General features: G+C 40.4%; 1 protein-coding gene and 2 pseudogenes across 9 annotated transcripts; 1 reads left to right on the top strand and 2 right to left on the bottom strand.

Moving 5' to 3' along the window:
- Positions 1–39655: 39655 nt before the first annotated feature.
- On the bottom strand, positions 39656–99060 carry SSX2IP (SSX family member 2 interacting protein). Of its 9 annotated transcripts, XM_019957193.2 has the most exons (15): positions 98928–99042; positions 91307–91394; positions 69797–69928; positions 68836–69005; positions 68182–68394; positions 59305–59415; positions 57574–57709; positions 55199–55274; positions 54940–55117; positions 50696–50846; positions 49109–49245; positions 48595–48768; positions 45599–45713; positions 44959–45124; positions 39656–41205 (listed from the first exon to the last, which is right to left on the bottom strand). In XM_019957193.2, exons 3-15 carry the CDS (start codon positions 69837–69839, stop codon positions 41028–41030), a joined length of 1848 nt encoding a protein of 615 aa, XP_019812752.1. In that variant the 5' UTR covers positions 69840–69928; positions 91307–91394; positions 98928–99042; the 3' UTR covers positions 39656–41027. The 9 variants fall into 9 exon arrangements, with proteins under 9 accessions (XP_019812752.1, XP_019812750.1, XP_019812753.1 ...); XM_019957191.2 differs by lacking the exon at positions 91307–91394 and having other exon boundaries at positions 98928–99060; XM_019957194.2 differs by lacking the exon at positions 91307–91394 and having other exon boundaries at positions 39656–41202; positions 98928–99060.
- LOC109556131 (activator of 90 kDa heat shock protein ATPase homolog 1 pseudogene) lies at positions 91401–93500 on the bottom strand (annotated as a pseudogene).
- Positions 99061–100107: 1047 nt separating the features above from the next.
- Positions 100108–111767, top strand: LOC139180266 (large ribosomal subunit protein uL11-like; annotated as a pseudogene).
- The last annotated feature ends 431 nt before the right edge of the window (positions 111768–112198 follow it).

The raw sequence follows: 112198 nt of genomic DNA, 5'->3' as shown, positions 1-112198 counted from the left end.
ATCGAGAAGATGCAAGAAAGGTTTAACAAGGACCAAAAGTGTGTGTTAGTCACTCAGTCATGTTTGACTCTTTGTGACCTCGTGGACTGTGGCCCACCAGGCTCCTCGTCCATGGTATTCTCCAGGCAAGAATGCTGGAGTGGGTTGCCATTTCCTTCTCCATCTCTCTCCAGAAAGTCATAAGTTGAATCTTAACACACAATGTGATATCAGGACCTTAGGAAGCAATTAGGTCATGAGGGTGGAGCCCTCATGAATGGAATTAGTGCCCTTATAGAAAGGACTCCAGAAAGCTCTCTCATTTTCCTTCTGCCGTATGAGGACACAATGAGAAGATGGCTCTCTATGAACCAAGAAGTGGGTCCTCAAGACTGCATCTGCCAGTGCCTTGATCTTGGATTTTCCAGTCTCCAGAACCATAAGAAATAAATGTTATTTAAGCAATCCAGGAAGAAGGAAATGGCAACCCACTCCAAAATTCTTGCCTGGAGAATCCCATGGACAGAGGAACCTGGTTGGCTACAGTCTATAGGGTTGCACAGAGTCAGACATGACTGAAGCAACTTAGCATGCATGCAAGTCATCCAGTCCATGTAGCTTTTGTGATAGCACACCAAATGGACTTAGGCGCCAGAAGATGCTAATGCAGCTAATCTAGGGACCACACTTTGAGAACTACTACTATAGAGCTTAGCTTGAAGCTTGCCTCAGTAGATACTTTTAATTGGAACTTGAGCACTTAGGTGGTTTTTCATCTAAAATCTGATTTATTTTTCAAGGATCAATTATAGTTTGGTGAGATGACACCTCAGGTTTGAATATAGTTGGCATTTCCGTGTTTTAAAACCATTTTAGAGACTAGTTGGAGTAAACGTCTTAATACAGATGTCAGCCTGGGGGCAAATAGGTTAAAATTGAAATATAAAATAGATAGCAGTGGACCCTGTTCAAAGTACGTAACATCTCTTTGCTTATTTAATTTCCACAACAATTTATGAGATAGGTTCAACTACTGTCTTCTGTAGTTTATAGACAAAGGGGCATAAGAGATTAACTAATAGATTCATACAGCTAGTAAGGCATGGAGCTAGGATTTGAACTTAGTGTAGCTCCAATATCCACAATATCTGACAATTATGTTGTGCCGTCTCCGTCTTACAACTGGGAAGAACAAAGCTCAGGTTGATGAGGTGTCTGCGAGCCCCATCCCTCACTACCTTTGAGCAAGATCCATCAGTTTAGATGTAGAAACACAGCATCCTGGGGTCATTTTCAGCAACTACCAGCAATACTATTTTGGTCAACGGTAATTTAAATTAGCAATTTTGTAGGTGGTTTGGGGGGAATGGAGAAGACAGTCACCATTAGGGTGGCATAGCCTAGGATGCCACCTCAAGAGTTAGCAGGCTGGGCCAGATGGTTTCCTGAATTTCCACCCACAGGCCATCCTGACCACACCCTTGAATAGCAGGTCTCAAAGTCCCACATTGCATCCATCTGCCCTCGTATAGGAAGTGGTGCTCAGCCTTTGCTTGGATGTTCCAGTAAAACAAGCTTATCAGTCCCCTAAATAGCCCATCCTATCTTAAAGACATAATTACACATGGTTTCTCAATCTTGAGCTGAAAATCGTCTACCATTACCCTAATTGGTACTGGTTCTTTCTCTTGGGAACCTTCAGAACAACTATGATTCTTTTTTCATATGGTACCCTTTATGTATTTGAAGATTGACAACCAATATTTCTTCCTCCTCTGCATCTCCAAATTTCCTTTTCTACATTAAATTAACCAAGTTCCATCAACTGTTCATATAACATCTTTTTTTTTACAACCCCACCCACTGTTTTTTGTTTTTTGTTTGTTGTTTTTTTTTTTTATTGAGATTTAAAGATGTGATACAAAGCTAATCTGTATATTCCAGTTCAGGCAGAATCTGGCCAGTTTTGCATAGAGCAGAAATATTTCCTCCTGTGAGCTGGAATGACAAGGCTCTCTGGATGTTAGTGATTTCTTAACTTTCTGAACAGTGGTATCCCTCTTGGCTCATAATAAATTCATGATCAATTAAAACCCCTTGCTATGTCTGTTTGACAAAAAGCATCTTCAACCAGATGTCCTTTGTCTTTACCCATGCAGTCAATTTGTTCAATTGAGAAAGGACTTCATATTCATCCCTAGAAATTGTATCTTATTTGAGACAGTCCATCCTGAATACAAAGACTCAGAGGCAATGTGTCCTGATGTTCTCCAGTTCAGGAGATTTAGAAAACAAATTGATAATCTGTAAACATAGCTTTTGTCTGCATGCATGGACAACCACTGAAAATGTGCTCACTTCCCAGCTACCAGGTATGGAGACCAACAGAGGCTGAGTGGCCTTGTGTCAACACACCAGAGGTTGCACTGAGAAGCAAGGCGAGGCCGTCTTTGCATGGTCTATGGATATCTCAGCTTTATGAATTTTTGCTGAAGCCCACATATTGGAGAGACACACACAATATTTCACTTGGCGTCTGTATTCATTTGTTAAGGCTGCCAAAACAAAATACCACAAACCAAGTGGCTTAAACAGCAGAAATTACTTTTCTCATAGTTGTAGAGGCCAGGAGTCTGAAATCAAGGTATTGGCAGGATGGTTCCTACTGAGGGGCTATGAGAAAAATATCTCTTCCTGGCCTCTCTTCTTGGCTTACAGGTGGTCATCTTTATATTCTAATGGGGTTCTCCCTGTGTGCCAGTCTGTCTCCAAATGTCCCCATTTTATGAGGACGTCAATCACATTGGATTAGAACCAAGGCTAATGATTTCATTTTAAGCTGTTAAGGACTCTCCAAATATGGTCTCCTTCTGAGGTACTGGGATTTAGGACTTCAAACTCTGAATATCAAGGGAACACAATTCAACTCATAACTATACTGATGCACCTTACCATGGCCATTTCCACTATGGAGCTCCAGATACAGAATGGGACTCTGCTATATTGTGGTTGGTTTTTAAATATCAGAAATTTTCTTTAATAGTCATATAGACTGTAATGATGGTGATGGTGATGGTGACCACGGTGGGACTGGTAGTGGTGGTGGCAATTTTACTAAGAAAAACTGCATTTCAGTACTCTGAACACAATAGTATGCTACTGCTAAGTCACTTCAGTCATGTCCGACTCTGTGCAACCCCATAGACGGCAGCCCACCAGGCTCCCCTGTCCCTGGGATTCTCCAGGCAAGAATACTGGAGTGGGTTGCCATTTCCTTCTCCAATGCATGAAAGTGAAAAGTCAAAGTGAAGTCGCTCAGTCGTGTCCTACCCTCAGCGACCCCATGGACTGCAGCCTACCAGGCTCCTCCATCCATGGGATTTTCCAGGCAAGAGTACTGGAGTGGGGTGCCATTGCCTTCTCTGGTGGCCAAAAAAACTGTGATGCTTCAATATGCTCCATATGTTTCTATAGCCAGAAACATTTATGGTTTCCATAAATCAGGACCAGACAAACAACATTTCATTTTGTAGGGGGTTACTGCATCCTTCTGATTACAATTCCGGTCCTTAGCGTATTTAACCTGGCCACCACTATGATTCCACTGGTATCAATGCTGGCTTTTCAGAACTTTTTATTTCAGACAGCATCAAAAGCCCCAACTTCTATTCCCAGGCCTATGTCTTTACCAGTTACGCAGCCCTAGGTGCTTCACTTATCTTCACTGCTAGTGAAAGGTAGACAGAAAGAAAAAGTGCCTACTGTAGATTATGCCTTAGTCATTCCTGGATTTACTTTGCAGGAGTTGGTCCCTCTGAAGCTGTTAATTTGGGTAACTAAAGAAGTCAGGCTGAGGCAAGGCCTCAGCAAGTCAGAAGTCAGCAAGGCCAAGGCCAGGGTTGGGGCAGTAGCCACTTGCCTGCCAACTCTGCCTCTACATGACAGTAAGTAGAGGTCCCTTGCTAGTACTGACCCCAAGTGTCCAGGGAGATTTTTAAAGATCACAAGACTTGAGGCAGCCTACTGTATCCATCTCACTACAAGGATGCTTGTTCTCTCTCTTAGTGTGTGTTTTCTGTAAATTGATGGTGCCCCCTTTTCAACTGAATTATGCTGGAGACATCCTGTCAGTGTGTGAGACAGTTTTCATGAGTTCATAGTAATAAATAAAGGGCCTTGTTACATTAGCTAAACTAATGTTACTCAGGAAAGTTGATTTTCTCTTAGTATAAAAGTTGGTTTGGGGAATATTGGCAACTCAAGGTTGAAAACATTTATGACTGAGCAAAACTCTGCATCTTTAGCTATTGTGGATTTGGAATATGATTTTTCTTTTGAGCATCAGAATTTACACATACTATGGATTTTTCCAGTCATTCAAAAAGATAGTTAGATCTTTGTTTTTAATAAAAGACAAAGGAAAGAATATTATTCTGCATTTTTACAAGCAGTTGTAATAATGATAAGACTTAATCATATTGGTAGTGGTAATAGACTTGGCATGTTCTTCCACAATGAAAAAGTTCAATGACATAATCATGGGCTGTTAGAATGAGACTATTTTTCTCATGTTTTCAACCTGTACATTGGGCTCTATAATAAAGAAGAAAAATAGTTTAACTAGAAAAATTGGATTCTAATATTCCCTGTTATGTCTTTATTATGTTAAGAAACAGCAGATATTTTAAAATGCTTTCAGTGCTTAAAAAATAAAATTTGAAAGCTACTGGGCCACTTAGCCTTGAAAAACCATCTCTTATTTTTAAAACCAATTGACATGTTATATTTTATAAACTGATGGTGTGACCATGTTATTTTGATACATATGTATTATAATATGATTGTCATTGAAGAAGTATTTATGACATTACATCATAATAGCACAATATTTTTATCTATATTCAGGATACTCTGTATTAGATTTCAGTTGCTTGTTTATTACTCATTAAGAGTTTGTATCCCTATGTTGGTAGGAATGTAAGTTTGACAAACCACCTTTTTAACCCTTGGTACTGTTAAAGGGTCTTTCACTCAAATGCCACCTGCATATCTTTGTTGGACAAAGGTACACTCTCAGCTTCCCCCACCTTGCCGCCCTAGAGGATACGCTTTCACTGCTTGCTTGGCTGGTGCTGTGGTGGGTGAGTGTGCTTGGCTGTGGGGGCTGCTGTCAGGGTGGCTACTGCTGCTCCTGTCAGAGCCTGAGGTATCACTGCAGCTGCTGCTGCTTTCGCTACTGTTGCAACTACTGCTTTTGCCTCTCTCCTTGCTTTCCAGGGCTTTCATTTTTGAATCCTGAAGCAAACAGGGTAAATTTGAAAAAAGACTATAGGACACAAAATCTTTTACAAAAATTCTTCTGACAGTCTGCAAATATTTCTCTGACACAATTTATGTGTACATGTGGGAGTTGTTATTTAGCTGCTCAGTCGTGTCCGACTCTCTGAGACCCCATGGACTGCAACACGACAGGCTTCCATGTCCTCCACTATCTTCTGGAGTTTGCTCAAATTCATGTCCATTGAGTCATTGATACCATCTAACCATCTCATCCTCTGTCGCCTCCTTCTCTTGTTGCCTTCGATCTTTCCCAGCATCAAGGTCTTTTCTAATGAGTCGGCTCTTCCCATTAGGTGGCCAAAGTATTGACGCTTCAGCATCAGTTCTTCCAATGAATATTCAGGACGATTTCCTTCAAAATTGACTGATTTGATCTCCTTGCTGCCCAAGGGACGCTAACGAGTCTTCTCCACAGTTCAAAAGCATCAATTTTTCAGCACTCAGCCTTCTTTGTGGTCCAACTCTTACATCTGTACATGACTACTGGAAAAACCATAGCTTTGACTATATAAACCTTTGTTGGGAAAGTGATGTCTCTGCTTTTTAATATGCTGTCTAGGTTTGTTGTAGCTTTTCTTCCAAGGAGCAAGCATCTTTTAATTTCATGGCTGTAGTCACCATCTGCAGTGACTTTGGAGCCCAAGAAAATAAAACCTTTTCACTGTTTGCACTTTTCCCCCATATTTGCCATGAAGTGATGGGACTAGATGCTGTGATCTTAGTTTTCTGAATGTTGAGTTTTAAGCCAGCTTTTTCACTCTCCTCTTTCACCTTCATCAAGAGGCTGTTTAGTTTGTCTTCACTTTCTGCCGTTAGAGTACATATCTGCATATCTGAAATTGCTGACATTTCTCCCAGCAATCTTGATTCCAGCTTGTGATTCATCCAGACTGGCATTTTGCATGATGTACTCTGCATAGAAGTTAAATAAAGAGGTTGACAATATACAGCCTTGACGTACATGTTGGGGAAGTGGTTGTTTTTAAAACTTTGAGCGTGTTATCCCTTATTTTGAATGAAGACTTACTCCTTGAAAATAATTTACCTGCTATAAGATCAAACCTTAAGAAAACAGCTTATAATTCATGGTTGACCTTTGTTGTTGTTTAGCTGCTAAGTTGTGTCTGACTCTTTTGTGATCCCCTGGACTGTAGCCCACCAGTCTCCTCTGTCCATGGGATTTCCCAGCCAAGAATACTGGAGTGGTTGCCATTTCCTTCTCCAGGGGATCATCCTGACTCAGGGATTGAACCTTCGTCTCCTGCATTGGCAGGCAGATTTCTCACCACCAAGTTACCAGGGAAGCCCAGTTGCCCTTTAGTAGGCAATAAAAATATTTTCTAATGTTATATCATACTGGTTTTGTTTCAAAACCAATTTTAAGGTTATTTTTACTACTTGAAAATTCAGAATAAAATAATTTATCCAATCCTGACTTGCAGCTGTTTTTTTCCTCTTCATATTCCTTTCCAGAATAAGAAAAAAGTTCCATGTGCTCTTCTGGCATGAACAAGAACTAGACAGCAATGGCATTAATTTACATTCCTTCAATCTCATGTCTCTTCCCAGCCACAGTTTGCTTTCTTCATCAGGGGAAAATGTGTTTCTTTCAAAATTAGAATTCACTTGAGGAATAAGACCTGTCTTATATTTGGGTGGACAGTGTGAATTTTAATTGGTAGGTCTCTGGTACAATCTTGGAACTAAGGCAAATAAATAAGAAATATAATATGTTTGGATAAAATAGAACTCTACACTGCTGTAATTTTAAGTGGAAAAACAGAGACCAACACATCACAGATCAAGTAAAATTTTAAAGTAGTGTCCTGTTGGTAATCAAAAGTGAAGCCTCGTTAAATGCCATCTAACAAAAACTAACAGAAGCAGAAGATATTAAGAAGAGGTGGCAAGAATACACAGAAGAACTGTACAAAACTGATCTTCATGACCCAGATAATCATGATGGTGTAATCAGTCACACTCACCTAGAGCCAGACATCCTGGAATGTGAAGTCAAGTGGGCCTTAAGAAGCATCACTACAAACAAAGCTAGTGGAGGTGATGGAATTCCAGTTGAGCTCTTTCAAATCCTAAAAGATGATGCTGTAAAAGCACTGCACTCAATATGCCATGTGGAAAACTCAGCAGTGGCCACAGGACTGGAAAAGTCAGTTTTCATTCCAATCCCAAAGAAAGGCAATGCCAAAGAATACTCAAACTACCATACAATTGCACTCATCTCACACGCTAGCAAAGTAATGCTCAAAATTCTCCAAGCCAGGCTTCAACAGTAAGTGAACTGTGAACTTCCAGATGTTCAATCTGGATTTAGAAAAGTCAGAAGAACCAGAAATCAAATTGCCAACATCCACTAGATCATCGAAAAAGCAAGAGAGTTCCAGAAAAACATCTATTTCTGTTGACTATACCAAAGCCTTTGACTCTGTGGATCACAATAAACTGTGGAAAACTGTGAAAGAGATGAGAATACAGACCACTTGACCTGCCTCTTGAGAAATCTGTATGCAGGTCAGGAAACAACAGTTAGAACTGGACATGGAACAATAGACTGGTTCCAAATAGGAAAGCACTACATCAAGGCTGTATATTATCACCATGCTTATTTGACTTATATGCAGAGTACATCATGAGAAGTGCTGGGCTGGATGAAGCACAAGCTGGAATCAAGATTGCTGGGAGAAATATCAGTAACCTCAGATATGCAGATGACACCACCCTTATGGCAGAAAGTGAAGAAGAACTAAAGAGCCTCTCGATGAAAGTCAAAGAGGAGAGTGAAAAGTTGGCTTCAAGCTCAACATTCAGAAAACAAAGATCATGGCATCTGGTCCCATCACTTCATGGCAAATAGACTGAGAAACAGTGGAAACAGTGGCAGACTTTATTTTGGGGGGGGCTCCAAAATCACTGCAGATGGTGACTGCAGCCATGAAATAAAAAGACTCCTTGGAAGAAAAGTTATGACCAACCTAGACATTCGGAGAGGGCAATGGCAACCCACTCCAGTACTCTTGCCTGGAAAATCCCATGGATGAAGGAGCCTGGTAGGCTGCAGTCCCTGGTGTTGCTGCGAGTCAGACACGACTAAACAGCTTCTCTTTCACTTTTCACTTTCATGCATTGGAGAAGGAAATGGCAACCCACTCCAGTATTCTTGCCTGGAGAATCCCAGGGATGCGGGAGCCTGGTGGGCTGCCATCTATGGGGTTGCACAGAGTCAGACACGACTGAAGCAATTTAGCAGCAGCAGCAGACAGCATATTCAAAAGCAGAGACATTACTTTGCCAACAAAGGTCCATCTAGTCAAGGCTATGGTTTTTCCAGTGGTCATGTATGGATGTGAGAGTTGGACTATAAAGAAAGCTGAGCACAGAAGAATTGATACTTTTGAACTGTGGTGTTGGAGAAGACTCTTGAGGGTCCGTTGGACTGCAAGGAGATCCAACCAGTCCATTCTAAAAGAAATCAGTCCTGAATGTACATTGGAAGGACTGATGTTGAAGCTGAATTTCCAATACTTTGGCCACCTGATAGGAAGAACTGACTCATTGGAAAAGACCCTGATGCTGGGAAAAATTGAAGGCAGGAGGAGAAGGGGATGACAGAGGATTAGATGATTGGATGGCATCACCAACTCAATGGACGTGAGTTTGAGTAAACTCTGGGAGTTGGTGATGGACAGGGAGGCCTAATGTGCTACAGTCCATGGGGTCACAAAGAGTTGGACACGACTGAGCGACTGAACTGAACTGAACAAAAACTAAAATAGAATATGCATGAGAAGTCACTTCAGTCGTGTCTGACTCTTTGTGACCCCATGGACTGTAGCCCGCCATGCTTCTCTGTCCATAGGATTTCCAAGGTATGAATACTGAGGTGGGTTCCATGCCCTTCTCCAGGGGATCTTCCCAACTCAGAGATTGAAACTGCACCTCTTGCATCTCCTGCATTGTCAGGCGGGTTCTTTACTACTAGTGGCACCTGGAAATAGAATGTAAAGGGAAGCAATTTAAAGAATTCTAAAGGCAGGCAGAGTCATTCTGGAAAGCATTGGAATGGGGTAAAACAAAGCAGTGTAATCATATGCAGAATGATTAGTGTCATTTAGCCCAGATTTATTTGATAGAGTCATTGATTATCTTCATAAGGTTTATCTTACCATGGTGATTATTAACAGAATTATAGGGTAGGAAATAAGGCCCATTTAAATTATCTAGCAAGTGAATAATAGCCAGATACCTGAAAGCCTCTTTGATATGGATTATTAAAAATGACACTTTCAATTATTATTTGTTATCATATTTATATTAATAAGATATAATGATCATTAATAGCAACAGTATAAATAATTATGATGCTATATTACTGTTACAAAACACTTTAATATAAGTAGATTATATATATTGTATTTATTGTTGTCACTGTTTAGTTGCTAAGTTGTGTTCAACTTTTTGTGACTCCATGGGCTATAGCCAGCCAGGATCCTCCAGCCATGGGATTTCCCAGGCAAGAATCCTGGAGTGGGTTGCCATTTCCTTCTCCAGGGGATCTTCCGGACAAAGGGACTGAACCCATGTCTCCTGTATTTGCAGGTGGATTCTTTACCACTGAACTACCAAGGTAGCCAATATAATATATATGATAATAAACATATACATATATACTTCCTTGTGGAGAAGTCATTGGCACCCCACTCCAGTACTCTTGCCTGGAAAATCCCATGGATGGAGGAGCCTGGTAGGTTGCAGTCCATGGGGTCGCTAAGAGTCGGACACGACTGAGCGACTTCACTTTCACTTTCCACTTTCATGCATTGGAGAAGGAAATGGCAACCCACTCCAGTGTTCTTGCTTGGAGAATCCCATGGATGGAGAAGCCTGGTAGGCTGCAGTCCATGGGGTCGCACAGAGTCAGACACGACTGAAGCGACTTAGTAATAGTAGTAGCATATACCTCCTTTTGTTCTTATTCCTTCTAAAGCAGACAAAATTATCTTTCAAAATTGTAAATCAGATCTTATAATCCATTCCAAGTTAAATCCAAAGTCCTTATCAGGGCCTCTAATGCCCTAGAGCTCTGCCTTCTGCCTATCATTGATTGACCTTCAGTTTTTACTTGCTAAGTCCTATGGCCTTCTTTCTAGTCTTTGACATCTCAACCTTGTTCTTGCTTCAGAACATCTGAGTTTGCTGTCTGGAACACTCTTATGCAAGCTTCTAGTGGCTTTTTCCATCACATGTTTCAAGTCTCTGCTCATCTGTCACCTCCCCAAGTCTCTCCTGACCAGCCTCTCTAAACTATTCTTCCTCACTTTCTTACATAGTTTCGTTTTTCTCCAAAGAACTCATCAATCCAATATGTATGTTTATTCATTTACTGCTTCATCTTTCCTATCAAAATGTAAAATCCATGAGAGCAGAGACAATTTTTCTTACTTATTTCTGAATTTCTAGTATTTAGGAATTGCACGTTGCTCGGTCGTGTCTGACTTTGCTACTCCATGGACTCTACAGACCGTGGAATTCTCTAGGCCAGAATACTGGAGTGGGTGGCCGTTCCCTTCTCTAGAATCTCTTCCCAACCCCGGAATTGAACCCAGGTCTCCCACATTGCAGGCAGATTCTTTACCAGCTGAGCCACAAGGGAAGCCCAAGAATACTGGATTGGGTAGCCTATCCCTTCTCCAGCAGATCTTCCCAAGCCAGAAATTGAACCGGGGTCTCCTGCATTGCAGGTGGATTCTTTACCAACTGAGCTATCAGGGAAGCCCCATGTCTAAAACATAAAAGGCACTAATATTAATACATAAATACAGTCTATACTTCCTTTTCACCTGAGGAATATGGTAGACTAAAGTTCACTTCCTTGACTTTTTGACAACATATACTGAGCACTTATGTTGCAGGCACAAAGCAGGACGGTTTATTTTGTTTTTGTTTTTTTTTTTAATGTTCATTATCTTATTAAATCTGCAAACCCCACAAAGTAAGTATTCTTATTGTCATTATTATCTCCTATTTTATAGATGAGGAAACTGAACTCAACAAAGTTTAATAATTTGAGCAACACGACTAGCAAGAGATAGATGGTGCTGGGAAAGGCAGTCGTGCACAGTTTGCAACACTTGTTGACACTTGCACAGGTGCCAAAGAGTGTGCCTTGGACCCAAAACATTCCCTTATATGGAAATGAGGAGCCCTCACAGACTGTGGTGGACGTATGACCCTGTTTGGGAATACAATATCCCTGTTCTGAATTTGACGTGGACTTCTTCATTCTGCTTCAAGAGTGTGTGTGTGTGTGCTCAGTCACTCAGTCATGTCTGACTGGAGAAGAACTTGAATCACTAATCCTTCTCTCAGTTCATACCCTAAACACTGACTTGGTTTCTATCCTTTAGAATTAACTAACAGCTAGTGTTATCAGTACAGGAAAAGCCATATTTAGCAGAGTACATATTGGGGCTAGCAGGAAGCTTACAACATTTATTTTAGGTAAACTCTGATCCATGTCTTACTTATGGGTATTTGAGGGATCTTTTAGAGAATTCTAATGTGGGATAATAAGAGCCTCGATATCTGCAGAATTCTGTTAATTTATCTCATCATGGCCCATTACAAGAATCCTTGATCAAGTATTAATAACATAACCTTAATCTAGTTTTACCTGCATTTAATCTTACCTGCAAATTGTTTCTATATATTATCTAAGGTCTCTCAGGTAGATCTTTGAGTGAGAAGGACCAATTCTAGTAACTATATATAACATCTTTATGGATTCCTGCCTGTTATTCTCATCTATATGTTGTAAAGTCTTCATTATCTATTTTTTAGTAGAGAAAAGTAACTAAATTTCTTTATTGCTCTGGTATCACATGATGACTTTCCATTATCAAAGTAAACAAAGATCTTACATATCCCAAACTTGTATTTAAATATGTTTATTAGTTTCATTGACATCTGGCCGTGTTCTCTATGGACAGAAAGCTGAAGGGTATGCCTTCTACCCTGTATATGGAAATCAGATATGGTTGGCCCATCAATTATCTCTGTCATGTTTCATATTCAGTGATTTCCTCTCAGGAAAAGAGGATCAAAGAGAATAAAGTCAACTGTTTAAATGAAGGAGAAGAAAATAAAAATGAATATTTGTTAATCCTACTATGTGATAAACAACCCATCTTCTTTCATTATCTCTACCATACACTGCAAAAAAAGTGAACCTAGACTCATTTTACAGATAAGGGTAAACTACCGCACAGTTGCACTCATCTCACACGCTAGTAAAGTAATGCTCAAAATTCTCCAAGCCAGGCTTCAGTAATACATCAACCGTGAACTTCCAGATGTTCAAACTGGTTTTAGAAAAGGCAGAGGAACCAGAGATCAAATTGCCAACATCCGCTGGATCATTGAAAAAGCAAGAGAGTTCCAGAAAAACATCTATTTCTGCTTTATTGACTATGCCAAAGCCTTTGACTGTGGATCACAATAAACTGTGGAAAATTCTGAAAGAGATGGGAATACCAGACTACCTGACCTGCCTCTTGAGAAACCTATATGCAGGTCAGGAAGCAACAGTTAGAACTGGACATGGAACAACAGACTGGTTCCAAATAGGAAAAGGAGTACATTAAGGCTGTATATTGTCACCCTGCTTATTTAACTTATATGCAGAGCACAGCATGAGAAACACTGGGCTGGAAGAAGCACAAGCTGAAATCAAGATTGCCAGGAGAAATATCAATAACCTCAGATATGCAGATGACACCACCCTTATGGCAGAAAGTGAAGAGGAACTAAAAAGCCTCTTGATGAAAATGAAAGAGGAGAGTGAAAAAGTTGGCTTAAAGCTCAACATTCAGAGAACTAAGATCATAGCATCTGGTCCCATCACTTCATAGGAAATAGATGGGGAAACAGTGGAAACAGTGTCAGACTTTATTTTTTTGGGCTCCAAAATCACTGCAGATGGTGACTGCAGCCATGAAATTAAAAGACGCTTACTCCTTGGAAGGAAAGTTATGACCAACCTAGATAGCATATTCAAAAGCAGAGACATTACTTTGCCAACAAAGATCTGTCTAATCAAGGCTATGGCTTTTCCAGTGGTCATGTATGGATGTGAGAGTTGGACTGCAAAGAAAGCTGAGCACCGAAGAATTGATGCTTTTGAACTGTGGTGTTGGAGAAGACTCTTGAGAGTCCCTTGGACAGCAAGGAGATCCAGCCAGTCCATCCTAAAGGAGATCAGTCCTGGGTGTTCTTTGGAAGGAATGATGCTAAAGCTGAAACTCCAGTACTTTGGCCACCTCATGCGAAGAGTTGACTCATTGGAAAAGACTCTGATGCTGGGAGGGATTGGAGGCAGGAGGAGAAGGGGATGACAGAGGATGAGATGGCTGGATGGCATCACCGACTCAACGGACCTGAGATTGAGTGAACTCTGGGAGTTGGTGATGGACAGGGAGGCCTGGCATGCTGTGATTCATGGGGTTGCAAAGAGTCGGACACGACTGAGTGACTGAACTGAACTGAACTGAACTTGTGCAGGACCATGCATCATTCATTTAATCATTTATTCATTCAACAAGTACAGAGTGCTTACCATGAGCTAGGTGTTTGATAAATAGCAGGTGCTGATTTGGGTGAACAAACAGAAGGAATACATGGGCTGACTTCAGGTTCTTTTCAGTTTTCCTACAGTGAGTCACAGGAATGGAAACTCAGTCTCGAACATTTCAATTTGGAAATGAAGTTTAAAGAAGGCAGTGCCTCTTCAATGAATGAGTGTGTGTTAAGTGCCTATAGGAAGGAATCAGGGTTCCTTGTTAGGACCATCATAACCCTAATCTTTGGCCTCATGAGCTATCATTGTTATTTGAAGAATGGAGAATTACCTTCCAATAGTGTTAGTGGTAAAGAACCTGCCTGCCAATGCATGAAACGTAAGAGATGTGGGTTAGATCCTTAGGTTAGGAAGATCCCCTGGATGAGGGCATGGCAACCCATTCCAGTAATCTTGCCTGGAGAATCCCCATGGACAGAGGATCCTGGTGGGCTACGGTCCATAGGATCACACAGAGTGACACAACTGAAACGACTTAGCATGCAGAAGAGTAGAAACCCAACATACAATATCAATTTAAAATCAAAAAGTAGGGCTGTTCAATTTAGAAGAGGGGATGTTTGATTTTTTGCTCACACTCCGTCCCTCACCATGGTTCCTGAGCAGAACATCTCAGACTGTGCAGAACACAGTTTGAAAACCACTGATTAAAACAATACGACATTGATTAAGGAGAGTGCATACTGAGTGCCATGCCCCCTGGGGTACTGATCTGGGGAAGGGGCCTGGGAACTCTCATCCTGGGACCCAACCCCCAACCCTCACCACTGAGTGTAGGCTAGGAGATCATTCATGTTCACAGTCCTGCTGTCTTCACAACCTTCTCTGGGCAAGAACTGAGTTCCTTGGCCTTGTTTACAGTTGCCCAGTTGCACTTTCCAGTTTGGTCTTTCTGGATGGCGTTTCTGATGGACAAACTTTAGAAATTCTGACAGTCCCTTTGTCATCTGATCATCTCCATCTGACAGCTGGGATGAAGGTCAGCAAGCACTGGGCAGCATTCACACCCACTTCTGCAGTTCATAGGTTGTTTTCTTGACTGTTACATGCAACATGTAGAGAGCCCTCAGAATATAACAGTGTTTGACTTATTTTCAGGGGTCTAAATGTTTCCAGCCTTCCTATTGGTATGCTAAATTTTTACAAGGGCAGAGAGATTGAATGTTGTCATAGCAGTCCCCTTTGCTGATGGTATGAAAGGGCCTTTGGGCCAGAAACCATCATATTCCTCAGTTTGGGGAGACAATTCGGAGACAAAATTGTGGGAAATAGCTAATACATTTTTCAGATCAAAATGTTTGAAAGAAAATAAAAAGAATATCCCTAGTATTTATGTTTAGTTCATTCTAGCAGTGTGCCTAGAATGAGTGAATAGAATTCACTCACCCTATAAATGTTTATCCAGTAGCTGTCTGGTGCCAGAGTCTATAATGGGCTAACCTTGGGCTAACTCTCGGAGAGCTAGAGAACAATTCCATGATGTCATACCTGAAGACCTCCAGGTCATTATAGACCTTCACTCACCGTAGAATCCTCCACAATTCCCTACCACTCCACTTCTGCAAAACTATCAGTTCAGTCAGTTCAGTCTCTCAGTCGTGTCCGACTCTGCAATCCTGTGAACCACAGCATGCCAGGCCTCCCTGTCCATCACCAACTCCCGGAGTCCACCCAAACCCATGCCCATTGAGTCGGTGATGCCATCCAACCATGTCATCCTTGTCATCCCCTTCTCCTCCTGCCCTGAATCTTTCTCAGCATCAGGGTCTTTTCCAATGAGTCAGTTCTTTGCATCAGGTGGCCAAAGTATTGAAGTTTTAGCTTCAATATCAGTCCTTCCAGTGAACACCCAGGACTGATCTGGTTGGATCTCCTTGCAGTCCAAGGGACTCTAAAGAGTCTTCTCCAACACCACAGTTCAAAAGCATCAATTCTTAAACACTCAGCTTTCTTTATAGTCCAACTCTCACATCTATTCATGACCACTGGAAAAACCATAGCCTTAACTAGACAGACCTTTGTTGACAAAGTAATGTATCTGCTTTTTAATATGCTGTCTAGGTTGGTCATAACTTTCCTTCCAAGGAGTAAGCATGTTTTAATTTCATGGCTGCAGTCACCATCTGCAGTGATTTTGGAGCCCAGAAAAATAAAGTCAGCCACTGTTTCCACTGTTTCCCCATCTATTTCCCATGAAGTGATGGGACCAGATGCCATGATCATTGTTTTCAGACTGTTGAGCTTGAAGCCAACTTTTTACTCTCCTCTTTCACTTTCATCAAGAGGCTCTTTAGTTCTTCTTCACTTTCTGCCATAAGGGTGGTGTCATCTGCATATCTGAGGTTATTGATATTTCTCCTGGCAATCTTGATTCCAGCTTGTGCTTCATCCAGCCCAGCATTTCTCATGATGTACTCTGCATATAAGTTAAATAAGCAGGGTGACAATATACAGCCTTCACGTAGTCCTTTTCCTATTTGGAACCAGTCTGTTGTTCCATGGCCAGCTCTAGCTGTTGCTTCCTGACCTGCATACAGGTTTCTCAAGAGGCAGGTCAGGTGGTCTGGTATTCCCATCTCTTTCACAGTTTTCCACAATTTATTGTGATCCACACAGTCAAAGGCTTTGGCATAGTCAATAAAGCAGAAATAGATGTTTTTCTGGAACTCTCTTGCTTTTTCAATGATCCAGCGGATGTTGGCAATTTGATCTCTGGTTCCTCTGCCTTTTCTAAAACCAGCTTGAACATCTGGAAGTTCATGATTGACGTATTGCTGAAGCCTGGCTTGGAGAATTTTGAGCATTACTTTACTAGCGTGTGAATGAGTGCAATTGTGAGGTAGTTTGAGCATTCTTTGGCATTGCCTTTCTTTGGGATTGGAATGAAAACTGAGCTTTTCCAGTCCTATGGCCACTGCTGAGCTTTTCAGATTTCCTGGCATATTGAGTGCAGCACTTTCACAGCATCATCTTTTAGGATTTGAAAGATCTCAACTGAAATTCCATCACCTCCACTAGCTTTGTTCATAATGATACTTCCTAAGGACCACTTAACTTTGCATTCCAGAATGTCTGGCTCTAGGTGAGTGTAATGATGATAACAACCATCATTGTTATCTGGGTCATGAAGATCTTTTTTGTACAGCTCTTCTGTATATTCTTGCCGCCTCTTCTTAATATCTTCTGCTTCTGTTAGGTCCATACCATTTCTGTACTTTATTGTGCTCATCTTTGCATGAAATGTTCCCTTGGTATCTCTAATTTTCTTGAAGATATCTCTAGTCTTTCCCATTCTATTGTTTTCCTCTATTTATTTGCATGGATCTCTAAGGAAGGCTTTCTTAACTCTCCTTCCTATTCTTTGGAACTCTGCATTCAAATGGATATATCTTTACTTTTCTCCTTTACCTTTAGCTTCTCTTCTTTTCTCAGCTATTTGTAAGGCTTCTTCAGACAACCATTTTGCCTTTTTGCATTTCTTTTTCTAGGGGATGGTCTTGATCACTGCCTCCTGTCCAATGTCATGAACCTCCGTCCATAGTTCTTCAGGCTCTCTGTCTATCAGATCTAATCCTTTGAATCTATTTCTCACTGTCACTGTATAATCGTAAGGGATTTGATTTAGGTCATACCTGAATGGTCTAGTGTTTTTCCCTACTTTCTTCAATTTCAGTCTGAATTTGGCAATAAGGAGCCATGATCTGAGCCATAGTCAGTTCCCGGTCTTGTTTTTGCTGACTCTATAGAGCTTCTTCATCTTTGTCTGCAAGAATACAATCAATCTGATTTCGGTATTGAACATCTGGTGATGTCCATGTGTATAGTCTTCCCTTGTGTTGTTGGAAGAGCATGTTTGCTATGACCATTGTGTTATCGTGGCAAAACTCTGTTAGCCTTTGTCCTGGTTTTTTCTTTTTTTTTTTTGTACTCCAAAGTCAAATTTGCCAGTTACTCCATGTCATTCTTGACTTCCCACTTTTGCATTCCTGTCCCCTATAATGAAGAAGACATATTTTTGGGGTGTTAGTTCTAGAAGTTCTTGTAGGTCTTCATAGAACCGTTCAACTTCAGCTTCTTCAGCATTACTGGTCAGGGCATAGACTTGGATTACTGTGATATTGAATGATTTGCCTTGGCAACAAACAGAGATCATTCTGTCATTTTTGAGATTTCATCCAAGTACTGCATTTTGGACTCTTTTGTTGACTATGATGGGTACTCCATTTCTTCTAAGTTATTCTTGCCCACAGTAGTAGATATAATGGTCATCTGAGTTAAATCCACCCATTCCAGTCCATTTTAGTTCACTTATTCCTAAAATGTCAATGTTCACTCTTGCCATCTCCTGTTTGACCACTTCCAATTTGCCTTGATTCATGTTTCTATGCAATATTGCTCTTTACAGCATTGGGCTTTACTTCCATCTCCAGTCACATCCACAACTAGGTGTTGTTTTGCTTTAGCTCCATCTCTTCATTCTTTCTGGGATTATTTCTCCACTCTTCTCCAGTAGCATATTGCGCACCAACCAACCTGGGGAGTTCATCTTTCAGTGTCATACCTTTTTGCCTTTTCATACTGTTCATGGGTTTCTCAAGGCAAGAATACTGAAGTGGTTTTGTCAGAACTCTCTGTCATGACCTGTCCGTCTTGGGTGGCCCGATGTGGCATGGTTCATAGTTTCATTGAGCTAGACAAGGCTGTGGTCCATGTGATCAGTTTGATTAGTTTTCTGTGATTGTGATTTTCATTCTGTCTGCCTTCTGATAGATAAGGATAAGAGGCTTATGGAAGCCTCCTGCTTGTAGAGACTGACTGAGGGGAAAACTGGGTCTTGTTCTGATGGGTGGGGCCAGGTTCAGTAAATCTTTAATCCAATTTTCTGTTGATGGGTGGGGCTGTGTTCCCTCCCTGTTGCTTGACCTGAGGCCAAACTATGGTGGAGGTAATGAAGATAAAGGCGACCTCCTTCAAAAGGTCCCATGCAGGTACTGCTGCACTCAGTGCCACCAACCCTGAAGCCAACTACCACAGACCCATGCCTCCACCAGAGACTCATGGACACTCATGGGCATGTATGGATCAGTTTCTTGTGGGGCCACTGCTCCTTTCTCCTGGGTCATGGTGTGCATGACCTGAAGAGTCTGTTTCCCCAGTTCTGTGTCAGTTCTGGTGGTTCTGTGGTGGGGTTAATGGCAACCTCCTCCAAGAGGGCTTATGCTATACCCAGGTCTGCTACACCCTGGGCCCTGCAGCAGGCAACTGCTGACCTGTACCTCCACAGGAGACACTCAGACACAGTCCTGGCTCAGTCTCTGTGGGTCGGGCACGCGTTTTGCGCCCTTCCCTGGTGACCAGGTGTTTGGCAAGAGCACCATCTCAGATGCGCCTCTGGAGAGCTGATCTCAGGCTGCAATCCTCCTGGTGTATGTCTACCATCCAGGATCTCAGGAAGACGTGGTTAGCAGCTGGGAACCTGCTCACAATTTGGTGGAAAATGTCATCTCTGGGACTGAGATTATAGCCTGCCTCTCTGCCTCTGGGCAGGGGGGAGCCAGTATGCAGCAAGCTGGCTCTCCATTGGTATTCGCTCAATCCTTTGTGTTGTGATCAGGCCAGGCTGTTGGTTGTTAGGCTAGAACCTTTCGCTGGGAAGTTCTCTTTGTGCACTTGTGGTTAGGCACGTACGTATTCTGTGTGTTGTTTTTTTCTCCCGGTTATGTTGCCTTCCGAGATTCCAAAACTCCCCACAGACCCGCCTGTGAGAGGGTTTCCTACTGTGTGGAAACTTCTCCTCCTTCACGATTCCCTCCCTAGGACAAGTCTCCATCCATAACTCTTTTGCCTCTCTTTTTATATTTTGTCTTTTATATTTTGTCATACCTCCTTTCGAAGAGAATGGGCTGCCTTTCTGGGTGCCTGGTGTCCTCTGCCAGTGTTCAGAAGTTGTTTTGTGGAAGTTGCTTGAGGGGGTTAAAAATTAAAGTCTATTGTGGCATTTTCAACATTAACTATTTTTATTGGAGCTCTTTGGATATTTTGGTAGAAATAGGAGTGATACAATTAAAGCAATTAAGAAAAACTAGGTGCTCTTTCATTGCTTACGCTGGCGTAGATTGAGACTCAGAGGGCAAGTACCGGGTGTGAGGAAATGGGGCAGATGATGATCATTCATTGAGAAATATTTTCATTTTTAAAAATTACATTAATAGTAGCATCAAAAGGAGCAGCTGGGTAGTGTGACCAGCAGCACCGCATATTTGATGTTTTGACTTAAACTCTGCCCGACAGGAAGAGGTGTGCAGAGAAAACGGCTGAAGATACTGGAAGAGGATGCATCCAGTGGAGAAGGTGAAGGGACTGAAGGCAGGAGCAGAAGTTTTGACCCTGGAGATAAGAGATACGCTTCTTTCTCTGTGTTCAGGAGCAAGGCGCAGCCCAGGAAGAGAGCTTGGGCCAGAGGCTGGGGACTCAGTACAGGATGGGGATCTGTGCCCAATTGGTCACAGACTACCCACAGCTCACCTGAATTCCACCCCCTACATGTCTTCCCTTCTGAAGTCATGGGCCCTTTATATCCACTCATGCCACAGAGAGCTGACTGTAGGCTTTTCTCTTTAAGTATTGTTTTCAGTGTGCATTCGTGCGTGCTAAGTCGCTTCAGTTGTATCTGACTTTGCGATCCTTGGACTCTAGCACACCAGGCTTCTCTGTCAGTGGGATTCTCCAGGCGAGAATACTGGAGTGGGTTGCCAGTTCCTTCTCCAAGGGTTGTTCTCAACCCAGGGATCGAACCTGGATCTCTTATATCTACCTGCATTAGCAGGCAGGGTCTTTACCACTCGTACCACCTGGGAAGCCCATTGTTATCATTGTTGTTTATGAAATCTGAACTCCTGAGCTAGCCTGTGAAGCCCAGGTCTCTTTTCCATGATTTCCTGCTCCCAACACCCCCATTCTGTTCTGCCTCCTTGCCCCAGTGCTCTCAGAGTGTGGTCCTGGATCAGCAACATGAGTACCACTTGGGAACTTTTAGACATGCAAGAGCTCAGGCTCTACCCTACTCTGAGAGAGGGCACCAGCAATCTATAGTTTATCCAGGCTTCCAGGAGATCCTGATACAACCTCAAGTGTGAGAACCATTGTTCTAATTTTACCAGCAGTTCCCCAGTGTGTGTGTTGGGCATCTCCCTGCCTTTACACATGCTGTTCTCTCTAGCCTTCAGAAGCCTCCTCTCCCCCCTACTCCTCTTTTAAGAGTCATTTAAAGAATCACTCCCACCTCTGTATCTTGTTCCCTAACCAGCCCTCCCCACCTCTGCCCATGATGACTGCCTCTCTCCCCTGTGCCTCCCTGGAAACTGGTGACAATTTCTATCATTCAAGTGCCATGCTTTGTTGCAGCTCATGGTGGATGTGTCTGCATCGCTAAAAGCCAGCAAGCTCCCCAAGGCTGTGACTGCTTGTGCTGGCACTCAGAAAATGCTCGTTGAGTCAAAGTGTTATTGACGAGCAAAGTATGAGAGAGGAGAAAAACAGGGAAAGTGAAAAGTGTGCACCCACACCCACAAAATGATACTAGCTGGCATCTGAACTCCATCTGTGTGCTGGGTATGGTGCCACGTGCTTTGCAGGGGCTGTCATTTAATCCTCCCAACACCCTGCAGGTGTTATTGGGACTCACGTCACAGAGAAGGAGACTAAGGCACAGAGACCTTACATAATATGCCTCCAGCTGGGACCTGGTAGATTTGCACACAGGTGGTTCTACTCTTAACCCTATGATCTGAGAGAGGAGCTGGCTTGGCTTGGAGCCACTGTCAATGTTCACCAGTTCAACAAACATTTCCTCAGTGCCTGTGCCAGACTGAGACAGAAGTAGGAGGCAGACGAGGGCGCAGATGTGACAGCTGTTTCTATTTTGGCCCTGGAGAAGCTCACCTTTTGGCGGAGAAGGAGGGGTGAGCCAGGAATATATTTCACTTACGGACGATGACCGTGGATTATTCCAAGTCCTGCACAAAGACAATAAAGACCCAGGATTGGTTAAAACAAACTTTTAAATAGGAACTTGAATTCTCTGGCCACCAAAAATCAAAGAAAATTTTCAAAACCACTTTTAAAGAATTACAAAGGAAAAAAAAACTTCTTTGTATAAGTTCCTAATCCACAGATAACAGTATCATCGGAATTCTATTGTTACTTCCCAGAAACCAGCAGAGAACATTTTCTGATTAATCTGCTCTTGAAACTGGTAAAAATGTAGACAGTAGCCAAGTCCATCAGAGTCATGAATCACTCAGACATAAACCTCCAGCTGTGTTACCAGGAGACTCCAGCACCGCCTGGTGCAGCTGGGAGGTGTTGATGAGCCTCATCTCCTCAGTAGGATGGGGAAACTCAGAGAAGCCCCTGGGAGTTAGTCTATGTACTGGAGAGGCGAGGCAGCCTTAAGAGAGAAAATGGATTTTAAAATGGTAACGACTCACCTGCACCCTTATTTTCAAGGTGAAACATTCAGGAAATAAGAATCGTTTTAATTCTACCACCTAAAAATTACCACCGTTAATATTTTGATGAATATTCTTCTAGGAATGGAGGGATGCATGCGTGAAAGTGTGGATGGATGAACTGATGGTCTGATGGACAAATACACTAATATCCACAATAATATGCTTATATGTATACGAATGCATTTAAGAACTTATAACTTGTTTATGGAGAGGGGAGTTGGTAAGATGATGGTGAAGGGCGCCTGATTTTTTTTAAATATACACATAGGTTATTCGGATTTTTCACAACTACGTATTACTATGTGCGTATTACTTCCCTATTTTTTTTTAATTGTGAAAAATAATGCAGTCTCATTTAGGTTAAGTGGGATCTTGTCATGTGCTCCCCTGGGTGTGCCCTGGTGCACAGAGGTGACCCAGGGTGGCCTCTGGGCAAGGCTGGAACGCCTGCGACGGGGATGGGTGGAAAGCAGCCCTGGCCAGAACCTACACGCAGGGCCATCCGCAGCTGCGAAGATGGCACCTAGGCCGGGAGAGGCTGCCCCCTGCACTCTCTGCGGGGAGGCGGCGGGACCGCGAGCCTCACTCAGCAGAAAAGAGCACCCGAAAGAGCGACAGGCGAGGACGCGGCGGCCCGACCCCAGGGCGCCCTCTGGCGGGGCGTAACGGAGGAGGAGCCTCAGACTCCCCAAGCCGGGATACCATGAGGAGCGAGCCTGAGTGGGCCTGCCCTGGTTTTCTGAGATTAGTATTTAGTTTGGGTCTTGGTTTTCATTTCCCACCTTCTTGCCTCTCCATACATATTTCCTTCCGCTCGTGTTGTTTGGGTTTTTTTTTTTTTTGTAATCCCGACCAATTTTTTCTCCTCTCCAAAGTCATGCCTAGTCATTCTAAAAAATTTTGGAAAACACCAAATATCATAAAGATGAAAATAAATAAGACACCTTTAAACCCATAATTTAAGAGATAAGCATATGTTTAAAGTACTTCTTTTCTTCTAGTGTTTTTTTCTATACATGATATTAAGTATAAGATGGGCTTCCCGGGTGGCTCAGTGGTAAAGAGTCTGCCTACCAATGCAGGAGATGCAGGTTCCATCCCTGGTTCAGGAAGATCCCCCGGAGAAGGGAATGGCAACCCACTCTAGTATTCTTGCCTGGAAAATTTCATGGATGGAGGAGCCTGGCGAGCTACAGTCTGTGGGGTCTCCCAGAGTGGGAAACAACTTAGTGACTAAACAACAATTGCATAAGATAAGCCAAGAGGCAGCCAGGCTGCGTTTCTAAGGGCTGGAGGCCTCTACACTGCCGTTTGGCCTTTCTGTTTTCTCTTTCACCAGGCCATTTCAGCAACAGGGCTGACTCCAAATAGCCTCACCCAGTTTGTTTAAACTACCTGATCTCAGTTTGTTCATCTCCAGTAGGGAAGAGTATTATCTGCCTGGAGGTTAGGCTTCCATGATTGCTATGGAACTCAAAGGAGTCTTGGAGCTGAATTTGCAAGTTTTCTAACCTTGGAAATGCTATACGTCATTGTGTTTGATCCTCCTACATCAGTACTGGTCTCCCAGCTAGCAGAATGGCATCTTGATGGGGGGACATGACTCAGCGTTGAACTTGTGTATGGCTGAACCACACTGACTCCATTTTGTCAGCTCTGTCTCAGGACCCCAGTCCTACCCACTTTGTGCCCTTTCTGAGCACTAAACTGTAGTCTGGTCACAAGGATTGTGCCCAAGTCAGATGAGTTCACTATCAACTTTTACGCTTGCCTTCATCTGATGTGAAAACTGGAAGAATGCCCTTTGCTAACACAGATGGTTAATGATCATAAGACTCCTAGGGGGGCAGGGGGACAGAGAAACGCCAGATGCGGTCAGTGCCAGCTGTGCTTCTCACTGGATATTCGGACTCTGTTTTTACCTTTGACCCCTCTAAGTTCCTCTGTACTCCTTTGGTGGTTCCCAGTGCAGCTGCTAATAAGCCAGCATCATCCGTCTACCCCATCCTTCCTGCCTGTTGTAAGTTACCCATAATAAGCTTCATATTGTGCTTAATGGAGTTGCGTGCTTGGTTTTTTCCATCTCAAAATTCTTTCTCAGTTCGGAGGTTATTATTCAGTATCTTTATGGGCTACTCTGATGGCTCAGTGGGTAAATGCAGGAGACACAGGAGACATGGGTTCTATCTCTGGATCAAGAAGATCCCCTGGGGAAGGAAATGGCAACCCACTCCAGTATTCTTGCCTAAGAATATCTTCACCTCCCAAAAATTAGACAATCTCTTCACCATGTAGTGGCAGAGGCTTGGAGGACCAAGCAACGGGCCCAAAGGCACACAGCTTGGCTGTGACAGGACTGGACTCTAGCCCATAAGGCTTCTGACCCCCCATCCACGCATCATCTCCAATAGAAGATGGGGAAGGAGCATTTCTTTGGAATTGTTCTAGGGCATGACTGTCCCTATGCAGAAAACACAGAGAAAGAAATAGAGGCCCTCAGATTCTGCTCAAAAAGTTCAGGAGTGGAAGAACAAGCCCATTATTCTTTATGCATTTAAAACCTTTTTCTTTTTAATAATGCTCTTCACATGCCATAACAGAGCTGAACATGAAATTTAGAAGCTGTTTGAAAATTTTATACACTGGAATTTCAAAATAGACAACTTAATAGTCTGCTTGGATGTTAAATGAGTCACTTGAAATTAAGATTCTCTATTTTTCAGAACTGGTGGGATAATTGTCAGGCACTATTTGTGGGAATGCTCTGACCTGAGCCTTCATTAATATTGAATGGCCAGTTTAACGCTAAATACTTTCCAGTATACAGACTGCAGCTTTCTTGATCAATTTCAGAGACTAAGCCCTGAGCTGGGTTAGGATGTGGAAGCAATCTGTAAGACCTGAATGTTCATACTCAGTCCCACAGAAGAGATCATCCAATTTTGACCTGGCTGAGCAACCAGTAAGAATTTTTTTCATTAAATCACTGCATTTATGTCTTGCCCTATTCTTATTTATGTACATGGTAACTATTCCGACATTATACACTCAAAGTTAAGAGAACCGCCTCCCTCCTGTTAGCATGATTGATCGTGTTATCCCAGAAGGGCAGTCTGCCTGGTCCACCAGGGCACCTGGCATCTGCCGCCTTCCCCAACACCCATGTTTCTCTTGGGATGCACATGAGCAGTGGGGAGATAGGCCCTCCAAACTTGAAAACCAGAACCAGAAACATTTCCAGATGACTGTTGGGGGACCCAACTGGTGAAAATGTAGTAAGTACCGAAGAGCAAAAAGAGACAGTTCTTTTGTAATTCTGCTGGGGATTTTATTTTTGCCTGTGTATTGCATCAAGTCAACTCGAGTGAGAGTTTTCGCCTCAGGAGCTGTGTCTGTGAGGCAGAAAATGTCAGTTTGTTCCCAGGTGAAGGGGAGGATAAACAGCTTTCTTACTCCCCTGTCAAGGGGTGCATCGTGCAGGCTGTGGCTCCAGGACCAGGTGCGACACCCAGCCACCAGGAATGGAGATTAAGCCACCCTGCAGGGTCCTTGGGGACAGCCGTTTGGCTGCAGGCTTCTGGGAACACCCCTCTCCTGAGGACCCTCTCTAGCTATGGTCAGTGACAGTCACGAGGGAGGACTCTGACAGCACAAAGACATCATGAAGTGGTTACGACCTGCTCTTGGGCAAAGAGGTTTTCCCAGGTGGCTCAAGTGGCAAAGAATCCACCTGCCAATGCAGGAGACTCAGGCGACTTGGGTTCGATCCCTGAGTCAGTAAGATCCACTGGAAGAGGTCATGGCAACCCACTCCCAATATTCTTGCCTGGAAAATTCCATGAACAGAGGAGCCTGGCAGGCTACAATTCGTGAGTTCACAAAGAGTCGGACATGACCGAGCACGCACACACTTGGGGAAAGAAGAAAATGAAGTTTCTAGAATCAGCCCTACCAAACTGCGCCAATACTATTGATAGTTCCCTCTCTTTTCCAGGTGTTAAATGGAGCCAATTACATAATAATTCATCTTCTGAAAATTCACTTAGCTTTGGGGAGCTGGAGGGATGATTTTGCATAGGAGATTGTTTGATGAGACAGCCCTCCTCTCCCCTCTGCCTCTGCATGTAGGCAGAGCAAAAGGTAGGGATTGAGGGCAGAGGTGCCAGGCTGTTTCTGTCACCCCTGCCATGGGTACCATCGCCCCCATTCTTGTCACTTTCCTCCACTGCAGAGCACTAGGAAGGTTCTTGCAGCACGGCGACAAGCACAGGCAGCTTCCAGAAAGTGAATTCCAATCTCCTGGCTTCAGGGTCCTCGTTTCTGACCACTTTCCAGGGTCAGGCAGCAACAGATCAGGCAGAACATTTTCTGAGGAACTCCAGGAAGAAAAATGCAGGCAGGAGAAGAGCTTTGAACAACACCTTCCAAATCCCAAAGAAAAGGATACTTTGTAACCCCGAGGCAAAAGGGGTAAACCTCAGCCAGTTGGTCGGGAGCCATGAGTTCTGGAGCAAACCTGACCAGTGTCAGCAACCTATTGGCAGCATGAGATCCAGGGCTTTGTGGGGGCCAGGGTTTCTTGCATCTTCATCACCACAGCCCCGGCAAGGGTAGGCTCTGGTCTCCCACGGGATGGATTACCGCAGCAGGTCTCTTGGAAGCCATCTTGCTGCACAGCAGGAATGGTGGCACCCACGTACACAACACACACCCCTCGTGCCAGCAGTGAGCCTACACCCTTCTACTGCTTCCAAGAAACCTAATGAAGTGCAAGTGTGTGGGAGTGTCAGTAGGGATAAGCTTAAATTTGCTGTAAATAACATTTTTAAAAGGAATTCATTTGCAAGCATTTATACTTCACTGTAACTAATTTCTTGCCATTATAGCTATGGATGAGAATCACCAGCCTAACCATAGGATTGGGGGTTGTCTCTACTCAAATGCCTTGGGGACTGGAGTCTGACCATGTGTGTGGGATCCTGACCACCCACACAGGCCTTGCCAACTCCTTCTCCTGGTAGGGTTGACCTCTTGCCCTGTATTTCCAACTATAGGTTGACGTCCTATTCTGTTGAGGCACATTGGTAACACTTTTTCAGTGCTTACATGAGTTGCCAAATAGTTTTGCCTAGTCACTTGCAGTTGGGTTTCCATCATTTATACACAGGATCAAACATGACTTTGCCATGATGGACTGCTGGTTACATCCCTTTGAGCATAAGCCTAGGAGCTGGGACAGTGACCCCAAACCTGGTAAAGCCCCCACTGTGGTATCCCTCAAAAGAATGTTTTGAGGCATGTAAAAATTGACATGAAATTCAATGTCAGTGACTACAACCTAAGTTTTGCACTGACACCACCATTTTCACTCATTTATCCACCATCTGTGACTGCTTCCATGGCAACATGGCAGAATGGAGGAGTCATAATGGGCAGTATATGATGCCCTTGTTGCTTTGCACAGCTGCTCAGTTATAACTGGGTGCTGCAAACTGCAGTCACACCTTGACAACATTTCAAGGGCCATGTAGTGACATTTCAAAATTCTTTTTATTACTTGCTTATACTCATCATAACAAATCAAGACAAGTGAACTCTGTGGTATTCTTAAGGTACAATAGAATTTTGCTATTAAATTAGATATCAAAGCATGGTTTTAGACTCACAGACATGGAGAACAGACCTGTGGTTGCCAAGGGGGAGGGGCTGGGAGTTTGGAGTTAGCAATGCAAACTATTATATGTAGAATGGATGAACAACAAGGTCCTACTGTATAGCATAGGGAATGATATTCAATATCCTGGGATAAACCATCATCTAAAAGAATATTAAAAAGAATATATAACTGAATTACTGCTGTACAGCAGAGATTAATACAACATTGTAAAACAATTATACTTCAATAAAAATATATTTTTTAAAAAGCATGGTTGTATTATGCAAGGACACAGGCTTTGCTGAAAGAATACAATGCATGTTGATATAATTAGATAAGCATTCATCTCAGAAAAGCTGTGGTCAGAAAATTTTTTAATTTTAAAATGGAATATCCCCTATAGCAGAATTTCTTTCCAAAAACAAAAAATGAAAATAAGTCTTCAAACCAAGTTTCAAAGGAGTTCATTTGTTATCCAAGCAAGGAAAACTGTTTACCAGTGGTGAATTAATCAAATAATATTTGATTATGAAGCTGAAGACATGTGTCCAGACAAAATGAATTTGATTATTAATTTTTAGAGGAAGTTACTCAAAGAATTATGACTTCTCTGGTGGCTCAGTGGTAAAGGATCCACCTGCCAATGTAGGAGACATGAGTTTGATCCCTGGGGTGGGAAGATCCCCTGGGAAAGGAAATAGCAACCCACTCCAGTATTCTTGTCTGGAAAATTCCATGGATGGAAGAGCCTGGCAGACTACAGTCTATGGGGTCACAAAGAGTGACATGATTGATCAACTGAACAACAACAGCTCAAAGAATTGAGGGCGTAGGGGCGACATCAATAGAACATTTTTAAAAACCAAAGCAAATGATTTTGAGTCATTTTCTTTGGCTCTCGATGAGTCAACAGATATTACTGATAATACCATTATTTGAGGCATCAACAGCAACTTTTTTTTAAAACTTTTATTTTGCATTGGAGTACAGTTGATTAAAAATGCTGTGTTAATTTCAGGTGTACAGAAAAGTAACTCAGTTGTACATATACATGTAGCTGTTCTTTTTCAAACTCTTTTCCCATGTAGCCTATTACAGAGTACTGAGCAGAGTTCCCTGTGCTATACAGTAGGTTCTTGTTGCTTATCTATTTTAAATATAGCAGTGTGTACATGTCAGTCCCAAACGCTCAAGCAAGTTTGCAGTGATGGAAGAATTAGCCTCTGAACAGTTGGCATGGAACAATTACAGGTGAGAATATTTTCAGAGACATTGAGAAAACACTAATTCAGGACAATGTGGAATAGAATCTAAAAACACAAGTGATGGTAACGTGTGGAGCAGCAGCTATTTTGCAGAAGGATGTGAATCTATTTGAATTTATTATGCAATGACACTACAGCTGTGTATTATTGAACCAGTGGTCCCAGTGGTGAATTTCCTTCTTTCACATGGTTGCCAATTCTGTGAATTTTTGTCAGCAATTGGAGTTGAATAGTTCAACTTTCCTGGCCACATAGCAGCCTGGTGGCTTAGCAAGGGTAAGTTTCATTGTGATTATTTGAGCACAGGATCAATACTGGAAGTTTTCAAAGCACCTTCATCCACTGTTATTGAATACTGAACGGCTTTGTAAATTCCCTTTTGCTGCAGACGTGGATGTTTCTTAATGAATTCAACCTCCTTACCTGAACTTCCTTGAAACTGTCTCTTCCTAGGGACAGTTGATAACTTCTTGCTATTTACTCTCAAAATGCTGGCTCTAGTGCTTACACACTTGCCTTTTAGATGCCAGTGATACCCGAGTCTTTACCTTCTGCCTGTCATTCTTTCTTCTCTTTGACTCCATCTACACCTACAGCTGGGCTTGCCCAGTGGCTCGGTGGTAAAGAATCCACCTGCAACGCAGGAGACACAGGAGACAAGAGTTAGATTCCTGAGTCGGGAAGATTCCCTGGAGAAGAGAATGGCAACCCACTCCAGTATTCTTGCCTGGAAAATCCCATGGAATGAGGAACCTGGCGGGCCACAGTCCACAGGGTCACAAAGAATCAGACATGACTAAAGCGACTGAGCACGCACGCACGCCTGTAGCTGCAACTGTCCCATATGTGCCTATTCTCAGAATTCAGTATCTAGCCCAGACCTCTGTTGATTTCCAAACCCATATTTCCAGTTGCCTCCTGGACACATTAACTTGGATATTTCAGACACCTTAAATTTAACATGTCCAGAGCAATTCAGGGATCCCCAAGACCATTCAGGGTTGATGATTCACTAGGACTTATAACCTAAGAAAAGCTGTTACCTTCATGGCTATGATCTATTACAGCTAAAGGATACAGACTAAAAGCAACAGAGTGGAAAACTATAAGAAGCCAATGCAGGCAGGAGTACTAATGGTCAGACCAAATAAAGGTAAGGGTAATCAAACCAGATGAAAAGCCAGGACCAGCCGAGGTTCTTGCTGAGGGTGAAGGGAATACAAATGGGTAATGAAGAGAAGGTAGTTATAAACATCAGCGAGTAAAGGTGGCTGGCTTCAAAACATGTATTTGGTAGTTATGAGTATTTTTTTTATTCTGTTTTGAATAAGTCAGTGCACATTTACTACATACATGCATGTGACTAGTGATAGAGACAGAGCATAATCCAAATGTGGGGCCCTTCTGGTTGACTATCATCGCATTTAAACAATTAAAAGCCCAAAGAGGCAAACAAACAAACAAACCCCCCCCAAAAATGAGGATATTTTGTTCAGCATAGGGAAAGACAGCCCTTATTTTGTAATAACTTTAAATGGAGTATAATCTATAAAAATATTGAATCAAAAAATAAAGAAAATTTTTATAAAAGTTAAATGTACATTATGTAAGGAATGTGAAACTCAAAGACCATGATTTATAAATGTTCTGTAAAGTACTTCAATGCCATACTGTCAGTGCTCAATAAATTTTAAATAGCAAAAAGTGAAGTTACAAAAAAAAAAAATAAACGAAGCAATAAGGCACATGGGCAAAACCCATGGCCCAGGAGAAACCAAGCTCAGGCTTCCAGGCATCCTCTCCCAGGAGAGTCACAACAGTGTGTGACAATACCTGTGAAGTGTTGCCAACCAAGGAAGCTCACCCAGGCCTTGGCATCCTGGGGTTTTATTGAGAGTCAGTCACGTAGGCATGTGGCACCCATGTGAATGATCTCATCTATTCAGATGCCAGCAAAAGCAGGCATTCACCATGAGTCACATTGTGCATGCTGTTGCTTCAGTCGGGCCTGACTCTGTGCCACCCTATGGACTGTAGCCTGCCAGGCTCCTCTATCCATGGGATTCTCCAGGCAAGAATACTGGAGTGGGTTGCCAGGCCCTCCTCTAGTGAATCTTCCTGATCCAGGGATCGAACCCTTGTCTCTCACATCTCCTGCATTGGCAGTCAGGTTCTTTACCACTAGCACCACCTGGGAAGCCCACAATAAACTTATGCGATACTTACATGGTCACACTGGTACAGCGTGGCCCGAGGCTTCATGCATATGTTGTTATTCAGTCACTCAGTTGTGTCCAACTCTTGGCAACCCCATGGACTGCAGCACACCAGGCTTCCCTGTTCTTCACTATCTCCCAGAGTTGGATCAAACTCATGTCCATTGAATTGATGATGCCATCCAACCATCTCATCCTCTGTCATCCCCTTCTCCTCCTGCCCTCAATCTTTCCCAGCATCTGGGTCTTTTCCAATGAGCTGGCTCTTCGAATCAGGTGGCCAAAATATTGAAGCTTCAGCATCAGCATTAGTTCTTCCAATGAATATTCAAGGTTAATTTCTTTTAGGATTGACTGGTTTGATGTCCTTGCTGTCCAAGGGACTCTCAAGAGTCTTCTCCAGTTTATAAAAATATTCTTATCGAGAAGAATATTCCAAGAGCTCAGATGTTATTTCTTAGGAGTCAGCTGAGGGCCAGTTCTGAAGGCAGAACTTTCTAGGAAGTAATGTGCAGGTAAACCAGGGCTACAGAGTTAACTCTTTTCTGCACAACTTCCCAGAGCGGTTCTTCCTTACACTGTATCATCTGCCGTTACCTGAGGAATCAGCCTAGAGTGCCTTGCTTAACCCCAGCATCCAATCAGATCTGCCTGTAAGTCCATTCCCTTTCTCAAATCACTTCTTGCACAGATTAAGGCAAACTGGACTCATCTCCATTTTGCTTTCCTTCCAGCAGTTCTCCCTATTGCTTCTATCTGGAAATCAGGATCATGACAACTGCTGTGACAAAAGTATGCACAATCTAGGCATTGGTAATAAATGCTATAATAGAGGAATGCTCGTGATGCTGTGACAAGGAAACAGAGGGAACAGTCTGCTTGTGTCATGCTCCTGCTCGACAGACAGCTTCACCAAGAGGATAAATTCAAAATCCCTTGTATCCAAGACCTCTTAGCCTGGCCCCTGCCTGTCTTCCCACTGGTTTCCTAGGTCCTTTACTCTACGCACAGAACCACTTAGAGTTTCAATAAAGTTCATGTGGTTTTGAAACCGTTCACCTCAGATTGGGACTTGAACTGGCCAAAACACAATCTTCCAACTGAGGTCACACACACGGTTTCAGGACCTAGTGAAACTCAGGTTCTTGATATCTCATCACAGAAAGAATTCTGTGAGAGATAAAGTGACAGGTAAGAGGTGGATTTATTTCAAGGGAAACATTCCACAGAATGTGGGTCATCCCAGAAGGCTTTTGCAGCCTCGAAATGTGTGGTTAACTTTTACGGGCTGGGCAATTTCACAGGTTAATGAGTAGAAGTATTATTCCAACTGTTTTGGGGAAGGGCCTCCCAAGATTTTCAGGACTTGGGACACTGCCCACTTTCTGGTCTTTGAAGGTCAACTTTGGAACTGTCATAGCACCTGTGAGTGCATCACTTAACTTGCTGGTGTGGTACAATAAGCATATACTGAGGCTTAAGGTCTAGTGGAAGTTGACTTGTTCACCATCGTAGACCCATTTGGTTCTATCAGCTTGTCTTTCAAAAGTCGTGCTCTGCCCTTTTCCCTCCTGTTTCAATTTGACCTTGACTGTTCTGTTTCCTTTACCTGGAATGTCTACTCTTCAATATTTAGCTCAAACATCCTCTCTGATTTCCTACCTCCTAGTTGAAGATGCTGCCCTCCCTCCACCCCGCTTCTCTGATCCTCAGAGCATTCTGATGCCTCTACTGTATTAATTTTCCAACTGCCTTCAATGGTTCATTCGTTTCCCCTTGGAAGACTGTTAGTTTCTGACAACAATCAAGTTATATTCAAGGCCACAGCCCTTGCACCTAGCACTACAATCCTAATAGCTCAATAAACATTTGCTGAGAAAATAAAAGAAAGTTAAATTCTGAAAGAAGAGAGGTGACTGCCTGCTTATAGAAGGAGGGGAAGTTGTGTAGACACAAGAACTTTTGAGTTACTATTAAAGGAAAATAGATGTTATCAGATTGAGAGAAAATGCCATAAAATAATTTTAATTCAACTCCTATGCTCTTATATATTAGCTGTGTGGCACTGGGCAAAATTCTCTCTCCTTGGTTCAGTTTCCTCATCTGTCAAGTGAGGATAACTATTGCTCCTACCTATAAAGTTGTTAGGAGAAGTAAGAGAAATTGCTTATTATGGCTTAGTGTCCTGTCTGGAACACAGAAAGGGCTATTTGAAATTAGGTAAGTTTCTATCCACAAAGATCAGTTTGTGTTACAGATGTGCAGATCAAGGGAAGCTGGCATGGAATTTTGAGAGGCTCCCCAGCAGCCTCAACTATAAACAGTTCACTAGAAGGTTGCTCTTTTCTATCAGATCTGCTCTCACACAACACACACACTCCTAAGACCAACATCTGCAAAACTGCACAGAAATAAACACAGGGTGTGTGGGGAAATAGGATTATGGGCACAACACTCAAAAAGCTTCATCAGTGACTCAGAAAGCAAAAGTCCTAATAAATCAACAGCAGCGTTTTATACTGTTTAAGTGGTTAAGAAACACGTGAACACTACAATAAATATGGAAATGTCGTTATAGCTTGTGAGTTACTGTAAAGTGGTGGCAGAAGGCGTCTGAAATGGAAGGGAAAATTATAATGCTAAATAGGAGCAGGCATTGCTGTAACACACATGATAAACTGAGGTTGCCGGTGGATATTTAAGGTGTCTGTGTTTTTTCCTCCCTACCCAGATCAGTTTGGCTGGGGGTAGTTTTTTGCATTCATCTACAGTGTTTCTCGTACATAAGCAAATGCAAATTTTGCTCTGTGATCAAATCATTCCCAAATATATCAATCACACTGAGACAAATTTGGTTGTGTGTTGTTTGTAAAGCAAGTATTTTAGGAGAACTGCTCAGTAAGATAGACTATAACTCAATTCTATCTTTTGGAAACCATATCTGAGGAATGAATTAAAGGGAGCAGTTTTGAAGGGATTAGGATTCAACAATCAAAACTCAAGTCAGAGTTCTGGTTACTTAGAGGCGCCTCCAGCCACACGCAGAATGAGCGTTCATCCCACTTTACACCTCTGGTGTGGACCTCATGACAAACAGCTCCCTGTTCATTTCTGAAAATTCTCAGTTTGGACAGTGATTTATAGATTTTAAAATTAAAAGCATGAATTGATCTCCTCCGATCTTTGCCTTTGATAAAAATGAGCATTCATGTGTCACAAAAGGATCAAAGCTAAACTAATTCCAATTAAAATTTTCCATGGTTTCTTTAAAATCAAAATAGTTTCTTAGAACTAACATATGCCACAGTTTTCTGTGACTAGCTGTTGATCTATTTTTCTTTAGGGCATTAAGTCTAGAACAAATAACTGGAAAAGTTTGATTTCACTAAATATAGAGATTTTCACTTTGTAATATTTTTCACTTAAAATTTAAGGAATGAAACTATCAAAAACAATCCATCAACTAGTTACTTTTCCAGGTAAAAGGAAAAAGGCTAAAAGAGTTTAAGCTGGTACTTCACAAAGCATTACACTCCTGGGCAGCTCTGAAAGGGCTGTTTCATTGAACATTTTCGCTAATATAAAATTAGGAGGGGGAGGGGAAGGTTATTTTGAAAGTCAGAGTTACAGGTATTTGGGGTAAATTAATTATGACATTATAATCTGATAATAACCTCAGGGGCTGACAGGACGAGGAGCAGACACTTGTTAGGGCTGAGAACCAGCGGTGTCTTATCCCGCCCCTGGCTGGACAGTTTCCACCTCAGCTTAGACACCAGGTACATTAGAGAATTGGAATGGAGGCAGAGAACTGGAATGGAGGCAGGTTCTACAAAGTCTGAGGGCTTAGGGAACATGCAAAATCTGCTTTTTTTTCTAATCAGTGCACTGGGTTGGGGCAAGGTTTGCTTTAACAGAGCACTGTAACCAGAAAACTGTCTTGACAGACAGAAACCAGAAAACTAAATATCTAAATGCAGACACAGCAGGGAAACTAGAAAAGCTCCAGCTGCCCTACAAGCAGCTGTTCTTTTTCAACTAAGTCAAATATTCATACACGTTACTTCATTCTACTACTGTAACATTCATTTTTCATGGTGACATCTGAGAAAGGTTACTGGACCGTTGGACAAAATCTTTTGGCCACTGTGACTATAGTCACAGAGGGACATGGTGCACATACTAAGAACAAAAAACCGGGCAGAAAGAGCAGGCCGTCTAGGTATGTCTTAGCATTACTCAGTGGCCTTTCGTTATATTATTTGCTATTAATTTAGCTACTTCAATTAGATCCTTAATGTCCTAAACTTGAAATGGTAGAGATTCAGCTCATGATCACCATTCACAGAAACAAGGGTGAGTCTCGTCTGCGGACCAAGTGATCAGTACCTTTGGTGTTGAAGATGGTAGCATGGTGGATTATGGGTTAAGAACTGTACAGTTTCATTTAAAAAGTCATATAGAAGGTACTATAGCAGTCTGGAATAAGCTGAAATTTAGGGATTGGAAGATCTGGGGTTTGAAGTTCTGATTTTGTCACTTGTTATGTGACCTTGCATTTGTCCCTTGACATCTGGGTCTGTTACCAAGTCTCTAAAAATAGAAAGGTTAATATTCTTTTTCACAGGGTTGTTGAATCAACAGAAAATACGTGTTATGTACACTATGTTTTAGTAAATGTGTAAAACTACCATTTAAACGTTTAAAAACGTCATATTATGGAAAGCTTAGAGACTTAAAATACATTCTTTCCATAAATTAAGACTTTGAATCTTTAATAATTAATCAGCAATAAATGTGCACAGAGAAATGTGTTTTACCGATTTCTTAAAAAATAATTTCTGTGCTGGGTCTTGGTTGCCAAGTGGGCTTTTCTCTAGTTGCGGAGAGCAGGGGCTACTTTCTAGTTGTGGTGCATGGGCTCCTTTTTGTCGTGGCCTCTTGTTGTGGAGCATGGTCTCTAAGGCACACGGCCTCAGTAGTTGCAGATTCTTGACTCTACAGCACAGGCTCCATAGTTGTGGTGCACGGGCTTAGTTCCTCCATGGCGTGTGAGATCTTCCTGGATGAGGGATCAAATCTGTGGCTGCTGCATTGGCAGGCAGATTCTTTACCACTGAACCACCAGGGAAGTCCCTGGCTGTTTATTTTTTAAACAAGTTAACTCACTAAACATATTATGTAGCCAACTAAGCTCTCAGTGCTCACCAAATAGCTACATTTCCTGTGTCTTCCAGTCTTGTTTGTTGTTAGGCTGGGGCTGTAGGCCTAGGTTCTGGATGAAGTAATGTGTAGAAAGCATGTCTCTTTCAGATCTGGTTCTTAATAGCCAACATCACCAACCGGTCTGCTTTTCCCCGGATTTGACAACACTGTGGGCCATGTGATCCAGACGGCATAAAGATGGAGGCGGACTGCCCAGTCCACACTGGTCATTTCACAAGCAAGAACTCAATCTTTGTACTTAGCCACACCAGTTTGGTATTTTTCATTGTAGAATGGCTTACTCTATTCCAGTGCCCTGTGTGAGGAATCAAACTTCATCAGGTTGGAAATCAACCCAAAAGGTGCCTACCACTACCGAGAAAGAAGAGTTTTAGGATTCTGACCTGATTTAGTCCATTCATGCCAATGAAGCAATGTGTTTCATTCTACAAGTATAAATACCACTGGTTTCATTAGTGTTTCACATCTCTCATTAACAAATATCCCATGCTCACTATGCATTAAGCATCTTACAAGGCACAAGTATTTCTGGATGTAAAACATGAGTATGGAAAAGGATCTCTACCAGGATCTTTATATATCACTGACATTACAGTACCTTCCGAGACCTCTGAAATGAGGTATTTATAAGTGTTAAAAAAAAAAAAAAACACTCAAGTAAAATATTTTTATATAAATCAAATAATTTAATTAGTTCCATTCCACTTTAATCTACATCCAACCTGAAAAAAATGCATCATATTTAGAGAAATGACCAGGATAATCTATCTCATTATCCTTATCTACATGGCCCAAATCTTTGCAAATTCTTTCTCTATTAGATAATAATACATGTTCTTGTGGGCAGTAATTCTTAATGCTGCTTTGCAGGTATTTTGATTATAGAAAACAAAACCCAACACCCAACAAAAACAAAATATATTAGTTACATAGTTCTTCCCATAGGAAATAACGGAAAGACTCTAACTAGAAGCTTGCCACGGCATTGTTATGAGATGGATATACAGTCCTGAAATAGAACAATCAGTCCAGGGTTATCACCAGACTAAACATATGAACAGCATTTCCCATCGTTTATGACAATTTAGGTTTTTATAGCCAGTCTTTCACTCAACCCAGGGATTCTCAGTGGCAGAAAGCATTAGTTGTCTTTCTCTCCCGAGTGACTGACTGGAAGGTATTAATAAGGCCTGACACAGCAGGTACTTTATCTGCTTATGAAAAGACTTTTTAAAATTAAGGATAAACATAGGGAAAAAATATATTTACTAGACTTCCATGACTCACACATATATTTTAAATACAATCTAGAAATAAGAACATGATTTACATCAGGCAACAAGGCATTCAAGACTTTTAGAACAGGGAATCGCACAGGGGCTTGCTAGCTCAGTCTGCAAAACCTCTCCCTGCATCCCAGGTGTTTTCAAACGCTCCATTAGGGTGAGTCAAGACTGGATTCTAGGGTGCTTTCCTTCTCACCATGCACCATGAAATATGTTTTCCCAGAAAACCTGTTACATCACAAGCCCAAGAACAAGTCTGGTCAGCAAAGGTAGAAAAATGGAACTTTTAAGTAACGATAGTATTTTAATTACACTATGAAGGGAACAATTTGCTGTGGACTGGTCTGTGAATCTAAACATTTAATGCATTGCTTCTATAAGAAAATACCTATTTATTATGTTTAATTTTTATCTTAATTTTCTGGTAGGCTTATTCTTCTATTAAGTTTCTCATCATATACTGAAGATATAAAAATTTAAGAGTAGGAAATAAAACTTTTCTCTATTTCCTTTGCCACTTCTATGCTTTGAAAATTCAAAATGGGTATGCCAGGTCAAAACAAATAAGGCACAAAATATTTCAGATTTGCATCCTGATAAACTAGACGACCTTTAAGATGGTCAGGAGGACTTTCGAGCAAAAGTGAACATGATGCTCTCATGCACCATCATGGCTAAATGCAAGACTGCCACATGGCTCAACTACCAGTACACTGCAGATACCTACAGAAGGGAGGGAAGCAAGACCTAGGGGGAGTTGTGTGTGTGGAGTCAGGAGTTATTCAGCATGGAAACCTTTTCAACATTCTGGGAAGCTCTGCGTAACCAGGAACCACTGTTGGAGCTGGAACGTAAAGCAAACTGACACTGTTAGTAAAACACACGACTCCCAGCAGATCTATGCACACTTGTATCAGAAGCACGAGGGCCCTGGCTTTCACTTTATTGTTTCTTTCACACCTGAGATTTCAAAGTAAGAATTTTTCTTTTCAATAAGAGAATTCAACCAACTCCAAAATGGAAAGAAAAAACATGCTGCTTTGTAGAAATTCATCACCATGGAATGCAACATTCCCTAAAATAAGATCTACTTTAAAAATTAGAACAAGTTTCTAGCCAAGTACATCATGGAAACCCCTGAAAAAAGCACCCAATTCTTGACAAATACATCACTATTTAGAAAATTTGACTGCTTTTCTTTGATATCATTATTGCTCAGTTCAGTTCAATTCAGTTGCTTAGTCATGTCTGACTCTTTGCGAGTAGCCAAAGAATTACACCACCAGCTGTTTCTTCACGTGGAATATGGTACTATTTCTGAAATTCTGCATAATTTCTAATATTTTAAATGGTAAAGAAAGGGCATGCACCAAGCTGAATGTAGTGAGTGACTAATTTGCTTTTGCTCAAGAGCCAGCTTTTTGAGACTGTAATTGTGGTACTTTCGCTAATGTCTTATAAGATACTCAATGATGCGCTGTTAGCCCTGAAAAAATTTTCTGTACAATGAGTGCGTGACAAAAGTACTATTTAACACGACAACTTTTAATGGGCAGCCACAACCAGGTGAGTGAATACAAACGGTTAAAACTGCTAGAAAGTGGGAAGGCAGATGGGCCTCAACTACAGTACCTGCAGCAAGGACTGGAGATGCGTAGGTTTCTACATGCAGAGGTAAGCAAGGGTTAGGTACCTAAAGCTTTCGGATGAAAATCCTGGAAAGGGCTTGGGCCCACACTTACGTTATTCTTATTATAAATAACAACAACAATAACAACCATGAAGAAACATGCAATTAGTCCGGAAAATAAAACAAGTCTGTCCAGAGTATCATAGTGTCTAGACTATAAAGTCTGATAATTTATGTTGTCAGATTCCCTTATTACTAAATATCTCATTGAAAAATTATTAAAGAATTACGGGCAACTATACAAAGCCTTTGCTGGTACAGGCGTTACAGTATGGGTACCCATCTGGTAAAGAAAATATCACCATCCAAACATCTTAAATATCAGTATCTAACATCAAAGTATCCTAAGCCAATACTCTTAAACTGTTTTATCCAAAGGTACTCTCATCATCTTACTCTATTACCCTAAAATCAACAGTCCTTTGAAAAACTGTAATATCCTTCATATTAAAAAAATCCAATGCTGTAGAAATCTCAAAAATGGAATGTTAGTCATGTTAATTATCTAAAGAACTTGGCTTCATGGAATAGCTTTTGAGTATTTATTGCTCAGATGGGTTCAAAAAATTCTTAAACATAATGTGGCAATGGCTTTCATACATCTGTAACAGAGTATCACTAATAAAAATTTATTGGCATGAAATACTATAATTATGAATGTGTAAAATCTTTAAATCTTAAAGCCTCTTAACATAATCATGTATATCTATGTACAAAACATACATAAACTTCACTTTATTTAAAACATATGAAAGAGGGAATTTCAAATCACATTAAACATAATAAATATAGAACTTGCTTTGTTAAAAATCTACAGTATACATTCAAGGAAAGGCTCAACTTCCAATGCCAACTATGTGTGAGACAAAAGTAAACATTTACAATATCAGTTTCCTAAAAGTGCTATTTTTAATACCTATAATAGGAAGCTCATTCTAGTGCTTTGTTTCCATCCAAACATGTATACATTCCTTTATTCACAGAACCAGATGCTTCTGTTACTAAAAATACATATCCAAAGTTTTTATATCCTTTCAAATAGATTTAACATTTTAGCTCTTTGGGGGAGGAACAGGGAAGTCCAAACAAACAACACAGACCATCTTAAATGATTAAGAGATCACTGACTTTATAACACGCCCTGTTTCAACTCAGATGTGAAATCTGATGACCATGTTAATGGAAAAAAACTCCCTGTTCATACATCTAAGGTAAGTCATCCTTCTCTACATGAGAATTTGTGTAGGCCAAGGAGCATCCACTGTAGCAACCTTCCTGTGACCCAGGCCTTGACGACATGCTCCACTTCTGATTTGTACATTCTCTTCCAACCTGATTTGGCTTAGTTTCTTCAGTGGTGATATTCAGAACGTTGATTGAACTGCTGGGAAAAGAAAGGCAGATCTTATTCATTATCTCCTCCTCCCTTCATACCTTAGATATGCCTGAATGTCTAAAATTTGATTTCTCCCTTGCCCCATGCTAAACAAAAAATTTGAGGACACACTGGTCAAGAACATACAAGTGCTTTAACATGGTCTAGTTTAATTTATCACTTTGATCTATCCACCTATTTATTTATCTGTTCAGTATACTCTGAAGAATGCTACCCGACCAGAGCCTAAGGTAGATAGAGAACATGTGAGTTTTGAAAGCTAACGTCTCCCATACCATAATATCCTAGTCTTTTTATGCTTTATTCACTCATTGATTTGTTCATGCACGCTTTCATCCTCCATCCATTCAGCCATGCAGATATTTAATGAGCGCCTACAAAGTAGTTAAGAGTCCAGACCCGAACAGATGGTTTAGGTTCACAGCCCAGCTGGACTACCTAGTACATCATTTCTGGCAAGTTAAGCCCTGCTGTTCTTCAGCTTCCTCAGCAGTAAAGTGGAAATAATAACAGAACCCATAACTCATAGGCTTGAGGTGGAAAATAAATGAGTTAACACACACTAAGCACATGTGATGATGCTCAACTAACTTTAAGTGTCAGACAACAACAATTTAAGTGTCTGAACCCTGATACAGCCCCCTAGCTTCAGAGATACTGTCTGAGGTATGCTCTGCAACCAGCCTCAAAGCAAGGAAATTTAGTTAAATGACTACTTACAAATCATGGGGCTGAGCCAATGAACAATACATTTTTATCAACTGAATAGCTTAATTTTTTCCATAAAACTTATTTTTCCTAAATATTCATTTTTTGGTGTGACTTTGGTTAATAACCTTATAATGTGGCAATCCTTAAAAAAATTAAGTTGCTTCAATTCTAAAACTGTAAACCAAAAACACTGACAATTTTATACTTATTTGCTTTAAATAAAAAAAGGCACTTGCTTATAAATCAGATTCAGAATCCCTGCCATCTCAGATGAGATTAGATCAATGGTGAACTAAGTTTCCTACATAACTTAGAACGTGAGTTACTTTGCCGTTACTTTGCTGTAACGTGAGTTACAGCTGACATGTAAAATTCCACTTTACAGTGGAGGAGGAATGAGGATGTGCTATAGAAATTAGGCATAAATACTCCTAATTATTTTGCCATAATCTGATTATAAACCCAGATCCAAAGTGCTTTAAGAGCAGGAATTCAAATACACCAAATAATTAAAAATTTCAAGGCCAATGTCAAGCTGCACAGCTTCTTGCCTGATAACTAGTCACATGACTCTTATTTCATCCTCAGAGGCCAGCAACTGGAAACAGCTTAACGAAATTTTCTTAAGCTCCAAAATTCTGTTTCTATGCCACTGATACTGTTCAGTGTAGCTCTTGGGATACAAGAAACAGAAAAGCATTTTTATAATCCATGTATGCTTACATATATTTTTATTAGCTGCTACTGAAGGTTTACAAAGGACCAAGTACTGTTTTAAGTGCTTTACATATTTTACATTTACATACGTTACGGACACTGAATCTCACACACACACAGTACCTCACACTTAATGTAGGTACTAAACATTGGCCTTTTTATTAAACACAGAGTCTTCAAGGAGTTATAACTAAAAATAATTATGTAAAAAAGTAAAAATTTTAAATATGTAAATATAATTGAGGCAACTAGGCTACATTCTCTTTTAGGTACAGAATGCATTATAAGCATACTTCATTTTATTGCATTTCAACTTACTGTACACTTTGCTGATATTGTGTTTTTTACAAACTGAGGGTTTATGGCAATCTTGGGTTGTTTTTTAGTGATAAGGTACTTTTAAATTATGCTAGGTACATTGTTCTTTAAATACACTGCTACTGCACACTCAGTAGATAACCATACAGTATAAACATAACTTTTATATGCACTGGGAAGCCAACAAGTTTGAGTAACACACTTTGTTGTGATACTCACTTTTATCGCAATGGTCTGGAGCTGAGTCTGCAACATCTCTGAGGGCTGCCTGCATTTGTAAATTGTGACTAGAATGTGTATCTAAATCTATACATAGAGTTCTGATTGGTCAATTTGTGGGTTTCATAACATTCTACACATATACTCTGAGCTTACATTATCTTTTGATTGTAAATTAAACAAACTTTAACTTCCCACATTTAACCCATCAGTCAACCCACTGGCTCTAACTGCAGAATACAGCCTAAATCTAAGCACAGTCCTATCTTCAGGTTATGACCCTAGAGTCCAGATGACCACGTCTCTCATGTCCACTCCACTGACGTCTTCTAACTGGGTCTCCTGGCTTATGCTACTGGCTCCTACAATCTGTTTATCACATAATAAAAGGAAGTAATCTTTTTAGAACTTAGATTTTTTTAAAATCATTCTCTCACTTATAAGGTCTCCAATTGTTTTCCAATGCCTTAGAACAATCCTACTTACAAGTACAGACTAACATAGTTTACAAATGAAATCTTAAGTGCATCATAGAGGCGGAGGTGTCAAGCACAGCAGGGTTGTATACAAACATATTAGTCATGAGTTGATAGCTAATGAACCTGGGAGATGGGTACACAGGGGCCCTGACCGTATTCTCTTTATATCTGTATATATTTGAACTTTTACACAAAATATTACCTCTCACCTTCACACCACTTGGTTTTGCTCGCACAAACACACCTGTGTCCTACCTCAGAGTCCCTACACTTGCCTGGAGGGCTCATCCCCAAGTCTTTTTTTGCCCCTCCATATTTTATACTTAGAGCCCTAATCCTTTTAACAGTCAACTATAAAACAGAGTGCCTTGTCCTTTTCTAAAACTTCACATTTTTGTTTAAAAATTCTTAAATTTTGTTTCAAAACTGGGCAATTATTGGTTCAAGGGCTCTCTGGCCTCTTTGGCACTCAGCTCCATGCCAGTCTGCCACTGCACAGGCCACGTGTGCTGCAGCCCCGGCTCCTGCGTTCTGGATGCCTGGCCAAGTCCAGGTGCCACCATCTCCTACTTTAACGAAGAGGAATGAGATCATGCCACACTTTGCAACATAGCCCTTTGCTCTTTTCTGTTCTTTTCTATCTCCCTAGGAATGTTCCATCTGCTTAGTTCAAAATTAATCTTGAAATAGGCTCTAAGGTAGTGCTGATATTATACCTTAGAAAATGATTTAACAACTTAAGACCAAGGAGAATACGGAAGTGCAGCAGTTAAAAGCAGTTATCTGGCTTTCCTGGGGGTGCGGAGCAACTCTGCCTGTCCTGTCACCCTTGGACACAGATCCTCGTCACCAGTCAAGGGAAGGCAGCTTTTCTCAGGTCTTTGTCCTTCCACATCCATAACATGGGCATACCACATGAGACGCTTAAAGAGGTACTCTACAGAAACTATCAATGCAATATCCTTCTATTCAATACAATTAAAATAGTAAGTAACTCCTGAAATAAGATTGTACTTTAAGTTGTATTCTACCCATGAAATAAAAAGAATCATATATATATGACTCTGCTCCCAGAAGAGAGGGATCAGAGCTACCTTGCTCACTACTGTATTCCCCACACTAACAGGCATCTGTATGTAATGGATACCCAATAAATACGTGTTCAATGAATGAGTCAATCTACTCGGTTCCTCTTCAGAGCCTTTACTATTGCTCATCCTAGACAGGCCAACTCTTCTTCACAACGCCTCTCTAGCACTGTAACAAGTGTGTGAGGAGATCACCTACAGGCCAGTACCTATGTTCAGATGCACAAGAACGTGTCTGGCAAAAGTCTGAAGTAGAAGGAGAAGCAGGAAGAGACTTAGTCAGTTTAGACGTGCAAACTGGAGACCCGCTAGGCACACCGTGAGGCTTCTTTTGGCGTGACCTCGAGTGTAATGTAGGGGTATCCCGATCAGAACCTGTTAAAAAAAAAAGAAGAAAAAGAAGGAAGAAAAAAAGGCAGTACATATGAGGAAGCATTACTAATAAATACAGTGAAGGTAATCAACTAGGATCCTAGACTAGGTTCATTTGCAGCTCGAAGGGAGGTGTGAGAACAAGTTAATCTGAATATCTTCTGTACATATGAGCGTAGTCTAGCTAATCTGGTGATCTTTGCTATGTTCAGTCCACAAACATTTAGGAGGATCTAGTTTAAAAAATATTTCTAGCTTGTGGATTTTCAAAACTTGACATTACACTCACAAAAGTTGTTTTGGGTATGCAAAGTCCTCCTGTCATTTCTATTTTGGTCACAGTAAATTAAAATATCAAAGTTGACTTTTATTCCAATTAGAGAGTTCTTACTGGTGACTGCTAAAGTTATAATATTAATAACCTACAGTACTTTATTTACATGTATTTTCAGATTAAAAAGCTTATGAAGTACTCACTTCCTGAGAAGGCACTGAAAAGTTTCACATTTTCTGAGTTCTGGTGGTCAAAGGTAGTCATATTTAAAAACTGTTGCTTTAACCAACTGGCTCTTTCTTCTTCAAATGCCTTTCTCTACCGTAACAAGCAAACCAAAGAAACACTGGTCAATATTTCAACATTCACACAGTTGCCATTTCACACGGTTTCTCTAGGTATTTGTGCTTGCTCTCTATCTCTATATATTAAGTCAAAGGAATTAACCCTAGAAAACTAAATTTCATTTAAGAAAGCTGTTAAAAATAAAAATTCACCTGTTTCTCCTAACAAGTCAACTACTATTTTCACATCAATTCTGAATAAATTCAAGAGTATTAACACAGAAAAATAAGCACATTAGCATAACTTTAAACATACAGAATATCAGCATAACTTGTGAACATACAAAATATGGTAAATATAAGATTACAAGCAACATAAAAAAAACCCATTGTAAACGAATCACTTGGAAAAAAAAAAAAAGGCTTCATTGAGCACCGCTCTCTTCAAGCCACGTCCCAGTGCCTAGCAGCCATCATCACTTGACCACAAGAGGGCGTATGTCAAACCTCCCCTTTCTGAATAGGGGATGGATCCTAAATTCTCCCTCACGTCTCAGGTCTCTGTTTCAGGTAGATGCTCAAGCAGATAATGGGGAGTGGTAATGCAAAGTAACAAGAGTATCTCTTGGACTGGCACTGAAAGAGGTGAGGGATATGAGCTCAGAAACAGAGGTGATCCCATAAGATGGGAGAAAATGCTGGCACAAACTGTCTATTTCCTGAGGAAGATAATAGCTATAGATAACATAGAATTTCATAAGGAGGAAGGCCATGTCAGCTACTTAAGATAATACACAGTATTTCATTAATAAACATTAATACAAAATCATGGATCACCAAACATTTGAAGAAAAATACTAGCATAAAAGAAAAATGCCAGGAGAAATAAAGAGAACTGGCCATGGGTAAAGAAAGTTCAAGGCAAGTTTCTTTAAGATAACACAAATTATCAGACAGGTTTACAAACATCTGTAAAATATAATGCTAGACACAAAACAAAAAATACACTATAAAACTTAAAAGATAAATTGTGAAGCAAAAACTCAGTGGATGAAGTGAAAAATCAAACTGACCTTGCTGAATACCAGGTTGGTGATGCACAAGATAAAAAGAGAAAATATTCCCAAATTCGGAACATAAAGTCAATCTATAGATGTAGTCAGAAGGCCAAATGTTTGTCTAGCAGAAGTTCCAGAATGCAAGAGAAGTCAGAGAAGGAAAAAATACAGAATTGAAGAAAATATCCCTAAACTGAAGAAATATAGCATCTTCAGGTTAAAAGGAGCTATCCAGACCTACCCTGGTAAAATTTCAGAACTCTTAGTTTAAGAACATAAAATTCCAAAAGCTTCCACAGAGGGGGAAAAACACAGCACAGCTGTCTAAAATTAACGCAGGGTATATTATAACTAGGCTGCTCATGAGCAAAATCAGACAATGGAAGAATCAGGATAACTCACAGTTTTGAAAGGAAAAGTTGGAAAACAATTCTATATCCAGGCAAACCAATCAAGTATGAATATATTTTTGGATAGTCCAGAATTCAGAGTATTTTTCACTCACACACACTTATGAAAAAATTACTCAAGAAGGTAACACAACAGATTGAAAAAGGAACCCAAGAAAGAGAATATGAGATAGAAGTTGAATCTGATTCAAAAATCATAAAGAAAGTACACACAAAAAAGTCAAAGAATTTACTACAGATTCTCTTCTGTGTGACAGTCTTAACAACAAAGAAGACTACACAGAAGTGTCCAAACATATTACTGGCTACAGAATGAGTATTTATGTCATCACAATGTTACAAATGTTCTTTTTGGTTTTCAATTCTTACATCTCCATCTTGGACAAAGTACTTACACTTGAATTTGTATCAAATATCAGAATATAAATGTGGTAACACTTGACAGTGAAAAACAGCATCACGGACAAAAACTGGGGAGTGGAGGGGTAAGAGCAGTGCAACAAGGATAACTACAAGGATGCCCTCATCTTTCATTTCAGGGAGAAACCTATCCTGTCTAACGCTGAGCAAACATGAAATGGAAGCACTGAACAAAGTAAAAAAATCAACCAGGAGAACCAGTTCTTTAAAAATTAGCTTAAACAAGTAACAATATTATGAAGAAATCATATGTATATGAGAAATAGTTGTAGACGGGAGGTATGGTAAGGGTACTAAACTCCTTGTGTTTCATAGTGGGGAATCAATAGGCTGACTGTAAGGAAAAAGGCTGAATTTTATTCAAGTTAAAATAGTTTTTCCCAGAAGAATCATAAACCTTCAATAGTGGTACCTCTGAGGAATGAAATTGTGAGAAGAATGAAGGATACTTTCACACCTTGTAGCTTTTTGGAATGAGTTTCTTTTTTTAAATCATGTCCAGACATTACTTCTCTAATTTTTGATAGGGAAATAATGCATGTAATACACTACTAAATAAAAAAGCAAGCTGTTGAAGTGCACACACACACAGTTCATCATCCCTGGGTAAGGCAATGGCGAGAGAGACTTTCATGTATACTGTACTCTCCTTTCCCTTAAAAATAACCCAAGACACTCTCTCGGTTGAACTCTCTCTTGACTTTACATCTACTAACAGCAGAGAGATGACAGATGCCTGAAAGAAATCTCTTGTGTGAAGCTAAACTTTTAACAGTAGAAAGCTAACCAAAAGGCATGACAAATGCCTAGTTTTTTCAATATAAAAATTTTTTTCGATTCCCAAATCTGAAGGCAAAATGATATACCTCTATGATAGCTTCCATTTCAAGCTATTTTGTGAAATCACTGGTAAAATACTTAAGGAAATGTACAGCAAAGAAACAAAAATCAGAAGTTCAATGCAGTCTAGTGAGGCTTCTCCAGGACCTTCAAACATTCTACAAGGAAGGCCAATTGCTTAAAATACCTCCAATCCTAGGCGAATAGCTGCTTCTGTAAAGCTTCGTCTTTCCTTCTCGAAATTCTTTTTCTGCTCTTTAAATAGGGACCATTCTTCTTTGAGGCGTTCCTTTTCTTCCAGCAAGTAACAGTCTCGTAGCAGTGAAGTGGTGTCATCATCACATGCAGTAGCGAGCTGCTGCTATTAAAGTTTAAAACATAGTAAGTTCCAGAGGGTCCCTGCAACACCCCAACAAGTTGAAATGAAAGCAAGGGAAAAAAACAGGCCAAACTTCAGGAGAAGGAGAGAGATGATAAAGAATCAGAAAGTCAATGGAAATGAGGAGCCTCATTTCCCAAATGCTTCTACTCTAAAAGGCAAAGCATCAACTAATGATGCTTTGTGGTCTACCTGCTAGCAAGCAGAGAACTTAGACTCTAAAACATATCTTACGAAATAAAGGAGTAAAAATCTAGTAAGATTCAATAAAATTCTGACCCTTCACAGGGGAGAACAACTTTAAAAGGTGTCTTGCATTTACCTGTAAAAGTTGCTGCTGAGTTTTAATCATCTCTTTACACTGCTGAATTTCTAATTCGAGTTTTTCAGTTTCTTGTTCATGGTCTTGTCGTGAGATTACATCTTCATCGTTAAAACCTTCTAAGTGTACCTTTGAAACTAACACAAAACCAATAATTTGACATAAACCTTACAGTCTCCATTTTAGTTTATGGCATTTGGGGACATATATTTAAAAATCAAGAAATAAATTTAAAAATCAGAAAGGTTTTCCCTTTCTGGAATCTCAAAGGTTTTCTAAAAGGTAGTTATTTCCTTTGTCCTTTAAAAATTCCACTAGCTATAATAAAATAGAATAAAAGGTATATTATTTTAACACTAAAAAGTTTTTAAAAGTAAGCAGCTGTAATGAGTTCGTGGTAACTACAAATTCATGCTATTTCTGGACTAAATGATATCCTTACTTTACAAAGTTCTATTTCCAACATTTAACATGTAATTTGTATTTATTCAAGATCATGTCCTAATTAGAAATGTAAACCTATGTTCCCAGAAAAATTAACATTCATCAACTATACTCTTTTGACACTTCCTCAAAGATTAGTGCAAGATTACAAATCTTGCTGTTATTAAATTTGACAAATATCAGGTCCAAAAATACTTGCTATTTACTAATAGACAGTGATAACTGAAATCAACAAAATCTCATGAAAATTAATTTTGATATTCTAATTGTTCTGACTTCACTTTTTAAGACAATTAGCACTGAGATTGTCATTTCTGACCATTTAGAATAAATTTTCTTTAAGTAGACTGCATTTACTTAATAGACGTCTTAATTTTCTTGATTTAAAAACATGCAAACTTGAACAAATATAAAATATTAAGGATATACTCATCAACATCAATCTACTATGTATCTATAATGACAGGAAGTGGTTATCTAAAAATAATACACTGTTGAGTGAAAAAAGAACAGTGTAGAAAAAAACAAGTAATATTCAATTTATGGTTTGTAGACATTTAAAGTAAGTATTTTGCTAATGCAGAAAGGTCTAGAAAGGTATGCACAAAGCTGTTACGTGTTACACATAGGGAACAGAGACCTGACTATTCTCTTGGGTTAGCCAAAAAGTTTATTTGGATTTTTCCATAAGATCTTCAAACCTGAATGAACTTTTTGGCCAACCCAATACCTTATATACTTCCTGATATTTTGCATCAAATGTCTATTATTTTGAAAACAATTTAAAAATGAATTATTCACAACCTAAGAATATGCAAGTATCTAGGAATAATAAGAAAAAGGTTTATATTTATACTAAAAATTATGATTAATATTTCCTGATTACCAAGATACAGTAAGAGACTCAGTTTACTTTATTCAACTGTCTTCTGTACTCGGAATGGATGGACATAAGATGGCCTTTTTTGAGAGATTCTGAGAGCAAAGCATATTTTCTCAAATTGTACATCTGGAAATAGCAGAATTTTGCTTTTCAAATTGCCAGGCTAAGCTAAGGACTTTAGTCTGAGCCCATAACATGACTTTCCAAGTCAGCTTCCTGAGCGTCACAGCTTACTCTATGTGCATTCAGGCGGTACTTACCTTGGTTATCAAGTTTTTCTACGTGACTTTTCAAAATTCTCCACTGTTTTCTGATGCTATTGGTAAGCTGCTCTCTCACAGTCTCACAGGAAAGGTCCCATATACTCTCTCTACTCAGTTCCCCAGCATCCTCTTCAATATCAGAGATAACCTACAAGTGGCCAGAGATGAGAGGGAAAGACCAATATCTTAAAAATGATTTGAGACACTCAGACAAAAATCATCAGACTGACGGTCAGAGACATGTATCAAAATCATTTCCATGTTGTATGTGCAACATAAATGACCTAGTTCTTAACATAAATGTCTTGAGAAAAAATAATTAATACTGGAGATAGAAATTCCCCAATTCAGGTCTCTTTAAACCTGAATTTGAAGCCAAATATAGTTAGTGACAAAGGCATGGAGCTGTTTGAGGAAGAGCCTCACAACCTATCTCATGCTGTGTGAGGTGTTTTTACATGTCAATTGGTCCTCAAATCATGTTAACATGTGAGGAAACTGAGGCTTAGAGAAGTAGACTGACTATCCCGATGTCACACAGCTCTAATCCAACCTGCTTCCAATTTTGGCTATTCAGACAACTAAAACTGTGAAAAAAATCTCCAAAGTAAAAGCAACTATTAATTCTATTTTTCTCAAATACTTTTAAAAATGAAATTGGAAATATTTTTCTCTGTATTCTACCAGGACATGAAATCACTGTAAAATGTAGCAACCTTTACTGATATGATCAAATAGAATCAAAGCAGGAGAAAGAACACTGGGAAGCAATACTAAATGTATACATGTCATAATAACCTGCATCTACATAAAATGGTCCTAATTTGTTATTAACATTCAGGAAAGTAGACATATATACTTAACTAATTTGAACAATAAATATCTTGTTGGAGGAAAAAACAAGAAAAGAGAAGATAAAAACAAAGAAGGGCTGATTAGACTGTTTCCACATGCAGACAGCAGAAGTGAGGCAGTGACAGAGTCTGAAGAACTGTATCAATATCTGAAGTCAGCAATGGACTGACAGAGGTCAGGGTCTCCCAAGGGGCACAGATGAGGGGAAAGCCCAGGGTATGGCTCACTATGACTCTGGTTCTTGCCGATCAACACTCTGGAGCAAGCTGACAATAATTTTTCCAAGGAGCTACACCATCTCTGCTATACATTTCAAGGAATACCAGAACACTATAAATTCATTATTAAAATTAATAATTGCCAGATTGAGTGTAAAACCATTAAATGAAGATTAAAAACACACTTAGCAAAAAAAAAAAAAAAAATCACCACACTTAACTTGAATTTTGGGTATATATTTTGGCTACAATTAAGTCAGCAAAATAAAAAACGAAAACTTGGATGCTAACTAGGCATTTCAAAGTTAGGTTTTACTAATGAACCAAAATCTTTCTTTACAAGTAAGGAATAGCTGAATTACTTTTAGGAGAAAGTGGATCTAGAGAAAGATCTTCTAAAAATAGAAATACACTTAAGAGATCATTGTTTCTCCAAACTTCAGCATTTGAATTATGAAAAACTATACAGGATACTATCATTTGTATTAAAGTTTTAAATAAATTTTTAAAAGATAGTTGCTCCTTGGAAGAAAAGCAATGACAAACCTAGACAGCATATGAAAAAGCAGAGAGACGTTACTTTGCCGACAAAGGTCCGTCCAGTCAAAGCTATGGTCTGGTAGTCATGTATGGATGTGAGAGTTGGACCATAAAGGAGGCTGAACGACAAAGAATTGATGCTTTTGAACTGCTGTGTGTTCAAGAAGACTCTTGAGAGTCCCTTGGACTACAAAGAGATCAAACCAGTCAATCCTAAAGAAAATCAATCCTGAATATTCATTGGAAGGACTGATGTTGAAACTGAAGCTCCAATACTTTGGCCACCTGATGGCAAGAACTGACTCATTAGAAAATACCCTGATGCTGGGAAAGACTGAAGGCGGGAGGAGACAGGAATGACAGAGGATGAGATGGCTGGATGGCATCACTGACTTGATAGACCTGAGTTTGAGCAGGCTCTGAGAGATGGGGAAGGACAGGGAAGCCTTGTATGCTGCAGTCCACGGGGTCACAAAGAGTCGGACACAACTGAGCGACTGAACAATAACAACAACAACTATCATTTCAGAAAGACCTCCTTCACTTACCACCTACTTTTGCTGACTACAAGTTGGTAGAGAGGTGAGGAAAGGCTGGGCCCAAAACTGAAAAACTCGAGGAGTTATAGAAACGATGCCAACCCTGGCAAAGTGTGAGTGAATTATGAACTGACCCAAAGTGATGGAAAACCTTTCATAGAAAAGGTTAATTAAGGGAATATAAGATGTCAACATCAAGCAGATCTCAAATTGCAGAGTCTAAAAGAACATTCAGGTTCTTCTTTAAAGAAGAAAAAAATAGGTAGAAGATGAGCTTATCAGTTGGACTGATTTTTGATACTAAAAAATAATCCTCAGATACAGGTTAAAAAGGGGCTTCCTAGGTAGTGCTAGTGGTAAAGAACCCGCCTGCCAATGCAGCAAACGTTAAGAGACATGGGTTTGATCCCTGGGTCAGGAAGATCCCCTGGAGGGAAAGCACAGCAACCCACTCCAGTATTCTTGCCTGGAAAACTCCATGGACAGAGGAGCCTGGGGGGGTACAGTCCATGGGATCACAAAGAGTTGGATACAACCGAAGCAACTTAGCATGACTCAGCACATGTTAAAAACAAGTTTGGTGACTTACTGGTAATTAGCACTTTCCATCAAAATCGTCATTTTCACATTTTAGTTACTCATGTGAACTTGCCTGAATTTAAATGTCTATGTAAAGAACTAAGTTTAAAAAACTTTTCACCAATATGTGACTTGTTTTTTTCAGACCTCTACACATTAGGCCCTTATCAAATGATTTCCCTAGACATTCTATCTCAAAAATAGTGACTTTCAAACATGACTTTCTGTGATGCCTTCCATAGTTGTTTGGTTTATACACTGTACCACCCTGCTGCTGCTGCTGCTAAGTCGCTTCAGTCGTGTCTGACTCTGTGAGACCCCATAGACGGCAGCCCACCAGGCTCCCCCGTCCCTGGGATTCTCCAGGCAAGAACACTGGAGTGGGTTGCCATTTCCTTCTCCAATGAGTGAAAGTGAAAAGTGAAAGTGAAGTCGCTCAGTCATGTCTGACTCTTAGCAACGCCATGGACCACAGCCTACCAGGCTCCCCTGTCCATGGGATTTTCCAGGCAAGAGTACTGGAGTGGGTTGCCACTATGTACCTGTTAATGTGTATAATAATCACTTCTCTAGACACCTATCTCTCTCAAAAAGAGCTTCTAGCAGGATGCAATGGTCTGAATGCTTGTGTTCTCTCAAAACTCGTATGTTGAAATCCTAACCTCACAGTATTAACAGGTGGGTGATCTTAAGTGATTAGATCATGAAGGTATAGCCTTCATAAATGGGGCCCCCATGAGTTCTCTCGCCTCTTCCCACCAGATGAAGACAAAAGTCAGCAATCCAACCAGGAAAAGGGCCCTCATGGACACCCACTCTGTGGGCATCCAGAAATTACACTTCCAGCCTCCAGAATTGTGAGAAAACTTTCTGTTGTTTATAGGCCAACCAGTCTACGGTACTTTGCTTTAGCAGCCTGAACTAAGACAAAGGAAACAGTCAAAATCTTCTAAGCTTTTTCTTTCCAGGGATTAGAACACATAACGGACATTCAATAAATTCATGGACTACGTGATCATTTGGTTCCCAAAGTTAATAAGAGTTTCACTCTCTGAAAAGTAAAGCCTGCTGAAGTTACTGAAAACTGAAGCTACTTAAAGGACACTTGGCACAATGCTTAGAAGCAGAAGCTGTGAAATGAGTGAGACAGCCCTGGATTCAAATTCTAGTTTTATCATATATTGACACTGAACTGGCTTTTGTGCCTCAGTTTCCTCACCTATAAAAACAGGGACAATTACAATACCAAAGCCATCAAATTATTGTAAGACATAAGTGAGACAATGCTTATGAAGTGCTTTTCAGGGTGCGTGGCACAGATTGAGTCCCCAGAAAATCATTTCCATCATTTCCCAGGGCGTGTCAGGAAACAGAGGGGACATTTTTTGGGGTTGTCAGAGTGACTGGGGGTAGCACAGCAGTCCAAAATATCAACAGTGACCTATGTACTGTTTTACTTGTTCTAATGAGCAATCTGAAGACTGTATTAAGAGAGCAAAGAGCCACTTACAGTTCCTGTACTATCATCTGCTCTTTCTCTAGGTTTCTGCTTTTGGGGAGAAAGAAGAGAAATCATTTCCTTTTTCATTTGCTGAAGAACCTTCTTAAGTTCAGCATTTTCCATTAGGATTTGTTTCTGACGATATTCATAATCATTCAAGAGAATTTTATACATTTCATCTTCATTCCTGAGAAAGAAACTGACAGTATGAAAACGCAGTAGAGAAAGGGAAGTCTGGTGAAACATGTCAGTTTTGATCGTGCTTTACCTGGCTTCGGTTTTACCCGTCCTCCAGGAGCCTCTTTTCCCATCAGCTCTCCCCACGTAATTTAAAACTTCCATAGCTACAAACATGAACACAAAGAACAAAACCAGTGCTTACATTACATGTTCAAGTGTTTAAAACCCTAACACTCTATATGCATGAGGGACATAAGTTAACCTGGTACACAGATTAGGATTTGGGCTCAAACAGCCCAGAGTTTAAGCTTCAATTCCATCACTCATAAACATCTTGGCAAGTTAACTGCTAAGCCTGTTTCTTCATCAATGGGGTAGTAATAATGAAAGTACCTAAGAGCTGTTGTGAAGACTGAAAGATACGTTAAAATACTTAACATAGTAAGTACTTACTAAGCGTTAATTATCATTATTAAATTTTATCATCAGGGTTGACAAACTATGGCCTGTAGGCAACGGCCTGATTTTTTTTAATTAAATTTTTATTAGAACATAGCCTCACCATTTGTTTATTTATCTTCTATAGCTACTTTTGCACTACAATGGCAGACTGACAAAAGACCATAGAACGCACAAACATCAAAGTATTTACTATGTGGACCTCTACAGAAAAAGTCTGCCACGCCCTGTATCTTGACCACCACTGACATCATCATCAAAGGAGTCAAGGTTCCTAACAGTATTAATATGTCTTCTGTCCCAGGTGGAGATGAAAGCAGTTGACATAAAAAGGAATAAGATGAGAGTAAGTATTGTAATTTTAGAGCTGATTAAGAAATCATTACAGAATGGTCACTTCCAGTTGGGCTTTGAACAAGAAAAGAACTAGATACCCATAATAAAATGGCTCTGCTACAGAGTTAAATATTTAATAAACTTCTCTTAAGTGTTACATTTTATACTTCTAGTATTTTATCCTGCTCTCTATTTCTTTCATGAATAAGAGGTTAACCGATCTTAAAAAGCATTAAGTGTCCGAACTGATGAGCTTAAGATACATAATCTCAGAATACATAGGTTTCTAACCTTGTCTTAATTGCTAATTATTACACTTTCATTTTCAATTAATTTTAAACTAAAATGTTCAAATAACTGTAACACTGCTCCTGTACTGAATGACAGTGACACAGTCACCACTGAACCGCTTGCTGGTAACAGGCTTAGCCACCATGTGACAGCTTGAAACATCTGCTCATCAGCTGTTGTATGCAAGTCCAAGTTCAGAATAATGTATAACGTGGGTTAGATGACAGTGTATAGTCCACTGGAAACCACTCTTCAATAAATCAATGCACAGATTTCCTGTTCCCTGAATCTTGGCAGGCCTGCATAACTTTATCTGTGTGGCTCTACTTTTGTGTGTCTGCAGTTCTGTTTTTTTGATGTATAGTTTATTTACAATGTCGTGCTAATTTCTGCTGTACAGCTAAGTGACTCAGTTACACACACATATACGTTCTCTTCCGTATTCTTTTCCACTATGGTTTACCCCAGGAGATTGCATATAAACTGTGCTCTACAGTAGGATCTTCTTGTTTACCCATTCTAAATGTAATAGTTTGCATCTACTAACCCCTCATTTCCAGTCCATCCCTCTCCTTCCCACCCTTCCCTTTGGCAACCAGAAGTCTGTTTTCTATGTCTGTGAGCCTGTTTCTGTTTTATAGATAGGTTCATTTGTCCCATATTTTAGATTCCACATATAAGTGATATCATATGGTATTTGTCTTCCTCTTTCTGACTTACTTCACTTAGAATGATAATCTTTAGTTGTATCCATGTTGCTGCAAACGGCATTCTTTTTTATGGCTGAGTAGTGCAGTTCTATTTTTTAATCTACACTATTTACCTTTTGAAAGCATGCATAAACAGATGAAGTGGTAAATTACAGTTTCAAAAGAATAATAGAAAAAAGTATACTTTAACAAACTTTAACTTTCACTGTCAAACTGTACTTCAAAGATGCACAGCTAAAGTAACTGAAAAGAACTCCAAGTGACATGAATGATTTGGCCTGATGAACAATTTTATGAAATTAACCAAAAAAAATCACACTTTTGAGACTCAGGAACTGATCCTAATTTTAATATTATCACAGTTCTTTGCTACGAAAGATTAGTGTGTCCTCTGGCTTAGCTTTCTTCTGTGGATTAATCCTACATCTGTCATGTTAAAAAAAATACATGCAATTCTTATATGCAACTAAAGTAGCAAAGCAAAATTACTATTTTTCAAGTAACCAGTTGTCTCAATTTCTAGTTCATATGGATATATACCATCTACAATCAATTATATAAAGAATGAAAATGACACTTCAGGAATTACTGAGCTTAATCCCTCTACATTTCTTAGCATAATACTAATTTATTTCCCTTTGTTTTATCTTAGCCAGCTGCTTTTTACCAATTTTTTTATCCTTCTTGTTCATAACAAGTTGATGTAAACGTTCCTTTAGTTTATTATATTCACGCTCTTTTCTCTTCATATCATGATTATATTGAGTAGCTCGACTTGCAATGATATTTTGTAATTTCTGCACCTAAAAAAAAAAAGCATTTCCTATTAAATGAGTCCCTTTTGGATTGGTAAACTCAGTTAAAATTTACAAATTCAAGAGAGAGAAATCATCCTAGAATTCAGCTCCTCATAGAATAGTTTAAAAATTACAGGATTATTCTTCCTTCTCTATAACCACTGGAAACCACTCTTTAAAACATCATTAAATAAAGCATATAAAATGTTTATTTTTTAATTCTGAAATTTCCAAAGCTTCTAACTCTCTAAATTATCTTCTACACCTTTCACCCTAGATATATAGATTTTGATCATTTAGAAACCACAAACTCTTATGGAAGTATTAATGTGATTAAAGCTTCATTTGAAACAAGTAGATCATTTGTAAGGACTTCCTTTTACCACTGACTTGAATCATTTTATTCTTTCTCAATCTGTGACAAGCCCAGTTAGTCATAGCATGTGGCAGCAGATAAACAGGTTTGTTTTTCTCTGATCAAAAACAGCTCTCAAATTAGAGTGAGACAAACAGCAGACAGAATCTGGTTCAGACATTTGCTAAGTACATATTACATGCCAAGCACTACTGGTCAATGTTTTTATCTGCTATGACTGTTTAGGCAGCCCTGGATGGGAAGTAAGTTCTATAAAGACATTCGTTATCTCTGCTAGAGATGATCATGTTTAACTTAGTCTTTACTAAAGAAGAACAATAGTCAAACCATTTCAAGTATAATCAACAGATTCAGTCAAAATTTTCCATGAAGTAACTCAAGGAAAAGTATACATAACCTTGTGGTTTAGGTAAGATACTTCATTACCCACTTACTAAATATACTACTACATAATCAAACATGGCAAAACAAACCTGTTTAAATCACTGTAAGGTTCTTCAAGAAATATGCTCCCTTAAAAGTCTAATTATCATCAAAGCAACATATACAACACTGAAAATGGTCTGCTTTTACAGTGATCACGTGGTCAGAAATCAAAACACAGAGCAGTAAAAACCTAGTGATTTCTTCTTATATAAATTCAGATAATTTCAAATGCATTATTAGTTCTATAGGTCCAAATACCAAGTAATCAATAAAGCAAAAATGAGATTAGAATTATAATGTCTTCAGCCTAGAAATCAGATTTTTAATGTGAATTGCTTTTTTCAAACAGTAACTCGTGTGTTCATTTAGCCAAGTAATTGTCTCATTAGATGGACAATGTCAATATTTCAGATAGTTCAGGAAGAAGCATTCAAGTAAAGCATTCAAGTAAAGGTATGACAGAGAATAAAAGATCTGCATTTAAAGCACGCTTGTGTCTGACAAAAAGTGGCCGTGCGTGTTGAGTCCAGGATGGATGGTATAGAACACTGGATGTCACAAGCTGTGCACTGACATACTAAGCCAGATAAACCCCTAGGGGAGAGGGAGCTGGAGAAGGTTCCTGACCTCTGAGTATGATACAACACTATATACACAGAGGTCTGCCATACCAATTTGACACAGGATGAATAAACGGTTCTTTCTTGTTATAAAGTTAAGTGACCGTTACGGTCACCTCAAATTACAAACAACAACAAAAAATTCACTTAAACTTTATCTGCAACAACTGACAACTCACCTCATCTTTCTCATTTTTCAGTAGCTGATGCAAATTCCTATTCTTGCATTGTAATTGTCTGTCTCTTTCCTGAAGACCAATCATTTCTCTCCTGGAGGTTTCCAGCTGTTCCTAAAACATTCGTATGCAATTTTGACTAAAATTAACATTGGATTCAGAGCAACTGAATCCTTAAAAGATTAGTAAAAACAAGTTACATGTACTAGGATTTGTTACCTAAAATTGAAGTTTACCAGCACACAAAATATTTAAAACAATTATTATAAAGCTTGATACTACAGTTACAAATTTTAAATTTGGATAGCAAATTTTAATTTAAATACCAATTTTAATATATATGCAAAAGTGGATCCTTCAAAAGGCCCTTCACCTATTCCAGTGATATTGCCACTGAACATTTTCATAATTTCCTTTTAATACTTTTTAACACTTCTATGGCACACTCTTAAGAAAGATCCAGAAATGATCTGGAGCTAAGTCTGAAGACAGGTGACTAAGCAAATATAACACTCCAGGTCAGAAAAGGTGGGACTGCAGCATACCAGTCCTGCCTTGCAAACAATAAACTCTCTCAAACTCTTTCCCCAAGGGCAATGGCAGCATTGCCAGAAACAATATGGGATTAAAATGTGTGTGTGTTAGTCACAGAGTCGTGTCTGACTCTTTGTGACCCCGTGGACTGTAGCCTGCCAGGTTCCTCCATCCATTGGATTTTCCAGGCAAGAGTACTGAAGTGAGTTGCCATCTCCTTCTTCAGGGGATCTTCTCGACCCAGGGATTGAACCTGGGCCTCCCACATTGCAGGGGGATTCTTTACCATCTGAGCCACCAGTGAAGCCCTGGGATTAAGATGTTCACTTTCAATTCATTTCACACATTTCCAGAGGAACTGTGCCAAAGTATGCATAAAGCTGCTAGAGTATTTTTTAAATCCTGTAATCTTTATAAAATATAAAAGGCACTCAAGTGATATCACAACTAACCACAAACAACTTGCATGATCTCTGTAACAGTGGACCACAAGAAAAATTTAGGAATATAACTTAGATAGCTACAAGGTTGCCAAAATTTCCTGTCATGCTTAAAACTTCCTATCGTGCCAGACCATCTGGCACTGGGCCAGCTGACATGTCCCACACACATCAAATCAGTCATCCACTTTACATGAACTCACCATCTTCTCTGCAAATCTATTTCTTATCCCAGTGAATCATACCACCATCATCAGTAAATTCAAATCAGAGACCTGACTCTCTTTTCCCCAAATTCAATTTTTCATAAAATTCTACTCATTCTACTTCTTGAGTTTTCCTCATGTCTCACTCTTACTCTCTTCACTGGCACTTTCTCAGTTCAAGCCCCAAACACCCCTGGACTGAGCAATTGCTAAGGACTGCTAAGAGATGACCTTTTCACCAGGCTTTCTGAGCCCTTTTCCTCCATTTCTCTCTTCTATACCTCCTCCTCTAATCTCTTCAACCAACTCCAGATGGATAGTCACATGATTCCTTGTGTTTACATTCCTTGGTGCCTCCAGGTTTCTGCACAATGCCTTTCACCCCTGGAGACAGCGTCCCAGCCCCTGTCTTACTATTCTTCATCATATATCACATAGATCAGCCTCTACTGAGCTCTTTGATGTTCCCTGAAAGGAAAATACTCTTATCTCCATGCTTTTATATGGCTCATACGCTCTGCCTAGAATGGCTTTCCCAACACGAGTGAATTTATTAATTTATTTCTTTTAATTGGAGGCTAGTTATAATTTTGTAGTGGTTTTTGCCATACATTGACATGAATCAGCTACGGGTGTACATGTGTTCCCCATCCTGAACCCCCCCCCTCCCACCTCCCTCCCCATCCCATCCCTCAGGGTCATCCCAGTGCACCAGCCCTGAGCACCCTGTCTCACGAGTCAAACCTGGACTGGTGATCTATTTCACATATGGAAATATACATGTTTCAATGCTAGTATCTCAAATCATTCAACCCTCGCCTTCTCCCACAGAGTCCAAAAGTCTGTCCTTTACATCTGTGTCTCTTTTGCTGTCTTGCATATACGGTCATCATTACCGTCTTTCTAAACTTCATATATATGCATTAATATATTGTATTGGTGCTTTTCTTTCTGACTTACTTCACTCTATATAATAGGCTCCAGTTTCATCCACCTCATTAGAACTGATTCAAATGCATTCTTTTTAATGGCTGAGTAATAGTCCATTGTGTATATGTACCACAGCTTTCTTATCCATTTGTCTGCTGATGGATATCTAGGTTGCTTCCATGCCCTGGTTATTGTAAACAATGCTGCAATGAGCATTGGGGTACACGTGTCTCTTTCAATTCTGGTTTCCTCAGTGTGTATGCATAGCAGTGGGATTGCTGGGTCGTATGGCAGTTCTATTTCCAGTTTTCAAGGGAATCTCCACACTGTTCTCCATAGTGGCTGTACTAGTTTACATTCCCACCAACAGTGTAAGAAGGTTCCCTTTTCTCCGCGCCCTCTCCAGCATTTATTGTTTGTAGACTTTTCGATATCAGCCATTCTGACCAGCGTGAGATGGTACCTCATTGTGGTTTTGATTTGCATTTCTCTGATAATGAGTGATGTTGAGCATCTTTTCAAGTGTTTGTTAGCCGTCTGTATGTCTTCTTTGGAGAAATGTCTGTTTAGTTCTTTAGCTCATTTTTTGATTGGGTCATTTATTTTTCTGGAATTGAGCTGCAGGAGTTGCTTGTATATTTTTGAGATTAATTGTCAGTTGCTTCGTTTACTATTATTTTCTCCCATTCTGAAGGCTGTCTTTTCACCTTGCTTATTTATAGCTTCCTTCATTGTGCAAAAGCTTTTAAGTTTAATTAGGTCCCATTTATTTATTTTTGCTTTTTTTTCCACTACTCTGGGAGGTAGATCATAGAGGATCCTGCTATGATTTATGTCAGAGAGTGTTTTGCCTATGCTTTCCTCTAGGAGTTTTATAGTTTCTGGTCTTATGTTTAGATCTTTTATCCATTTTGAGTTATTTTTGTGTATGGTATTATAAAGTATTCTGGTTTCATTCTTTTACAAGTAGTTGACCAATTTTCCCAGCACCATTTATTAAAGAGATCGCCTTTTCTCTATTGTATATTCGTGCCTCCTTTGTCAAAGATAAGGTGTCTATAGATGCATAGACTTATCTCTAGGCTTTCTATTTTGTTCCATTGATCTATAATTTGTCTGTGTGCCAGTACCACACTGTCTTAATGATTATAGCTTCGTAGCACAGTCTGAAGTCAGGCAGGTTGATTCCTCCAGGTCCATTCTTTTTTCTCAAGAATGCTTTGGCTATTCAAGGTTTTTCGTATTTTCATACAAATTGTGAAATTATGTGTTCTCTGAAAAATACTGTTGGTAGCTTGATAGGGATTGCACTGAATCTATAGATTGCTTTGGTAGTATACTCATTTTCACTGTATTGACTGTTCCAATCCATGAACATGGTATATTTCTCCATCTATTTGTGTCATCTTTTATTTCTTTCATCAGTGTTTTATAGTTTTATATATATAGGTCTTTTGTTTCTTTAGGTAGATTTATTCCTAAGTATTTTATTCTTTTCACTGCAGTGGTGAATGGAATTGTTTCCTTAATTTCTCTGTTTTCTCACTGTTAGTCTATAGAAATGCAAGAGATTTTTGTGTGTTAATTTTATATCCTGCAACTTTACTATATTCATTGACTAGCGCTAGTAATGTTCTGGTGGAGTCTCTAGGGTTTTCTATGTAGAGGATCATGTCATCTGCCAACAGTGAGAGTTTTCCTTCTTTTCCAATCTGGATTCCTTTTATTTATTTTCCTTTTCTGATTGCTGTGGCTAAAACTTCCAAAACTATGTTGAATAGTAGTGGTGAGAGTGGGCACCCTTGTCTTATTCCTGACTTTAGGGGAAATGTTTTCAATTTTTCACCACTGAGGATAATGTTTGCTGTGGATTTATCACACATGGCTTTTATTATGTTGAGGTATGTTCCTTCTATTCCTGCTTTCTGGAGGGTTTTTATCATGAACGAATGTTGAATTTTGTCAAAGGCTTTCTCTGCATCTATTGAGATAATCATATAGTTTTTATCTTTCAATTTGTTAATGTGGTGTATTATATTGATTGATTTGCAAATATTGAAGAATCCTTGCATCCCTAGGATAAAGCCCACTTGGTGATGATGCATGATCTGTTTAATAGATTGTTGGATTCTGTTTGCTAGAAATTTGTTAAGGATTTTTGCATCTATGTTCATCAGTAACACTGGCCTATAGTTTTCTTTTTTTGTGGCATCTTTGTCTAGTTTTGGTATTAGGGTGATGGTGGCCTCATAGAATGTGTTTGGCAGTTTACCTTCCTCTGCAATTTTCTGGAAGAGTTTGAGTAGGATAGGTATTAGCTCTTCTCTAAATTTTTGGTAGAAATTCACCTGTGAAGCCATCTGATCCTGGGCTTTTGTTTGTTGGAAGATTTTTGATCACAGTTTTGATTTCCGTGCTTGTGATGGGTCTGTTAAGCTTTTCTATTTCTTCCTGGTTCAGTTTTGGAAGGTTATACTTTTGTAAGAATTCGTCCATTTCTTCCAAGTTGTCCATTTTATTGGCATATAGTTGCTGATCGTAGTCTCTTATGATCCTTTGTATTTTTATGTTGTCTGTTGCGATTTCTCCATTTTCATTTCTAATTTTGCTGATTTGATTCTTCTCCCTTTTTTTCTTGATGAGTCTGGCTAATGGTTTGTCTATATTATTTATCTTCTCAAAGAACCAGCTTTTAGTTTTGTTGATTTTTGCTACAGTCTCCTTTGTTTCTTTTTCATTTATTTCTGCCCTAATTTTTTATGATTTCTTTCCTTCTACTAACCCTGGGGTTCTTCATTTCTTCCTTTTCTAGTTGCTTTAGGTGTAAAGTTGGGTTATTTATTCAATTTTTCTCTTGTTCCTTGAGGTAAGCTACATAGAGTTACATAGAGAAGAGAAGAGGGAGGAGGGAGATAGAGGTGACCAAGAGGAGAGAGGGGGAGTCAAAAGGGGAGACACCAATCTAGCCAGTAATCAGTTCCCTAAGTGTTCCCCATAGCCCAGAACACCCAGAGAGATTCACAGAGTTAAGTAGAGAAGAGAAGGGGCAGGGAGGAGATAAGAGGTGACCTGGGGGAGAAAAGGGAGAGTTAAAAGGGGAGAGCAATCAAGCCAGTAATGACACCCCTAAGTAAAAACGGGTACTGAAGTTTAAGATTCGTAAAGGTACAAAATTGATACCAAAAAGCAAAGATTAAAAATCTAGAGTAGATGTTAGACTCTCAAAAATACAATATTAAAAATACAAAGCAAAATCAATCACAAAAATTATAAAAATTATATATATGGATTCATTTTGATATTTGGCAAAACTAATACAATTATGTAAAGTTTAAAAATAAAATAAAATTTAAAAAATATATATATCAAATTTGCTTTAAAAACAGGGTCTTTTTTTGCAATAGTAGGTTATAAAATTAAAGGAGTAATACAGAACTTAAAAATTTTTTAATTTGTTTTTAATTAAAAAATTATAATAGTAAAAATATATCTAGAAATTTCTCTGGAGCTGTTCAGGGCAGTGTGAGGTCAGTTCAGTTTCAGATAGTTCTTCTTTCCAGTTTATACTTCTTCTCAAGGTCTATAGGCCCCTTCCAAGCTTTAGTCAATGCTAACTACAGGGTTTTAATCTGCTGCACCTGTCACTTCCAGAACGGTTCCCTCTTCTTTGTTTATTTTGGTTTCCTCTGTTTGCAAGTCTCTTCAGTGTCTAATTTCCACCCTGACACAAGGGGGCGCAGGTGGTCACTTATTTAGGCCCACTTTGCTGTGGGAGGGAAGAACACTGCAAACAAATATCATTGGCATGTGTGGGGAGTGCTCGCAGTGTATGGATCACACTGGGTTTGCCCCAGCTCACAACAGAATGTGCTTTCCTGGTCTACACTGCTGAGGCTCCAGGTTGCTCTGCAGGGGAACTGTCTAAACCAGGCCCTGCATTTCCTGCACTTCTCAGGTCTAAGCTGCTCAGGTTCATGTTCTCATGTACTCCACAAAGTCACAGACTCGGTTGGGTATGCATTTTGTGCCCTTCCCAGGTCCGAGCAGCTCAGGTGGCCAGATGCTTGGTGTGCACTGTCCCAGGTGGGCTGTGCATCTTAATCACCTCCCAGGTCCCAGCAGCTCGGTTTCCTGGTTATGCCGCGAGAACACTGTCTCAGGTATGCTGTGTGTCTCCTCTGGGGAGCTGATCTCTGGCTGTGACCCTTCTGGCAGATGTCAACCATCTAGGATCCCAGCAAGACTTGGATTAGCAACTGAGAGCCTGCTCAGTGGTGGAGGATGCTGGTCTCTGGGGCCAACATTGCCCTTTGTCTTCTGGCTCTGGCTGTCACCAGCCTGCCTCTCTGCCTCGGGTGGGTGGATGGGCCAATCTGCAGCTGGCTAGCTCGCCTTCGGTATTCGCTCAATCTTTTGTTATGTGAGCGGGCCAGGCTGCACCTCAGGTTAGAGCTTTTTGAAGGAAAGTTTTTTTTTCCCCTCTTGCTGGCTATCCCACAGTTTGGGTTGCTATCTCACGAAAGCTCCCTCAGAGTGTCCTCAGGGCATTCAGGCCCGGTCCTTACCCTAAATGCAGCCTGTACCTCCCTGTCCTGCCCACGCTCGCTGGTGGTGGACAGGAGCGTCTGGGCTAGTTCTCTGCTGGGAGTTGTGGTTAGGCGCATATTCTGTGGGGTTTTTTTTTCTTCCCCTCCTAGTTATGTTGCCCTCTGAGATTCCAAAACTCCCCACAGACCCGCCAGAGAGGGTTTCCTGCTGTTTGGAAACCTTCTCCTCCTTCATGACTCCCAGGACAGGTCTCCATCCCTAACTCTTTTGACTCTCTTTTTGTCTTTTGTATTTTGTTCTACCTACTTTTGAAGAGAACGGGCTGCCTTTTTGGGTGCCTGGTGTCCTCCAGAGTTCAGAAGTTGTCTTGTGCAAGCTGCTCAGCGTTCACATGATCTTTTGACGAATTTGTGGGGGAGAAAGTGGTCTCCCCATCCTATTCCTCTGCCATCTTAGGACTGCCTCCACTACTGAATTTTTATTCATTCCTCAAATCTCAGATCAAGTGTTACTTCTCTCTGTAGCATTCCTTACCTCCCACACCAAGAATGAGTAAAGCAAATAATTACAGATCAACTTGTCCCTTTACAATGACTACAATCTCCTTGCAAACAGGGACAGGGTTCTACTCATATTTGAAACCGACTGACTACAACAAAAATACTCCATAAATTCTGCTCAACAAATTGAGTGAAAAATAGTTAGATCTTGAAACTTTTCTAGGATAGATTAGCAACTTCTCCCATTGTACACACATTTCTGTCCATAGCTGATCCAAAATACCTGATTTTGGCCCAGATCAAATCCCAAATTAGAAGATTTCTTAGAAAACACTCTACGTTTAGGTCGTCCCAATGAATGATCATTTCTTAGAGGAAAGGTTCAATAGTCCCAGATTACCAATATTTTATGTAATTACTCACTAGCTATTTACAAGACAGTGAACCAAAGGTGCCTAGAAAAAATTTTAATGCAGAATTACTCCCTTCTAGGACTTAAAACTTTGGGTCTGTCTAATTCAAAAGATCTTCCATAAGTTTCTCTGATTAAAACTAAAATCCACAGCCTTTTAATAAGGTTGGAGGGTACCAACTATCCCCTCTATCACAGTTCCCCAATCAGCCACAGCATACAGAATGTACAAAAACCTAATATTATTATAATAGAGAAAATATACTGTTATATATGTATATGAGCTAAGACAACAACATACAATAGTATTCGGCAGTGACAGGCTGGTATGAGCGAGGGCTGCTGAGAAGCTAAAATGCTTCCCTATTATATATATTTTATATTATATACTAGAGATTCTATTATTTTCCAATAGAGCTTAGAGATTCAAAATGCTGAGCAAGTTGTTGTTGTTATCTGTTCTTGGAGTGGGGTAGGAGAAGATACAGAAGAAAAATAAAAAAGAAAACCATTATAGAACCGTATATCTTTAAAAAAACTTTGCTTTGAATTGACTATTACCTCCTTTATAATATACAATCATAAGTCCCTATCAGACTGTGATTTGAATACCTTCTTTCCTCTCAATAAATGAGAAATTCATTTCTTAAATGAATAATACATTTTTTTTTAAAAAAGGAATACATTTGTTCATTTAAAAGGAAAGAATGAAAACAAAATAGAGCCAGCAACAGATGTGCTATATAGTTCAAGGTAGCAGGTCAATGTAAAAAACACTTCTTTTGTTCTGAGAAATAAGCAGGTCTCTGAAAGCATTCTTCTCTGGTCCTCTCTAGAGTCCCAGGGACTTCTAAGACTTAGTAGGTATCTGGTCTGCTTTCATTATTGAGCTTTAGCAACTGTGGCATAGATCACCTCAAGAATATTATTCTTGAAATAAACTGATGCAGTATCTCACAGTAAGATTATTTTAAATTAAGCATCTACTTTATTAAGCAAGACTGGATAGGGTGGGGGGAGGTCCTCATTTTATTTTCCTCAGATGTAAGTATTTCTTGATCTAACTTTTCAAAGATTCAGCAAGACACCAAACAGTTCATAAAATCATCACCTTCAACATGGATATCATGCAGCAGCACAGTTGGTATGTACAAACTATGCTCACTTTCACTCAGCAATTTTAAAAAATCCTAAAACTTTAAAAAAAAAAAAAAAAACACTAAAATTTGTTTGATAAAGTCCAATGAAAATTTATAGTATCAAACTACATAACAATGGCATTGAAATACACACTGAAATGTAATTTCTACCTTAAGTTTTGCATAGCAGTTCTGTAGATGGTCCATATCGCTTCCCAGTTTCAAATTCTGTGTTTCCACATTTTCCTGAGCTAGAAGGTTCTTCCGCTGAAGTACAAGTAGCTCATTCATGCAATTTAAAACAGCAACTATATTTAATCCTCTCTTTGTCTCTTTACCTTTGGATTCTTCATATAATGAAGGAAAACCGAAAGTAGTCAATTCCTAGTAGGAGAAAATGTTTTCCTAAAAGTTGGTTACTGACAACTTAGTAAATAAACAAAAGACAGAAATCTCTTCTGAGAAAGAAAACTATCCTGAGATACTTAAGAGAAGAGTACCTATGCCAAAGGACAAAGAATTAAGAGACCTGGGCTCTTTCAGCCTCTGCTCTACAATTACCTGTGATCTGGAATAGGCACTTAGGTTTCTACATGTAAAATAAGGGTAAGGCTCCCCCTGGCAGAGCTCCTAGAGTGATGAGGGAGCCGAATGGTTGCATCAAAAGCATTCAGCTGGTATCTAGACTATATGGTCACCAAGGTTCTCTGCAAATCTAAGTTCCGGGCCAATATGTAACATACGTGTGCTTGACAAGTTTACCATTCTTATGTTCTGTTGTATAACATGATTTCTGTTATTTATTGTATCTTACAAAAAAGTTACCTGATCAAGATATGAGATACTTTGCTCAATATTCTCTTCTGTGCAGAAGGCACTAAAATAACTGTGCACGTTTTTTGATAAAGGTATTGAAGAACATAGCACTTGCTGTGAGTATAAACTTGATGGAGACATCTTTGTTTCTGAGGTATATTGAGAGATAGTTTTGCTTTCTGAAAGAATCAATAAACATAAATAATTTTCAAAAATGCATGCAAAGCTAATTACATGATTTTCATTACCAAAGATCTGAATTATAGAAATATTGTTTTTTCAAATTAGGGCAAAGCTGGTTTTTGTATGAAAACTATATAATATTTTCCAAAAAATATACAATAAAGTGGTGGTCTTAGAAGGCATGTTAAGTTCCAATATTCTATCTTAAAAATTAACAGTACTTTAGATTTATAAAACTGTTAGGCAAAACCTCCTTGTCTATGCACTCAAACTTTATGTGATTAAAGGAATAAATCAGAGAAATATACTGAGGTAGCCAATGAATTTATTTCAAATGCAGAAAAATCTCCTCAAGTAATCAACTATTCAGTCAAAGCACTTAACCCTGCTGCTGCTGCTGCTAAGTCGCTTCAGTCGTGTCCGACTCTGTGCGACCCCATAGACAGCAGCCCACCAGGCTCCCCCGTCCCTGGGATTCTCCAGGCAAGAACACTGGAGTGGGTTGCCATTTCCTTCTCCAATGCATGAAAGTGAAAAGTGAAACTGAAGTCACTCAGTCTTGTCCGACTCTTAGCGACCCCACAGACTGCAGCCCACCAGGCTCCTCCATCCATAGGCACAATCCTTAGCTCTCCCTGATCATTTTACTAAAGAAAGATGAAAATTATATATTTTACTCCTATTATGTCTCTATGTACATATTTAGTATTTATGGTAATTATAGTGTCACTGAAAACTAACATTTGCAATTACTGTTCTAGCTTACAACTATTGTAAACTCCGTTACCTGAAGACAGACCTGGATCTGTAACAGTCATCCAATCTCCCATAGCAATCACCAGAGCCAGGATACCTGAGGAACCAATTCAGCAGTGACACATTCAGCCCAGCTGCTGTCACTCTTCTATGTAGGCATTTCCTTAGAAAACCAATCACAGAATAAGAGCATCGAATTAAACATATGAAGGCAAATATAAAGTCAATGCATCAGAAATAGTCATACGTGCTTCAGAAGGATTCTGTATTACTCCCATGTACTATCACATAGAACACAGTAAAGCACAATAATAAAAACTCTGTGTGTGTGTGTGTGTGTGTGAGTTCAGTTCAGTTGCTCAGTCATGTCCACTCTTTGCGACCCCACGGCCTACAGCACACCAGGACTCCCTGTCCATTAGCAACTCCCGGATTTTACTCAAACTCATGTCCATTGAGTCGGTGACGCCATCCAACCATATCATCCTCTATCATCCCCTTCTCCTCCTGCCTTCAATCTTTCCCAGCATCAGGGTCTTTTCCAATGAGTCAGTTCTTCCCATCAGGTGGCCAAAGTACTGGAGTTTCAGCTTCAGCATCAGTCCTTCCAATGAATATTCAGGACTGATTTCCTTTAGGATGGACTGGTTGGATTTCCTTGAAGTCCAAGGGACTCTCAAGAGTCTTCTCCAATAGCACAGTTCAAGATTCTAGCTTGTGCTTCCTCCAGCCCAGCATTTCACATTATGTACTCTGCATAGAAGTTAAATAAGCAGGGTGACAATATACAGCCTTGATGTACTTCTTTCCTGATTTGGAACCAGACTGTTGTTCCATGTCTAGTTCTAACTGTTGCTTCCTGACCTCCATACAGATTTCTCAAGAGGCAGGTCAGGCGGTCTGGTAGGAATGGCAAAGGTAAGGTAAGGTAAGTCACTTCAGTCGTGTCCAACTCTGTGCGACCCCATAGACGGCAGCCCACCAGACTCCCCCGTCCCTGGGATTCTCCAGGCAAGAACACTGGAGTGGGTTGCCATTTCCTTCTCCAATGCATGAAAGTGAAAAGTGAAACTGAAGTCGCTCAGTCGTGTCCGACTCTTCGTGACCCCATGGACTGCAGCCCATTAACCCAGTGCCATTAACCACTTCAGTATTCTTGCCTTGAGAACCCCATGAACAGTACTAACAGTGTGTGTGTAAGGATCAAGGTTGAAAAGCTTCTCAAGTTATAATAAGGTATTCGCATTACTTCACATATATAAAGTACATGATCTGACTCACAATATAAATCTAAGGTACAGAATTGTACTAGAATATTGGAGTGGGTTACCCCTACTCCAGGGGATCTTCCCAACCTGGGGATCAAACCTGTGTCTCTTGCATCTCCTGCACTGGCAGGCGGATTCTTTACCACTGCTGCTGCTGCTCCTGCTGCTAAGTCGCTTCAGTCGTGTCCGACTCTGTGCAACCCCATAGACGGCAGCCCACCAGGCTCCCCCATCCCTGGGATTCTCCAGCCAAGAACACTGGAGTGGGTTGCCATTTCCTTCTCCAACGCATGAAAGTGAAGAGTGAAAGTGAAGTTGCTCAGTCGTGTCCGACTCTTAGTGACCCCATGGACTGCAGCCTACCAGGCTCCTCTGCCCATGGGATTTTCCAGGCAAGCGTACTGGAGTGGGGTGCCATTGCCTTCTCCGTCTTTACTACTGAGCCACCTGGAAAGCCCTAATAAATATTTCCAAATTATATCCTTTAAAGTAAAATTCCTACTTTACTTTTTTGAAAAGAAAAAAATTTCTTGATCAGCATTCCCATTTTTTGTTTGCAGTTTTTACTAACTATATTAGCAAAACTTTTAATTAGTGTTGGCATGGATGCAGTGAAATGAATACTCCCATACACTGCTCTCAAGAAAGATTAGAACAATTTATACTGCTACCAAGCAATTCGACAATATGTATCAAAGTCTTAATAATGAACATATATTTTGATGCAGAAATTCCACTTTTAAAACTTAATCCTAATAAAATAACATTTTCCACAAAGATTCACCTACATATTGTTCCTTATAATATGAAAAAGACAGAAATCACTTATATGTTCTACAGTAGGAGATTGGTTACATAATACATTTATATACTGGAACACTGTGCATCCTTAAAACACAATCTTTCAGAATTAGAGTGGCTAACAAATACACAAAAGGCAAGAAACATATATGAATCAAGTAGACCAAGTATAAGAAACACATAAACTTTTTAGTCTACCATTCATACTTCTATTTTTCTATAGAGATAAGGGAAGTAGTAAATATTTCTCCACCATGAAAAATTCAAGTGAAATTATAAATGGCAACTGGAAATTGATTTCAAGGTCAGGGACAGGAGGAGAGAGGTGAAGACGGGAGGCAAACTGGAGAACACATGTCAACACTTTGGACAGCTGCTTCCCAGCCACAATAAACTGTGGCCAAAAGAGAAAGCAGCTCCTATGTTGGTACATCATTTCATTTTGAGAGATGTTGAGATGCTGGATTTCTCTGGGAAATCTCCAAATAATATTAGCAGCTAATTACAAACATGAACTATGCAAGCTACCTTGTGCAGAGGCGGAATGGCTAGAAGGGGGAGATCAGAGCACCATACATTTTGATCTGAGAGGTGGTTACTTAGGTACACATATCAGCACAATTCGTCAAGCTATACACTTAAGACCTGTGCACTTGACTGAATAGAAGTTATACCTCAAACACCACCATTTTTTAATAAGCCAAATAAAATGTGTCTTTAGGCCAGATCTGGACTGTAGATGGAGAGTTTATCATACCACCTCTCTTTTGAATACTAAAGATATGGGAGACTATTCACAATATGATGTTAAAGTGAGACGAAATCTTTCATTCATTCAGTAAAATTTTAACTGTGCTACTACAACACTAGCATGCTTTTCTAGGCATAGGGAAAGCCCGGCTCTCAGGAAGTCCATATTCTGGTGGGGTAGAAATAGATCAGAAGCAAGCAATAAATTACAGTAACATCACATTCATTGTGATGAGAATAAGGAAAATAAAACACTAATGAGAGAATGTGGGGGAGGGATCTGGATCAGTCAAGGAAGGCTGCACTGAGATGCTGATGTCTGAACTGAGACCTAAATGATACGAATCATCAACCACAAAAAATAGCCAATGACCAGAGAAGCCCAGGTGGAGAAAACAGGGCATACAAAAACCCAAGATGGAAAGAACTTGGTACATATGAAAAACATAAAAACAGCCAGTACACCTGAAGCACAGTAACAGATGGACAAAGTTGGATTTCCTCTAAACTGCAATGAAAAGCTCTCAAAGCAGTTTAGGCAGGAAAGAAACGTGATCCCCTTTAGGCTTTAAAAATTATCGTTACAGCCACTCTGCCCTATGAGATTATAGGGGGCAACAGTGGGCACTGAAGAAATCAAGCTACTGCAATAATTCAGGCAAGAAGACCAGAGTTACAGTATGTCTCTTCAGTGAAAGCAGAGACACATGGATAAATTAAGGATGTGGCCTGGAGACAGAACCTTCAGGATTTATAGATGGATTGGAACAAGGGCAAAAGAGAGATGACAATTCCTAGATCACATAGCAACATAAAATATATACTCGTGCAAATCACTGTATGTGATTTGCATACATATTATGCAATTCACAATTATGTGATATCACATATCACAATTACGTGATAAAATGTCACATATTGTACACATATTATGATGTCACACACATACACACAGAAGGCTTTCTAGTCTGGCACTGATCTTTTGCTATTTTGCTACTCATGTGTTTTGGAAAGAACACCTTGAACTTTTGTACTTTCCACTGACCTTAAATGGGTGTTTTTAGCAACAGGAAGAACAGGATGAGAGTTGAATCTGCACTCAGAAAGAAAAATGATCTCACTTTTGGTTTTCAGAAATAGTAGCTATAAGCAAAACAGAATCCAAGGGACAATAAACCCAACGATTCTAACCTGGCTCTGGTTTGGGTAACTTACTTTAACTTCTCCAAGCCCTAGTTTCCTCACTGATAAACTGCCATTATCTTCTAAGGATTGAGATAATGTACGTAAAATATTTATTTAGCAACTGCCTGGCATATGGGACACATGTAATTAATATCAGTTGTTATCATCATCATCCCAACATGGATCTGATTGGTATGAATGACAGGATTCTAAAACCTGTAACAAAATGCATTGCTGCTCTCATTAAGACTTCAACATAAATCCTCAGAAGATCTGAGACACATCATTAGAAAACATAACACTGGCTCTAAGTGCCTTTTCTCCTCATACAGAAAGATTATTAAACATCAAAATATGTCTAATACAATTCGTTGTTGTTCAGTCACTAACTCGTGTCTTGACTCTCTACAACCCCATGGACTACAGCAAACCAGGCTTAAATCTCCAGTATCTCCCTGACTTTCCTCAAGTTTATGCCCATTGAGTCAGTGATCTACTACATATCCACAATTTAAAACTGTAATTTAAGTCAGTTACTCTTAACTGTGTGTTTAGCTCTCCAGTGTCTACAGGTTTCAACAGTAAATTGTTCCCTGTCCTGTTAAAAACAAAAACATAGTTGCAAAATATTCAGGTCTAGTTAAACATCCAAAGTGAAAACCAAAACTACTCTTCTGTTCAATGAGGCACCAAATCATACACACTGAGGCTTGCGATAAAATGTCAACTAGCCAGTCTTTTCAAGAACAGAGAATACACGTCAATATGCATCCCAAAAGAGAATAATTTATGCAAACTATCCTATACTTGTCTCCTGAGAAACCTGTATGAGGGTCAAAAAACAATAGAATCAGACATGGAACAACTGACTGGTTCAAAATTGGGAAAGGAGTACGTCAAGGCTGTATATTATCAACCTGCTTAGCTAAATTATATGCAGAGTGAGTTCAGTTCAGTTCAGTCACTCAATCATGTGACTCTTTAGGACTCCATGGACTACAGCATTCCAGGCTACCCTATCAATCACCAATTTCCAGAGCTTACTCAAACTCAAGTCCATAGAGTCGGTGATGCCATCCAACTATCTCATCCTCTATCGCCCCCTTCTCCTCCCACCTTCAATCTTTCCCAACGTCACGGTCTTTTCCAGTGAGTCAGTTCTTCGCATCAGGTGACCAAAGTATTGGAGTTTCGGCTTCAACATCAGTCTTTCCAAAGAATATTCAGGACTGATTTCCTTTAGGATGGACTGGTTGGATCTTCTTACAGTCCAAGGGACTCTCAAGAGTCCTCTCCAACACCATGTTCAAAAGCATCAATTCTTCAGTGCTCACCTTTCTTTATAGTCCAACTATCACATACATACATGACTACTGGAAAAACCACAGCATTGACTAGATGGACCTTTATTGGCAAAGTAATGTCTCTGCTTTTTAATATACTCTCTAGGCTGATCATAGCTTTTCTTCCAAGGAGCAAGCGTCTTTTAATTTCATGGCTTCAGTCACCATCTGCAGTGATTTTGGAGCAAAAAAATAAAAATAAAATAAAGTCTGTTACGGTTTTCACTGTTTCCCCATCTATTTGCCATGAAGTGATGGGACCGGATACCATGATCTTAGTTTTCTGAATGTTGAGTTTTAAGCCAACTTTTTCACTCTTCTCTTTCACTTTCATCAAGAGGCTCTTTAGTTGTTCTTTACTTTCTGCCATAAGTGGTGTCATCTGCCTGTCTGAGGTTATTGATATTTTTCCTGGCAATCTTGATTCCAGCATGTGCTTCATCCAGCCCGGCATCTCTCATGATGTACTCTGCTGCTGCTACTACTGCTAAGTCACTTCAGTCGTATCCAACTCTGTGCGACCCCACAGGCGGCAGCCCACCAGGCTCCGCCATCCCTGGGAGTCTCCAGGCAAGAACACTGGAGTAGGTTGCTATTTCTTTCTCCAATGCATTAAAGTGAAAAGTGAAAGTGAAGTCACTCAGTCGTGTCCGACTCTTCGCGATCCCATGGACTGCAGCCTACCAGCTCCTCCATCCATGGGATTTTCCAGGCAAGAGTACTGGAGTGGGGTGCCATGATGTACTCCGCATGTAAGTTAAATAAGCAGGGTGTCAATATACAGCCTTGACGTACTCCTTTCCCAATTTGGAACCAGTCCATTGTTCCATGTACAGCTCTAACTGTTGCTTCTTGACCTGACAGATTTCTCAGAAGGCAGGGAAGGTGGTCTGGTATTCCCATCTCTTGAAGAATTTTCCAGTTTGTTGTGATCCACACAGTCAAAGGCTTTGGCATAGTCAATAAAGAAGATGTTTTTCTGGAACTCTCCTGCTTTTTCAATGAACCAGTAGATGTTAGCAATTTGATCTCTGGCCCCTCTGCCTTTTGTAAATCCAGCTTGAACATCTGGAAGTTCGCGGTTCATGTACTGTTGAAGCCTGGCTTGGAGATTCTAAGCATTACTTCGCTAACATGTGAGATGAGTGCAACTATGCGGTAGTTTGAACATTCTTCACCATTGCCTTTCTGTGGGATTGGAATGAAAACTGACCTTTTCCAGTCCTGTGGCCACTGCTGACTTTTCCACATTTGCTGGCATATTGAGTGCAGCACTTTCACAGCATCATCTTTTAGGATTTGAAATAGCTCAACTGGAATTCCATCACTTCCACTAGCTTTTGTTCGTAGTGATGCTTCCTAAGGCCCACTTGACTTCACATTCCAGGATGCCTGGTGCTGGGTGAGTGATCACACCACTGTGGTTATCTGGGTCATGAAGATCTTTTTTGTATAGTTTCTGTGTTTTCTTGCCACCTCTTAATATCTTCTGTTTCTGTTAGGTCCCTACCATTTCTGTCCTTTATTGTGCCCATCTTTGCATGAAATGTTTCCTTGGTATCTCTAATTTTCTTGGAGATCTCTAGTCTTTCCCATTCTACTGTTTTCCTCTATTTCTTTGCATGGATCACTGAGGAAAGGCCTTCTTATCTCTCCTTGCAATTCTTTGGAACTCTGCATTCAAATGGATATATCTTTTCTTTTCTCCTTTGCCTTTAGCTTCTCCTTTTCTAAGCTATTTATAAGGACTCCTCAGACAACCATTTGCCTTTTTGCATTTCTTTTTCTTGGGGATGGTCTTGATCACTGCCTCCTGTACAATGTCACAAACCTCCATTCATACAGTTCAGGCACTATATCAGACCTAACCCCTTGATTCTATTTGTCTCTTCCACTGTATAATTATAAGGGATTTGATTTAGGTCATACCTGAATAGTCTAGTGGTTTTCCCCACTTTCTTCAATTTAAGTCTGAATTTGGCAATAAGGAGTTCATGATCTGAGCCACAGTTAGCTCCCGGTCTTGTTTTTGCTGACTCTATAGAGCTTCTCCATCTTTGACTGAAAATAATATAATCAATCTGATTTCAGTGTTGACCATCTGGTGATGTCCATGTGTACAGTCTTTTGTGTTGTTGGAAGAGGGTGTTTGCTATGCCTACTGCGTTCCCTTGGCAAAACTCTGTTAGCCTTTGCCCTGCTTCATTCTGTACTCCAAGGCCAAATTTGCCTGTTCCTCCAGGTATTTCTTGACTTCCTACTTTTGCATTCCAGTCCCCTATAATGAAAAGGACATCTTTTTTGGTGTTAGTTCTAGAAGGTCTTGTAGGTCTTCATAGCACGATTCAACTTCAGCTTCTTTAGGATTACTGGTTGGGGCATAGACTAGGATTACTGTGATATTGAATGGTTTGCCTTGGAAATGAACAGAGATCATTCTGTCGTTTTTGAGATGGCACCCAAGTACTGCATTTCGGACTCTTCTGTTAACTATGACGGCTACTCCATTTCTTCTAAGGGATTCTTACCCACAGTAGTAGATATAATGGTCATCTGAGTTAAATTCACCCATTCCAGTCCATTTTAGTTCACTGATTCCTAAATTGATGTTAACTCTTACCATCTCCTGTTTGACCACTTCCAATTTACCTTGACTCATGGACCTAACATTCCAGGTTCCTATGCAATATTGCTCTTTACAGCATTGGACTTTACTTCCATCACCAGTCACATCCACAACTGGGTGCTGTTTTTGCTTTGGCTCCATGTCTTCATTCTTTCTGGAGTCACTTCTCCACCGTTCTCCAGTAGCATACTGGGCACCTACCAACCTGTGGAGTTCATCTTTCAGTGTCCTATCTTTTTGCCTTTTCATACTGTTCATGGGGTTCTCAAGACAAGAATACTGAAGTTGTTTGCCATTCCCTTCTCCAGTGGACCACATTTTGTCAGAACTCTCTACCATGACCCATCTATCTTGGGTGGCCCTACAAGGCATGGCTCATGGTTTTACTCAATTAGACAATGCTGTGGTGCATGTAATCAGTTTGATTATTTTTCTGTAATTGTGGTTTTCATTCTGTCTGATGGATAAGGATAAGAGGCTTATGAAAGTTTCCTGATGGGAGAGACTGAGGGGGAATCTGCACCTTTTTCTGATGGGCGGGGCCATGCTCAGTAAATCTTTAATCCAACTATATGCAGAGTATATATGAAATGCCAGGATGGATGAAGCAAAGCTGGAATCAAGACTGCCAGCAGAAATATCAACAACCTCAGATATGCAGATAACACCATCCTTATGGCAGAAAGTAAAGAGGAAGTAAAGAGCCTCTTGATGAAGGTGAAAGAAGAGAGTGAAAAAGTTGGCTTGGTATCCAGTCCCATCAGTTCATGGCAAATAGATGGAGAAACAATGGAAACAAGTGACAGACTTTATCTTCTTGGGCTCCAAAATCACTGCAGATGGTGACTGCAGCCATGAAATTAAAAGACGGCTGCTCTTTGGAAGAAAAGCTATGACCAACCTAGACAGCATATTAAAAAGCAGAGCCATTACTTTGCCGACAAATGTCCATCTAGTCAAAGCTATGGTTTTTCCAGTGGTCATGTATGGATGTGATAGTTGGACTATAAAGAAAGTTGAGCGCCAAAGAACTGATGCTTTTGAACTGTGGTGTTGGAGAAGACTCTTGAGAGTCCCTTGGACTGCAAGGAGATCCAACCAGTCCATCCTAAAGGAAATCAATCCTGAAATTCACTGGAAGGACTTTTGCTGAAGCTGAAACTCCAATACTCTGGCCACCTGATGTGAAGAACTGACTCACTAGAAAAGACCCTGACCCTGGGAAAGATTGAAGACAGCAGACGGAGATGACAGAGGATAAGATAGTTGGATGGCATCACTGACTCTATGGACATGAGTTTGAGCAATCTCCGGGAGTTGGTGTCAGACAGGTAAGCCTGGCATTCTGCAGTTCATGGGGTAGCAAAAAGTCTGACACGATTGAGCAATTGAACTGAACTGAATCTGTAACCCCCAATTCTCTTTATATAGCATGGATTAGAGTAGCTGCCCAAATTCCCAAAATCATGAATGAATTTTATGAGCAAGACAAAAGGCTTAATAATTCTTAATAATTCAATATCTTGTGAAAGATACTTCATTCATTTAAGATGGATGGGAACAATCATGAAATAAAGAAAAAAAATCTATAAAGTAACCCATAAGTAAGAATTTTTTCTCCTACACATCAGAAAGACATAGTTTTGTTCCTTCCAAGTGAATAACATATATATAGGCACATAATAAACTTTTACATTTCAAGTACTCCTCAATGTACATTCCAATAAATCTTCATAAGGGAAAATCTTACTACTAATTGCAGTAAAATTGCAAACTTCAGTAAAAATTTTATCTCACTATTTCTGAAGAACTACTTTGGCATCCATCTATATTGCTATGGGCCCCAAGTACAACATGATATACCTCAGTGTAAAATAAGCAAGGGTAATGTGGTCTTTTCTGGGTGGATTATGCTGAAGTCAAAATTATCAGGTAGCCATTTTTTAGGTTAGAATCCTGGTAGAAAATTGAGAAGCAGTGAGACAGCATATTAAAAAGCAGAGACATTACTTTGCCAACAAAGATCCGTCTAGTCAAGGCTAAGGTTTTTCCAGTAGTCATGAATGGATGTGAGAGTTGGACTGTGAAGAAGGCTGAGTGCCAAAGAATTGATGCTTTTGAACTGTGGTGTTGGAGAAGACTCTTGAGAGTCCCTTGGACTGCAAGGAGATCCAATCAGTCCATCCTAAAGGAGATCAGTCCTGGGTGTTCATTGGAAGGACTGATGTTGAAGCTGAAACTCCAATACTTTGGCCACCTGATGCAAAGAGCTGACTCACTGGCAAAGACCCTGATGCTGGGAAAGATTGAGGGCAGAAGGAGAAGGGGACAACAGAGGATGAGATGGCTGGATGGCATCACTGACTCAATGGACATGGGTTTGGGTAGACTCCAGCAGTTGGTGATGGGCAGGGATGCGTGGCGTGCTGTGATTCATGGGGTCGCAAAGAGTCGGACACGTCTGAGTGACTGAACTGAACTGAACTGAGACAGTTGAATGTAACGATTTACACTGTTTCTGAAAGAAAATGAGGATTTTAATAAGTTTCCAAAAAGAAATCTATCACTCTTCATGTCAAATTATTTTCTTTCATATGCATTTATCTATATTACAGATAGGAAACTTGGGCTCAAGAAAGTCAACAGGACTGCCTGAGGTCACACTTGTAATGGGTTGTGAAGTTCAGTTGCTCAGTCGTGTCTGACTCTTGAAGCCTAGACACAAATCTCCATCTTTAAACTGGTGCTCTTCACTCTACCATTCAATCTTTCAACACCGTACACACAAATCCATTGATTAATCTATCTACGTTAAAAGTAGAATATAATGAAAGATTTTCATCAATGTTCTTTAAAAGACTGAGTAACTCTAATTCATTTTAAACGATTCCACTCAGAACACGCAATTCTTAAAGGATCTTACCTACTATTTGAGATACACTTCTAAACTTCTCCCGTGCTGTGCCACCACCAATAGCTTTTTACTCATTTATAAACACTTTGCTTTAAAAAGGCATAAAGACAATGCCTAGAAATGAGATCAGTTCCACAGAAAGTTTAATGAGGGTGGAAATAAGTCATTTTACCGAGCGCAGGATGGGCACGCTGCCTTGTCCCACCTGCTGTTTCTGTTTGTTTGATGCAAAGAGGACAATTTAGAAAACCTCTTTTTGGTTCAGGAGATCCTACCAGAGGAAGAAACATAGGACCTGCCTGCCAGCCTTTCATTTTTCCTTGCTCTATCTTTTGTGGTAGTGGAGCCTGGATGCTGTTACCCATGTAAAAGGAAAGGTTTAAAGTGGTATCCTTTGGGCTTTTACCAGAACATGTTGCTGAACACCAAGCTTTTCAAGATGGTCCTTAAATAAAGATTTAAAAAAAAAAAGTCATTTTACCATTTATCCCTAAAATATTAAGACATCATCAAATACAAGTTTATGGATCTTTAGCAAGAACATTTGTGGTTCTAGGTTAATTACATGTGTTTTTTCCAATAGAAATGTTCCTTGCCTGGTTTTTCTTCCTTCTTCCCCAAAGACTCAGGGTTGCACAATATATATTAACCACTTATAGAATTTTGGGGTAGGCAGCCTGTAGGATACAGTCATTCCTGTATACACCTTTAGATTATTCTGTTCCTTCAGTGTGGGCTATATTTAGTGACTAGCTTCTAACAAACAGAATAAAGCCGAAGTGATTGGATTTTACTTTCATTAGGTTATAAAAAAGGCCGTGCTTTACATTTGGGGTCATTCCTGGTGGCTCAGATGGTAAAGAATTTGCCTGCGGTACAAACTGGCTTTGATCCCTGGGTTGGGAAGATTCGCCTGGAGAAGAGAATGGCTACCCACTCCAGTGTTCTTGCCTGGGAAATTCGAAGGACAGAGGAACCTGGCACACTGCAGTCTACAGGGTCTCAAAGAGTCAGACACAACTGAGTGACTAACACTTTGACACTCACTCACTCTTGGATCCCTGTTTTTGGAGAAAGCAAGCTGTCACAGCTGTCCTGTTGCAAGCAGCCCCATGAAAGGCCAATGTGGCAATGAACCAATGTCTCCAGCCAACAGTCAGTGAGGGCTTGAGGCCAGCCAGGAGCCATGCGAGTGAGTCTGGAAGTAGATCCTCCCCACTCAAGCCCTGAGATGCCTGCAGCCTTGGCCAACACCTACAGTAGCCTAGTGAGAGACCCTGGGCCAGAGGCACCCACCTAAGTGGCACCCAGATTCCCAATGGACAAAAACTTGGAGATAAACGACTTATTTTAAGCTGCTAAATTCTGGAGTAATGTGTTATGTATGCAGCAATAGATAACACAAGTTTGTATACACATATATGTATTAAATTTGTGAGTCCCTTCCATAATTATGTTTCCTGCTGAAACATAACGAAAGTGATACCATGCACACTCATCAGGTTTATGACAACGATACCATGCAGTATTACAATGAATCATTTCATATACTTTCAGTTTACTAGTTTATGAACTTCTAAACTAGGGTGGGAAATGTATTCACCTTTGTATCCAACAGTTCCTGAAACACAGCAGGTGCTCAAGCAGACATTTATAACATGAACCAAGTCCCACATCTGGCACGCTCTCTTTGGCCTGTGTGCTCCACTTGTGCTTTATTGTTTCACCTGCCCCCAAACTAACATTTCTTCAAAGCCCAGATCACCCACCATCATCCTGTTCACATACTCCAAGGAACTCTATTCTCTGGGTCATTCTAGTTTATTTCACTTTTCCCATCTAGACTCCTGAGTCACATTCTCCACTTCTGTACCCACCTCCCATTTTAATAATCAATGAATACCCAAGTAAATAACTGATGATAAATTAGCACATTCATTCCAGCAAGCAAAAGTGGATAAACAAAAACAGCAATGGAAGAGAAGCACAAGATGTGAGTCCTTTAGAGAAAAGAACTACTCTTCATCATCTCCCAAATCTCTCCTAACACTTCTACCCACGGAACGAACGCTTGGCAGAAACCTAAGTGATGTTTTGATTACAAGATTTCCTTCACACAGTACACTATTTTAAGTGTTCTTTTCAAGTTCACTTGAAATTCAAACTTGAGAAGGCACGACTGCCTACCTAATCAGAGTTCTAAGACAAACTTCAATCAAGTGTCAGAAAATATTGCTTTTTTCATTATACAGGAAGGTAGTAACATGATACTATCTGGGCTTCTAAACATTACACAGGATTTTCCACAAATAACCAACTAAAGTCTTTGCTAAAATCTCACAAAATTAGAGTTACCCAACTTTGGGTTAAGAAAATAAAATTCTTAAAGTCTTTAAACGTTAGTCCTTACAAATTCAGCCATAAAACTTCAGAATTTAATTATCTGCATACTTTAATAAATGCTATTACTCTCAAAAACCAAATACTTTATGATTACATGAAAAAATACTATGTTCTACTATTTTATTCTAAAATAAACTATAGCTTTCAATTATTAATACCTGTTACCTTACATAAAACTATTCAGATATGCATATCAGTACAGATAAATACTAAATTCAAACTCTTAAAATCCAGTTTTTACAAATTTAAGATCTAAATCATTTCATCTGAGTGGCATAATAGATTTTTCCATAGAAATAAATTCTTCTCCATAAATTAAATTTTAATATATATTTGAATGGCTGAAACTCAAAATCTGCTATCCCTTTAATCACCCACCTTGTTGCCGAGTTTGTGGCTCTGAGGACCTGCAGTTGGGGACACAGTGTGAGTACTGTGAGCCTCTCAGGCCTGGGGCAGACAGGTCATATCCTGACCAAGTCTCTCAGCTGGCTTCCTCACCCAGAAAACAGGGTGATACTACCTACTTTGTAGGGTGGTTATGGGTATTTAGTGACATAAGTAGTAAAAACTAAGTACCGAATACCTAGGGAACTGATCTAACAAACACGTCAGGTGCTGTTCTAAATGCTTTAAAACTTTATGAAGACAACCTTCACAACAACCCTAAGTCATCACATTATTTCCCTTTTCAGTGATAAGGGACATGAAGTACAAAAAAGCTAGGTAATTTACCCAAGGTCACACAGCTGGCAAGTGGCAGAATCGGAGGCCATTGCCCACTGCACGCTCCAGAGCGCAGGTTGCTGCTTCATGGATGAGAGGCCCAAGAACAGTATCTGCTACCACCACTCATTAGAGCATTTGGGCAAAACTGCACAAAATAGTGTACAGACACAAACTGCAGGAAAATTTTTCACATGTATCCTTTTGAGCTGAGGGATACAGTTGCTGTGAAGCTCCAAGTCAGAATCTTCCATTAGAAAGCTACCCTCTTAGCAGCTTAGGGAACAGGAAGCTACATCAAATCCCTGATAAACACCTTGACCCAGATACTGCTGCAGTATGAGAAACAGTAGTCTTCTTAAAGCACAGGGTCCAAAGTCAGACCACCTGGTTTCAAACTCAGTTCCAGCTCTTACAAGGTAAGTGGCTCTGAACAGAAATATCTGGACCTCATTTTCTTTATCTGCAAAAGGAGAGTAAAACCAGTCTTTACCTCAAAGGATTATGATAAAAATCCAAATTAAATAATTATGGTTAAGTAATAAACTTAGCTTTAAATTTACTTGATAACTTCATTAAATAAGTATATTCATGCAAAGGACTTAAAACAGGGTCTTGGGTATATGGTATGCTCAATAAATGTTAGCTATTAGATATTTTACTAATTTGGAATATTTCCATGATATTTTATAAGTTAAAAAAAAAAAAAGGCTGCAGGAAAATAACATGATCTTATTTGGTCTTTTAAAAAAATCTTAAGAATGTTCAAACTACCATACAATTATGCTCATTTCACATGCCAGCAAGGTAATTCTCAAAATCCTTCAAGCTAGGCTTCAACAGTACGTGAACTGAGAACTTCTCGATGTATAAGCTGGATTTAGAAAAGGCAGAGAAACCAGAGATCAAAAAGCAAAATTTGTCAGATTAAAGAAAAAGCAAGAGAATTTAGGGAAAACATCTACTGCTTCACTGATGAGGCTAAAGCCTTTGACTATGTGGATCACAACTAACTGTGAAAAGTTCTTAAAGAGATGGGAATACCAGACCTGGTATTCCTATCTTAAAGAGATGGGAATACCTTACCTGCCTCTTGAGAAACTTGTATGTGGGTCAGGAAGCAAGTTAGAGATGGACACGGAACAAGAGACTGGTTCAAAATGGGGAAAGGAGTACACCAAGGCTGTATATTGTCACCCTGCTTACTTAACTTCTTTGCAGAGTACATCATGAGAAATGCTGGGCTGGAAGAAGCACAAGCTGGAATCAAGATTGCCAGGAGAAATATCAACAACCTCAGATATTCAGATGATACCAACCTAATGTCAGAAAGTGAAGAACTAAAGAGCCTCTTGATGAAGGTGAAAGAAGAGAGTGAAAAAGTTGGCTTAAAACTCAACACTCAAAAAACTAGAATCATGGCATCTGGTCCCATCACTTCATGGCAAATAGATAGGGTAAAAGTGGAAACAGTGGCAGATTTTATTTTCTTGGGCTCCAAAATCACTGCTGATGGTGACTGTAGCCACGAAATTTAAAAAAACGCTTCCTCCTTGGAAGAAAAGCTGTGAAAAACCTAAATAGCACGTTAAAAAGCAGAGACATCACTTTGCCAACAAAGGTCCATACAGTTAAAGCAAGGTATTTCCAGTAGTCATGTATGGATGTTGAGAGTTGGACCATAAATAAGGTTGAGCACCAAAGAATTGATGCTTCTGAACTATGGTGTTGGAGAAGACTCTTGAGAGTCCCTTGGACTGCAAGGAGATCCAACCAGTCCATCCTAAAGGAGATCAGTCCTGGGTGTTCATTGGAAGGACTGATGTTGAAGCTGAAACTCCAATCCTTTGGCCACCTGATGCGAAGAGCTGACTCACTGGAAAAGACCCTGATGCTGGGAAAGATTGAGGGCAGGAGGAGACGGGGACGACAGAGGATGAGATGGCTGGATGGCATCACCAACTCTATAGACATGGGTTTGGGTGAACTCCGGGAGTTGATGATGGATAGGGAGGCCTGGCGTGCTGCGGTTCATGGGGTCGCAAGGAGTCGGATACGACTGAGCGACTGAACTGAAATGAACTGAACTATGGTGTTGGAGAAGACTCATCTTGAGAGTCCCTTGGACTACAAGGAGATCAAACCAGTCAATCCTTAAGGAAATCAACCCTGAATATTCACTATGAGGACTGATACTGAAGCTCCAATACTTTGGCCACCTGATAACGAAGAGCTGACTCATTGGAAAAGACCCTGAGGCTGGGAAAGACTGAAAGTAAAAGGAGAAGGGGATGACAGAGGATGAGATGGTTGGATGGACATGAGTTTGAGCAAACTCCAAGAGACAATGAGGACAGGGAAGCCTGGCGTGCTACAGTCCATGGGGTCACGATTGAAACAACAATAATATATGAATGTATGTACACATATAAGGTTTACTCTGTAAAGTTTGTATAAGAACAGAAAAAATTAGAAGACAAGACCAAGACCAACCTGGGAGTAGAAAAGAAGGACAAGGGCAGGACATCCATCCCCTTCACAATGTATTTTCACACACAAAGGTATTATGAATAATCCCTTTTTTGCACCTTCCAAATTTTCTATAAGTGAATGCGTTTTTCATATGAGAAATAAAATCCACATTTAAAAAAGGCAATTACAAAGATAAGCAGAGAAAATGGGGGAGAGTAGCACCAAAACTCACCAAAACTAAAAGCAGAATGGCATGAGTGATAAAAAATATAAAACATTTATCTTCAGACTAATCAGTTAAGCTGCGCTATCAACACACAAAGCCAAGCGGCCCTGAAGAGCAAAAATTGATTAGAAATATACAAATGTCCCAGAGTTATTCAGACAGTCAATTATGTAAGTGAAATAGAACTTTACCAGAGGTCAGTAGTTTGCAGTTTCAGATGGCAACCCAGCAGTCCACAAAAATTTGAAATGCCTCTCTTTCTACTAATCAATTATGCTTCTAGGCATCTATTACCACATATTCAATCATGATAAGCATGACATATAAGAACCCTGTTGACTACAGCTTTATTTTTAATGGCAAGAAATTGGAGAAAATTTGAATATTAATAAGGAGGGAATTCCCTGGTGGTCCAGTGGTCAGGACTCCATGCCTCCACTGCAGGGGGCCCTGATCTGGGAATTAAGATCCCACAAGCCCCATGATGCAGCCAAATGAATGAATGAATGAATAAATAAATATCAATAGAGAAACAGTTAAAAATCAATATACATGGTATAGTCAGAAGAAGGGGTACTCTGGGATTAATAAAGTGAAGTAGATTTGCATGTATAGTATGAAAAAAAAAGTGAAAAACAAAAATATTTTGACTACCATTTTTTGCTAAATTATCTAAATACATTTAGGAGAACAGTATGGAAAGGTTACGAACTGTTAGTAAGGACAGCCTGCGGAATGGGATGCCTGGGTGAGTGAGGGGTGGGCCAGTGTTTTCACTTCTACAGCACACCTTTATACAGCTGGATATTCTAGGGCATGTCCTGTTCTGCAACATTTTTAGAGGCAGTGGATTCATGCGCGGTTAACGAGACGGTATAGATGCACTTTAATCCCAGACAGGAGCACCGCTGCCTTTTAGCGGAAACATCAACGCAGACAAATGATAAATGCTCCCCATCAATCAATGACACTTCCAGAACCTACCCCCTCCTCATGATCACAGATACAAGTGAGCAACGGTGCTGCACTCTTCACACTGACCCTGGCCATGTCAGAGCATGTCTGTGGGGAACCAGCCCACCAGGGAGGAAGGTCCGCCTCGCACTGATGTGAGAAGCAAAAACACAAAGAGTACTGGCTGGCCTGGCAAACATGCACTCTTCCTCCACATCAATTACGATCTAAACTCAGTAGGGACAAAGAAGACGGAGGTTGGCTTTGGTTTATAACTATTGATATTCTTCTCAAAAAAAAAAATGCTCTTAATCTACCAACCTTCTAGGACTCAAGCAACTAGTACAGTGCATTTCTCTGCTTCAAGAGAGCAGCTGATGAAGTCAGACGGGTATGTCCTTAGAGTCCATGCCACACCATGAGGTATTTCATTATACAATGACTTCTTATTGCTCATGTTTTCGTCTGTTTTGGTCTTAGCTCTTCAAATAAACTCATCTTGTTCAGGGCACTGTCCCCTCAGGGAAGCGGCACAAGGTACTGAAAGAGGACCAGACAGGAGTCAAGGGCCACAGCTCCCAGAGCCACTTCCACACTGTGCGACCCTGAGCAAGCGATCGTTTCTTTGATTTTCAGTTACCACATCTGTAAAATTAGGATTTTTAAAGACTTTGCAATTCTACTATCTATGATTTTTACATTTATCATGGGACCTATTATAGAATCGAGTACAGCTATTTATACCAAATTTTTCTCACATTTTTAAGCAGAATATGCACACGCTGTCTTCACAATCATCAAACAAGATTCTACCTAATTTTAAGAATAAAATAATTAAGTGTAAACCACTTATTTGAAACAAGTAAACTGAAATCATTTTACATGTATTAACTGCTTAAATTTCTTAATAACCCAGTCAATTGCCCCTATCAGAGATGAGGAAACAGGTCCAGCAAGCTTTCTTACCCAAGGTCACATAGCTGGAATATGATGAAGTCAAGAAGCAAAGTGGAAGAGTCCAGCACATTTAACTATACACCCTCAGTTCAGTTCAGTCACTTAGTCGTGTCCAACCCTTTGCGACCCCATGAACTGCAGCACGCCAGGCCTCCCTGTCCATCACCAACTCCCAGAGTCCACCCAAACCCATGTCCATAGAGTTGGTGATACCATCCAACCATCTCATCCTCTGTCGTCCCCTTCTCCTCCTGCCCTCAATCCTTCCCAGCATCAGGGTCTTTTCCAACGAGTCAGCTCTTTGCATCAGGTGGCCAAAGTACTGGAGTTTCAGCTTCAACATCAGTCCTTCCAATGAACACCCAGGACTGATCTCCCTCTAGGATGGACTGGTTGGATCTCCTTGCAGTCCAAGGGACTCTCAAGAGTCTTCTCCAACACCACAGTTCAAAAGCATCAATTCTTTGGCGCTCAGCTTTCTTTATAGTCCAACTCTCACATTCACACATGACCACTGGAAAAACCATAGCTTTGACTAGACGCACCTTTGTTGGCAAAGTAATGTCTCTGCTTTTTAATATGCTGTCTAGGTTGGTCAGAATTTTCCTTCCAAGGAGTAAGTGTCTTTTAATTTCATGGGTGCAATTACCATCTGCAGTCATTCTGGAGCCCCAAAAAATAAAGTCAGCCACTGTTTCCACTGTTTTCCCATCTATTTGCCATGAAGTGATGGGACCGGATGCCATGATCTTAATTTTCTGAATGTTGAGCTTTAAGCCAACTTTTTCACTCTCTTTTACTTTCATCAACTACACATCCTACACCCTACTATATTGTAGGAGAGGAAGGAATACACAATTTGTGAGTTGCTTTCTCAAATCTGACACATATAGAGGTTCTTGCTTTCTACCACCTCTCCTTGAGACTAAATTATAATCCAATAGTATTATTCCAATTGAATAACTATATAGATGCACACAAAATATTAAATAGCAATACAAAAAAAATTCTGAAAAAAAATCTAGTGAATATACAGTTCTTCTCCAGGCTTTCTCTGAATGGCTTTCCAGAACACTTTGCATTAACTCTATAGTACAGAACCAACTGTAATAACACTTTTTATCCCACCACCTAAGCTGCATTCCTGGCCAGCAGGCCTGTCAGCATATTGCCTGTACCCTTGCTTTGGTATGGCAAATAGATGGGGAAACAATGGAAACAGTGAGAGACTTTTATTTTGGGGGGCTCCAAAAATCACTGTAGATAGTGACTGCAGTCATGAAAGTAAAAGATGCTTGCTCCTTGGAAGAAAAGCTATGACCAACCTAGACAGCTTATTAAAAAGCAGAGACATTACTTTGCCAACAAAGGTCCATCAAGGCTATGGTTTTTCTAGTGGTCATGTATGGATGTGGAGAAGGCAATGGCACCCCACTCCAGTACTTTTGCCTGGAAAAACCCATGGACGGAGGGGCCTGGTAGGCTGCAGTCCACGGGGTCGCTAGAGTCGGACACGACTGAGCGACTTCACTTTCACTTTTCACTTTCATGCATTGGAGAAGGAAATGGCAGCCCACTCCAGTGTTCTTGCCTGGAGAATCCTAGGGACGGGGAAGCCTGGTGGGCTGCCGTCTATGGGGTCGCACAGAGTCGGACACAACTGAATCGACTTAGCAGCAGCAGCATGTATGGATGTGAGAGTTGGACTATAAAGAAAGCTTAGCACCAAAGAATTGATGCTTTTGAACTGTGGTGTTGGAGAAGACTCTTGAGAGTCCCTTGGACTGCAAGGAGATCCAACCAGTCCATCCTAAAGGAAATCAGTCCTGAATATTCACTGGAAGGACTGATGCTACAAGTTTAAGCTCCAATTCTTTGGCTACCTGATGCAAAGAACTGACTCACTGGAAAAGACTCTGATGCTGGGAAAGACTGAAAGCAGGAGGAGAAGGGATGACAGAGGATAAGATGGTTGGATGGCATCACCGACTCAATGGACATGAGTTTGAGTAAGCTCCCAGAGTTGGTCATGGACAGGGAGGCCTGGCATTCTGCAGTTCATGGAGTCAAAAAGAGTCAGACACGACTGAGTGACTGAACTGAACTGTTCTTGCTTTGGTATGAGGTATCATAACTGACCCTCAGTCAATATGGAATCCAATAAAGTTTGCTGAATGAATGTCAACTAAGTTTGATGATATATTAATGAGATGTATGCTATTTTAATACTGTGACAGACCAGGATCAACACTTCAGTCATGCTGCAACTTAATAAGGCTTTCAATGGAGTCTTGATCATCTTTAAGTCTCTAAGTCTTCCAGCTTAGAGAAGCAGGAAGGTGATTAGATATTTGAATCAAGAGCACTTAAGAGACAGTATGAAAGTGAAAGTCGCTCAGTCATATCTCACTCTTTGCGACCCCAAGGACTGTACAGTCCATGGAATTCTCCAGGCCAGAATACTGGAGTGGGTAACCTTTCCCTTCTCCAGGGGATCTTCCCAATGCAGGGACTGAACCCAGGTCTCCCACATTCTTCCAGGGCAGAGGTAGGAATAGCAGCAATCATTCTTAAGAGAGGATTAAGGAAAAAAAAAAAAACCCACATTGATCTAACTTTGTAAACCAGAAAGTGAGCTAAGTGAGAATGAAACATCAATAAATGCCAATTATTTTTTAAATCTTGTTTGGACTTCTTAGCCAACAAGCCTCCCACTTAAAAGTAGAAAAACAGGCAGTTTTGGCCACAGTTTCAGAGGATCCGTGAGGACATCCAGAGATTTGCCAAGGATCATGGACAGGGACTGAAGAACTTCTGTTTCAGATAACTATGTGAAGCTGGTAGGTGCGAAGAACTACTGCTCTTAGCTTTTACTACCTGCCAAATGTGTTCACCAGCCATGTCACTCAGCCTTACCATGGCCCTAGGAAGGAGTAAATATGCTACTCTCTTGATGGAAGAATATGAAACTCAGGGAGGTAAGATAACTTAGCCAGTTGCACACCTGAAAGACAGAAAGGAAAACTTAGCTCTTTAACCTGGGAGGTAAGAATAAGACTAGCTTATAGCCTTACCTTGGAGATACTGTGGTTTGCTTCCCGATTACTGCAATAAAGCAAGTCACATGAATTTTTTGGTTTCCCACTGCAACTAATAGTTATGTTTACATTACAAACGTAGTCTATTACATGTGCAATAACAGCATTATGTCTGAAAAAACAATGAACATGCCTTAATTAAAAAATACTGCTAAAAAATGTTAATCACCCAACAATGCAGGGTTGCCCAAAACCTTCAATTTATTAAAACACACAATAATGTGAAGCAAAATAAAGAGGTATGTCTGTATCTGATTCCAAAGCCTCACAAACCTTGGCCTCCTTTTGACATTCAACAAGTATCTGGAGCAAATTATATAAATTTTTTGAGACCACCTCCTCATAAACTAACACAGCTGGTGATAGACTGTATTAAATGATGATTTCTAAAAGGTCTTTTCTTTCATTTTTAAAATTACATTTATTTAGCGTAGGTACACCTAAAAGAACTCACCCTCTGTTCCCACCCAGTAGAAAGCATACGCAAACCTAAGGTGTGCATGAAGGGAAAGGGCCCTGGCCCGTTTGTGGTTGGGAAGGTGCAATCCTCTGAGTCCCAAGCCTCAGGAGAGGGTTGGACTGAAATCCTGGGCAGCCTGTACTCCCGCTGCTGGCCCTAAGAGAAGCATGCACCATAGCCAAAGGCCTGTTTGATGCCCTCAATGTAGTACCGCTGCCAACCCTGCCACATTCTCTCGTCCTCATAGGCAGGGATGCCTCAGCCTTCCAAACACAGCTCATTCTCTCCATTCTTGTCAATGAAGGTCAAGGTGATGGTGGCAAAGCCACCTTCTGGCCAAGATTTAAACCTCCACTTCATCGCAATATGTTTCTCAGGGACCAGTTCAATGAATTCTCCAGACACTGACACCAATCAGCTGAAACTTGCCACCTTTCTCTGCTTCTAACATTGCAGGAGGGCTTTCCAGGTGAAGTGGAAATGTAGGGAATGCATATTTAATCCCTGGGTTGGAAAGATCCCCTGGAATAGGAAATGGTAACCCACTTACTCCCATATTCTTGCCTAGGGAATGCCACGGATGAGGAGCCTATCAGGCTACAGTTCATGGGGTCGAAAAGAGTAGGACACAACTGATGAACTCAACACAAACACATAACATTACAGGAGCATGGGTATAGGCCTGAACAAGCTCTTGGGTAGTAAAAAAACAAAAAAGCAAAACAACTCTTTAGAGCTCTGATCTGGGTTTTTGAAAGGGCAGATTTGGCCTTGGGCTCCTCAGTTTTCAGTGCTGTCTGCCCAGCTGGGTCTACTGACTCTCCATGATTGTTGGCAATATCGTACCCCGTGTGAACTCTGTTTTGAGGATGCTGCTGATTCTTTAAGGCCACGAGATTTGTGTCTGGCTCATTTCTGGCAAAGCTCACACTAATCTCCATTTCATCCACACTATTTTCATCAGACAAATTGAGGATCTCCACACGGCCCTTGTACTGCACTCCAGAGGTACCTGTCCAGTTTAGTTTGATGCTCCACTCATAAAAGAAGGTAAATTTGCCTTTGTGATGGTTAATGGATGCCTTCCCATCGTTTATTTACTTCTGACACCTTGAACTTCTCATTTAGGACACATATAGGAACAGTGTTTTGAGTTTATCTGTGAACGTATTCCGGAGAAGGTGATGGCACCCCACTCCAGTACTCTTGCCTGGAAAATCCCATGGATGGAGGAGCCTGGTAGGCTGCAGTCCATGGGGTCGTGAAGAGTCAGACACGACTAAGCAACTTCACTTTCACTTTTCACTTTCATGCACTGGAGAAGGAAATGGCAACCCACTCCAGTGTTCTTGCCTGGAGAATCCCAGGGACGGGGGAGCCTGGTGTGCTGCCGTCTATGGGGTCACACAGAGTTGGACATGACTGAAGTGACTTAGCAGCAGCAGCAGTGGACATATTCAAAGCATCCCTTTCAATGCCAGCTGTTGACACTGGTGGTGTCTGCTTATTCCTCCATGATCCAGCATGGGTCACCCTCACCCGACCTGGCCATCGGCTCTCCTCACACATTGCTACCAGCTCCCGAGCAGCCAGTCTCAGGACCATTCAGTCCCTGCCTCCCAGCAGTACCTGGAAACTACTAGAAGCCAAAATGTCTTCTTGCCATTACATGCTTGATCCTATGTAGAAGGACATTTCTAGAGCCTGGATACAGAATACAGGCATACCTCACTTTACCGTTATTGTTGCAGATATTTGCAGATATTGTGATTACAAATTGAAGGTTTATGGCAACTCTTCATCAAGAAAGTCAACTGGCACCATTTTTTATAATAGTATTTGCTTGCTTCATGTCTCTGCCCACAGTTTGTTAATTCCTACCATATTTCAAACTGTTTCATTGTTACTGTGTTTGTTATGGTGAACTGCGGTCAGTGATCCTTGACACTACTACTACCACAGAAAGATTAGGATTCGCTGATAATGGTATTTTTTAGCAAAAAAGTATTTTTTAATTAAGGTATGCACATTGTTTTTCAGGCATAATGCTATTGCATACTTAAAAGACTATACTACAGTAAAAACGTAACTTTTATACGCACTGGGAAACCAAAAATCCATGTGACTCACTTTATTGCAATATTCACAAAACTGGAACCAAATCCATTATATTTCTGAGGGTGGCTGTGGAAAGAATAATATTGAAGGTTCCATCTTTTCAAAAGGAAGCACAGACAATCATATTAAAATCAACTAGCAAAAAGACTGACAAACTCAAGACTCTATCCTTTATAACCTAAACTATTAACCATTAGGCAAAAAGTACAGTCGTCCTTCAGGATCCAAAAGGGGTTGGTCCCAGGGCCCCCCGCAGATACCAAGCTCTGAGGATGTTCAAGTCCCTTATAGTACAGTACAATGAACACAGTCGGCCCTCCTTATCCACAGGATTCACAGTCAAAGATTCAACCAACCTGGGTTCAATTCAATGGATTCAATTCAACCTGTGGTTGGTTGAATCCGTGGATAAAGAGGGCCGACTACATATATGCAAATGGCTGGTATCCACCTTGGATTACAAGTATCTACTGGCCACTCATGAAACTGAATTCTTTTAGAACAATATTATTCTAGAAATCTCCTCCCACATTATGCTTACAAAATAGGTCCTATTTTCAGTAGCCCTGGCACAAAAATATTATAGCAAACAGAGCAATTAATGGTCGGGGATGGCTGGCCAAATTAGCCAGTGACAATGAAGACAATGAAGGAAAGATAAGAAAAGCTTCAGAAGCTGGGCTGACAAACACGGTGACAAATATACAAAAGGGAGGCATATATTCTCTCATGTAAAAATCTGGTTTTGGTACTAGACAGACAATAGTGTCATACAGATAGAACACAGGAGTAAGGTTACCAGCAGATCTGGTTAAGTGTGTGAAGATAAAGAGCTCAGTGTAGAGAGCTCTTAGTTAGTTAAGTCGCTCAGTCGTGTCTGACTCTTTGCGACCCCGTAGACTGTAGCCCACCAGGCTCCTCCGTCCATGGGATTCTCCAGGCAAGAATACTGTTGAGTGGGTTGCCATTTCCTTCTCCAGGGATCGAACCCAGGTTTCCCGCATTGCAGGCAGATGCTTCAACCTCTGAGCCACCTGTGTAGAACTCACTGGGTTTATACAGGTCCTCATGAGACATTCAAATGAGGATAAACTCTAGGGCCTGGAGATTAAGATATCAGGGCAGATTTAGGAGTCATCAGCATACATGTGGTAGTTGAATCTATACAGAGAAAAAGGAGGGAGGCAGGAAGAACCTTCAACAACATCAACATGTAAGAGGTGAGGGCAAATGACCTAGATCTAGGAGATGAAAATACAGGGGTGAGGGAAGGTTTTAGGAAAACGAGTTTTAAAGAGGAGGAAATGAGGAACAGCAGCAAATGCCACAGAAAGGGCAAAGCTAAATAGAATATTATGTTCAGTCTGGTAATTAAGGACTTTATGACAAAGCTGAGGAGTAAAATTGGAAATCAGATTTCAGAAAAATGATCAATAAATAAAAGGAGATGATAAACAAAGTCACTCATTCAAGAAGTTTAGTTTAACAATATATTTACCCTCTCTGAATGTAGAGGGTTTAGCTGATACTCACAAATAGAACAAAAAAAAGAAAAAATTCTGCCTCTAAGTTAGTTCTTATTCAATTACATTCAATTACATAACATTTTTATGTCAAATAGTTAAGCACTCAAAAGATGTAAAGTGTTTTTCCAGGCACCATTCTGGATACTAACATATCATTTAATCATCACAAACCTATGAAGTAGGTTTTACTATTCCTATTTTACAAATGAGACAACTATGGCACACAGAAGATACACTACTTTCTGAGGTCCCATAGCTAGTAGTATGGTAGTCAAATCTGAAATTTCACTCAAAAAGAATTAAGAAGTGGGGAGGGCAACGTGAGAAGTGAGGGTTGATAGACGAAAACTGTAAATGGTATAGTAAGACTGCACTGACTGTTTCACTGGACACATTTTAACATCTATTCAAGAACTTATTTTTAATTTGAAAGAATCTGTGTCTTCTCTCATCTCAGAATCCTACATTGCTGAGACCTGACATATTCATGCCTCTTATGACACTCAAGATTCAGCACTGTATTATAACTGTCATTTCTCTTACTGAATCACAAGTTGATTGAAAACGGATGTGTATATTATTTATCTTGGTGTATTTATTCCTCTAATCCTAACGTAGAAGATTCTAGACTTACTATGGTAACCACTTCACAGATATACAAATATCAAATTATGTTGTGCACCTGAAACTAATACCTGTTATATGTCAATTATACCACAATTTAAAAAAGAAAGATGCTCAATAAAGGCTGGTTGTATGAATGATCATTTTTACTTCTCAGAACATCCTGGGGGCTTCAATAACTTATTTTTAAAGTCTTAAACTGCTATGTACTATTCTGACTCAGACATTATTTAAATTGTCTATGGACCACTCAAATTACTGATTTTGCTGGAAATACCATTCTGAAGTAAAAATCAAATATAATTCCCCTGGGTAAAACTTTTTAAGGATTCCCTATCACCTACTAGTCAAAGGTCATAGCCCTGCTTTCCAACCTTACCTCTAATCCTAGTCACCTGCTTCCAACTACCAAACTGGGATTCCCTGGTGGCTCAGTGGTAAAGAATCTGCCTGTCAGTGCAGGAGACGTGGGTTTGATCCCTGGGTCAGGAAGATCCCCTGGAGGAGGAAATGGCAACCCACTCCAGTATTCTTGCCTGGAAAATTCCATGGACACAGGAGCCTGGCAGGCTATAGCCCCTGGACTCACAAGAGTCGGACACAACGTAGTGACTAAACCACCACAGCAACAAACAAGTAGGTGTAAGTCACTGGCCTCATGGGACTTACTTCCATTTTAGTGGGGGGAGATAAAAAATAAGGCTGACATTTTATTAGATTTTTGTTAATTGCTCTGTTTTCATCCGTCTTTTGGTCATTGTAGTTTATCCTTTTTAAATTTAAAAATCCAACCACACACATACAAAGCTCTGGAAGTGCTCCGACTTAAGTGTGTAAAATGAATTAAAATGATACAATTCTGGGGCAGTGTCTTTTTTATATTTTATTTCTAGATGCATACCACAATGAAGGCACTCAATATCTTTTATAAAACCTGAGTCATAGCTAGTTTGGTCAAAAGAAGCTATATGAGGTTTTCAGACAACCCCAAAATATAACATGTCAGCCTTAAGGCCTTAGGCACATCATCTTAACAGTTAAAGTTCTTTCTCTTACATACTGCCTCAGCATGTTTCGAACTCAATGTGCTTTAACAAGCCCTGTCACAAGGCTCAATGTGTTAGGAGGAGATCTTCACATTTCATCCTAGAATAACTTAAGTCTTTGCAGTTATCTTCAAGCTGCTTCACCCATGTTACTAAATCCTGGGCCATGATTATCTTCATTGTACAGATGGGGGAAGGAAGGATATAAAATAACTTGACTGAAGAGTCCCAGCAAGTCATTGAAAGAGCCTTCATTTTAACTATCCACTCCTGTTCCTCTCTTCAAACAATCATTCTGAGAAACTCTCACTGCCAGCAGGCAGAAAAGAGCATCAAACTAGTTATTAGCTTTTACTTGTTTAACTTCAGTGAATAACAGAAGCTTCCTAGACCTGCAGGTTATGATAGCTGTAGGATAGGAGATTTGATAGATTAAGTTTTGCTGACTGAATCCAAATTCATAAATCTACTTCTAACTTCTAAATTTCAAAAGAGCATGAAGCAAACTTTAAAGGTATTTTTTTCCCTCTCTCTCCTGATCTCTAATTCTATCGAAGCTTGCTCAGTCCCCTAAATGTGTCAAGTCATACCTACCTTTTCAGTTCAGGATCCAGGCTGCCAGAATTTTCTCCTACTTAAACTGTAAACCAATCCCTCTTGAGCCAAGACACCTATCATTCCTAGCCAACTCTAGATCTAGACACTAATCTGAACTGGTAGAGGAGCCCAGCAATTTTAATCCCAGGCAGCCCCCCTCTTACACCTCCAAACCATTCTGGGAGGAGTGCCTCTTCTAATCGTCGCCCCATTATGGGGTCCAGAAAAGGGAAATGTCAAGTGTCTCAGATTCCATAAAAACTATTATCCACGTTGCCATTAATGGTAATTTGGAGATCACAACTAGTAATTGAAGTAATAACCTAAGAAGATTCCCACGTTATACGTGCTGAGAACAAATTACTTAGCAGATGACATTTCCTAGCCCAAGTGACTTGCATAACTGGGCGATTAGCACAGGCTCGAAAAAGAGCAGGAAGCTCACACTTCAGTTTACTGTACTTTACTACAGAATTCTACACCAAAACATCCTCACACACGCCTGCCTTGAGATGATGTAAGTTGTTGCCCTAGTCTTTTAACCAGAACAGTAGGGGGGTTCTCTTTCCCTGCAGCGGCCACCCCTCCTTCTAACGACTGGCCCCTGCGGCTCGAGCTAACAACCTCGAAGCCCGCGAGCCCCGCAGCTTCTGCTCGGCGGACACCGCAGCCCCAAACTGGCCATCCCCTCCTCCCCCACGTCCCCGCGTCGCTTGTCATCCCGCGCCAGGCGCCACCCTCTCTCCATCCCGGAGAGGGTTTGGGGCTCCGTTCTGCGACGATCAGCGGGAGCGGTCCCCGAATCGGCACCTACCTCCCACCTCTTCCTCCAGGCGCCGCCGGGGGGCAACGCTCGCCCGCCTCCTCCAACGGCCCCAACGGCCGCGCCGAGCCTCACGCAGAGAAGCGGGGCGCCGCTCCAGGTGCCGGCGCTCACCTCCGCGCCCGCCCTCCCGACCCCGGCCGGCGCCCGCCCCCCGCCCGCACGCCTGCCCCAATCCCGGCAGGGCGCCGTCGCCCCTCCCCAGGCGGGCGCGTCACAATCCCGGCGCCGGGTGAGGTTCTCACCTTCACGGCCCCCGGCTGTGGCGGGGAAACACCGCTCGGAGTCCTAGACCTGCTAGCGCAGCCCCGAGGGCCCGCACAGGCGCGGCTGCACGCTGAGCCCGGGCCGACGGCCCCGCCTCCACCTCCGGCTCCCGCCTTCCCCGCCCCCGGCCGGGCTCCGCCCAACCCCTCGCGGCCACCTCCCCTGCTCCCCAGGTTCGCAAGGCCTAGCCTCTTCCCATTGGCTCCGCCAGTTGCTAGGCGATGAACAACAGCGGCCTGCATTGGTCCGGTGGCACCTCCAAAAAAACCCGGAGAAAAAGAAAACCTCATCCCTAGAGCCCGAGCGGGATGCGGTCGCAGCTGCGGCTCTCGGCACCTGTTACGCCCTGTGATTCACCCTGCTGGGTCCTGCTCTCCACCCCCTCCTCACTCCCGCGGAGCTCGGGGCCCCGGGCTTCATCGGGCTAGGGGCGGGTGGCGGGGTCGTGGCTGCTTCAAAGCACACGTCCCGAGCCCCTGTGAACCCCAGCACCCACCCGAGCAAAAGTGAAGCGCCCAGTAAAGCTCTGTGGGGTTGAAAAAGTGGGGAAATAAACCAAACAACAGCCGGCACCCAGAATTAGGTCAGGCCCAGGGGAAGGGAGGTTCAAGCGCTGGGAGTCGAGGATGCCAAGGAGAAAAGTTCATGTAAATTTAGGGCAAGAATTGGACCTAGGCGAAAGACAGCGGGAAGTCTAAGAAAAGGCACTCGTGAATTAGAAGTCTATGCAAAACTGCTCCACACCCACTGATCAAAATATGTGCAAAAAAATGTATGCCCGCTACTCCTTTAGCCAGGGTCATGGCGGCTCCTCTCGTGTTCCATGGCCTCCTAAAATTCTCCAGCGAAGATGAGAGGCCAGAAAAAGGAAGGAGATCAGATGGAGAAATCGCAGGCATATGAGTTGAGTTATAAAACAAAGACGTACTTGGATAGATTTTTTTTAAGTGAAGCCAAGAAATTTACTCAGTAAAAACAGGTTTGGTATTTTAAGGAGGATCCTGAGAGCACTTTGAAACCAAAATACTATGAGAGAAGGACAAGAATTGTTAAAACTGAAGAACAAGGGAGAAAGGAGTGCCTTCCTTCTTCCAGTTCACACACGTATATCCAGCCCCAATCCTGGATGAAAGATCAAGACGAGAACATGAACATGCCATGGCGACAACTTCAGAATCCAAGGTAACCCTCCTGTTGCTTTTGGCCTAAGCTATCGGGAGGGACTGATGCAGGTAAGCATAGGTGAATGACAGGCCCTCCTTATAAAGACAGACGCCGCAGTGCAGGCTGGTGATAAGGTAGGCCAGTTATTACCAATAATTAATCGCTAACCCAGACAATTGATGAGACTAAAGTGGGGTTACCCCTGCTCCCTAGAAGAGTTCTGAAATTTCAACTGTCCACCCCTCAAAACCCCGCACCCCTTCCCATCTTAAGAAGCAAGTTCGTGTGACGTTTGTCTTTGAAGTAACACTTCCAGCTTCATTTTGACCATTTAACTGCCTCACTGTCAAAAAGCAAGAGCTTACTCTCCGATTAGCTAGAATCATGGAGATCGCTTAATTCAATAAGCTGCGTCTGCACTTCCTGTTGTGGAATTTACAGAGTAGGATTTTAAGAAGGCTTGGGTCAAGAGGAGGTGAGTTAGGAAAAGTTCCGGCTCTGCCCTGGCCGCAAGGGTGAATCAGACCTGTCAAAGTAAACCAGCGCTTTACTGTCTTTAGAGACCCACTTTCCACTCCTAAAAGTTATTGAGGGCCCCCAAAAGCTTTTGTTTATGTGGGTTATATGTATTAACATTTACTATACTAAAATTAAAACTGAGAAATCTAAAAATATTTATCTAAAAAATAATTACATCTTGTCATAAATAGCACATTTTAATGGAAAATAACCATGTTTCCCCCCTAAAATAGTAGCAAGAGTGGTGTTACTTTAAAAATTCGCAAATATCTGTAATATCCAGCCTAATGGAAGAAAACTGGATTTTCAAATCTGCATTCAATCTGTTGCACTATTTCAGGTGGCCCCTGGAAAAAAACTCCATCGTACCCTCAGAATGGGAGTTTAAAACAAAAAAGGCAAATAACATTTTAGTATTATAACAAAATAGTTTTGACTTTGCAGACTCCCTGAAAGGGTCTTGGGTATCAGCTCTTAACACCCTCTCCCCTTCCTCAGATTAATGCTCTGAAAGCCACCAGTCTAGACAGGTCTTGCTTCTCTGTTCCCCCTTTGTCAGTGACTGTTTTAGGAACTAAATGTGTTGTATGAACGTAATGGGAAGGTGGGGAAAAGGGCTCTCTTATTTCTGAGAGCCCATAAGTAGTTTTTTCCTTACTTCTTGCCTTGGCCATCTTCCAGTTACCAAGATATGTTTCAACCTATGGTGGCACATCCTGGAACAATGAGCAAAGAAAATATAGGAATAGTAACCTAGAACCAAAAGGTCACTAAGTGGCTAAGTTAACATACCCTGGCTCTGCATACCTCATGACTGCTCATGTATGACATAGTAAGTGGCCTGATGCCTAAGCCATTTTAGGTCAGGTATGCAGTTCCTTGGGGCTTCTCCGGTGGCTCAGAGGTAAAGAATCTCTGCAACGCAGGGGACGCAGGAAATACAGGTTCAATCCTTGGATTGGGAAGATCTGGAGGAAGGCATGGCAACCCCCTCCAGTATTCTTGCCTGGAGAACCCATGGACAGAGGAGCCTGGTGGGTTACAGTCCATAGGGTCACAAAGAATCAGACACGACTGAAGCTATTGAGCGATCATGGGATGCAATTTCTTGCAGCCAAGAAGATCCTGGCTAATGTACAGGATAAAGATTAAAGAGCTTGGCTGCAGCCTGAAAATGATCTAAGGACACTTTGGGCCCAGGGACAAAGGAATTGGGCCTAATAGGACTTTGCTCTAAAGGAAACAAAGGGGAAAGGCATGATCTGGAATGTTTCTTAATGTTTAACTGTGGTTACTTTCCCCTTTCCTGGTAAAATTAGGAGATTGATTATCAAGTGGTGTTGTTTTCCAAAAAACATGAAAACTTCCATCCCTGCTCCTCTGTAGTCTGTATCACAGTGGTCAGAATAATATGCCATGCCACTTTTCTGCTTTGTTTCCCTTCAGTCAGTGTTAAAGTCAAATTTCTTTCCATGGCTACAAGTTTCTTATCACTTGCCCTCCATCTCCTTATTTCTCTGACCTTGTAGCCTACAACTCTCTTAATCATTAGCTCCCCCAGTGCTCCTCATCCTTGCCGGGACTTTCCTACCTCAGAACCTTTGCACTGTTAAGTCAGTTTGAAGTTTCTTCTCCTTAACGTCTATATTACTTATCTCTGCCCTTTCAAATCTAACCAAAGTCACCTAATCTTTGTGAGGCCCAAACTAACAACAGTATTCAAAATTGGAACTCCACCCCTCCAGTTTCCTAAAGCTCTCTTACCTTGCTCTTATATAATCTTCAACCATAATACAGAGTTCACTTAGTTTTATTTGTTGTTTGTTCAGTACATCTCCCTTTACTAGAATATAAGCCCAGCAGGGACAGATTTTGTCTCATTGTTCACTGCTGTGTGTGTGCTCAGTCACGTCCAACTCTTTGTGACCCCATGAACTGTAGCCCACCAGGTTCCTCTGTCCCTGGAATTTTCCAGGCAAGACTACCAGAGTGGGTTGCCATTTCCTTTTCCAGAGGATCTTCCCGACCCAGGGATCAAACCTGAGTCTCACCTCCTGCATTGGCAGGAGGATTCTTTACTACCACTGAATTACCTGGGAAGCCTTCACTGATGTATGCCCAGTGCCTAAAACAGTGCCTGGTACTTAGTGATTCAGATCAGATAAGATCAGATCAAGTCAAATCAGTCGCTTAGTCGTGTCCGACTCTTTGCGACCCCATGAATCGCAGCACGCCAGGCCTCCCTGTCCATCACCAACTCCCGGAGTTCACTGAGACTCACGGCCATCAAGTCAGTGATGCCATCCAGCCATCTCATCCTCTGTTGTCCCCTTCTCCTCTTGCCCCCAATCCCTCCCAGCATCAGAGTCTTTTCCGATGAGTCAACTCTTCGCATGAGGTGGCCAAAGTGCTCAATAATTATCTGTGAATAAATATAACTTTAAATGGATGTTTTTCATTTCAAATAAACCACCTTGGCCAAGTATATACATGTTCCTATGATGCTGCTTAAAAAGCAGCATCACATTTGTAGACACGGAATTTTTGAAAAGAATTATTTCTTTGAGAATAAATCTGATTTTTGGAATGGTCCAAAAGTTATTCAGAGCCAAATCTGATGAACACCTTCTGGAGTCATGTTAAAAATGCCAAAACCTGTGTTTTCCAACTAAGTTACTGCATTTGGGTGGATAGGGAAAGGTCAAAAAACAAAATGTGTTTGATTTTCTAAGACAGTAAAGTGACTGTGAACATAATTTCAAAGAGGAGTTCTAAAAATAACACTAGTAGCAAGTTGCAGGAAGAGTGTACATATATTTTAAGCTCTATATGTTTCAGTGTATGTGTGAGTGAATCTCTTCCAACATGTCTGGTCTGCAGATTTCCATTCTTGCCCTTACTTTTTTTTTCAAAACTGAAGATCAGATTCTCTCTGCTGCCCTCCCCTTCAATTAAGCATCTTTCATGGCCTTTCATAGTGTTTAGATAAAATTGACCTTCCTACCCAGATCTTGCATGATCTGACCCCTATACTCCTCTTGGAATGCCCACTTTGGTTTACTAAAGTGATATACTATATGTAGCGGCCCCCTTTTTTCTTGTCTGGCCCTTTGAACCTGCAGCTCAGTCTGCCAGAAGGTTCTTCCAACAAGAGTTCAACACTGTGACCTTTTTTCCATCATTGAGATCCCACTTCCATACATCCCGTGTCTGGTTTGTCTACTTATTTGCTTGCTGATTGTCTGTTTCCTCCCACTAGAATGTAAACCCCATGAAGGCAGGGACCTTGTTGATCATATTTGCCTCTGTAGCCCCAACCTCTTCAGGCCTTCGCTGGACGGTTGCTAACCATACTGTTAAAAGTGAAATTGCTTTACATTGTATTAACTCCTGTGATATATGAATTTTTATAAGTCTGTACTATTACAATTTTAAAATATTTTAATTTTGCTGAAATAAACAGGCTCTGATTTTTAACACATGTAATAAATTAATAATCCACTCCATATTTACTTATTTTTGTTCTTCAGAAACCAGTTTTTCAAATACCCCAGCAAGCATTCAGGTCACATTGCTTCTAATAACATGTATCTTCAAATCTGGATAATAATGGGCCAACTTATAAAGGCTTTCTGGTGTAATTCATACCATCTGGATTATTTCAATAGCAGCAACAGTTTTTGGATCTAGTGAGGAACATTGCTTGTCAGGGCCTGTGTACTATAACAGATGAGAAGAAGGGCTGAGTCACCTCTCCTTAATGCCCCCACTTTCATTATTTCTGTGCCCTGGCCAGAACTGTCTTTCGAGGGGTGACAGAGTGGAAAAACAAAGTCTCGCTGGATTCTGTACTAGGTACTTTCATATCTATAATCTCATTTTATTCACAAGATCAACTTAAGCTGTTTGTAATTAACTACAAAATACAGGACAAATTCCAAAGGTCCTGAGACTTCAGAGTCCTCACTGTGGGCTGGAGTGGTCAGGGAGTTCTCCATGGAGGAGAAGGAAAGGGACTAGGGCCTTGGGACAATCTGACTCTGCAAGCCTGACAGTAGACAGAGACCAGACCATTTTTAGGTCTGCTTCCTGGTCTAAAAGGTGGCCTTACTCTTAGCTGTGCTTGGCTCCTCTAGCCCCTGAGTGAGTCTCTGCATCATGCTGCATTTCCAAAGATGATTCATTTCTGGCCAATCCCATTGGATTTAAGCCAGTAATAGTTTAGCTCGAAACGAGTCCTATGCCATTTATAAAGTGCTGGCTGAGTTTGCAGAGAAAGCAGACCACTATAGTTCCCTCTTCTTCTCATCTCTACCCAGGTGAAGATTCTCAGAAAACTATCCATTATCCATCCTGCTGCTTGTCACTACCCTACCCCCATCCAGCACCCCCACCTCAGACAAACAGGACAGCAGACAAAATGCTTGATCATCTTCTAGGAATTTAACTCTTAGTGCTTTAGATTTTTGTCTGGTGTTCTGACAAAAATGTGGTGTTTTGCTCTATCATTTCTTTTGAAAGTGGATTTTTTTTTCCCATTTGTTAAGGGTTTTGTTGTTGTTGTTGTTGTTCATTTGTTTGTTTTTGAGCCTAGTGGTTTTTACCAAGCTCTAACTCCGATTTTCAACTTTCTGTTTGTCCTAAAATTGATTTATTAAGTTTAACATATGTCATGTAAAATTTGATTTTGCATAAGTCACTCCATCAGTTAATAAGGTGCTATCATAGAAAACTAATCAGGTACCAACCAGAGTAGTTCTCAAACACTGTATTTCCAAAAGAGAAGTATTTCCCTTAGGCAATGCAGTGGGTGCACATGCAAAACATACAAGCACAGAAACACTTCACACAGCTTACCTCGCTGACTACAGTGACCTCCAGACCTTCCTCCTATGGAGCAATTTGGCTCAGTCTACATTTCTATGCTTGCAAATTTTAAACACCGAGCATTGAGAGGACAACAAAAGAGACTCCAAGGAAGTAGGAAGACTATAAATGACCCAAAATGTCTTTTAGTTTTACTGAAATCTATTTAAAAACCACATAGCACAAAGATCCAGCCTGCACTTGAATAGTTGTGACATCATTCAACACCAAAGCACCCTTTTATTTCACATAGTCTTAGTTTTCCTGCTCTTATTTTAAAATTTCCTTAACTGTTTAATCAATACTTATTAAGTGATTACCATATAAGAGACTGAGAGATTTTAAGTCCCTGCTCACTACAAGAGGGCTTCCCTGGTGGCTCAGATGGTTAAGAATCTGCCTGCAATGCAGGAGACCCATGTTTGATCCCTGGATCAGGAAGATCCCCTGGAAGAGGAAATGGCAACCCACTTCTTGCCTGGAGAATCCCATGGACAGAGGAGCCTGGTGATCTACAGTCCATGGTGTTGCAAACAGTCAGACACGACTGAGCAACTAACAACTGCCTTCTTCTTTCACTACAAGAACTCTAAGTTTCCCAGGAAGACAGAGAGATCCATTGACACTTGAGTCTGACTGCCTGGACTGAAATACTGTCTAACCCACTTGGGTCCATGTTGACATCACTGAGCTCCCAAGTCCACCTGGGGTTTTCTTCCTCTGGGCATTTTGTTTGGTAAACAATAAATGCTTCATGGTCTACATCACTTCTAGTTAGGTTGTTTGATAATTGCAGCCAAATATAATACATTGAAAAAAGAACTTTCATGAAATGATCTGGGGTGTGATATTTCATTTTATTGGTACAAATATATTCAACTGCCATATGTGGAAATAGTCAAGTGAGCAAAAACATCAATGAAAAATTAAATATAGGAGTTATTTACAGAGGGCTGAATGAAATAATTAAAGAAGAAGTAGGAACATGTGGGACTGTGTCTTTGCTTTGAACTATAACTATGTATCTTGGATATAAACATTTTTCTAAATTTTATTTTTTTCTTTACTGATTTAACTAGGTTAGAAAAATTAAGACACATTGATAAATACAATTTTTCATGAAATAATTTGCTATTCTGAAAAGTTTAGGCTTCAGCTCAATGTCTTCTGGCTAGTCTTTATGTTATATACATATATTCCAACAAAAGTCATATGTAAATAATGTATTTAGAAATCAAGTCATAATCTAGATGTACTAGTGAGGCTAGATATTTAAAATTAAATCTATTTGCATAATGAATGACACTTTTGTAGGAAAAATAATCTCCTTATTATTCATCCAGTCTATAAGATTATATTTTAATATGTTGGATTTTCTTAAGAGAGTTCTATTTATCCTTACTTACTAAGCTCAGTTCGTTGGGTGTTTTTTTTTTTTCTTTTTTCTCTATTTTTTGGCCACAGCATTTGGCGTGGGGAATCCTAGTTCCCCAATAGAAATCGAACCCATGCACTCACTGTGTAATGACAGTATGGTGTCTTAACCACTGGACCATCAGGGAAGTCCCTTCACTTAACCTTATTTAAAACCCAGACTTTTGTGTACTACTTTAATGAAGAGTTTATGTGATATAAATCTCAGTACAAAAAACAGAGATGTTGCAATCAACAAAACAATTTTTAGCTTTTTATTCTGCAACTGCCAATGCAATTTTGTCTTAGTAATAAATTTCCATTTGATCTCATTATTTCTATTCACTAGGTAAAGTTTTGTTTCTATATTCTCAGTGAAGAAGAAATCGGAAATCTTGATCCCTGGTGGATTTTATTTTCTGTTTTGTAAAGCTCTATCAATGATGTCATCAAATAATTGTTCAAATTGAAATACAGTGGAAGAGAATCCCCTGTATACAGAATAAAACACCCCATTAAAATTCAGAGTTGAAAAACTTAGCTATCAATTAAAATATGGTATTGATTTAAAGTAACTGCTTAAGGTTTACAATAGTGAGTGAATCTGCCTGTCCCTTTAAAAAGAAAAGCTATTGCATTCTGGTTGCTGAGCTCTCTTGGATTTATTTTATCTTAGCAGCTGTTCCTGAAGTCACTGTTATTCAAATGAGGGCTTTCAAGCTCTTTGTTGTGTTTTTTCATAACTTATGGTATATGCTATCAAACATAAAACTCAAATTTAGAATGGGGTGGAGGTGAGGATAATTAGAAATCCAGGAGAAATAAAGTAATACTGAAAAAAATCTCTAATTTTCATTTAACAAAGACTGTTGAGTATGATCTCCTGAAGCCCCAATGATAGTAGCAAGGCAAAACCCCTGAACCTCTAAGCACCAGAAGTTTGGATGGTATATTTAGTAATAGTGTATGTGTGGGGGAAGATATCCTAAATGGAAATAATGGGACTTTCTGTGGTTAAAAAAGATGGGGAAAGAGCACATCAAACACTTTTCTTGCCACTTCAAAATAAGCAAATCATAAAGTTTACCTAACATAGGCTATGCTTTGATCTAGAAAGAATAACTTTATACCTCATATACATTTTGTTTCTTTTATTTTTGTTGTTGTTGTTTTCTCAAGAGGTAGCATAAGCCTGCAAACTCTGAGCAAGGAACCTGGCTTTGCCTCATACTTGTGCTTTTCATTTAATTTACAAATCAAATGATTAGTTTTGCTAAGAGCAAAGCATATATGGAATTTTAATTTATTTAGGACTCAGTCATATGAAACTCATTTCTAGTCATGTATAATCATTTCCTAGTATGAATGTCAATGATTTATTGAGTAATTATTATTTGTCAAACAGTATTCTAAGTGCTTACATATTAATTCTTTGAATTCTCAGTATAACCGTATGAGGTAGGTATCATTATTGCCTTTATTTCTAAATTAGTAATTAAGAAAGCAGAGGTTAATTTGCTCAAGAATACCCTGCTAGGAAATTTCAGAATTAGGGTTTACAGAGCTCCTGTGTTAACCACCATGTCATACCCAGTATTTAGGACTGCCTTAACCTCTCGTTCACCAATCATTTTTGTTCAAATGCCTGCTGCCTAGTGAATAGAAATCTTCAAACCAGGATAACTGTATCCGCCCATGTGTATGAAGACTCTCCAGTAGTACAGAGCGTGGATAGTTTTAAGGGACTCAATTCCACATTCTTAACTTTCATTTCTTTTGTAAAAAATATTTATTTATCTGCTGCTCCAGGTCTGTGGGATGCGGATTCTAGGTCCCTGACCAGGAACTGAAGCCGGGACCCCTGCTTGGGAGCACAGAGTCTTAGCCACTGGACCACCAGGGAAGTCCCTCAGCTTTCATTCTTACACGTTCCTAAAATTTATGTGCTGAAAATATGCTTTCAATCGCTTTTCCATACCCCTCCCCCCCCCTTTTTTTTTTTAACAATTTCCATTTTCCCATTTAACATAAGAAAGTCTTTCTTCTCACAAATTCCACGTCATACTGTGGTGCGTTGACTTCAGTTGCACAAAACATGGAAAATTAGAAGCCTGTGTGCGTGCTGAGAAAGGGAATGACTATGATGACTGGAGAACAAAAGTGTCAGCTGCTAGAGCACTAACAATAATTTAAATGGCTTTAGTTCAGATTTCAGCTGGAAGGAGGCTGAGGTGCAGTTTTCTTCAATCCTCTGCAATCCAGGTTTATCTGACACCAGCGGCCTCACCATGTCGCCTAAGTTAGACACTAAGGAGACATAGTTATATACCTGAGGGGCGCCCGTGGGGAAGTCTGTGCCACGTCTGTCCTGGCCCCCAAGCTCGGCCCCCTGGGTCTGTCTCCAAAAGAGGTTGGTGATAACATTGCAAAGGCGCTGGTGATTGGAAGGGTCTGAGGACTCCAGTGAAACCAATCGTTCAGAACAGACAGGCCCAGATTGAGGTGGTACTTTCTGTGTCTATCCTGATCATCAGAGCCTCTAAGGAGCAACCAAAAGACAGAAAGAAGCAGAAAAATAGTAAGCACAGTGGAAACATCACTTTTGATGAGGTCATCCACATTGCCCAGCAGATGTAACACCAATCTTTAGCTACAGAATACTCTGGAACTATTAAAGAGATCCTGGGGACTGCCAGGTCTGTGGGGTCTGATGTGGATGGCAGTCATCCTCATGACATCATAATGAATGACAGGAGTGGTGTGGTGGAATGCCCAGCTGGTTAAGAGCTGCAAAGGAACAGAATTCAATAAAGGGTTATTTGACAACCAGTAGGAAGAAAAAATACTTTAAGGAACAGATCATCACATGGTTTTTGGCATATAGTTGAAAGCAGTTCAAGGAACTGAGTAACAGGGCTACAGCAAATCCCTTCAGCTCCCATCTACTTACTTCTGTGAATAAACTGCTTCAGCAGTTATAAGAACAGTATCAAACTCATGATTAGGGTTGGGGTGAAACTCAGTATTACTCTATAATACTCATTCCCAAATCCACTGGGGAAAAAAGCCCCTTCCATTTTGCTAACAGATATGTTTTATTTTTTGCTTAAAAATAGTTATCAATTTGTAATATAGCCATGTTTGATCAGCTCTGTACTGCTAACAATTTTAGTGACAACTCCATCCAGAGACAAAACTAGGACCTTAGAGTTAACAGAAAGCAAAATTATGTAAATATATAGTTGTAAAAAATGATGCAGTCATCAATACAAATTTTTCAAGTATGAAATATGCAATAAAATAGCAGTCTGTGGGAACAATGGAAATATGGAAATGAAAACATGAGTTCAAGAAGAAGGAACAATGTAAATTTTCTGGCTGTTTAAGAATAGCTAGGTCACATATATTTTAAATGAATAATGTTGGGTAAAAAAAGTACTATGAGATTTAGACTCTTTGGGGTAACTTTAAAAGAGTGAGCTAACAGCTTTATTTAAAAATATCCTGAATTGCATGCAATATGCTGGAAATGATGTTCTGCAAATGTACATTGAAAAATTACAGGTGGCAACATAAAAATACAGGAAAGATGCAAATTTTTAAAAATTCTTTCAGGGAGGTATGTGAACAGAAAGTTTGAAGCCCACTAATCTTGAAGCCGCAAAAGATCTCCCCCTGGGTACTTAAAATTTGGTCCAAGTAATCATTAACAGTACCATTTTACATATTAAAAACATGGTTGCTGTGTAAAATAAAATACCTTTAGTCACTGCTCTTTGCCCTGGATTTTCAGCAAATGCTAGCAAATGAGAACTGAATATACCACTTTAAATTGTCACGGGTATTTTTCCTGTGCTAGTCTAGCATCTCTAAAGAGGGCTACTGTGTGTAACTATGTCCACCATACTGCGTATGTTTTAGGAAAACAATAAAACAAAACATAGCTTTTAAGATAAATGTGCCAGAAGATTTTCCTGTCATTTTTCTACCAATATAAGCCTAGTCTATGAGCTCCTTAGGCTAAATATTTTCCAAACCCAAATTTAGGACCCATGATCTGATATGTGAAAGTGTCCTTTAAACGGGCAGCTTACTGGAAATCAGATTTCCTGAAAATCCAGGGACTCAGATCAAAATAAGTAGGTATGATCCACAGCACATCTACTATTTCAAAGTGAAAGTCTTATTTCTAGTACCAAACTTGGATTCTAGAAAGCATGGATTCTTATTTTATTCTGCTACTGATCCTCAATAAATCTTCTCTGGGCTTCATTTTCTTCATGTGTAAAAGAAGTGGGATTGCTTACTTATTTTTTGTTCCTTTTCTGTGCAGAAGATTTTTTTCCTTCAATTCATTCAACAAGCTTTTACTGAGCACCTGCCATGTACTAGATTCAAAGGTGAATGAGATAAAGTAAGTCCCTTCCCTCAAGGTGCTTCCAGGCTATGAGGACATTGAGACTGTTAATTTGTTTACAGATCATTACAACACAGACTGATAAATGCTGTAACAGAGGAGTGTGGAAAGGCATAGATAGCAATGGCTCAGTGGAGGAAAGTGTCAAGTTAATGAAGACTTCATGCAGAACCAAACTCTGAAATGTATCATTTGGTCCATCTCATGCTTTAAATTTTTTAAAATTTTCATTCCTTTTAGTTATTTTTCTTCTTTTAATTTATTTTTAATTGGAGGATAATTACAAAGTTGTGTTGGTTTCTGCCATACTACTAGAATTACCCAGAAGTATACATATGTCCCCTCTCCCTTGAGCCTCCCTCCCACCCCCTCATAAATTTCCTTTACTTTTGAAGATGTAACAATACATCCATATAATATAAAATTCAAAATGTATAAAAAGGCATGCTATGAAAAGTTTCCCTGTATCTTCCCTTCACCAGCCTAGTTTCTCTCCTCCAACACAATCAGGACTGCCAATTTCTTGTATATTCTTCCAAAGATTTTAATCGTGTCTTAAAAGAATGAGTGTAAGATAATCAAGTAAAAAAAAGACGGAGGGAGCATTGCGACAAAGGGAACAAGCAGAGCTTGTGGGGGAGTTGGGCCTTTGGGGCTGCAGGGCAGTGCTTTGAGGGCTCTTTCCACGTTAAGTTCGGATCTGATCATGAAGCATTAGGACAGCCACCCAGGCTGAGCAGAGATGGTGCCTGATTAAAATAATGATTTAGAAAGAGCACTCTGGCAGAAACGGGGAGAACAGATTGGAGAGAGGTGAGATGAATGAGGGAGACCAGTTAGGAGGCAATTGTAATAATCCAAGGAAGTACT

Source organism: Bos indicus, chromosome 3 (assembly GCF_029378745.1).
Source record: "Bos indicus isolate NIAB-ARS_2022 breed Sahiwal x Tharparkar chromosome 3, NIAB-ARS_B.indTharparkar_mat_pri_1.0, whole genome shotgun sequence".
Taxonomy (NCBI): Eukaryota; Metazoa; Chordata; class Mammalia; order Artiodactyla; family Bovidae; genus Bos; species Bos indicus.
The sequence above is the reverse complement of the archived record's forward strand: the minus strand, read 5'-3'. Positions and strand labels throughout refer to the sequence as shown.

Excerpts from the sequence above, each read along its gene's own strand:
- SSX2IP (XM_019957191.2), bottom strand. The coding sequence starts at position 69,839 with ATGGGAGATTGGATGACTGTTACAGATCCAGGTCTGTCTTCAG. Across the intron at positions 50,847-54,939 it reads CAGATGATAGTACAGGAACT|GTTATCTCTGATATTGAAGA; the intron begins GTAAGTGGCTCT and ends GGCCACTTGTAG. Across the intron at positions 41,206-44,958 it reads TCTTGTGCATCTGAACATAG|CAGTTCAATCAACGTTCTGA; the intron begins GTACTGGCCTGT and ends TTCTTTTCCCAG.